General features: G+C 40.5%; 2 protein-coding genes and 1 pseudogene across 4 annotated transcripts; 1 reads left to right on the top strand and 2 right to left on the bottom strand.

Moving 5' to 3' along the window:
• Positions 1-12,469: 12,469 nt before the first annotated feature.
• Positions 12,470-20,144, bottom strand: LOC120247173 (annotated as a pseudogene).
• A 216-nt stretch (positions 20,145-20,360) lies between these two features.
• On the top strand, positions 20,361-29,558 carry HENMT1 (HEN methyltransferase 1). Of its 2 annotated transcripts, none has more exons than XM_039254964.1 (8): positions 20,361-20,524; positions 21,589-21,721; positions 23,020-23,130; positions 25,339-25,454; positions 26,037-26,171; positions 27,174-27,353; positions 28,017-28,215; positions 28,864-29,558. In XM_039254964.1, exons 2-8 carry the CDS (start codon positions 21,698-21,700, stop codon positions 29,314-29,316), a joined length of 1,218 nt encoding a protein of 405 aa, XP_039110895.1. In that variant the 5' UTR covers positions 20,361-20,524; positions 21,589-21,697; the 3' UTR covers positions 29,317-29,558. The 2 variants fall into 2 exon arrangements, with proteins under 2 accessions (XP_039110895.1, XP_039110897.1); XM_039254966.1 differs by having other exon boundaries at positions 20,363-20,524; positions 28,888-29,558.
• Positions 29,559-40,344: 10,786 nt separating this feature from the next.
• FAM102B (family with sequence similarity 102 member B) lies at positions 40,345-121,569 on the bottom strand. Of its 2 annotated transcripts, XM_039254962.1 has the most exons (11): positions 121,304-121,569; positions 79,459-79,579; positions 70,636-70,665; positions 66,478-66,594; positions 62,278-62,324; positions 53,883-53,986; positions 50,743-50,838; positions 50,410-50,599; positions 50,186-50,313; positions 48,939-49,008; positions 40,345-42,602 (listed from the first exon to the last, which is right to left on the bottom strand). In XM_039254962.1, the coding sequence occupies exons 1-11, from the start codon at positions 121,441-121,443 to the stop codon at positions 42,560-42,562; spliced, it is 1,086 nt and encodes a 361-aa protein (XP_039110893.1). In that variant the 5' UTR covers positions 121,444-121,569; the 3' UTR covers positions 40,345-42,559. The 2 variants fall into 2 exon arrangements, with proteins under 2 accessions (XP_039110893.1, XP_039110894.1); XM_039254963.1 differs by lacking the exon at positions 48,939-49,008.
• Positions 121,570-129,516: the final 7,947 nt, after the last annotated feature.

The raw sequence follows: 129,516 nt of genomic DNA, 5'->3' as shown, positions 1-129,516 counted from the left end.
ACAGAAACCTTGGGGAAAATCCACACCTGGATGAAGATGAACCTGCAAGAGACAGAAGATAAAGCAGTAGGAGGTAAACGGGGAGACCACAGTATGGTAACGCAAGGAAAGATAAATGATAAATGAAGTGTTGGGTGACTAGTATTTAGAGTTAGTGCGCGAGTGGTCTTCCTTTATTTTACATTAAGGAAATGAAGCTTTGAGAGAAGCAGTTTTCACTTCCTAGTAAATCTTGTTTTTCTATACATTGGTTTATACCAGTGTACTTCCCCGAAGAAAACTGATGATCTCCACCTCTAATGAATTACTAAGTTAAAAATACAATGAAAAAAGGGGCACCTGGGTGGCTCAGTCGGTTAAGCTCCTGACTTCCGCTCAGGTCATGATCTCATGGTTTGTGGGTTCCAGCCCCCGACGGGCTCTAGCTGACAGCTCAGAGCCTGGAGCCTGTTTCAGATTCTGTGTCTCCCTCTCTCTGCCTTTGCCCTGCTCATTCCCTCTCTCCCTCCCTCTCTGTCAAAAATAAATTTAAAAAGCCATTAAAAAATAAAAATAATAAAATAAATAAAAATCCCCTAAAACATATGATCTATGTAGTCTTAGACACTCATTTACCCCCAATGAGCTAAGTAGAGGTTGAGGTTTAATATCGAAGTTTCTGTAGCATCAAACTAAGGGAGCTAGGTATCATGATAAAGTGCTTAGCACAATGAATCCTATAACACCCTGAAGATATTACTAGTATTCCCCATTAAAAATTAACTCTTCATATTTAAATTAGAAACACTACACTGCATATAGAGAAGGCAGTTAGGTTTGGTTTGATCTGTTTTGACATGTGCACACCCATTGTCTTAGTCCATTCATGCTGTTATAACAAAATTCCACAAACTGGGTAGCTTATAAATAACAGTAATTTATTTCTCACAGTTCTGACTGGTAGAGAGTCCAAGATCAAGGGACATGCTTTTCCTGGTTCATAGTTGGCACCATCTAGCTATAGTCACAGGGTTGAAAGGGTGGGGAATCCCCTGGGGTCTTTTTTCTTAGAGCACTAATCTAATCTCATGTATGCTCTACTCTTATGATTTAAAGACCTCTCCAAGACCTCATCTCCTAATAGGTCACTTTGGAGGTTAGAATTTCAACATATGGGGGCCCCTAGGTGGCTAAGTCATTTCAGCCTCCGACTTCGGCTCAGGTCATGATCTGCAGGTTTGTGGGTATGAGCCCTGCATCTGGCTCTCTCCTGTCGGCACAGAGCCTGAATTGGATCCTCTGCCCCTCCTCTGTTCTCTCTCTCTCTTTCTTAAAATAAACTTAAAAAAAATAAAGTTAAAGAATTTCAACCTATGAATTTTGTAGGGATACATTCAGACCACAGCACTCATTGTCATCACCACAATCAAGATAACACCTCACCTCTAAGAGTTCTCTTCTGCTTTTTTCTAATCCATCTCTCCCACCAACTCCGTTTCCAGGCAGCCATTTTCTGTCAGTTTGCATTTTCTTGAATTTTAAGTAAATGGAATCATGTACTTTATTTTCTTTTTGCCTGGCTTCTTTGGCTCAGCATAGTTTTGAGATCTACCCTTGTTTGTATCAACAGGCTGTGGGTTTTGTTCTTTATTACTGAGTAGTATTCCATTGTATGATTTCCCACAATTAGCTCCACAATCTGTGGATGAACATTTCGGTATCTAATTTTCAGCTATGATAAATATAGCTGCTGTGAACATTGTGTACTAGACTTTGTGTAGGCAGGTTTTGTGTCTCTTGGTGAAAAACCTGTATGTTGAGTGACTGTGTTATATAATGGGTGTTTAACTTTTAAAGAAACATCCAAACTGTTTTCCATAGGGTTGTACGATTTTACATTCCCACCAGTAATATATGAGAGTTCCAGTTGCTCTGTGTTTTCATCAACACTTGGTATAAGTTTCATTTTTTTAGTTTTTAATTTTAGCTGTTCTAAGGGGTGTGTAGTGATCTCTCATTGTGGTTCTAATTTACCTTTCCCTTACAGCTAATGATGTTGAACATTATTTCAGGTGCTTGTTGGCCTTCCTATATATTTTGTTTTGAAATGACTTCAGATATTTTGCCCATATCCTTATGTGGTTATTGGTCTCACTCTTGAGATGGAAGAACTCTTTATATGATCTGAATAGAAGTCCCTTGTCTAATATGTGTTTTACAAATGTTTTCACACGGTCTGTGGCTTGCCTTTTAATTTTCTTAATGGTGGCTTTCAAAGAGCAAACAGTTTTTTATTTTAATGGAATCCAAGTTACCAAATTTTTGTTTTGCTTATTATTCACACTTTTTATGTTTAAGAGCTATCAACGCTAAGGTGGCAATGATATTCTCTTATGTTTTCTAAAAGTTTTATAGTTTGGGGTTTGATACTTAGGTCTGTGATCCATATTTAGTTCCTTTTTGACTACAGTGGGAGGTCGAGTTGATTTTCATTCCTCCCCTCCCCCCACCACACACACAGATATTCAAGTAATCCAGTACTATTTGTTGAAGACTTCTTTCCGTATTGAATTGCTTTAGCATCTTTGTCAAAAACTAATGGAGTGACCATGTTTAGGTCTATTTCTGTTCTGTTGATCCTTATGTTTGTCTTTTCACCAATTCCCAACTATCTTGATTACTGCGGCTTCATGGCAAGTTTTGAAATTGAGTAGGTTAAATCTTCCAACTTCATTCTTCCTTTTAAAAATTGCTTTGGTGGGGCGCCTGGGTGGCTTAGTCGGTTAAACGTCCGACTTTCGCTTGGGTCATGATCTCGCGGTTCGTGGGTTCAAGCCCCGCGTCGGGCTCTGTGCTGACTGCCAGTTCAGAGCCTGGAGCCTGCTTCAGTCTGTGACTCCCTCTCTCTCTGACCCTCCCCTGCTCACGCTGTCTCTCTCTCTCTCCCCTAAAAATAAATAAAACATTTAAAAAAAAAATAAAAATAAAAATTGCTTTGGTTACTCTAGTATCTTTATGTTTCCATCAGTTTCTTAAATAAAAAAAAATTCTGGCATCTTGGCATGTAGTAGGCGCTCAATAAATATGTATAATTCACAAATAGACAATTACGGAATTGAAATAATTGCCATGTGTAACTAAAATAAGTGTTCTGGTGTTTTGAACAATTTATTGTTTAGAACAACCACAAATCTAGGGGTGCCTGGGTGGCTCGGTCGGTTAAGTGTCTGACTCTTGATCTCAGGGTCATGAGTTTCAGCCCCACAGTGGGTGTAGAGATTACTTAAAAAACAATTATTAGAGTTAACTAGGCAAATAAAAGGGAAAGGATATTCTAGTTAGGGCTAGCCTGTGCAAAGGCTCTGAGGCATGAAAGAACAAATGATGTATTTGGGGAACTCTGTCACTATTATACGGCTTTAATTTTTTTCAAGGGTGATACAAAAAATTGGTACAGCCTTACAAAGGTATACATAAACCTGATTATAATATAATTAATTATAATGTTAATACATAAAGCCCCACCAGAGGGAGGGGCTTTCAGTGAGTCATTCCCAGCACTAGGCACAGGGATGGACACATAATGGGTACTAAGTAAATAGTTAAAATTGTTTTTCTAGTCACAATATTTCTGACATCAAATGTGTGGTTCCCCCCCCCTTCTCCCAGATACACACACTGACCAATTTTCAAACTCTTTAGACACCGACTGGATGTTCTATAATTTGGATTCTGGCACTAACTACTCAGAGTTAGCACAGACTGTATAGGTTAAGGCCTCACTCCCACAAGACTGCCCCAACTTCAGACACAAATTACAAATAGGGGGGCCCCAGGTTACACATACTTTTGTCCTTTGTCCTTTGGATACAAATTGGGAGTCCTCTTGACCCCCTATTTAGGTTTGACAATTTGCTATCATAGCTCACTGAATTCAGGGAAGCACATTAGTTGCTGTTATGACACTTTAAAGGATGTTGTCTTTCATTTATTTTTTTTTTAAGGATGTCATCTTTTAATATAAAGGATACCAATGATGAGCCAGATAAAGAAGGGACAGGACAAAGTCCAGAAGGGTCTCATGTGTGCAGCTTCTATCCCAGAAGAACTTGGGGTGTACTACCCTATCAGCACATGGATGTGTTCACCAACCTGGAAGCTCAGGTCATGATCTCATGGTTCATGAGTTTGGGCTCCATGTCAGGCTCTGCACTGATGGTGTGAAGCCTGCCTGGAATTCTGTCTCCCTCTCTCTCTCTGCCCTTCCCCTTCTCATTCTCCCAAATAAATACATAAACTAAAAAAAAAAAGGAATTATGTGGATTCAGCTGTGTTCATGCCCAGATTCTGAAGCAGGATAAAACAAACAAACAAACACACAAACAAGGACCTGCTAAAAACAACAGGCCCAGGGCACCTGGCTAGCTCAGTCAGTGGACCATGCAACTCTTGATCTCAGGGTTGTACATTTGAGCCCCACATTGGGTGTAGAAATTACTCAAAAATCTTATTAAAAGATAAAGAAAAGAGAAAGGAAAGAGAGAGAGAGACAAGGAAAGGAAGGAAGGAAGGAAGGAAGGAAGAAAAAGAAAGAAAGAAAAAGAAAAAGGAAGGAAGGAAGGAAGGAAAGAAAGAAAGAAAGAAAGAAAGAAAGAAAGAGGCATATCTAAAATGGAGTCACTTGCTCTAAGTGTCACCAAGACTTAACAACTAAGCTAACTGCAGTTTCAGCCTCTTAGGAATGGATTTTTAAACCAATCAGTTTGGAATTTCCCGATCAGCACTAATGAGGTCATCTGCCTGATAAGACCCCTACCCTGTAACCATGCGTGAAAGAATCAAGTCTTTTAACTTTCTTGTCCCCCCTCCTTCTGCTTGTGAAAGCCTTCCATTTTGTACAACTCCTATCACCTCCCTTGGGCTTGCTAGATGGGATACTGATTCATTTATGGATCCTTGAAAAAAGCTAATTATATCTTTAAATTTACTCAGTTGAATGTTTTTTTCTTTTTTTAGCAGACCTATCAAGTTGAGAAAAGATTAAGTTCTCAAGCCCGTGTACTCTGAAAATGCAGCATTTTGATATATTTTGATACATTCTTCTCTAAAAATTCCTTAAGTATACAATTCATATGGTTTTGTGAAGTTTGCGTGGATGCATGGACATTCATATTGTTTTGAGGGATTCCCTTTCCAGATTTCCAATTTCTGTATCTGCACTTTCCTAAAACCAACCTTCAGATCGGGGGTATAATACTGGTTCTCTCTTCCTCCTCCTCCTCTTCCACAATGGGATTCTTCTTCCACTTTGCAAAAGTGGAAGTATACATCTCACCCATCAAAATCTTATAATGATGCATCGTCCTGAGGTATATAAAACCCTCAGGGTGCCAAACAAAGTGCCGTGTTGGCACCGGTGTTCAGAAAATAATTGACTCTAATGACTGAGTAAAAAAATCATTTTTCAGGTGGGAAGACAGTTTTTGCAAGGTGAGGTGGTATCCAGTTAAATAGGACGAGGGCTTAACAAAATTGTCTATTAAGAGATCATTAAAAATAATTTTTGGGGTGCCTGGCTGGCTCAGTCAGAAGAGCATGTGACTCTTGATCTCGGGGTTGTGAGTTCAAGCCCCACACTGAGTGTAGAGATTACTAAAATAAATTAATTAACTTAAAAAAATTTCTTATGTAATATCACCAAGTCAGTTTGGCATTGTTTAAAATAAAAAAAAATGTCCAACAGAATTTGAAGATCATTCTGCGTTTATTCAGTGATCTCGAATCTCATCTAGTGGATAGAAAGGAGCTCTAAGGGGCTATATGAGATGGAGGACTTTTATAGGCAGAAGGAAGTGGGACAAGGAGGTTATTCTAGCAAAAAGATAATTGTTTCAGCCAAGCTCACCCTCCTAGGAGGGAATATATCAGGCAGATTATCTCACGGGTACTGACCAGGAAATTCTAATATTTCTTGTTTTTTTTTTTTTTAAGTTATTTATTTTTGAAAGGGAGTGAGAGAAACACATGATCAGGGGAGGGGCTGAGGGAGAGGGGCACAGGGGATCCAAAGTCTCTGCTAAGAGCAGAGAGCCTGATGTTGGGCTCAAACTCACGAACCTCGAGATCATGACCTGAGCCCAGGTCGGAAGCTTAACCAACTGAGCCCCCAGGAGCATTCCTCTAAATAATCAATGTATAGAGCAGTTGGAGGACATTTTCTCACTGAGGGGGAAAATATCAGCTCCCAGCTCCAGCCAGAACATGGTGAGAGCCAGTCTGACCTGGGATCTCAGTCCAGCTCTGCTACTTATGGAATTTAGATCTTGGATAACTTTAATTTTTATTTATTATTTATTTTTTACTATCTTAAAACTCTTTTCTTTTTTTAAATGTTTGTTTTTGAGAGAGAGAGAGAGAAAGAGAGAGTGAGTGGAGGAGGGGAAGAGAGAGAAGGAGACAGAGGATCCTAAGTGGGCTCCACACTGACAGCAGAAAGCCAGACGCAGGGCTTGAACTCATGAACTGTGATATCATGATCTGAGCCCAAGTCAGGGGCTTAACCAACGAGGCCACCCAGCTGCCCCTTAAGTTTTTAAAGTAGGCTCTATGCTCAATGCGGGGCTTGAATTTAGGACCCTGAGATCAAAAGAGTACCGTGCTCTACTGACTGAGCCAGCCAGGCGCTCCAATCTTGGGTAACTTTGTCTCAGGTTTTTTTTCACCTGTAACATAGTAACATTGGTCCAGAGCTTGCAGGTTCTTTTTTTTTTTTTTTAATATTTTTATTTATTTCTAGGAGAGAGAGACAGCGTGAGCAGGGGAGGGTCAGAGAGAGAGGGAGTCACAGACTCTGAAACAGGCTCCAGGCTCTGAGCTGGCAGTCAGCACAGAGCCCGACGCGGGGCTCGAACCCACGAACCGCGAGATCATGACCTAAGCGAAAGTCGGACGCTTAACCGACTAAGCCACCCAGGCACCCCACTTGCAGGTTCTTATGAAGAGTAAATGGATCCTATATATGTAGTGTCTAGCATCACGTATCCCCTCTGCAATTGCTTAATAAAAGTTACCTATAATAAAATACTAATTGTTGCTTTACTCTTACGGAATTATTTACTGGGATCCAGCTCTTTTTTGATTCTTCTTGTGACTTTTATGGCCTGAGACATAAAAATTTTTTTGTAGGTAGAAATTTATCATTTGTAGCTTTGAATGCTCTTTTTAAATTTGGTAATTTCCCACAAAATGGTATCTCAAAATGGAATCCTCACTCATACCTCCCCAAAAGCTTGGATCCCAATCCACTGCCGGATACAAATTATACTCAACTTATCAGATACACCCATAGGAGAATTAGATTCATAAGTGAGCAGTGGAGGGGCGCCTGGGTGGCTTAGTCGGTTAAGTGTCCGACTTTCGCTTAGGTCATGATCTCGCGGTTCGTGGGTTCGAGCCCCGCGTCGGGCTCTGTGCTGACTGCCAGCTCGGAGCCTGGAGCCTATTTCAGAGTCTGTATCTCCCTCTCTCTCTGACCCTCCCCTGCTCACGCTGTCTCTCTCTCTCTCCTAGAAATTAAAAAAAAAAAAAAATTAAAAAAAAAAGTGAGCAGTAGAAGAAGGTGGCCCCGTGTCTAGGGATTAATCTTCTGACAAGCATGGTAGAGTTGGTAGAGGTTCTGACATCAAATGCAGAGCCTCAGATGGGCAAACTGGGGTATTTTTGGTGGACGTGTTTTCGTAGAGGTGTTTTTGCTAAACAATCCCCTTGGTGGTTGGGTCTTGTTCTAGGATGTGAACAGTAGTTGGATTCTCTACTTTTCTGAGAGATTAGGTGAGAATTCAACATCCTATAATAAATTTCTTGCCGCTATGAACCCTGATTTAATACATTTCTAAGTAAATAAATATCAGAAACCTTCTCTTCATTCTACACATCCCATCTTTTATAAGATCACCAGTTTGGTGTTAAAAGTCATTTTGGGGGGCGCCTGGGTGGCTTAGCCAGTTAAGCATCTGACTCTTGGTTTTGACTCAGGTCATGATCTCACTTTTCATGGGTTCAAGCCCTGCATCAGACTCTGTGCTGACAGCGTGGGATTCTCTCTCTCCCTCTCTTGTCCCTCTTCCACTTGCTCTCTCTTAAAAATAAATAAGCTTAAAGTCATTTTGGTTTTAAAAATATCTTAGGGGCACCTGGGCAGCTCAGTCAGTTGAGTGTCTGGCTTCAGCTCGGGTCATGAGCTCATGGTTAGTGGGCTCTAGCCCCACGTCGGACTTTGCACTGACGGTGTGAGGCTGCTTTGGAATCTCTGTCTCCCTCGCTCTATGCCCCTCCCCCACTCGCTCTTGCTTCTCTCAAAAAGAAATACACATTAAAATAAATAAATAAAATATCTTAAATTTATATCATTCTTTAGATATTTTGATTCTGTTTCTTTCATCTCTTTTTAATTCTCATTCTTCAGGTAAGGAACTTGAGGGCCTCAAAGATATCTATCCTACTTCCTCTCTGACCATACTTCTCTATAAGAAGTCCCGATCTTCCAGGCCCATGGAGGCAGCCCTATGTCCTCACCGAGCTTGAACATCTGCTCAGTCCTTAATGGTGATTGACCCAGGAGTGGAGATTTGACCAACGTGAACCAAAAAGATCTCCTCTCGTGCTGAGATTGAGGACCACCATGTGTCTGAGGTTCTGTCACACTATTTTGGGAGAGTGGGATCAGAGTAACTGTGATGTTGTGTAAGCAGCTTCTCTACACCTGATCCTGGCAGGGGTTTTGTGGGTTTATACAGTGAGGTTTGTACAATGTGGAGGAAAATATTTTTATTTAACTAATTGATTTTACTTTTTAAAGTTTATTTATTTTGAAAGAGAGAGAGAATGTGTGTGTGTGTGCACGCAGGTGTGCCCATGAGTAGGGGAGGGACAGTGGGAGAGGGAAAGCAAGAATCCGAAGCAGGCTCTGTGCTATAAGCATGAGTCCCATGTGGGGCTTGATCTCATGAACCGTGAAAGCATGATCTGAGCAGAAATCAAGAGTGGGATGCTTAACAAACTGTACCACCCAGGCATTCTACATGATATTTTTAATATCATACCAGAGTATAAGCCGGGTCACAGACATCTGACTCTCTTGACTATTGTTACTTTCTCTGTGTTACTATCTATGAATGAGAAGCCCCAAAGAGTTTACAACCCTGAAAAGTTAGAGGTTAACTTGTGGAACATTGATAAGGGTGGACAATCTTTTATTTCCTGCTTGATAACAAGGATATTCCAAAGGTATGTTTTTTTTTTTTTTTTTCCAGTATGGAGTTTCCTCAGAAAGCTAAAAACAGAACTACCCTATGATCCAGTATTTGGGTATTTACCCAAAGGACACAAAAATACAGATTTGAAGGGGTACATGCACCGTGATGTTTACAGCAGCATTATCAGCAATAGTCAAACTAAAAAGAGGCCAAATGTTCAATGGTGAATGGATAAAGAAGATGTGGTATACACACACACACACACACACACACACGCGCGCGCGCACGCGCTGGAATATTACTTGGTGATCAAAAAGAATGAAATCTTGCCATTTGCAATGATGTGGATGGAGCTAGAGTGTATTGTGCTAAGCAATAAACCAGTCAGAGAGAGACAAAGAAAATACCATATGATTTCTCTCATATGTGGAATTTAAGAAGCAAAACAGATGAATACATGAGAAGGGGGAAAAAAGAAAGAGGGAAACAAACCACAAGAGACTCTTAATGACAGAGAACAAACAGGGTTGATGGAGGGATGTGGGTGGGGGATGGGCTAGATGGGTGATGGGCACTAAGGAAGGCACTTGGGATGAGCACTGAGTGTTGTATGTAAGTGATAAATCCCTGAATTCTACTCCTGAGACCAATATAGCACTGTATGTTAACTAAAATTTAAATTAAAAGAAGGCATTCTAACTCATTTCTTTGTGACTTGATTTATTTCCTTTCCTTGGAATTCCTTTTTCCTCATTTCACCCTACATAGCCCAGCCAAGAAGCCACCTCTCTGTAGATTTCTCTGACCCACTCCTATCAAAGCCAGCATGAATTGTCTCCTCATTTATGATCCCACTGGTTTTTACCTATCTCTCTCACAGTACTTATTTCACCCACTGTAACTCATATTTTTGTCTCCAACCAGGGTCCATGGAAACACTAAGAGAACTTGTTCAGTAATATCAAGAGATATCTGGGAATGCATCATAGAGAAAGTAACCTCTGCAAATGCATTGCCCCTGAATCCTTTTCCTATAAACATTTTTGAGTATTTATCATGTACTCCAGGAATATGCAGTTGAAGTAAGATATTATTCCCCCCCCCCCCAAAGCACTACCTAGTGCTTTATGTAACCCTGGTAATCAACACATTTGTTGAAAAGCCGTATTCAAAACATGAAAGATGATGACTGGCAATGAGTACCTTATTTTCTTAAGTGGTGAGTAGACTGCTGAATAATTTTAGCTTGCTCTCCCCACTTTTAAAAGTAATTTCAACACCCAGTGACCCAGAGATCTAGAGTCATAAGCTCTACGGAGCGAGCCAGCCAGGCACTCTAGCTTGCCCTTGTAATGCAGCTTGTATTGGCTAGGTAGATTAGATGGCTGTCCTGGCACAATTCTTTCCCGTTCAGTGTTTTCCTTACTCTGGACAATGCAGATAGATAAAGATTAATGGTTTCTGACAGTACTGCTTTGGCAGCATTTTATGCTTCTTTTAAATCCATTAACTTAAAAAAAAATCATGATAGGGGTGCCTGGGTGGCTTAGTCGATTGAGCGTCCAGCTTCAGCTCAGGTCATGATCTCATGGTTTGTGTGTTCGAGCCCTGCATCGGGTTCTGTGCTGACAGCCAGCTCAGAGCCTGGAGCTTGTCTTTGGATTCTGTGTCTCCCTCTTTCTCTGACCCTCCCCTGCTCATGCTGTCTCTCTCTCTCTCAAGGAATAAATAAAACATAAATTTAGAATATCATGATAAAATGTGTGACAAGCGATGTGATTCAATCAGAAGCCATCTAATGTCTGATGTTAGGAGCGGCGACAAACAAAGATCTAGTGAAGACACATTTAACTCCTCTGTCATTTTTCTAGAAATTTTCATTTTTGGTGGCTTTTATTTTTATTTTTGTAAAGTTTTAATCATTTTTGAGAGAGTGCGAGTGGGACAAGGGCAGAGAGATGGGAGGTAGAAGATCTGAAGCATGCTCTGCGCTGACAGCTGATGCAAGACTTGAACCCAAGAACTGTGAGATCATGACCTGAGCCAAAGTCAGATACTCAACCAACTGAGCCACCCAGGTGCCCTTTTTGGTGGCTTTTAAATGGCTTTTGTACTCAGTTGGAACAGGGGAAAAAACAGACTTTCAGTGTCTTAAGGATCTAACCAACAACCATTCATCTCTTTTTGTTTTTTCCTCCAACAGTCTTTTCTTGAAAGCGAACAAAGTGGTCAACACTGTTAGGTGGGGTAACATTTATCAGAGTGGGTCATCAGTAAACATTTACTGAACATAGTTTTTCTCTTTTTTTAAGTTTTTTTTTCCTTTTTCTTTTTAGAGAGAGAGTGAGAAGACGAAAGAGAGTGGGGGAGAAAGAGAATCCCAAGCAGGCTCAGTGTTGTAATTACAGAGCCCAATATGGGGCTTGAACCCATGTACTATGAGATCATGACCTGAGCCGAAGTTGAACGCTTAACCAACTGAGACACCCAGGTGCCCCTCTCTCTTACGTTATTTATTTTTAATGTTTTATTTATTTCTGAGAGGCAGCATGAGCAGAGGAGGGTCAGAGAGAAGAGAGAGAATCCAAAGCAGGCTCCAGGCTCTGAGCTAGCTGTCAGCACAGAGCCCGATATGGGGCTCGAACTCACAAACTGTGAGACCATGACCTGAGCTGAAGTCGGATGCTCAACTGACTGAGCCACCCAGGCGCCCCTCCTCTCTCTTCCTTTAAAGAATTAAAAACTTTGAGGGGTGCCTGGGTGGCTCAGTCAGTTAAATGTCCTACTCTTGATTTTGGATCAGGTCATGATCTTACGGTTCATGGTTTGTGAGATGGAGCCCAACATTAGGCTCTGCACTAATAGCATGGAGCCTGCTTGGGATTCTTTCCCTCTCTCTTTGCCCTTCCCTGGCTCCTGAGTGCATGTTCTCTCTCTCTCTCTCAAAACAAATATTTTCAAAAATCTTGCAACATGAGCAGGGAAGGAGCAGAGAGGGGGACAGAGAATCTGCAGCAGGCTCTGCTCTGACAGCAGGCTCTGCTCTGACAGCAGCAAGCATGACCTGGGGCTGGAACTCACCTAAACTGTGAAATCATGACCTGAGCTGAAGTCGGATGCTCATCACTGAGGTGCCCCAGTGCTTGATTTTCAATCCTTTCCCATCCTCTTTCCTCCATAGTCTTTTACATCTAATAAATGGTACCTCCAGTTTTTCAACTGATCATGCCAGAAACTTGGTAAATATTTTTTTTGGGCGGGTGCCACAATTTATGACAAATATTGCACATCAGTGACCCTCCCCAGTCAGAAGTTCTTTGAGGTAATGCTGTTGGCCTTGGCCAGATCCAGAATGGAAGCATCTGCCTCTCCCCTCCTGAGAATGGCCCTGGAGACAGCATAGATTTTGAAGGGCCCATTGACCTCACCTTGTCAACCTCAGTCCTGTTCATGTGGTTGGACAGGATCAAGTAGTTGCTGGCAGTGTTTCTTCAGCTTGTACAGGCCCAGGAACTTGCTTGCGTCATTCTGCATGTCCAGGCCACATCTGGACTGCTACAGCGAGCAGAGGTGCACAGGCTGGGGACCGTCCCTCAGTCCTCCTTTCTACCCCTTATAATCCACTATATCATTATGAAATTCTGTTAGTTTCACTTTCAAGGTGAAACTCTGTCCACATCATGACACCTTCCCTGCTGTCCTGAAGTCCAGGCCACTCTTGTAACTCTTCTGATTTCCTGGATGGCCTTCTAAATGGTCAGGATGCTTCCACTCTTAGGGGCCTCCTATGCCTTCTCCACAAAACAGCCAGAGGGGTTTTCTCTGGTCCTGCTCCCAGAGCCAGATCCTGAGACAGGAAGATTTATATGCAAGTAATTTTTCTGGGAGAAGCTGATGAGGGAGATGGGGGAGGCGGACTGGGAGGAAAACAGGCAATAGTGCAATTTTGGGTCAAGTACTATGGATGACAGCCTGATACCTCAGGGGAACTCTGGAATTTTATACCCTATTGTTCCAACTTGAGGAAAGGCACTGATTCTTTCCTTCTTTCTTTCTTTCTTTCTTTCTTTCTTTCTTTCTTTCTTTCTTTCTTTCTTTCTTTCTTTCTTTTCTTTCTTTCTTTCTTTCTCTCTCTCTCTCTCTCTCTCTCTCTCTCTCTCTCTCTCTCTTCCTTCCTTCCTTCCTTCCTTCCTTCCTTCCTTTCAGGCTGACTCTTTTTTTAGGTTTATTTTTTTTAGTAATTTCTATACCCCACATGGGCATCAAACTCATCGCCCCACAATCAGGAGTTGTATGCCCTTCCGAATGAGCTAGCCAGGCCCCCGAGGAAGCTGACTTTTCTGTATCCACACTGCTTAGACTTTGGCAAATGCTACCTGGGCGTATGTAAATTCTCAAGATATTTGCAGCTCTGTGTGTGTAGCAAAGTTGCTCTGGTAGCCCTCACACAGTTAGCTATCTGGGTCTGGGGGACTCACCTCTAAGACAGGTCACCCACATGGCTAAGCAAGACAGGTTGATGCTGTCAGCTAAGTGGGGGGGGGGGGGGGGGGGGCAAGTTTTGGTTTCTCTGCCTGTGGACCTCTCCATGGGGCTGCTTGTTCTTCCTCAGAGCATGGCACCTGGATTCCAAGAGACAAGCAAGAAGTTGAAGGTACTAGTTTCTTAAAAAACTTAAAAAAATTTTTTTTATTTGAGAGAGAGAGAGAGAGAGAGAGAGAGAGAGAGAAGGAGGGAGTGTGAGTCCGGGAGAGGGAGCAGAGGGAGACAGACAAAGAATCTTAGTTAAGCAGGCACCACACAGCACCGAGCCTGATGCAGGGCTCATTCCCATGATCCTGGGATTATGACCTGGGCCAAAATCAAGAGTCAGAAGGTCAACTGATTGAACAACCCATGCTCTCCAAAGCTACTAGTTTTTTAACGCCTGGGCCTGAAATTGGCATTCTGGTATTATATTCATTGGTAAAAATCATAAAACTTATTTAAACTCAAAAGGAGAAGAACTAGACTCTACTTACAGATAAGAGCGCCAAAAAATTTGGGCATCTTTTTTTTTTTTTTTTTTTTTAAAGAATTTGTGTGCCTGGGTGGCTCAGTAGGTTAAGCATCTGACTTAGCTCAGGTCATGATTCATGGTTCATGAGTTCAAGCCCCTCATCGGGCTCTGTGCGTTTGGCCTGGAGCCTGCTTCAGGGGCCTCTGTCCCCCTTTCTCCCTCTGCCCTTCCCCTTCTCTTTCTCTCTCTCAATAAATACACTAAAAAAAAAAAGTAATGAATTGTGCATCTTAATTCTCCACCCCCATGCAAAAAAGGTGGTTTTATTAAAACACTGGGACAGGACCTGAGGGCAGAGATAGCTGCCTGTACATCTTAATCTGTCATAATCTTCTTCTGGCCACAAACTGTTTACATTCCTTTTACACGCATAGAATCATCTTCTCTCCAGACTTCTAAATATTTCTTCCTATTTTGAGTATAAATCTGGCATCCAGGATAACTCTCCTCACTTCTTGCAGGGCAGACTCCTCAATTTTGACCTGTGAGTACATTCTAACTAAATTCTTCTTCCCGGCTTATCTCTTAACTCAGGCAAAAGACCCTGTAGGCAGGCAAAGCATCCCTTGGTGGGAACCAAAACTACCTGTCAAACAATAAAAAGACTGCCTGGAGCTAGCAAGACCCTGAGTGATTGACCTCAACACAATGACTGACCTGACCTTTACTGCCCACCTACCTGTACCACCCACCTTTGTCCCACATTTCCCTCACATTAACCTAAAAAGTGTTTTCAGCACTTTGGAGATGATAAGCTAGTCCTCTGTTTTCCCGGTGTAGGCCTCACTAAAAAAAATTCCTTTCTCATTTCACCAACGCTCGTCTCTACCTTTGGATTTTGCGAGCAGTGAGTGGCCGAGCCTGGTCTGATTGGAACGCCCGTAGCCAGGTGCTTTTGCACCCCTGCACCCCAGTTACATACCTGCAGCTTCTGGACTAGAAGAGCCACAAGAAGGACCTTTGTCTTTTTCACTCAAACCGGTACTCGGTCCATGATAGGTACATTCCACATAGATATTGAAAGAGTAATCTTATTTCTCACTTTTCAACTGAAAAAATTGACACTCAAAAAGGGTAAGTAAATTTCCAAAGGTTAGAGAGTAATATTAAAAAAATGTTTTTACTATAAAGAAAATCAGTATAATCATGTAGAAAGTTATGAGAACATAACCTGTTGTGTGTGTATCTTTTTCTCTGTCACACACATAAAAGCACACACACAGGGGCACCTGGGTTGGCTCAGTCAGTTGAGCATCTGACTTCGGCTGAGGTTATGATCTCATGGTTCATTCGAGCCCCTCATTGGGCTCTCTGCTGTCGGCACAGAGCCTGCTTCAGATCCTCTGTCCCCCTCTCTTTCTGCCCCTCCCTGATTGCACATCCTCTCAAATATAAACATTTAAAAAAATAAAAGCACTCTTACAAACTTACTCAGAATTTATTATGGAAACCCTTGTTATAGATGTGCATGCATCCACCCAGAGATCTCCTCGTACTTGGCCCAATTCCAAGACTTTATTTTACAATAATAATAAGTAGCAACAGACAGAGGGCATTAAGTCTAATAATTTTTTAACGCATCTAAGCAATGTTTACCGAGGGCCTGCTCTGTGCCAGGCAGGCAGTGCTCTAGACATTGCAGATAAAACAGCTAACAAAACGAAGTCCTTAGTAGCTAATATTCTAGAGGGAGGAAACAGACAATAAGCAAGTGAACAAATACTAGGCTATCAAATGGCAATTAAGTGCTAAGGCAAAAAAGATGTAGGGTGAAGAGAAAGGAAACAGTGGTGGGTGGGGACAGATCTATTTGGCCTATTTGACTTAAAACACATTCTGAAAGTATAGAGCAGGGTCTGTATCTCAGTGGGGCTTAGAATCTGGGGGCAGAAGTTAAGATGAGGTACAGTGAGAAAACAAGATGACAAAGAGTAAGCTAAGGTATTGGCCACGGGAGGAACAGATGCAACTGACAGCTTGAAGAAGTCAAGATTTGGTGACTGTCCAAATATGGGAAGGGCGGAAATGGACAGAGCCAGGGAGGATTTTCAGAAAGAGAGCAGGAGACCAGGAAAAAGGTGAAATAGGCAAACTTGGAGAGGAAGTTGGACAGGAGAAATTAAGTTCATAAATGAGCTGGCTAACAGGTTAAGGCAAAAACTCTAGATCCAGGAATCCACTACAGGTTATTGATTAACTTAAAACATTCTTTAAATATTTTAAAATTATGGTAAAATAGAACACTGACAAATTTTTTCCCAGTTGTATAAGATATTGATTCAACAAGTCTATGTTATGCTGAAACTTACCATTTTATTTAATTTTTAAACACTTATTTACTTTTGAGAGAGAGAGAGACACTCTGAGAGAGGGAGGGAGAGAGAGCATGCCCAGGTGGGGGAGGGGCAGAGAGGAGGAGAGAGAATTTCAAGCAGGCTCTTCGCTGTCAGTGCTGAGCCTGATGTGAGGCTTGAACTCATGAACCTTGAGATCATGACTTGAGCTGAAATCGAGTCAGCCACCCAACCGACTCAGCCAGCCAGGTGCCCTAAAACTTACCATTTAAAATATGTAGTTCAGTGGCATTAAGTACATTGATACTGTTGTGCAACTAAGACCTCACTACCCATCTACAGAACTTTTCCAGCATCCCAAACTGAACTCTGTAGCCATTGGACAACACTCTATTCCTTCCTTCCCCCAGCCTCTGGTAGCCACCATTCTACTTCTCTGTCTTTATAAACTTGACTACTTTAAGTATCTTATATATGTGGATTCATACTGAAGAAGAGGAAAAATACTTCCCTCTATCCTTCCGAGTTTTTGGCTGAGACCCCTGTAATAAAAAACATTTGGGTGGCCCTTGGCTGGCTCAGTTAGTGAAGCATGTGGCTCTCGATCTTGGAGATATGAGTTTGAGCCCCATGTTGGGTATAGAGATTACTTAAAAAATAGATTAAGGAGAGAAAAACAGACAAGTTTATTAACATGTATGCCTCAGGTGTACACGGGAGATACCTGGGAAGAATGAGTAACTCCCAGAGAAAGCCCAAGCCAGGACCTTAAATACCATCTTCAATAAAGATAAAAGATGTTGGGGTAGGCGTATTGGGGGAGGCTAATTATGGAAGATTACCAGGAAAAGCACAGTAAACAAGAGTGAGTTTTGTCTTGCATATTTTTAATGTTTATTGTTGAGAGAGAGAAAGAGAGAGAGAGAGTGAGTGTGTGGGAGGGGCAGAGAGAGAGACACAGAATCCAAAGCAGTCTCACAGAGCCTGAGTCAGCACAGAGCCTGATGCAGGGCTCAAACTCAAGGACCTGAGCCACCTAGACATCCTTTAAATGTTTATTTTTGAGAGAGAGGGAAGGGCTCAGAGGAAGGGGGACAGAGGATCCCAAGCGGGCTCTGTGCTGACAGCAGCGAGTCTGATGTGGGGCTCGAACTCAAGAACCATGAGATCACAACGTGAGTCAAAGTTGGATGCTCAACTGACTGGGGGTGCCGCCCAGGCACCCCTTATTGAGCCACTCTCTTAACCCCAAGAAGAAGTTACAGAGTTCTACCTCATTTCAGGAGGTGGTGTTGCAGGTGAGATCCCAAAGTCAAGCCTATATGGAACAAGATTTAATAAGAGACATTTCTTTATTTTTTAAAAAACTTTTAAAAAATGTTTATTTTTGACAGAGAGAGAAAAACAGCACATGAGCGGGGGAGGGGCAGAGAGAGAGAGAGGGAGACAGGCTCCAGGCTCTAAGCTGTCAGCACAGAGCCCAGACATAGGGCTCTAACTCATGAACCGCGAGATCATGGCCTGAGCGGAAGTTGCTTAACCCACTGAGCCATCCAGGTGCCCCAATAAAAGAAAAATAGAAGTTAGGGAACAGACTATAAAGTGAGTTTTTGGGTGCAAAGACAGTTAGTTGAGAAGATTTCTAGATGTTGGACTTGAAGCATCTTCAGTCCGAGTGAGGAGAGGCAGTGTGATCATAGATTTTCCTGGGTTGCAGTTTGAATATGTCTGGTGATGCCACCAGGTGGTCAAGTGAACTTTCTGGTTTGGCCCACATAACAAGGCACAAAGGCTGTCCACACATGAACTGTTATGGTGACTTCCATGGAGTTCATATCAAATTAACCAGCTCAGCTTTCAGGGCTTTTGGAAAAGAACACTTTCTTCTGATTCCAAGTCAGAAGGATAGGAGAAAATTGATAATGTTACAGAGTCAGATACTGGAGCAAACTAGAAAAATTCAAGATCTAGCCATCTGCAGGTAGTTAACAAAACCTCAAAGACAATGAACAGGACTAAAATCTGATATCCATTTAAGTGTGCTCCTGAAAATGATTTTTTCTTCTTGCCTTGCCTCCTTCCAGTATTTGTCCCTTTGTGACTGGCTTATTTCACTTAGCATAATGTCTTAAAGGTTCAAACATATTGGAGTAAGTTAGAATTTCCTTCCTTTTAAGCACTGAACAGTATTTCATATGTATATGCGGCTTCTGTTTATTGATGGGCATTAGGGTTGTTCCTACCTTTTGCTACTCTAAATACTGCTGTGAACATTGGCATACAAATATCTGTTCAAGTCTCTGCTTTTAATTCTCTTGCATATATACCGTTAATAGAGAAACTGAAGCATATGGACATTTTCAGGAATTTGAGAAGATCAATCCAGATCAGGTAGGTCCTAACCACCGTCAGGAACTAGAAGACTTGATAAGGAAGATGCCAAAGCAAAGCAGGGAAATTATTTGATTGGTTACGGCTTAAACAATGACCTTATTTGGGAAAGCCTAGTGATCTGCTTGCCCTTGGACATTCTTAGATTTCCATGTTTTAACCTCGAGCCACTTAAGAGGTTTAGGTTTGCTGATGTAGGGCTGCGAAGGCACTGGAGTCGCCTCGGTCTAATGGCCTTCTTGCTTAATTAATTAAAAAATACCCAGAAGTGGAATTTACTTATTAACTTGTAAGGTTCTGTTGAAATTATACATTCTGTAATAAGGAATATGCTACTCTAATGAAGACAGTCTGTTGAAATTGCAGTTACCCCAGGCCAACAGGAACCTCTCAGTGAAGCTTGAGTTATGTGTTTTTTTTGTTTTTGGTTTTGGTTTTTTACTATGAGACTAGACCCCTCAAAACACCAAAAACAAGAACTGTGTAATCTATCCTCGTGATACTCCAAAGCTGTTAGCACTGTCCTTTGCATATTGCAGGTGCTGTGTTTGAAAGTACAGTCCTAATATATAGTTTATGGTATATCAGAGGATTATTAATGCATTAGTAAACACCAGCTTCGGAGTCTCTTAAAATGGAGTAAAAATATTTTTTTCCCAATGGCGGGGGCTTCGCATCCCTCCTCTCCCCCTCCTTAAACTCTTCCACCGCCACGTACGATAAAGGAGTGAGCGATTACAAAGCGTCAGGTTAAACGTCCGGCAGGGGAATTAGGAGATCCTACAGCTGCTTCCCCGGCATGCGTAAATTACCAGTTGGAGGTTTGGGGGCTGCAAGAACGTTCTTCTGAGCTCAGATGTTATTGGGCCAACTTGACCCAGCCCAGAGGCCTCTCCAGGCCCTTGGGAATTGTTCTGAGGCTCGCAGAGGCGGCCGTTTCGGACACAAGCCGCCGGCCCGCTCGAGCTCCGCCTGGCCGCTCACCTGGCTGCCTTCCGCTGCCGGGGACCGTTTTCTGTTCTTTGCTGCGAACGGGGAGAGCCAGGACCCCAACAGCCGCCGAGCCCGCCGCCCCGCTCTCGGCCCGCAGACGCGCCTGCGGCGCCGCCGCCTCGATTCAACAGTCCGGCTCCTGGAGGGGCCGGGGCGGGTCGCAGCCGCGCGCCAGTGGGGGGACGTGGCGGGGACAGTGGTCTTACGGAGGTTCAGAGGGACTGCCAGAAAAATGGCCTCGGGGCATGCGCCACAGCGGCCGTTAAGAGACGCAAAACCGACGCCTTGGAACCTGGGGCCGGAGAGAGGGACCGGGCTGGGCGCGGGGCCGGCGAGCGCCACCTACCGCTGAAGATTAGCGAGTCCCGCGGGACAGCCGGCGGCGCAGGTGTGGGCGGTGCAGGTGTGGGTCTGGGCGGGTAACGCCCTGCGGCGAGGCGGCGCTTGCGGAGGCGTCAGGGGCGGGGCCCGGAGCTAAATGCCTTAGCGGCTCCGTGGGCCCAGGCAGTGTTCCCTGCGCTTTGCTTTGCTGCGGTCCAGCTTCTTACGCGGAGGTAAGACGTGCGGGGGAGGGTGCCCCATGCAGACCTTGGCATTGGGGTGGACTTAGTGAATAACTGAAAAGTGAGGTGATTGACACGATGCTTACATTTTAGGCTGAGAACCAAAATTTAATTTCAAGTCCATCTGAATTGTATAGATGTTGACATGTTTAGTTTATCAATTATTTAGGGCATTTTTATCCTTTTTTTAAAAAATATTTTTATTTATTTCTAGGAGAGAGAGAGAGAGAGACAGCGTGAGCAGGGGAGGGTCAGAGAGAGGGTGTCACAGACTCTGAAACAGGCTCCAGGCTCTGAGCTGGCAGTCAGCACAGAGCCCGACGCGGGGCTCGAACCCACGAACCGCGAGATCATGAGCTAAGCGAAAGTCGGACGCTTAACCGACTAAGCCACCCAGGCGCCCCATATCCTCTTAATTAGATTTTGGTCATGTGTGAGCAAGTGCTTGAAAGAAATTCTGGGGGGGAGGTGGGGTGCCTGGCTGGCTCAGTCAGTAGAGCGTGAGACTCTTGATCTCAGGGTCCTGAGTTCAAGCCCATGCTGGTTGTGGAACCTACCTAAAAATTTTGAAGTTGAGGGCTTTAATGCAAGAGTCACAATGGATAGGATTGTTCAGTTTGCATTAACTTTAACAGGAACAGGGAAGAATGGGTGTTACTGCATTTAGCTAGATTTGTCCTAGAGAAAAGTCACTTGGGCTTTCTGTGCCTGTTTCTTATCTGAAACCATAGTGAGTAAATTCTGTGGATTAAATGGTAATACATAAAGAAAAGGAAGTCTGCTTTCTCCCTTTCCTTGCTTTTTTTTTTTTAAATTATTTTTAAAAAGTATTTTTTGACAGAATGTGAACGGGGGAAGGGCAGAGAGAGAGAGAGAGAGAGAGAGAGGTGGGGTGGGGGTGGGGAGAAACACAGAATCCGATGCAGGCTCCAGGCTCTGAGTTGTCAGCACAGAGCCTGATGCAGGTCTTGAACTGACAAACCAGAAGATCATGACCTGAGCTGAAGCCAGACACTTAATTTCCTTGTTGATCAATGCAGTTCTTTCTTGTCCAGGCCCCTATTTATGAGAACTAATTTTGTGTTTTACGGAAGAGCCACTGCTGATACTTGAAGGAGAAATCTGCTCTTTTTGTCTCAACGAAACTTCAAACTTGGAAACAAAATGGAAAAAAACAGCATGGAAGAGGTAATGCTCCTTGTAGGAGTTATCCCTGAGGGGTATTCTGAGGTAGTTAGAAATAAAATGCATCAGATTCAGTCCCTCGCGTTTCCCAGGGTATTGGTTGGGATTGAACAAGAATCTACATAGTTGGACTTTCACATTTGGTGTATCTGAAGTGAAACGATTTTCAGTTGTTAAACTCTACCTTAGGCACATTTTTTAAAAAATGTTTATTTTTGCGAGGTGGTGGGAGAGGAGCAGAAAGAGGGAGGCAGAATCAGAAGAAGGTTCCTCTCAGCTCAGAGCCTGATGCATTGAGGACATTTTGGTCTGAAGAAATTTGATTTTGACCACGTGTAAGCAAGTGATTGAAGGCAGTTTGGGGGTGCCTGGCTGGCTTAGTTGGTAGAATACGCCACCCTTGATCTCAGGGTTGTGAGTTCAGGCCCCAGGTTGGGCTCTGTGTTGGGCTGTGTGCTGGGTGTGAAGCCTACTTAAAAAACCTTTACAGCTATTCTGGATTAATTAATTAATCCAGATGTTATGATTAAGCATTCCTCATGTTAAAGAAATTCTGACATTTATAGAAGTGATTTATTAATACAGCTCAATGAAAAAGGAAGGCTTTTCAAGGACTGTGAAATAAGCATGGCAATAGGGGAGGTGGATTTGGGCTTAACTCCCTATTTGCAACAGCTCTGGACTTATAGCCTATGAAAAGAGTGGGGAACAGTGGAAGAGTAGAGACCACAAGGGTGTTGGGTCTTGCTAAGATTTAACAGGAATCTTGATTAAGGCAGCTCAGGGGGATCAGATAGCAAAAGTGGTGGTGAGGAATTTGATCAGATAGAGTTTAATGAGTTAAGGGTGGGGAATTTTTCTCTCAATTGACTTGGTAAAAACTGGGCTAAGCAAAGACTTGTCAAGGCCTAGTCAGAAGAGGTTTTAAGGAGCCTGACTTCAGTTGGGTCAAGAAGTATTTTTCAGTCTCCTGTCTACCTGGACTGGCTTTGGCAGTTCACTCCACTATAGGTCCCTTGTGGCGAGGAGACAGAATTGTTATGCATTCATTAGGAATTTTGCTTTCAGCAGACTCTAAACTCTCTAGGGAAGCATAAAGCCAGATTCTCAAAAAAACAGGAGAAGGCTTAGATGAACTGGGGAGGAAATGTAGTACCACACAGTGACTTTAGGAGATGTGGTTGAAAGGTCATGGTATTCTACAAAGTGACTGGGGAAATGAAGCTGGTGTTTCCTGGTGGAGTTTCTGAAGTTGGGCATGATTGAGAACACTTACTTTTTTTTTTTTTTGGTTTATAAAGTTTCAGCAAAGCACTGTTGCCCGCAAGAATGTGATTGAGTTCAGACCTCCATTATACAAACAAAGATACTTCTTTGTTAAGGATATAGTGAATCAATATAAACCCAAGAAGGTAAGTATTTTTCCTTTTTTTAAAAATAAAAGTTTATTTTGGGGTGCCTGAGTGGCTTAATCAGTTGGGTATCTGACTCGACTTCAGCTTAGGTCATGATCTCATGGTTTGTGAGATCAAGCCCCATGTCAGGCTCTGTGCTGACAGTGTGGAGAAAACACTTTGAAAACACTGAAGAGGGTCTTATGAAATGTGTAGTCAAAAAATAGGAAAAAAACCCTAAGGATTTAGCAAGTATGTTTACACTATGCAAAGATTTGTTCCAAGGAAGAAAAGAGATTAGGGCAATAGGGAGAACATTGTCCATAAGATCTACATGTATCCCAGTAGTTGGAAAAAAGGCTTTTACATAAACTGGGTATGGGGAAGTGGGATGAAAGGGTGGTGTGATTGGAAAGTGCAATGTAATTCCCTTGAGGCTATCCTGTTTTCTAGGAGGGAACTCTTGACTAGGGGCCTTCAAGTTAAGGAGTGTATGGGAAGAAAAGCTTTAGCTAGCTGGGCCAATAAGAAATTAGGTATACTATATAAATACAGTTTAAAGCTGCTAAGACTGTAATTTGCTTTCTGGGACTAGGTTTTTTAAATGCTTGCTGTGTAACTCTTCTCCCCCATAAGTGTGCCTGCTTCAGGAAAGAAAATTACTGAATGTGGCTAAGGGCACAACATTGTGGTTTACCTAAAACATTGAAGGACATGGCTTTGCAGTCAAAACACATTTGAGGGCTGAGTATAGGTTGAATATGCCTTATTTTTTTTTAAAGCTTATATTGAGAGGCACCTGGGTGGCTCAATAGGTTAAGCATCACACTCTTGATTTCAGCTCAGGTCATGACCTCACAAGGTTCCTGAGTTTCATGCCGCATATTGGGCTCTGTGCTGACAGTCTGATGCTTGGGATTCTCTCTCCATCTCTCTGTGATCCCCTGCTGCATGCTCTCTCACTCTTAAAATAAACTTAAAAAAATTACTTTTGAGAGTGAGCAGGGGAGGGGCAGAGAGGGAGAGAGCCTGAGTGGGGGAGGGGTCGAGAGTGGGAGAGAATCTCCACTCTCTGCACAGAGCCTGCCAGGTTTCAGGTTCCCTGAAATGTGCCTTTATTGCTAAAGTATAGTTGTATTCCCCTTTTCCAGACGAGAATTAGTGGCTTTTTGTTTTTAAATTTTTGTTTTTAAAATTTAAAAATTTTAACGTTTATTAATTTGAGAGAGAGTCCTGGTGAGTTGGGAGGGCCAGGAGACAGGATCCAAAGCAGGCTCTACACAGTGAGCACAGAGCCTGATGGTGGCCTGAACTGTGAGATCATGACCTGAGCTGAAATCAAGAGTCTGGCTGCTTAACTGACTGAGCTACTCAGGTGCCCCCTTAATGGTTTTTTTTTTTTTTTTTTTAAAGCAACCTGGTAATGGCTGTAATAGAGAGTTTATGATCTTAGTTTTCTAATGGGATGAATTTTGAGGTAAACTTTAGTCTGTTTTTTAAACCCTGTGGAAACCTTTTTGTGCATTTTAACATATATGGAATCTTTCATGTCTGAGTATCTAGAAATAGTTCAAATCCCCAGGTATCCCCTTTAGACTGGATTAGAGCCAGTTAGCTACACTAGAAGCTGATTTGGGTCATCTTTGGGACTGGGTACCTTTAAAGGTACCTTTAAATGTCATTTGATTAAGTTTTATCTTAATTTCCTTTTCCTAAAGTGGCAATCAGAAATTTAGGTGATTCACCTGTGGTAAATGAAGACTTTAGGGCATGATTAAAAAATCCACTTAAGGATTGTATGAAATTTACAATAAGGGGAATAGATTGACAAGACTGTAGATAAATTATAAAGCACTGGTAAAAATCCGGCTCTGTCCTGATGTTTGGTGGGCATCCTTGTTTTGTCTTCATTATGAAGCTGAGAAGTATAAGGTTTGTATAGGGTACCTGCTTGCCATGTGGTGCGCCTGTGCCAGGCCCCTAGGATGCTCTTGATACTCAGCCTGAATTAGAATTTACTTGTAACAGTCCACAAATCTGTCCCACCCCCACTCCGGCTAATGTCTCAGAGTAATTTCCTTTTTGTGTACTTTTGTCCTACCAAAAAAGATCTTGCCATATAATGGTTTATTAAATTGTAATTTATTTCTGATACCCACTTCTCTATAAAGTTTCTGGTCATATTTAACTTCTAGATACATGTTCAGTGTTCTGTTTCATGTGTAGGTGGCAGACTTGGGGTGTGGTAATGCCACACTCTTATGCATGCTGAAATTCCACAGCTGTGTTCAAGAACTTGTTGGGGTAGATCTCCTCATGGACCGTCTATTGGATTGGAACAGGTAATTCAAATGGCAAAACCTTACATTTCTTTTTCTTTTTTTAAGTTTATTTCGAGAGAGCAGGAGTTGGGGAGGGGGAGAGGGTCCCACTGGGGGCTTGAACTCATGAACTGAGATCATGACCTGAGCCGAAACCAAGGGTAGGATGCTTTACTGAGCCACCCACATGCCTCAAAATCTAATTTCTTTAATGCTGGACCCCACAGCAACACATTACAGAAGATTTAAATTGCCCCCGATCTTTTAATTTAATTCAAATCAGAGCAGCTCTCCAGTCTCTCTCTATATTGACTTCTACAATTTTTTTCAGGAATGTTTTTCTTCTAAAGAAGGAAAAGTCGAAATCACTGATCTAGAGGGAGTGGGAAGACCAAAAATATTGAGCAAAGGCAATATTCAATATCTGGTTCTCGTTAGCCAATTCTGAGAGGAAGTTAACTCTATGACCTGGTGCTTAATACATCAAGTCATGGAAAACAGATAATAGGGAGATAATCCTCAGAAGGTTAGGTGATTATCAGACTTCTAGTTGGTGAATACTCTAAATTAGAATGTTGAAATGTTTCTTCTATATTTTTGCAGTGATAGGTTGTCTCCATCAGTAGGGGATCATTTAGGTCCTAGGGACCTTGATTTGAGTATTGTCTTGTATCGTGGCTCTGCTGTAGAGAAAGACTCCCGTTTGCTTGGATTTGACTTGATAACATGTATTGAATTGTAAGTATTCTTACTGTATTGAAGTTATTAGAAAAATGTGAATTAGTCTCCTTAAATTAGTGTCCTAACTAGATTTAAGTCCTTTTAATTCAGATTTGTAAAGCATATGCTTGACAGTTCAGACTGGCTTTTTACTAGCATCTTTTGGGGCTTTAATTTAGAAATTTCAAATTTACAGATAAGCTGCAAGCAGTGCCAGAATCACCCTTTATCCAGATTCACCTATTTTCGCCCGTATACTTTTTCTGAGTTACTTAAGGGTAGGTTTTACTCATTATGGCCTTTTGCCCCTAATTCAGGATGTAATTAAGAGCAGGGGTGTTAAATAACCAGTCCCCTTCACCTCATTTTTAATAAGAATACTCACTTTTTTGGCTCTTGGTGATTATGCATTCCTGGGATACTGTAGAAGGGTGTTTGGGTCCTTCTCTGGGCTTCCATTCACAGAGGCCCAACGTCCATTTGTCTCTCCCCCGTGATGCTAATGTTGATAACTCCCCCAGTGAAGGGGTATGCTCCTACTGGCTGCCTGTAGGCAACTGATCTTGTCCTTGGAGGTGGGTGAGGATCTCTACTGGGATCTGCTGCTGAAGCCCACAACTTATTTAAGACCTATATTCTGGGCTTACGGCCCTGCAGGGGTCCTGGGGAGCTTGCCATCCCCCCCTTGCATCCTTGAATCCATTGTTCATTGCTGTTGCTGCGGACCTCGCATGTCGTCTCTGGCACTTGGCTATACATCCGGTGTCTGGCTTTGTCTGTTTTCTCTTCTCATTATACATTCACTGTCCTGGTCTCCCATAGAAGTGATTGTCTTTGCATCCTGCCAGTGAGGGGCAATGTGGCTGAAGGGCAGAGTGAGTTGTTGATTTTAGGTCATGTAAGTATTATTATATATTCGGAGAAGGGATGAATCAATGTAGAGATAGAAACTGTTGGCTAAATCAACTAGGAAAATACTGGCAAGATAACTTATTTTGTCATTCCCTTTAACCATTTCAGAATAGAACATTTGGATTCTGAAGATCTGGCCAAGTTTCCCGAAGTCGTATTTGGGTACTTTTCTCCAGGTATGGTTGTCATCAGCACACCAAACTCAGATTTCAATCCCCTGTTTCCAGCATCAACCTTTAGAAATTCAGATCACAAGTTTGAGTGGAACCAAAAGCAGTTTCAGCACTGGTGAGTTCATAAGTGCTTTTTTTTTGGGGGGGTGGGCTGGGGGACCTCACAGGAGTTTCAAATGCTATGAAGTCAATCTTGACCCCTATGCATTACTGAAAGTATTTTATCCTAATAAAATTCCCAGGATGCAGCTTAGCAATTAGTAAGATCCTAAAGCGACCAGCATATTTCGGGCAAAAGAAATGGGGAAGTTTATTTCTTATGTCCCACAGGCAAGCGTGGAAATGTGGTGCCTGGCATCAGGAGGCATATTGGTGTGCAGATGAGGAGACAGAACAGGGTGTGGGGCAGTGAAGATGGGCTTCACGCCCTCACGTGCAGGGGTGATTCCTCCCAGGAGCTTGAAGGGTGGTCATGTTTCTGGTTTCTAGCATAACTGCAAACCCAAACGGGTGTTGGGACTGTAGGCATCATGGTCTCCTTATTTACTCTTAAATTCTGTTCTGTAACTTTCCCTTTCTCTCTCTTTGTGATTATTTGGAACTGACTCATTATCCTAAAGCCCCTCAGAAGGAAGCAAACCCTGTGATTTGGCACTACCTGGTGTTGTAAGAATTTGCAACTGGGAAGTATTTTAGTTGTATTTATTATGCTCTATTCTAGGGGAAATTCTTTAACAGAACCTCTAAGTTTCAGAAAATGGTTTCTTGTGATTTTCAGGGCTTCAAATGTGGCAAAACTCTACAATTACACTGTAGAGTTTACTGGTGTGGGTGCTCCACCACCATGGGCTAAGCATGTTGGATACTGTACCCAGATAGGGATCTTCAAGAAAAAGCAACCAGAGCCTGGCAGCTGGATCGTGGCAAAACCAACTGGATCCTCGGATTCACAGCCAGAGGAACACACTTATCAAGTTGTGAGTATTCTTTGTGAGGTAGCTACCAGGGCAAAAAAAGCACATAGATTAGGTACAGAGTCCCCACTGTAGGGATAAGTAAAAATGACCTTATTTTGAGATCGACTGGAGGAAGATCCTTCATGCCCACAAATGGTGTCAGGGTGGGTCTACTGCAGTCCTGGTGGTCTTATGCCACGTCTCACACTGCAGAGAAAGATCTGGAATCCTAGAAAGCTTCCAAGCTGTTGGGGCCAGCAAGGTCCCCCCCCCCCCCCCCCCCCCCCCCCCCCCCCCCCCCCCCCCCCCCCGCCCCGGCCCCCGTCCGGTTGTAATCTGATGGGATCAGCAGCAGGAAAGAGGAATACCAGCAGACTTCCTCCAGCCACAGCGTGGCTCAGGAAATGACTACTGCAGCTGAGCCTCCAAGCTTGAGCTTCTTAGACCCTTTTGCTTGGGTTCAGGAGGTATGGTGAAGAATAAACATATTTCTCTTAACAAAATTTTTTACCTTTTTCCCTCTAATATCAAGTATAGGAACATTGGGTTAGTGTGAATTGGTGAATAGTGTGACTTCGTAGTTGGCTTTTGTGACTTTGATCTTGAGAATTAGAATTTTTAAAAGCAGATCAGATAACATCTATGTCAGTAGTTTGACTCTCATTATAGTTTGGCATTTCTATTTGCCTTCAGGTTTTCACAGCCTCATTCCCGAGTTTGCAGCAAAAACACTTCCTCTTGTTTGTACTGTGTACGGAGGTGTTAAAAGAAGTCGAAGCCATAAGACAGAAGTATGTCTGGATTCTCAAGAGAAAGGAATCCAATGAACCCGAGTCTGAAGAAGACATTGACAGGAGCCTGGTCAGACGGCCTGGGTTATTCCTCACTGATGCCCAAGTAGCCCAAATAGAGAAGTCCCCCAAACCCTACTCTGTGGGAAAGAGGTTTTATGTACCCCTGAAAAGACTCATTGGTTATCCGAAGGTGAACCGCTTAGTTGGTGATGTGTCCACGCTGAGAACACTCCTTGCTGAAGGAATTCCAACACGACTGAACAGAGCTCATACTTCGGTGCTGATCGACTTGGACCCTTACGATTACCCTCGTGATTACTATTCATGAGCAGGACTTGTCCTTATGTCCTAAAATTCCAGGTCTTAAGGATAGTTAGGCTCATTTAGAAAAATTTATAGTCATAATGTATGTAGGTAGCTTAATTTTGATATTAACCTTGTTAACGTGTTTTTTTAAATATGCTTTTTGGGGGGATGGTGTAAGTTAACAATGTGCTAGTTCAGGTTTGTTAGACCCATGTTGAATGACATTAAAATTTTTAAAAATAAGTTGAATTATCGATGTTTAAAGCCTTTCCCAGGGAAAGAGAGTAACTTTAAAATCTTCCTAGGATTCCCTACCTCCTTTGGGCTAAATTCTGACCTCTAATACTTAGGTAAAACACCTCACACAAGATGGGGCGGGGCAGAGGAGGGGAGTGGGTGTTTGAAGGGAAGAGAAGCCTCAGAAGCCGGGTCCAGTTTTGGAGCGTCATCCTCTCTGGTAGCTTCCTGGTTAGAATTGGGGTAGTAGTCACCATTGGGAGAGAAATAGAGCTTCACAGAATGTGGAAAACTGGTCTAAATGAGATACTACTTTCTGAAGTATAAGAGTATAGGGGGTACGCTGACCACACGGGGCAGCTCTGCCACCAAAGGGACCTAATTCATCCACCTTCCTGTTCTGATGCCCCTCAGGGGTGTTTTAGCTTCCACTTGCATGTTCCAAGTCAGGAGAAAAGGAAAGGAAAAGGGACAAAGAACATGTGTGGGCTTTTGGGTAAGGTTCTACACTGCTCTTGTTGAGCAGATAGAAGTCCCTCCCCTTAGCCGCCCGGGGAAGCTGGGAGGTACAGTCTGATATTCTGGGAGGGTGTATGCCCACTTGACACTCCTGTGAAGGGACAAGGACAGAAAGGACATTGTGGCAACTCTGCCACACGGGGCATGTCTTCAACTAACCTGGGAGAGACTGCAGTGTTGGTGTTGGGAAAGGCCTGCTGGGGCCAGAACTTTCACACCACTTTTTGAAGGGTTAAGTAGATGGAAAGTGGTGAAGGTGGAGAGGGGAAAGATGGGATTCTGGAAGAGGATCTGATCATTGTAACCACTGTTTTATTTCTTTTTTAATTAAAAAGTGTATTTGGAGAGAGAGAGAATCCCAAGCAGGCTCTACACTGAGCCTAAAACTTACTGAGATCATGACCTGAGCTCAACTGACTGAGTCCCCCTGGCACCATGTGATCACCGTCACCACTGTTAACCACTGTTCTTCCCCTCCCCCCATTTTTTTCTTACTGATTTTCCCTTCTTGAATGCATAGGACCAGTGGATTTACCTTTGCTACCCTCCCCTGCCCACACAAAAGGCCCTGTCCTCCCCTTTCTAGGCCTCTGCCTTTCACCCTAGGGTTTCCTTCTCATCTGTGTTAGAGCCAAGATTTCAAGCCCAAGGCCAGTGTTCTATCCCATTGTCCTGCAGGCTAATTGATCACTGTTCAAGCTTCGTTACCTGACACCCTTTCCATACTCATGGCTGCTGTGGGTGACTGAGCTACAGTCCCTTCCCAGGGCTCCTCCATGTCTTGGTAACATCATTACCTACATTCTTCATGAAATTGGTCTTTACCCTCTATTTTGATACAGGCCTTGCTATGCTCATGGAAAGCTTCCGTTAATGCTCTAAGCTAGGGGTTAGCAGATGTTCTTATAGGGACAGCAAATCTTTGCAACCTTGCAATTACTGAGCTCTCAGGGAGGGAGCCAAGGTGGAATGACAGCCAGACATAAAATGCAAATAAGGGCACGTGGTGTGTTCCACTGAAATATTTACTAAAAAAGCAGCTGCTTGATGTTGCCAATAGTTCGCAGTTTTTTTTTTTTAAACAAAGCTATCTACCCCTACCTTCAACAGCACAGAAATGGGATCTTTCTAAAGGAACAAAACCAACTAGAGACCTGCTTTCATAAAAGCAGCCAAGTCAGGTTTGCTAAAGGAATTTTTGGCCCAGTTGTGTGTATGCCAGAAGCAATGAACTGCATCACAGAGTTCTTGAAAGCACTAAGACTGAGCCTGGCCCACACACATATTCCTTTATAAGGCAGCTGTGTTAATCTTAGGAGTGTTAGGTAACTTCAATATCTGTTGTCAGTAAAAAGGCTCATTCTTGTATCCGGCTAGCCAGTTCTCACATCTGCGTGTTGCAGGTCTAGAAGGTGAACAGTCCTTCTTTAAGGTTTTTTCTGAGACAGAACCATGAAATACCTGGCTAAACAGTGGCAGGGTGCCTGAGTGGCTCAAGTCAGTTGAGCATCCCAATTTGGTTCACTCCATGAGCTCACATCCGTGGGTTTGAGCCCCGCGTCGGGCTCTCTGCTGTCAGTGCAGACAGAACCAGCTTTGGATTCTCTCTTCCCCTCTCCTGCACCTTCCCCATTCCAGCTCACTCTCAACCATTTTTAAAAAGTGGCAACCCTATTAATTTCTATGTAGAGAATTTGCTCCAAATACAGAATGAGTTGTGTATACTTTAGGCCAGATTTCAGATGACTCACAGGTAACTGTGAGGAACTGCTGAAATGAGAAGCCTGGTCCTCTCCAGCCACGACCTCTGTTACACTTGCTTCCTGCTTGCCCTTCACTATCCCCCCTAGGGCACTCCCTAGTTCTTGTAAAACCCACCACCCAGAGGCAGGGGCTGTGCTGAGTGGCCACATCCTTCATCCCTGTTCCCTATAATGCTTTTCCAGGAGCCTCCCAAAAAAAGGGGACATGAGGCAATTAAAAATTTTTTAATATCTAAAAATGTCTCTTTATATAAGAATCATGCCTTGCTATGAATGGCTTTTTTTCTCATTTGGTGAGCTGCATATTAGGACCTTTTTTTTTTCTGTTTATTTCGAGAGACTGGGAGTAGGGGAGGGGCAAGGAGACAGAGAGAGAATCCCAAGCAGGGCATGCACCATCAGCCTGGAGCTCAATGCGGGGTTCTGATCTCACGAGTCACGAGATCTTGTCGGATGCTTAAATGCATATGTAAATGGTAATAACTATTTTTTTTGGATGCAGCTTCATTTATTATTAGTAATGTATCTTATAAATTCATTAAAAAGAGTGAGTACACACAGATGGTACAAAACATGAACAGTAATGCAAGTTCATATTAAAAAAAATCTACTGCTTATCAGGACAAAAGAAATGAAATGTTCCTCAAGAGTCTGCATACCCCTATTTCACTCCCTAGAGACAACTGTCAAAAGTTCTTAGGCTTCTTCAATTAACTGGGACTACAACATAGATTCCAGCTTTGCAAAAACCAGTGACTTTTTTTTGAGGGAATGGTTGTTCATTTTTCTAGGAAAACCCTTGGAATAGACCCCAGGGTTTTGTAAATATAGAGGCCTCAAAACATTTCAGATGACTTTGCTCCAAGGAATACCACCGCACTAAATGGCAATGAAAACTGTGGTTCTGCAGGAGACATTTTATCTGCAGATCTTTTCTTAAGAGGGAGACTTCTCAAGACCACAGCCTACCTCCCAGAGTAGGTATGAAATTGGTTACAAAGTATTAGCACACCCTGACCCTTGATCTGCATGAAGCGTTGTCTCCAGTTTTTATTTTCATGGTCTAGAAGTGTAAGTGCTCACAACACTGTCTTCAAGTTCAGTTTCCATGCATTCTGGTTCCATGCAGTTGAGATATCAAAAGTGCACTTTCTGACAGCTCCTTGAGGCTCAGCTCACATGCTCCCCGCAGCTGCTCCCCACCCTTCTTTGTGCTCTCACTTCCAGTCTCAGGTACATCATATTCTGCAGTTAAGCTGTCTTTTAAGTACTCCTGTCAGCCTCTTGGGCTCTCAGTTCTATTGCTGATTATCAAGGAATAATTCCTTGAGTTGTTTCATTGTTTTTTGTTTTTTTGAGAGAGAGAAAGGGCGCAAGTGAGTGAGAGGCAGAGAGACAGTGAAGTGGGCTCACCCAATGCCGGACTCGAGCTTTTGTGATGTGAGACTCAAACTCACGAACTGTTGGATCATGACCTGAGCCAAGGTCAGATGCCTAACCTACCGAGCCACCCAGGTACCCCTATCAAGGAATAATTTCAAATATAAGTCCCTCAGCTAAATGCCAACAAAAGCACCTTGTTACACGGAGTCCTGTGCATTTAGCTACTGATAGATGCTCCTCAGGGAGGAGTATGTTGCAAGGTACAATGTTCAAGGATGCCAGATGTTAACTATGACTGACATCCTTTATCATGTATAGGATACACATCTTCAGCAATATCCCAAAGTAGGGAACACTTTCGGGTATTGTTGATCTAGCAAAACATTCCAGTAGGAGTTGGAAGTCTAAGTCTGTATGGTAAATGTTAGTTTCACCTCTTGTGTAACTAGTTTTTGAAGACTGTATGAAGCACGCAAGTTAACATACTTTTTAAAAAGTTTTTAATTTTTTTATTTTTAAAAATTTATATTTTAATTTACATCCAAGTTAGTTAGCATATAGTGCAACAATGATTTCAGGAGTAGATTCCTTAATACCCCTCACCCATTTAGCCCATCCCTGCTCCCACAACTCTCCAGCAACCCTCTGTTTGTTCTCTATATTTAAGAGTCTCTCATGTTTTGTCCCCCTCCCTGTTTTTATATTATTTTTGCTTCCTTTCCCTTATGTTCATCTATTTTGTATCTTAAAGTCCTCATGAGTGAAGTCATGTATTTGTCTTTCTCTAATTTCGCTTACCATAATACCCTCTAGTTTCATCCATGTAATGGCAAATGGCAAGATTTCATTCTTTTTGATTGCCGAGTAAAACTCCATTGTATATATATACCACATCTTCTTTATCCATTCATCCATCGATGGACATTTGGGCTCTTTCCATACTTTGGCTATTGTCAATAGCACTGCTATGAACATTGGGGTGCATGTGCCCTTTAGAAATAGCACACCTGTATCCCGTGGATAGATACCTAGTAGTGCAGTTGCTGGGTTGTAGGGTAGTTCTATTTTTAACTTTTTGAGGAACCTCCATACTGTTTTCCAGAGTGGCTGCACCAGTTTGCATTCCCACCAACAGTGCAAAATAGATCCTCTTTGTCCACATCCTCACCAACATCTGTTGTTGCCTGAGTTCTTAATGCTAGGTATTCTGACAGGTGTGAGGTGGTATCTCATTGTGGTTTTGATTTGTATTTCCCTGGTGATGCGCTCAACATCACTATGTTGAGCATTTTTTCATGTATCGGTTGGCCATTTGGATGTCTTCTTTGGCGAAGTGTCTATTCGTGTCTTTTGCCCATTTCTTCACTGGATTATTTGTTTTTGGGGTATTGAGTTTGATAAGTTCTTTATAGATATTGGATACTATCCCTTTATCTGACATGTCATTTGCAAATCTTTTCCCATTCCATTGGTTGCCTTTTGTTTTGTTGATTGTTTCCTTTGCTGTGCAGAAGGTTTTTATTTTGATGAGGTCCCAATAGTTCATTTTTGCTTTTGTTTCCCTTGGCTCCAGAGATGTGTTGAGTAAGAAGCTGCTGCAACTGAGGTCAAAGAGGTTTTTGCCTGCTTTCTCCTCCAGGATTTTGATGGCTTCCTGACTTATATTTAGGTCTTTCACCATTTCGAGTTTATTTTTGTGTATAGTGTAAGAAAGTGGTCCAGGTTCATTTTTCTGCATGTCGCTGTCCAGTTTTCCCAGCACCATTTGCTGAAGAGACTGTATTTATTCCATTGGATACTCTTCTCTGCTTTTTCAAAGATTAGTTGGCCATATGTTTGTGGGTCCATTTCTGGGTTCTCTATTCTGTTCCATTGAACTGAGTGTCTGTTTTGGTGCCAGTATCTTACTGTCTTGATGATTACCGCTTTGTAATACAGCTTGATGTCTGGTAGTGTGATGCCTCCAGCTCGGTTTTCTTATTTAAGATTGGTTTGGATATTTGGGGTCTTTTCTGGTTCCATGCAAATTTTAGGATTGTTTATTCTTGCTCTGTGAAGAATGCTGTTATTTTGATAGGGATTGCGCAAGTTAACATACTTTTTATACATGTTTTAGAAGTTATCTATCAGTGCTCTATGCCTATTTGTTGGGTTCTCAATGTGCCTGTGAAACTGCACACTCCTGCATCACTGCAGTTCTCTCTGCTTTTCACCCTCCTGTCAAGACCCTAGTTTGAGGTGGTCAAATTAAGATCTGATCCTTTTATTGTCTTTTCTAGAAACACCGCGTTCCTCCCTACTTCCACACCTTAGCTTTGATCCAATCAGAAATTTTGCTTTAGTTGAATAGGCTGTTATTCTCCTGCTATCTTTGTCTAGCCTCATCCCTCTGGAAGCCATTTATCATGCTGACCTTTTTAGGAGGAATCCTCATGAACTGAGCTGACAGAATCTTTTAATTCCAAATGGAAGGAAAGCAATTTTACCTGATTTAAGCAAAGTCTATGATGCTTGAATATTTTTTGCAAGTATTTCAAATTATGTCAAATTAGTGAAAAGGGGCACCTGCCTGGCTCAGTTGTTTGATCTCAGAAGTTGTAAGTTTGAGCCCCACATTAAAAGGAGAGAGTACTTAAAAATTAGTACTGGGGGTGCCTGTTGGTTAAACATCTGACTTTGGCTCGGGTCATGATCAGTTGGTTCATGAATTCAAGCCCTGCGTCGGGCTCTGTGCTGACAGTTTGGAGCCTGGAACCTGCTTCGGTTTCTGTGTCTCCCTCGCTCTCTCCCCCTCCACTGCTCACTCTCTCTCTCAAAAAACAAATATTAAACAAATGAAAAAAAGTTAGCACTAAAAAAATTTAGTGTAGTTTTCCTTTTGTCTTAATTCCATGGGGTACTGGGAAAGAAGGGCAGACACAGGGTCACTTTGGGAGAGAGTGTTGAACTGAAATTAAATACCACAAGGTGGCACACTTTTCCCATTCAAATGTAATTGCACTGGAGAACTCCCTAATAAGCTATAAAATAACTTGAAGTTTTTTGCAAGGATACTTGGAAATCACTGCTAAATGGTTTAAAGATCTAGTGGTGAAGTCAGTTTAAGAAATGGTTAAGAAGTGGGGCACCTGGGTGGCTCAGTCAGTTAAGTGTCTGACTTCGGCTCAGGTCATGATCTCATGGCTTGTGAGTTTGAGTCCCACGTTGGGTTCTGTGCTGACAGCTCAGAGCCTGGAGCCTGCTTTGGATTCTGTGTCTCCCTCTCTCTCTGCCCCTCTCCTGCTTGTGCTCTCTCTCTCTCAAAAGAAAATATTAAAGGAAAAAGAAATGGTTAAGGAGAAATCTCTAGGAGTTAAAAGTGTTTAGGACTGAGATCTAAAGTAATTCATGCAGGAAAGTCTCTAACACTTTGTCTGGTGGGGCCATATGGAGTAGAGAGGTCATTGATTCAAGGAATGTCCACAGTTACGTTTCCTAAATTTTGATTACATTTTGTGTAATGTGGGTTGGATTAACTCCACTAAAGATTTCCTATCATGCAAAGGTAAAAGATTTCATTTCCTTACGTGTGTCTGCACCAGGTATGTGAGATGTAGGTACAGGAAGGAAGGAGTAAAATGTAATGAGAGGGGGGAGGGAGGGAGGTAACAACACTGGTGTTGAGGAAAGGTGGGGTAAGTCATAAGCAGCCTGGGCCTTGGAACTCCACGCGTCAGGTACGGACAAGCGAGCAGTAGGGCAGAGCGGAGGGCCCTGCGAGGTTCTGCTGTGATCTGGCACGAAGTTGTCCCCATCCCACTCGGGTCAGCAAGCGGGGTCTTTCTCCTTAATGCACATCACCTCTCATAACTTGCACTGCCCAGGAAAGCCATGGTAATCTGCAGAGAGACAGACAGAGAGAGAGATAGTGCATGTGCACAGGGGAGGGGCCAAGTGCGAGGGAGGGAATCCAGAGCAGGCTCTGCTCTGTTAAAGTAGAGCCCCATGAGGGGTGGGGGGAGCTCAATCTTATGAACCAAACTGTGAGATCGTGACCTGAACAGAAACCAAGAGTTGGACGCTGAACCCACTGAGCCATCCAGGTGCCCCTGAACCACTGCTCTTTATTAAAAAAAATTTTTTTTAAATGTTTTATTTATTTCTGAGAGAGAGAGAGAGAGAGAGGTGGCATGAGCAGGGGAGGGTCAGAGAGATGGGGAGACACAGAATCTGAACTAGGCTCCAGGCTCTGAGCTAGCTGTCAGCACAGAGCCTGACACGGGGCTTGAACCCACGAACTGTGAGATCATGACCTAAGCCAAAGTCCGACGCTTAACCTACTGAGCCACCCAGGCACCCCCACTGCTCTTTATTTCAATTGCTATTTTAATTTGAATGACAGCAAAGGGAATGTACTGGCATTGTTTTTCATCTGGGAGGACCTAGTCAAAGGGAGCAACAGTCTCACACTAAGTATCATTTAACTGAGGATCTTAACCTAATATGGCACCGTCTACGGTCTTATTGACCATCTATGTGTCTAACACTAGAATTAAGGTATGAATGCAGAACTGCACAAAGGCAAATTTTGGCTTGGTAATAGTGCTTACTGTGACATGTTCTTCACACTTTATGGGCTCTTGCTCACAACCCAGAAGAGTTAGTGGTACTATTATCTCCATCCTCGATTAGGTAACAGGTTCAGAAGGGAGCTTGGATTCAATCTCAGGTCTGTCTTACTCTAGAGCCCATGCTCACACCACTGCAAGGTGAACCTTAGAGTTCAAAGACAGGTCTTTCACTGGAAGATTCAAGTCTGTGCTATACCACCTGCTAATAAATGAGGGGAACCTGTCAGGAAAAAGTTACACTGATCCATTCACTTCTGTTTTTTTTTTTTTTTTAATGTTTTATTTATTTCTAGGAGAGAGAGAGAGACAGTGTGAGCAGGGGAGGGTCAGAGAGAGAGGGAGTGACAGACTCTGAAAGAGGCTCCAGGCTCTGAGCTGGCAGTCAGCACAGAGCCCGACGCGGGGCTCAAACCCACGAACCGTGAGATCACGACCCAAGCGAAAGTCGGATGCTTAACCAACTAAGCCACCCAGGCGCCCCTGTTTTCTTACCTAGGCAAGGATCTGATAGATTTCTGACAGAATCTTAACCGACATTTTAAAGTATAAACACTGTAAAGTTTAAGATGATTTTTATTGAACAGGTATAAGACTCACCTTAACATTATTACAAATACAATAAAAGCTTTTTTTTTGGTAAAAAAAAAATTCCTGGATTTATAGTTGTACAGTAAAACAAATACATAAATATGAAGGTCATTTCCCAAGTATTAGAACCATACTAATGGAATCACTTCCCTAACATTTTTTTTCGGTAAATATTTACATGATCACCCACAAGTATAGCAACTTCCAGAATAAGACGTATTTCCAAAATACAATCAAATAACATATCCTAAGTGTCTTTCTCTGCAAGGGATTTGGGCAATGAATAATCGGCAAGAGAATTTTGTTATATATAGAAAATGAACATAAACATTTGTAAATGCAGACTATGCTGTCTGTGTAAATAAAAAACTTTGCCAGCTTTGTCATATAGGGAGTGGCTAGAGACCAGTCACATGACTAAAATATACTGTGTATATATTATCCTATGAAAAGTCACATATAAGGTAATAATAAGGCCTTTGTTTCCAGAGTAGTCTTAAAATAAGGTTAATAGGCTTATTTCATCCTTTATATTTTTAGAGTTCATATTCCTAAACAACTCGGCTATTAAAATTATGCATAGTACCTAAGCCAACACAGAGAGCGGCATTAACAATTTCAGTTACAGTATTGGACTATATTCACATGACGTACCATCTAAGAGCTGACCAAGTATAATTTCTGAACTGTCCCAGTTAGACCTGTTAAAACAAAATGCAACCCCTTCACATGAGCCCCATTTCTTTCAAGCATATTATAAAAGTCTTAGGAAGCCTAACAGTTCAGAGTATTAAATGAGGTATTTTTTTTTTAATTTTTAGATTTTTTTAAATGAAGTATTTAATGCTGTCAGCTTGAGCTTGCAAAGCAGTCTAGTTAGCATGGAAATCTCAGTCAAAAATTACTTCTGGATGTTTTATGTTTTGGTTAGTGGTTAGCTGAAGATTTGTTTTCCTTCTAGAAACAAATGGGCTAAGGTGGTGGACCTTGATGGCTCACAGTTTTCATGAAAAGCAAAATAAAACAGAAGAATCTAGTTTGGATGTCATTACTCTCATGGTATTTTCCTAGAATGGGATGATGGACTTTAGGATTCTTGGTCAAGACTTTCTCAGATTTTAAGTACTAATCCACATCAGTTGCTTGCATATGGAAGCTTTCAACACGACAAAGGGGAGTCAACCATCAAAATGCAAACTGATGGTCCAGGGCTGCTCTGCCTGCCCCCTTCACATCCTCTCTGGTCTCAGTTACCAGCTCAAGTCACAGGAAGTGGGCTCCTGACCAGCCTCTGTGATTCCCCCAAACAAGGCATATAAGATTTCTGCATCTGACCACAAATATAAAGCTTTATATGCCAAATATATATGCCATTAATGTTTCTCTAGGATAGGATTAGAAAAAGACAAGGTTATATATCTGCAAATTCTCTAAGACTGGGTGATTTGAAATTTGACTTAAAAAAAAATAGAAATTTGACTTTAATATTTAAAAATCAATTTACTAAAATCTTATTTTTTCAAATCCAATTTTCTAAACTCCAAATAGAACCAAAAGTGCACTTGGTATTTAAAAAGTAATTTTCTTCAGTAGCTACATGGTTAAGATACAGCTACACCGTATATGCTCTAAGAAAAACCAAAAAATAAGGCAGACACTCAAGTGAACTTTAGCAAATATATCAGAGGACTGTAATGAAATATGAATGCAAAGTATGCCAATGCAACACAAAATAAAATGAATCCAGACTTGCACTGATTTTTCCCTAATCAATTTTTCTATTTATTAAAATGATTTCTGGGGCACATGGGTGGCTCATTCGGTTAAGTGTCTGACTCTTGATTTCAGCTCAGGTCATCCTAAGGTTTGTGAGTTTGAGCCCCTGCATCCGGCTCTGTGCTGACAGTGCGGAGCCTGCTTGGGATTCTCTCTCTCCCTGTCTGCCCCTCTCCTACCTGTGTAGTACGTGTGTGTGCGTGCACATGCTCTCAAAAATAAACATTAAAAAAATAAAATGACTTTCTACTACATAAATCAAGACGTAACTGGTGGCTGCTAAACACGTGATATTTATGCTTTTCAAGATCTCCACATTTTGTTTTTAAAAAATAATTCTCTATCATTTTAAATACAGAGAGTCAGTCTTGAATAAAGGTATCAGGCCAAGAGCAGGCAAGGATGAGGAAGATGGGCAATGCCTGGATTACAGTACCTCTTACATATCTGAAGAATGTCCTCACTGAACCTTGCTTACAATCTATAGTTCTTATTTTCAAAACTGCAAAATTATTTGCATTAGTGCCAATGAAAAATATAGTCTAGAAATAATATTTTGAAAATAGAAAAATATGTTCTTAAAACGTCATATCTCTAACACTATCTTCTTACCTCTATTAAAAACTTTGACACCCCCCCCCCCAATAATATATAATGGATGGATCAACTCACTTGTTTATCACAGAGAGCAAGCAAGTCTTTACCACTGCAGCTAACGTTTTCCTTGGTTAGACTAAAATGTTCAGGTCACTTTTTTTCCTTTCAAAACAAAATAACAAAAGTATTACTAATGACTCAAAACCTTCTCTCTCAACATTCAAAATATTCTAATATGGGTTTAACCTTTAAAATATATATATATATATATATATATATATATATATGTGCAACAGTAGTATTGGATTAATTTGGAATACCCAATCCTTGCAATGTTAAAAAACCAAAAACCATAACATGAACTACTCAAGGTTTTCCTAAACCTTTATATTTGGATATTGAAATATTTTAATATATTTTTCCATTTACTTTGCCAAAATAAAAATACCTAGACCAAAGTTATTCACACATACCACATTTTTTGGGACAGGATTTTGAAAGTAAGGACTGGGAATTACTGGTTCTACAGAATCTACATTTTTCTTCAGTGAATGAATGATTAAAACTTGTCAAGTATATTAAACTTGTCAAGAAAATTAACACCTGTCATGTAAGACCAGAAAAACTCTTCCCACCTGATAAAAAGATAATCTACCTTCTGAGCTTGTTAAACTGGATCCAGATCAGATAATACTTATTTTAAAAGCTGCATTGGATTATCTTACCTTTTATTGTCTCAAAATAATGGCTGTTCTAGTAAAGGAAAAAACATACTATCCCGTTGTGGGGAGTTAAAATTGAAAACCACGAGTCCATGTCAGTAATGTTAGGCAGCTGTCCCCTGACTTATCTGCCACCTCCTTGGTATAATTTTCAGTTTCAGATAAGGCTAAACTTACACAGAAAAGGCTGCTTGGTTTTTGATGCTACATTTTCCTCCTGTTCTGAATTCTGACTCCTGAAATCAGCAGATATTATTCAGTTAGAACAACTCTTATGGGAGCCTACCATATTGAATATTAAACTTAGCTTGAATCTCATATATGGTGCTAGCAGTTCTGCAGCTCGACATTAACAAGCAACAGTGCATGCTGCATAATAACGGCGTTACACTCATTCACATATCTCAGACTTAAACACACTTATTCCATTTGTGACGGATATGTTTAGAATTAAGCATTCTACACGCTTCAACTGTAATATAACATTTCCCCAAAGCATGAACACCCAAACTTTCTATCAATTGTTTAACCAAGAAGAGTTAATAAACCTAGTATAATACCATACGTAGTATATAATATTATGGAAGATTTCCTTAAGAGATTATAACTATCTTGACAGAATTTATAGGGTTCAAGTCATTCACTTACTATCTCCCAAACATTAAAATTAAATAATTAGAGCCCAAACCTGTTGAGCACCTCTACTGTAGGTTTTAAACGTCAGGACTGAGCTATACTCAGACGAATAGTGTTGTTTTCCCCACCTGGATGTTTGGAAAGAAAGGCTTTTCATTACTGTGTGTAGTGACCACAGAAGCCGTGTGCCTCTAAACACACGTGGCATGGCACCTGGGTACTACTGTTCTGGTGTTCCCTTCTGGTGGGTGGGACAGGATGGCGGTGCACTTTGAGAGAAGAAATCAGTGTCAGCTTTCCCCTTGATAGAGGAACGTGCTTCATTTTTCAAATATGTTCATATTCTCCTAAGTGCTTGAATGAAGTGCCTTGACAGCTGGATTGCCCATGTCTCAAACCTCCAGGGAAGAAGCTTCAGTTCACCAACTTGACTTCTAGCGTTTGATCACAACTTGTTCATAAGCTCCAGACCCCACCCTACAACAGGAGTAAGAAGAAAAACACTTCAAAATCTTGACCTGTAATGTCTGAAATTGTTCTAATTAACCTTTCATTCACAGAGTTATGTGCATTAGGCATTTTGTACTAGATTTGGTTTCCGCAAGGTTTAAAGATATCACAGATAGAAAACACCTGAAATATTAAATGTTTAGAATCAGTACATTGGATTAGTCTAGTCACACTTATTCCTACAGTAATCTAGTGCTGTTCCTAAATCTTGACCTGTGGCAAGAAATCTTTTCTTTATTTAAAAAAAAATTTTTTTTTAATGTTTGTTTATTTTTGAGACAGAGACAGAGCATGAGCTGGGGAGGGGCAGAGAGAGAGGGAGAGAGGAAGAGAGAGAATCCCAAGCAGACTCTATGCTGTCAGTGCAGAGTCCCATGTGGGGCTTGAATCCACGAACCGTGAGATCATGACCTAAGCTGAAGTTGGAAGTTAGATGCTCAAAAGACTGAGTCACCCAGGTGTCCCTACATTGTGCCATCTTGCCCTTGCTGGAAAGTGCAAGAATTCTTTTAGTCAACATGCCAGTGTTTTTATGTGTAGTCAGTAATGTAAATTATACCTGTGTAACAGATTTGAAGTAACGTGATCCTGAAAAGGGGTTTGTTTCTTCCTTGGTTTGGCAGACTGCTGGATGTCCCTCTGAGTCTAGCCTTTCCTTCTTCACAGTTTTACCTGGCTACAGGCTGTCCAGGCTGCTCATCTAGAGGTCACAGTTCTTAAACACCATGTTGACAGGTGTTGCCATGTGACTGTTCCATGCCATGGAACATGAATGGGGATGTGTCAACTTCATCTCACTTGTTTAAAGAGCGATTGCTTGGGGCACCCGGGTGGCTCAGTCGGTTAAGCGTCCGACTTTGGCTTAGGTCATGATCTCACTGCTCATGGTTTGAGGCCCACGTCGGGCTCTGTGCTGACAGCTCAGAGCCTGGAGCCTGCTTTGGATTCTGTGTCTCCCTCTCTCTCTGTCTCAAAAATAAATAAACGTTAAGAAAAATAAAAACAAACAAAAGTGCAATTGCTTGCCCTGGTAGCAATCCAAGTTTGACAACAGGTGGGGGGATGGTGAAGGACAGAAAGGAGGGTACTTGGGTTAATGAATCACCTTGTACAGCAAAGCTGTCCTAACAGCCTGGCCACTGTATTTTCGCTATATGTATCTTTGTTACAGCAGCTTTGTCGCAAAGCTGCTTTGCCCGGATATTCCAGGTACTGACTGACTTCTATCAATAAAATATGGAGAATACTACAAATTTAAAATTGGCAAACTTTGTGAATAAAACGTGTTTAAATGAAGTAATGGGCTCATGCACAGAAGGTTTGTTATTGCTGATGTACCCAGCACTTTGGCCCTATGTTATAATGGAACACACATGTTCTCTCTATTGTTTCTTCATCTGGGAGGATACAGGTTTTTTACAAGTCTGTAAAAGCACAGTGTCTTTTTGATGGTCGCTGGCAGGGAGCAATCAGGCAAGGAGCTGAGTGGTGGTGTTGCATGGAGGGGGAGTACTGCTGCTTTCGGTTATTGCCAGTACCCATCTCCTCATGTGTCAAGACGCCAGCAGCTACACAGCCTGACATTTCACCCTGAGAATGCCGGAGATCAGTAAGATCAGAAGCAAACAACATGGCTAGTCTCTTCCTATAATGAAATTTTAAGAGGAAATTCTACAAAAAAGGGAGTAATGCAGTGGTTACCAGTCTACTGTGTACTGACTTGGAATTCTCAGTTAACTGCTTAGAGGCTCCCGTTCTTACAGATTCTGCAGAGGAAAGAGGCACCTCCTCATCAGAACACCAGTGAACACCCATTCACAGCTACAGATAATCAGAATCTGAAGGAGCCTTGGTGAACCGCACAGCACACTGGCTGGTAGATGCCCTGAAATGGTTCTGCTCTGGCAATAATGGAGTAAGAGGAACCAGACTTTCCCTCCTGCTGTAAATAGCTAGAAAATTTTACAGAACACACAAAACAACAGTGTCACATACTGGATGACAAGCAGCACAGGACTGGTCCTGAGAGAAGGGAAATCAATGAAGAAAGCCTGAAACAGTTTCCTTCAGGGTCCTCCCAGCCTGCAGTGCAGGAAGAGAGAACCCAAACACAGCCAGGTGGTCTTTATTTTACTTTTTAAGCAGGTTCCATGCTCATTGTGGAGCCTAATACGGGGCTTGAACTCACCACCCTGAGACCAAGATCTGAGCTGAGGTCAAGGGTAGGATGTTTAACCAACTGAGCCACCCAGGTGCCCCAGCCAGGTGGTCTTTCTGAGTGTGAGAGTCAGAGGTTAGAGCTCAGGGAGGCTAAGGTCAGAGCTCAGGGAGGCTAGGGGCTGGAATTTATGGGTTTGGATAATAGAAGGAGGGGAAAATAATGGCTGGAGAATTTCCAAATTTTGATGAAAACTGTAAACCCATGGACCCAAGAAGCTCAATGGACTCTAAGCAGAATAAACACAAAGAAAAACTCAGGCACATCATAACCAAACTGCTAAGAACCAGTGATAAAATATTAGAAAAGCAGCCGGAGATGAAAAATAAGTCACACAGAAGAATAAAAACCGAAACAAAAGCAGACTTTCTGTCAGAAACTAAATGTGTTGAAGGCAAGCAAGGAGCGGCCTGCAAGCACCCCTGGGGCCGGTCAGACTGCGTCCACTAGACTTCAAGTGTGTTACTGGGGATACTCCTCCTCAAGTGTCTACTGCTTACTGCTCTGTTCTCTTCATTCTCATGGGTTCACTTATTTATTTATTTATTTATTTATTTATTTTTTACAAATAGTTTATTGTCAAGTTGGTTTCCATATAACACCCAGTCATGGGTTCACTTTCTTAACCACATATGCGCCTCTTCAGTGCCCAAGTAAATGACTCTAGTTTCATTCTGTGCTGCCAGTTTATCTCTCAGAATAGATCAAATGCTAACACATTAGTTTTTCTGAGACACACTGGCTAGCTATGGAGAGCCTATGTGCACAGGTACTGTGCTGGGCACTTCAAATAGATCCATCTCCACAATAACTCTGCGAGAGAGACCTTTAATCAGTGTATATGGAGTACTTGCATATAACTGCATGCCAGATTATATTTTCGTCATTTACACGTCTTACTTCACTTATTTTAGACCTTGTAACTCTTACGAGGTGGGTTCTGTTATTGTCACTATTTTGTAGGTGAGGAGACTGAGGCAGAGAGAAGTGATATAACTTATCAAAGATGCATGGCTGATACGCGGGGGAACCTGGAACCAAACCCATGTAGCCCAACTCCAGAGCCTCTGTTAACCCTGGTGATAATGGGTGTCTTTTTGGTGGTAAGTAAGAGATGTAATTTGTCAGGATCACAGCTAAGCTAAGCTGGATTGTGATGGCTGAGCCAGGAATGAAACCAATGTCAGACTGCACGGCCCATTTCTCTTTTCGCCACGATACACTGTCTCTAACATTCCTTAGCCTTTCAGTGGCATGTAACATTAATCATTTACTTCAGCCCCTAATTATCATTTTAGGCTTTCATGCATTAGATGATGATTATTCTAACATTCATTTAGATCCCACCCAAAAAGGGTGGGAGCCAGAATTATAAATGCCTTTAGAGCCCAGGTTCTAGATTATTTCTCAAATAGAAAATTAGCTTTCTTTCCTCTGAATAACAATATAAACAGCTAGCATATACTGAGAGCCATCTGTGTGTTAAGTACGGTGTTAAATACTTTACATAACTCATCTAATTTAATCAGTAACATCCTACGAACTAGGCATTATTGGTCACTCCCATTTTTCAAGTGAGGAGAGTAAGGCTGACAGAGGTTAATTACATCAGTGAAGTCAATAGCGAAGGGGCCCTGACAAGGACCCTGAGCAGTCTGAAATGAGAGTAGATACAGCTGTTGTTTTTGAGCATTCACTATTTTGGTTCCTTTTGGTCGGAACTCCTATTGTTTGCTGTTCCTCTACCTAAATTAATAAACACTAGAGCTTACACTTTAAAACAATGCCATGACCCAGCAATAGCACTGCTAGGAATTTACCCAAGGGATACAGAAATGCTGAGGCATAGGAGCACATGTACCCCAATGTTCATAGCAGCACTCTCCACAATAGCTAAAACATGGAAAGAGCCTAAGTGTCCATCAACAGATNTCAACAGACGAATGGATCAAGAAGATGTGGTTTATCTATACCATGGAATACTACATGGCAATGAGAAACAATGAAATCTGGCCATGTGTAGCAACATGGATGGACCTTGAGGGTGTTCTGCTGAGCGAAATAAGTCAGGCAGAGAAGGACAAATATCATATGTTTGCACGTATAGGAGGATTAGGAGGAACTTGACGGAGGACCAAGGGGGAGAAGAAGGGCGGAAATGGTGGGGGAAAGGGAGAGAGGCAAACCATGAGAGACTCTTGAATGCTGACAAAAACTGAGGACTTATGGATGTGGGGGGGAGGGGGGGATGGGCATGAAGGAGGGCACTTTGGGGATGAGCACTGAGTGTTATGTAGAAACTAATTTGACAATAAACTATTTGTAAAAAAAAAAACAAAAAAAAAATAAAATAAAAAAAAAAAATAAAACAATGCCATGATGATCCCCACTTTTCAACAGGGGTAACTAAAGTTCCACTGAAGTTAAATGATTTACCGACTTTCAGTGAGTACTGAAAGAGATAATGTTAAGAATGGAATGAAACAATACATATGTGCCTGGCACATACTGGTAAATGCTCAGTAAGTGCTATCTACAAATATTATATATTTACTGTTATATAATTAGATATTATAATGCTTTGCCTATACATTCATTCTCTTTGAATCTACCACCAGGAACATTTGTCTTCCTCCTATCCACCTGATACTACCCCCTCTACCCACTTACCTTTGAATTCTCCCCAACACCCTCTTCAGGTGTCAAATTTCTAGTAAGTTTTCTCTCAGTGAGGTCCCATCTCTGTTCTCTCAGAGTTTCCTCTACTTCTCTATATTATAGTGCTTATTACACTAACATAAGTTTTAGTTTGTCTATCTCATCTGCTAGAAAGAGTCAGATAATAAATATTTTAGGCTTGGGGGGCCATTATGATCTCTATTATACTACTCAACTCTGCTGCTGTAGCATCAAAGCAGCCATAGATGATACATAAACAAGTGCTGCTGTATTCTAATAAAACTATTTTTACAAAAACAGGCAGTGGGCCAATTTGGCTCACGGGCTATAATTTCTCAACCCTGTGCTAGAAACATAGGCTAGCTGAGGTTGAACTGGGTCTTTCTGCTTTGCATCCTCACCCACGACTTGGCTGAATAAATAGCTACTGAATTTAATGAGTGGATGACTCAGCGAGAGTTAATGAAAACTATAAATTGCATTTACATCCTCTATAAACCCCAGTTCAAGTTAACTACTTCCTCACGGCCTCTTTATATGTCCCTCTCTTATCTCCCTATCACAACTGATTGTAGTTAGTTGCTGATGTAGGTTACTTGCTGTATCCTTTGTAACTTTTGGACTCTGCAACGTGCTGGACACACAGGAGGTACTCAGTAAAAGGAATATTGGTGGAACAAATGAATCAGAAATTCTTTCAGGTTTTGAGCATTAGAGAATAAAATACTGTCTTGGACCAAGGGGGCTTCTCAGTACATCTGTGACTTATTCTGGAACTCGACATAAATATTACATGAAAATACAGAGTATAAGGGATGTACATAAGGGCAGCAGTCAGAACTCCTTCACTGTCCCGAGCATCTGTGCTTAGTACTATTTGCTGCAATGTTGGGAATCATAAGTAAGTCCGGCGGCAGGTACCTTTTCTTCACCTGAATCTGAGTAACTACCATACTGATGTTTGGTTTTCTGAACTCTTCTTAGTATGTATGTTAGACTCTTGTAGGGGGGAGAAAGGGGAGTACAACAAAGGTTAGTACCAAGTGTATGCTGCTGAGTGGCTGTGTAACTGCTCATAACAGACCAGATCAGTGACTGAAGTGTAATTTTGCTTTGCTCTTTCTAAAATATCAGAATAAGAACTCTTTTCTAAACATCCTTTTTCACTGCATCTTGCCCAATGCTCTCTTGGTCCTCTACTACTACATTCTAAAAACACATTTAAGGAAACCAACAAGTAAAACTTACTGAATGTAACTTCAAACATACTCAAGATAAGGAAAACGAAGAGCTCTAATTCTTCTCATGGATGCACTATATGTTTTTTCTAATACAAACTTTGTAACCTTCACCTTCTACTCAAGAACATATTCTTTACTTAATACGATGCTATCTGGACCACATACCTGTTTGGAAGATGATGGCTGCCGAAGGTCGTACTTCCCCCAGGACCCACAAATAACCTCAGTCCTTCTTCTGCAATTCACATTTAAAATATTTGTCATAGGTACACATATTACATTACTGTCAAATAATATTCCTATTGTACTAAATTCATAATTTACATTTAAGTTTTATTAAATACATTTTTATTTTTAGAGTTTATTCTTAAGTAATTTTGACACCCAACATGGCACTTGAGCTCATAACTCAGAGATCAAGAGTTGCACGCTGTATTGACTGAGCCAGCCCCAAGAAATTAACTTTTAAAAAGCTACACATATATTTTAAAAACCAATTTAAAAGATACCCTTTTTTTAAAAAATTTTTTAAATGTTATATTTATTTCTAGGAGAGAGAGAGAGAGAGAGAGAGAGAGAGAGAGAGAGAGACAGCGTGAACAGGGGAGGATGAGAGAGAGAGGGAGACACAGACTCTGAAACAGGTTCCAGGCTCTGAGCTGGCAGTCAGCACAGAGCCCGACGCAGGGCTCGAACCCACGAACCGCGAGATCAGGACCTAAGCGAAAGTCAGACGCTTAACCGACTAAGCCACCCAGGCGCCCCAAGATATCCTTTTTTAAAAATTTATTTTAAGCAGGCTCTATGCCCAATGTGGGACTTGAACTCAGGACCCTGAGATCAAGAGTCACATGCTCTACTGACTGAGTCAGCCAGGTACCCCTAAAAGATATCCTAATAGTTATTTCTCATCAACTTCCCTAAAGTTGTTTTTCTTTGAAACTGAGTAAAAAAGATTTCTCTTCCTACAAATTTCCACAAGCAAGGTTTAATTACTTCTCTTTACAACCAGTTACATAATGAAACTAAGTCCATTGCTAACTGCTCTCTTTTCATGCCGGTGTGAATAATTACACCTTTCAAATTGGTGGCATACAAATTTTGTCTCAGTGAAAAAGCTGAAGAGGGAATAAAGGATTCTGTTATTCACTATCATCTCAAGATCACTGCAAATTACACACTTGTATCCAGTTATGACAAAGCAGATGCAGACATCGCTGTAAGGGATATAAACACAGTAGACGCTGATGCATACACAATAAAAGCTTTCCTTAATATTGATGTTTTTAGGGGGACCTGGTGGGGAGGTTCAGTCAGTTCAGCATCTGACTACTGATCTCAGCTCAGGTCTTGATCTCAGGGTGGGGAGTTCAAGCCCCACACTGGGCACAGAGCCTACTTAATCCACAAACCTTCTGCACTGGAATCTAGGCTGAAGTCTTGACTCTGCAGTATTTTCTCTACAATATCATCTGCATCCACTCTGGTGTCATCAACTCGCTTCAGCTGAGATTCTACAGAATCTTGCTTCACTGGGCATCTTTGAAAATAATTAGAAAAATTTTCCCTTCGTTTTATTATGTTATGAGAACAAAGTTGTTTACTTCCTTCCCATTTAAACAGACTGAAAAGATACCTGTTGAGCAGTTCCAAAGCTGAATCTTCTGGGGCAGCTGTATCAAGATTTGGCTCGGGTATTTTTTGCTCAATTTCATCACATGGCTCTAGGATACTTTCAATTCCTGTTGATGTGCTTCCCACTGAGGTATTTCTCCTGTGGCAGAACTCAGAGAAGCTGGATGACCGGGAGTGGCATGTGCTATACCCTGTTAGAGAGAAATCGCTTTGGGTAAAATACAAACACCACACACACTGCACTTGAACGTTCTTCTCCCACACCCTGGCAGTTACAAGTAATCCTTTAGAACGATAAATGTCTAAGGAATTCAACTTCACTGTTAGCCTCTACCTGATACTTTTGACTGCTGGCTTGCATAGCTTGACGTTCTAGAATGTCCACAGGCACCAAGCTCATCTGGAACAGAGGCACTCTTTGCTGAAAGATCTGCAATGTGTCATAACATGATGTTACTGTTACTGTCAAGAAGTCAATGGTCCATTTGTATTCTTGCCTGCAGATTTTATAAACTGCTAAGTTCATTATCAAGAAAAATTAGTTACAAAGTGAAAGAGACCCTTTTAAATTGGTACAAGGTAAACAAGTGCTTTGCAAGAAATATGAAAAACTTAAATACCATAGTTTACTGAAGAAATATAGTTTTGGGTGCCTGGGAGGCTCAGTTGGTTAAGCACCTGACTCTGGACTTTGGCTCAGGTCATGATGATATGGTTCAGAGGACTAAGCCCTATATTGGGCTCTGTGCTCACAGTGCAGAGCCTGTTTGGGATTCTCTCTCTCATCGCCCCCTCTCAATAAACTTAAAAAAATAGTTTTTCATAATATTTAAAAGCATTCTACCTTAAATAAAACCATTTCAGGGGTGCCTGGATGGCTCAGTCAGTGTCCAACTGCAGACTTTGGCTCAGGTCATGATTTCAAGCCCCACAATGGGCTCTGTGCTGACAGTGCAGAGCCTGCTTGGGATTCTCTCTCTCTGCCCCACCCCCTGCTCTCTCTTTCTCTCCCAAAATAAATAAATGTTAAAAAGGAGCATTTCAGTTTTTATGTTCAGTATTTCTCTACTAAAAATGAGTCAGTTGTATTCTTATAAATACTCACAAAATTGTGTGCTTTTTGAGAAAACCCTGCTCTCAAAAAATCCATCACAGCAGTAAACTAAAGAGCACATTGTTACTTTAATATTAGTGTTGCTAGTGCTAGGCTATACTTTGGGCAAATGTCTGTGGTTTAAATCAACACAGCAGGCAATATAGCAGTGAGAATAAAAGTTCTTAAGAATTGATTATAGTATTCAGTTTCAAAGTAAATGTATAAAAAAGCAGTGTCAAAGCCATTTCTAGCAGTTCTCTGATAATGTGCATATTCCAGATGCCAATTATGTATTTCCGGAATGAGGTTTCCACAAAATGCAAAAACTGTGGCCATTTTCATTAGCATGAAATATTTGAAAACTAGAACTGTTTTTTTCACTTAGAGGAGAAAGGAAGCCGACTGAGTAACATAGCAAGTACAGCTATACCCTGTTAGAGACCAAGCAAGGCTGCCAAACAAGTAAGCTACCGGAGTGACCTGGCCCTTCTGCGAAGGTTTCTCACTTCTGGGCAGGCTCTAAGATACAAACCCAAACCAGCATCCCTAGCCCACTTTACAGTGGTCCTAAATGCAAAGCTGATCTATAGGAAGATCTAAACCCAAAGAGGTGGTTGATATCAAGAATTATAGGACCAGGGCGCCTGAGTGGCTCAGTTGGTTAAGAGTCCGACTCTTGATTTCAGCTCAGGTCATGATCTCATGGTCATGAGACTGAGTCCCTTGTTGGGCTCTGTGATGGGCATGGAGCCTGGTTAGGATTCCCTCTCTCCCTCTACCCCTTCCCCTCATGTGCTCTCTAAATAAATATAAAGGGGCTCCTGGGTGGCTCAGTCGTTTGAGGGTCTGACTTCGATTCAGGTCATGATCCCACTGTTCTGTGCTGACAGCTCAGAGCCTGGAGCCTGCTTTGGATTCTTTGTCTCCCTCTCTCTCTGCCCCTCCCCCACTTGCACACTGTCTCTATCTCAAAAATAAATAAACATTAAAAAAATAATAAAATCTTAAAAAAAGAATAATATAGGACTTTTATTATTAAAATTTATTTTTTATTTTTTTTTTATTTTTTATTTATTTCTAGGAGAGAGAGAGATAACATGAGCAGGGGAGGGTCAGAGAGAGAGGGAGTCACAGACTGAAACAGGCTCCAGGCTCTGAGCTGGCAGTCAGCACAGAGCCCAACGCGGGGCTCGAACCCACGAACCGCGAGATCATGACCTAAGCGAAAGTCGGACGCTTAACCGACTAAGCCACCCAGGTGCCCCTATTATTAAAAAATTTTTTAATGTTTATTTTTGAGAGGGAGGGGCAGAGACAGAGGGAGACACAGACTCCAAAGCAGGCTCCAGGCTCTGAGCTGTCAGCACAGAGCCCAATGTGAGCCTCAAACCCAAGAACCGTGAGATCATGGCCTGAGAAGAAGCTGGCTGCCTAACTGAGCCACCCAAGACCCCCTAGGACTAACTTGTTAATTGCATCACTACACCTGTCTTTTCATTCTTTCAAATAATAACCCTGCTCACATCACATGAGAGAAAAAAGGAAGCTCCTAACTCCTTTTTCTTCAGGCAACTGAAAATTTTCGACTTTTACCTCTTGGAGCAGATTTTGAGTGTGGCTGGGAGTTTGCCTGGAGAGGTGGCTCTCAAGGTGTAGCCTGGGGCCTGGCAGCATCAGTGTCACCTTGGGACTCAGGAATGCAATTTTCGGGCTCCAACCCTGATCCGCCAGGTCAAAAGCCTCTGGCTGCAGTGTCAGCAATCTATGGTTTAACAAGCCCACTGGGCGACTCTGATCTACACTCATGTTCGGGAACCACCAACAGAGGAGAGTGTTCGCTGGGGGAGAAGCAACACCTGACAGGTGGCTGGTAGAAGTTGCTAGGCACACTCCTGTAGTGCCCCGTTCCATCTGTGGGGCTAAGTACACCACGGGCGGGGGTGGGGGGGTTGTCAATACAACGTTTAGCTGTTTATCCACCAGAGCCTGACATTTCAGACAAAATGAAGCACTGGCTTACCTCAAAATTGAGTAATTAAAACTGCTGATAAATTATTGGCCCGTTTCAAGCCAGGTACCCGAGGAATTTTTTATTTTTCTTTCCAAGATCTTTTTAAAATTCCAGTTAGTTTACATACACTGTAGTATTGGTTTCAGGAGGAGAATTTAGTGATTCATCCGTTACATATAACACCCAGTGCTATCATGGCAAGTGCCCTCCTTAGTGCCCATCACGCATTCAGCCCATCCCTCTACCCACCTATGCACCTCCCTTACTCACAGAAGTTTAAATGTGGGTGGGATTTTGGGAAATTCTTAGGATGTCAAGTAGTGTCATTTCTCATGAATTAAAAAAACAGTAAGCTACACATCCATACCTGCTATTCCAAGATGGACTTTGAGAGTCTCGCCACCTTTTCTATCTTCTTCCAGAGATTCAGATTCACCAGCAATTGGTATAGACATCGACGTTGAAGGAGGCCTGTAAATAAATATTTCTAAGGATCAGAACTTCATGGATGGGTGAAACTGAAAGCTTGAAATAGTGTTAAAGAATGGTTGTGGAGTCAGAGCACCATCTTAGTAAGGTGCCTGCTTAACGGTACCTCTTTGAGGGTGAGCGTCATAAAAAAAAAAATCAACATGACCTGTATAAGCTGCCTCAAAACTGGAATATGCTTCATAGGGAGAACAAAATGTTTTTACTCAACAAAAAATGTGAGATCAGAAAGGGCATTGCCTCCAGAAAGTCAGGAAAAGAGGGGCTCTGGTCGTGTGTCCCCGGCACCATCTGTGGAGGATGGTTCAACCGTCAACTCTCAGACAAGGCAGGGAGGTATCTGAGGCAGACAAGGAGCCATCTTTGTATCTGAGGTTGGAGGGGAATATGTCATGTCTCCTTCGCCAGTGTCTGAGCTCTCTTGTTGGCTCTACTAAGTTCTTAAATGGTACCCATGGTTTTAACTTCTACCTTCTTCTCTGTCGATGGTTCGCTTGCCCTAGGGGTAGTCTGTAAAGAGCCCCAGTTGTTTAGAGTGTTTTTTGGGGGCTGGATTCTCTAGGGGTAGGTGGTATTTTCATTAGCCAATTCAAGGCTCCTATCTCATGTGGAAGATGTGTAGCAGGTTGGGGCAAGTTTGAGTTCTAATAAGAATTTTTTTTTGTAATAAAACATCCCTAGTTTTTTGAGGTTGATAGTCTAGAGGAAAACCACATCTTCCTAGAGACTATCCCTTGGTGACCTGAGGTAAAATAGGAAGGTGGTTGAAAGGATAGTGGGTGAAGCTGTCTCACTATGTGGCAATTCCTTTTTTGTTTTTGTTATTTTGTATTTACTGAAATTCAAAACATACTAGCAAAGTACCTCTAAAACAAAGATTGCTAGAGTAAACTAGAAAAGCATTTCCAAAATAAAGATGACCAAAAATCAGTTAGCCTGAGTATATTAGTTGTTGCTAGAACACATTACCACAAACTTAGAGACTTAACATAAAGGTTAGAGGTCTGACATGGGTTCCACACCTTTGGGACTAAAACCAAGGTGTTGGCAGGATCACATTCCTTCCTAGAGGCTTTCAGGGAGAATCTGTTTTCTTGCCTTTTCCAGCCTCCAGAGACTGCCTGCATTCCTTGGCCAGGCTCCTTCCTCCATCTTCAAAGCCAGAAAGGCTGCATCTGACTGTTCTGTATTTCACATTCCCTCTAACCCTCACATGCTGCCAATTATCTTTTCTCTTGGATTATACTTCTTCTCTTTAAGGACGCTTGGGATTACAGTGGGTCCACCTGGAGAACCCAGAATAATTTTCCAATTTCGATGTTAGATTGGTACTTTAATTCCACCTGCCACCTCATTCTCCTTGGTCATTTAACTCAACATATTCACAGGTTCTAGGGATTGGGTGTAGACATCTTTGGTGCAGTGCAGGGAGGGGGGAGACATTACTCTACTACACACATTAAATATACCCCAGTGTAGTATTTTCACGACAGTTCGGTACTTGTCGTTCAGTTGCCTAATCTACAGAATTTATCTTTTTAATCTATGTAAAACATTAAACTGACCAGATGCAACAGTGACAGAAAAAAATGAAAAGCAATATAAAACCCATTGTACAACAGTACAAAGCAGTGGTTATTTGTATGCATGCATTCATGCATGTATATCTAAAACTATACATGTATACACATGTGTATATGTACATTACTGTGTGTGTACATATATATTATGTGGTGATTCTTAAATTCTTACTATAGTATCTTAATAGAATCCTCAGGTTATTCAGGTCCTTGAAGATATAGACATTTAAGACTGTCACTAAACCTATTTCAAGATTCTTTCTTTCTTTTTAATGTTTACTTTGAGAGAGAGAGAGAGAGAGAGAAGGTGGGAGGGAGGATGGGGGGAAGGTCAAGAGAGAGAATCCCAAGCAGGGATGTACAGCTTAATCTCACACAGCACAAGATCACAACCTGAGCCGAAATCAAGAGTCAGATGCCTAACCGACGCAGCCATTCTGGCACCCTAAAAAAAAAAAAGAATATATATATATATATATATATATATATATATATATATATTCTTTTTTTTTTTTAGGGTGCCAGAATGGCTGCGTCGGTTAGGCATCTGACTCTTGATTTCGGCTCAGGTTGTGATCTTGTGCTGTGTGAGATTAAGCTGTNTGAGCAGGGGAGGGTCAGAGAGAGAGGGAGTCACAGACTGAAACAGGCTCCAGGCTCTGAGCTGGCAGTCAGCACAGAGCCCGACGCGGGGCTCGAACCCATGAACCACGAGATCATGACCTAAGTGAAAGTTGGACGCTTAACCGACTAAGCCACCCAGGCGCCCCTTTTGGGCTATTTTCAAGTATTTGTTCTGTAGGTATGTTGAAGTCAATATATCCCCAGCTAAGGCCATCTTCTCTTCCTAAATCTGCTTTCTTCTTGTATTCTCCTACTCTGTGAATGTCATCATAGTCCATGAAGTCACTGAAACTAGAATCCTAGATATTGTCTCTGGGTCCTTCCTACTCACATTTCTCCATATCTGTACAATTTTCAAATCCCACAGATTCTCCCATATTTTTCCTATTTGTCATGTCTTCTCTGCCTCCACTATTTGTCTTTGTACCTTACGACCACAAGAGGCTCCTAGCTAGTCTGCCTCCCTCCACCCATGCTACTGTCACTGTGCTTTTCTGAAGTGTGCATATGAACATGTTATTCTCTGATTTAAAACATCTCAGTAGCTCCTTCCGGATAAAGCCCAAACTCCCTATAGGGCCTTTTGTAGTCTGGCCTAGACCTACCTCTTCAATTACCAAAGGCTTTATTTTTAAATAATGTGAAATAATAGTGGCCAAAAAAGCCCTGCATTCAATATTCCATAAGAAAAAGTAATATGCAAAACAAATACACTTACAAAGAATGGAGTCTACAGTCACAGTCATTAATCATTGCTGGTGACTCACGGCTGCCTGTCCTATCATTTTCATGCCAAGTCCTTTGTTCTTCCTTTCACAGGTGGCCTGATTCCAGGGTCTCCATCTCCCCCACCCCCCAGACCCGTTTTCCAACCTTCAGAGCTCCCAGCCTGTGGCCTCTTCCCCCTCCCTGTCTGTCTCCCTCAGGCTCCACTCTTTCCTGTTCAACCTGACTTCAGGGCCACAATACTTTTAGCAATACCTTCAGTTTGGCATCCCTTGTTCTGAGGTTTTCACAACACTCGAAGAACCCCAACCCTGATAATTTTAGCCTTCTTCACTAACTTAGTTAACCGGAGTAACTAAGCTGGGGAAAATTCATTAACCATGGGGACTGATATTAATTATCATCTAAAATCTTAGCTGGGCCTTGGCAGCTCTCCAAAGTCCCCCTACACAACTCAGTTGTGTTGAATAAACAATCACTGAGTGCTTAATGTGTGTCAGTTTTTATTCTATTACTCCTTTTTGTTCTGAAAATGTTTTGGTATCCCTTATCAGAACTTGTTTAATATAGCTCAATTACAGAACAGAAGAGATGAGATTTTATTTTAATGTTACAGTAATGTTAAGAGTACATGAAAAATTACTGAAAGTGACAATTTGGTATTCGTGCCCTGTAACAATGCCATAAACTCACGCAAGCCATTTTCTTTCCCTGGAATGTCCTACCCACCTCCTCTACTTGGTAATTTCTTATCCGTCCTCTAAAAATTAGCTCAATGTCACCCCCTCAGTGAAGACTTTCCTGGATTTCAAGAAAAAGTAGTTAGGGACTCTACCTTCTATGCCGCAGTATGTTCTATGCCCAGTCTCCCACAGAAGTAGTGAATCCTTCAGAACAGGGGCTGGCCTTCATTTAGTTTGGTAAATGTTAGCACATGGTAGACAATCAGTGCACATGCGCTGAATAAATGAGTGATCCCGGGATCCTGGACAAATTAGCTCCTGAACCTCGGAGCCTCAAGGTCCTCACTTAAAAAAAATATGGATAATGTATCACAGAATTGTTTCAAAAATTAAATTGGGAGGCAGTAATATTTACTAAATCATTTTGACAAACAGCACTCTCCTTCCTTCTAGAATACGAATGCTCCAGAACCCTAGCTCTTCAAGAGGATTACCATCCCAAGATCTGCTTTACCACCATATTGTCAGAAGTCAGTGTAGCATATATTTTTTCTCTCTCAAAATATCCTTTTTGTAAAAAAAAATTCTAAAGATTTTTATTTTTCTAAGTAATTTCTATACCCAGCGTGGGGCTCGAACTCAGAATCCTGAGATCAAGAGCTGCATGCTCCACCAATCGAGCCAGCAAGGAGCCCCTATCCTTTTTCTTTATTAGCACTAGAGGTTGGCTTTTTTTTCCCCCCAGCCAGTTTCATTGTTTCACAAGAGTTGGATATTTGATGAGTTGCAGAGCACTACAAAACAGAGTTTAGGGCAGGTAGGTAGAGGCTGACTTACCAGCTGTCTTATTCATAAATACAAGCCTTATTATGGTATGGAATTTATCTTTCAGAAAATGATACAAACTATGGTACAGACCCTCTGCTCATAAAATGTCAAAACTAAAATTTAAACCTGAGAATGCTGAAGGTCTGCTATATTCTTGTTAGTTTCTCTAGGTTTTAAAAAACTCTATGTCCTGAAAAATTCAGACAGACAAAAGCAGAGGCAATGGTAGAATGAACTTCTCCAGCAGTTATTTACATCTATGTCTTAGAAATAGTCAGGTCACTCAGGTTTTTGTGCCTTAGTTTTCTCATCTGTAAAATGAGAACTTGGATTATATAATACTTTTTAAACTAGCTTCTGATGAAGTTCTTCCCTTAGAGACTTTAGGGGTAGTAAGGTACTATCTCTTTTTGTCCCTCAACAGAAAAAAGTTATATACTGGGATTTATAATACATTTGAACAAAAGGATTTTGTGGCTAATATTCTGGAAAAAAAATCACTGGACTGGACAAATTCCACACTCTTTTAAGCTCTAGAGTATTGTGATTTTACATTTTGACATATACTGAAATACAATCTAACAAAAACAATTTACTTTTTATCTTTTTCAGAGAATGGAAATGGGGGAGAGGGGCAGAGGGAGAGACAGAATCCTAATCCACACTGAGCGTGGAGCTCAACGTGGGGCTCTATTCCATGATCCTGGGATCATGACCTGAGCCAAAATCAAGAGTTGGACATTCAACTGACTCAGCCACTCATGTACCCTCCAAATAATTTACTTTTTACATCAGTAATTAAAACATTTTTCTGTTTTTTTTTTTTAAGTTTATTTACTTATTTTGAGAGAGAGGGTGAGAGTGCGTGTGCACATGTGTGCACAGGGGAGGGGCAGAGAGAGACAGGGAGACAGAATCCCAAGTGGAGCCCAACTCTGGATTTGATCTTATGAACTGTGAGATCATGACCTGAATTGATAAACCACGAGTCAGATACTCAACCTAATGAGCTGTCCAGGCGCCCCTCAACATTTTTTTATTCGGTCCATACTCACTATGCGTAAGCTCATGGATACGTTTAGAGTTGTTACTTTTCCACTGACAGTTGTACGGTTTCAGATATTTGGAGAAACGAGAAAATAAATATTGAGAGTTTGGTTCTCCTGAGAAATACTTTTATGCATCTTGGGATTAGGTGAGGTCTGTTTATTCTAAGGAGCTATAAACATCTTTCCTATAAATATAAATTCTAGACTGTCCGAATTACATTCCTGGAGATAATGCAGAACATAAGATGATCTGTTTTTGAGCTCTTCAGTATTTGAGTTGCACAAGTAGAAAGATAAAATGGTAGAGAAAGGGCCAGAAAGGGAATATTCATGAGAAGGAATGATGAAATCCTTTTCTTCTACTTAGTTTTGCTGCTCATTTTCTCATTTCACCATAAACTGATTCCACTAGAAAAACACAGTTACCTAAGAAGCCAAATGTAGCACAGCCCAAATTGTTTAGTCTTAAGAGAGCAGGATATAAAGAAAGAAGCCAGGAAATTATGGTTCAAGAGATGATAGCATAGAAAAGTAAAGTTATAGTAAAATGCACAGTTTAATCAATAATTGATTTTTTATTAAATATGTATTTTCAACTTTAGAAAACACTGTAAGTAGGAAACTATATGGATGTTACTATTAAAGACATGGAGGTTGATGCATACGGAAAAATTAAGGTCTTCTTTCCTTTTCTAACTATATTTTTCTCAGATATTTAAGTAATATATAATTAATGTTCATTTTTAATTAAGTGTCTTCAGTCTTGCTAACAAGTAAGACTTCCCCCCTTCAGTTCATCTCCCACAATCTGACAGGACTCTTGCACATATTTCCTCTTTCCTCACACCCCCATCTCCATCTTTCCCATCCTTTCTTCAATGATCGTCTCACTTCCTATTTCACTAAGAAATCAGGAGCAATTTGAAAATAATTTCTATATGCCTCCGTTTCTTATTTACCTGCATCTGAAGCCATATTCTCTGCCTTCATTGCTCTTGACAATCCAAGGACACCGTCTAGCAACTGTCCTTTTTGTCTTCTGTGTCACATCTCTCCTTATTGAACCATTCAGATCAGTAAACAAATACCATCTCCCATGTCGAAACACCACCACCACCAACAAAACCCACAAAAGAACAAAGACCTGCCCTTGACCCTGTATCTTTTTATTTGTAACTTGATTTTCTGTTCCTTTTTTTGCAGCAAAATTGTCTATGCTGTCTCCAATTTTTCTCCTCTCAAGCCCTCTTTAACCCTGACTTCAATAAGGCTATTGAAGGTTCCCAGTAATCTATCAAAGTGCTTGTCAAAGGCACCGGTGGTTTCTGGACTGCAAATCCAAAGGTCAGTTTCCAGTCCTCATCTTCCGTGATCTACTTCCACGGTGTGGGACACAGTCGATTTACCCTTTCCTTTTGAAACACGCCCCATGCTTGGTTTTTCAGGACAGTCTTCCCCTTTGGTTCGTTCCTCTTCTTTCACAGGTTGCTCCTTTGCTGGTTCTTCCTCATCTCCCCAACCTCCAACACACTGGAGTGTCCCACCCCTCAGTCTGTGGTTCTTTATTTACATTCACTCCCTCTAGGTCACTTAATCAAATTCCATGGCTTTACGTATGCACTGATAACGTTGTGATTTCCAAATTTATATCTTCAGCTCGGGCCTCCCCACTGAACTCTTAGTGGTATGTCCAACTGCCCACGTGATGTGCCTGGCTGGATGTTAAACAGGGATCTCAAATGTGACATGCCCAATACCCAAGCTCCCAACCCCTAACCTGTTCCTCTTAGAGGCCCTGCTATTTCAGTAAGTGGAAAAACCATTCCTCTAGTTACTCAGGCCCCAAACCTTGGGACTACTAAACAGCCTCATAACTCCTCTACCTAGTTCTGCCCTTGCTCCCGTCATCGTTCCCCCAAATTGTCTATTCTCTAGCTAGCAGCCATAAGCCAGGTAATCCTATTCCCCTGCTGTAAACCCTCCGGGAGCTCTTTGTCTCACTCAGGTTATATGTGGCCAATGAGACTCTATCATCTGATGCCATCTCCAATCCCCCTACTCCTCCTCCTCTCTGTTCTAGACACACTGGTCTCCCGGAAGCTCCCTGGACATGCCAAACACTCCTTCCTCAACACCCTTGTCCCTGTTACTTCTATCTCAAATGCTCTTTCCCTAAATGTCTGCATGGCATGCTTCTCGCCTCCTTCAGGTCTCAGCTCAAATATCAGCTTTGCCAGGGAAGACTTTCTTGACTACGCTCTATAAAACAGCAACCTTTCTCCCCACCACGCCCTCCTAGCCTGCATTATTTTTCTCCAAAACACTCATTGCTCTCTTTTTATTATACATGTATTTATTAGCTTGTTATTTGTTTTCCTCTTAGAATACATGCTCCAAGAGGTCAGGGACTCGGTCTATTTTTTTCACGGCTGTTTCTCTAGTGTCTAGAATAGGGCGTAGCACATGGTAAGGCACCTAACAGGTATTTGTTGAAGAAATCAGTAAGTCTGCAGAGGTCAAATTAAAACATTTAATTTGTATAGTTTCACCCAAAACTTGAAAATGATGAAAGACGTATAGTTTAAATAATTTTAGAGTGTGGAGAGCTTGTTTGTAAAAGGTAATGGTAACTTCTTTGTGGGTCAAGTCAGTCTCCTAGGAAAAGAACGGTCCTTTCACTGGTAAATACTATGAAATATGAATGCAAAAATTTAAACAAACAAGAGAAAGAAACCACTATTATACTTTCAGATAAATAATTCATTTACGGGGCCTCAACTTACGTTTTAAAACATGGGTCGCCAGACATCAGCTGCATACTGATCAAAACCTGAATATTAGAAAAAGAAATGTGATTATAAAAGTTTCCTTGAGAGGAGAAGGCATGTTCTGTTCACCTATGCATCCACCACAGAACTGAGGACAATATTTTCTATTTAGAAAGTATTAAATAAAATAATTGCTTAATTGGGTTACATCCCGTATTAAATTGCTGCTTTAAAACACAGATTTAAAAACATTTTTTAACATTCAAAGCTTTGTAACTGCAGAAATCAGAGTGGAAAAGGTGGAAACAAAAAGCAAGTGCTGCCTTAGTAACAGTTGTGTGTTGTGTGCTGTGCTGGGCTAGTTTAGCGGTCTTCCCTCCCCGATTCCTGGGGTGCCCAAGTGTCTGGAATGTTTCCCTCCAACCTGCCGTGTGATGCTTCATGGGCTGCCTGAAGTGGCTTGCAAGAGCACAATGCTTCTCGCCTTTGTTCCAGCTTTAGATCAGAATTTAAACCTTTGCTAATGTTTTGTGAAATGCTGCTGTTCTCTACTTGTGACTGTCTTTTAAGACTCAACCACAGGGGGGCGCTTGGGTGGCTCAGTTGCTTAAGTGTTGGACTCGATTTCAGTTCAGGTCATGATCTCACAGTTGTGAGATGGAGCCAGCCCTGCATCGATCTCTGTGCAGAGTGTGGAGCCTGCTTGGGATTCATTCTCTTTCTCTCTCCTCTGTCTCTCCCTCTGCTCTTACCCTGGACTTCCTCGAGCTCTCTTTCAAAATAAATAAATGAACATTAAAAAAAAAAAAAAAAAAGACTCAGCCATAGGATGTTGTTACCTTCTTCTGGGACTAATAATGATAATGGTAGTAATAACAACAACGACAGCAATCGTGATTTGAGAATTAATTATATGCCAAGCATAAGCTGTGTTTTATAATGCAAGATTTCACTGGATCTTCAAAATTCCTATGAGAGATGGATACTTTTCATTTTAAGCTCAGGAGATTAATTAATACTTTCAAGGTCAGGTGGCTAATAAAGGGCAGAGAGGAGATCGGAAGCTAGGACTGCACGATACTAAAACTCACGGTCTTTATGAAGAGGAGGATATATAGTGGCTGACATGTATCCTAATATAACCTCATTTCTTTCTTATTGCTTCACCTCAGTGCCTCCACTACTGTTGTTTTCCTCTCTGAGTGCTATACTTATTAAATGTGTGCCCTGGACCTGCCATGCTGGCCCCTCCACCACAGTCTGGTTTCCAACTCCGTCAAAACAGCACTCTTGAGTATCTTGAATGTCTGAGGAAGGAGGGAGATGGCACATACAGCTTTTAAGAAATTGTGTGGGGCAGCAGAATAGAGGGGTGGGATAGTGGTTGGAGGAGGTGAGAAGTGGTTTCTATTTGTTTTAAATACAGCAGATAATAGAGCTGTTTATTCATATGTAAATGAGTATGATTCACTAGAGACAGAGAAGATTCGGAGACTGGACAGGCAGTCCAAGTGGCACTGCTCTGGATTAGGCAAGCTCTGGATTAGGCAAGCTCTGGATTCTACAACCTAATGGAAAGGACTGACTTCTGACAGGGAGAGGGGCATTTCCTTCATTGTAACCCAGCCAAAACGGGTAACAGGGCTGGAGAGACAGGAAGAATCATAAATTGGGTAATGGGAAGATGAAGGAACTTGAATTTAATGGCTTCATCAATAAAGGATAAAGCAAGACCATAAGCTGAGAGCAAGAGTGGTGTATGAAGATCCAAGGAGAGAGAAGGTATACAACAGAGTAGGAAATTGGGAAAGGATGCTTTCAAAGGAAGTACAGTTGCTTGATGACGGGGAGCAAGACCGAAGGAAAGGCAGCCGGATGGTGGTATGATGCTCCCCAGCAATGTTCAGCATTAGGACGCAAGCCCAGAGAAGACAGTTGAGTTTGATTGGGGTCAGGATTACTGAGGGGAGAGCAATGAGGGAGACAGGAGCATAGGAGTGAGGAGTATTTTTCAGCACAGGATAATCATGGATACAAGAGTCTAAGCTGGATAAAGAGGGAAGTGGAAGCAAGTGGAGGCTGGTAGATAGTGACAGTGGTCAGGTTAAGGATAGCCAAGTGAGCAGTAGCCCAAGAGGACTGATAAATAATAGATGGGGGCAGGGAATACTTGGAACTGAAATTCTGGAGGTGGTGAAGCTTCTAGAGGTAAGTCTAGGGTGTGACCATGAGGCGTGGAATGGAGTTGAAGAAAAAGGAAAGGTTCCTGAAGAAGGGTAGTTTAAGGAATGGAGAGGCCCCAGGCACATGAAAGATTAGCTAGAGGGAGAGAACAGCATAGAAAAGACAGTCTGCAAGGACAGATCACCCACCAGATGGCGGAGCCATCCAAAAATGACAGAAGGTATGGAAAGAAAAACTGTGAGCCAGGAGCGAAGTAATCAAAGAGTAGGAGAGAGGAGGTAAGTAGGTGACCAGGAGCTGACAGCTCAGGCAGGGATAGAGTGGTGAGAGTGAATGGTATGATCTCTAAAATAGTAACTTCTTTGTAGGGCCAAGTGGGAGAAAGGGTGTGAAAGGATCAGTGGAGAGCCAGAGGGAAACTGCTCCAGGAGCTGGCCCTAAGGAATAGCAGGGGATGGGGGAATATGAAATTAGAAAGTTATTTCAATTTCCAGAATGCCTGGGTGGTTTAATCCGTTAATCGTGGGACTCTTGATTTTGGCTCAGATCATGATCTCACGGTTCAGTTCGTGAGATCAAGCCCCATGTTGGGCTCCACGCTGGGTGTGGAGCCTGCTTCAGATTCTCTCTTTCGGGGTGCCTTGGTGACTCAGTCGGTTAAGTGCCTGACTCTTGATTTTGGCGTAGGTCATGATCTCACGATTTGTGAGGTCGAGCCTTGTCTTGGGCTCTGTGCTGACAGCGTGGAGCCTGCTTGGGATTCTCTCCCTCCCTCTCTCTGCCCCACCCCTGCTCATGCTTGCCCTCTCCCTCTCTAAACAAATTAACATTAAAAAAAATTTAAAAAAAGATTCTCTCTCTTCCTCTGCTCCTCTCCTGCTTGAGTGCATTCATGTACACATGCTCTCTCTTTAAAAAAATAAAGAAAGAAAAAAAAGAAAGTCATTTTAATTCCTAATGAAAACACTATAATTCAGAGAAGGGTTATCTTTCTTCTTATGCTGCAAATATGAAGAAACTTGATTTAGTGGCTGTTCAGCTTGTTTGGGATCCGTCTAAGAAGGAATAGTGCAGCCAGTTTTTTCAGAATCTGATGCTTAGACGGCATGGGAGCATGAAAAAACCACTGACCACATAGTGGCAGGGATGCCTTCTGGTCTCTGCTCTGCGGCCGATGACTGATGACCTTACTGAGACACTTAGCCTTCTGAGTCTCAGCTTCTTCATCTAGAAAATGTGCAGAATCTACCCCCATCTAACCAACACTGTTTAGCTTACACAGGTATGTGCAAGTGCTCTGAAATTTTTTCAGTCATATTTATTGAAGACAAAGTTTGAAAAGTGTAGGTATGGGGTAATTCTTTGCTCTACTAACATCTGACCATCCAGTTTTTATTAGGAATTATTTTCCTTTCTTATCATTAGATAACTTACCATCATGCGGTAACCTAACTGAAATGCAGCGAAAGGTCTGTCCTGTGAGGTTTACTAGATATGGGGCACTTTACATTTTCTCAGCTGGTCTCATTTAATACTCCCACCAACTGTATGTGTTCTCTGTGTGGCCACCACACTATGGGCCTGCTGATGCTACTTGGAAACAACATCGCAGAGACCCAAAGTGAGTTCCACCTGTCACTTTACTAGTTACTGGAGAACCAAGTGACTCCTATGTGCCCACCACAGCTGCCAGGGAAGTCACTTTTTGGGAGTGGTATATGTTGTAAGGTATTCATGCATCATGCTCCTTACTGTCGATAAGCCCATATGTTGTAGGAGTTGTGTGTACTGCTCCCCGAATGTTCACAGCCCCAGAAACACCTTAGGATCATGGAGGTGAACACTTGTTACTTTTTGCTGCTTCTGTGATTTGGGTAGACTTTTCCCCCTGATGGTGAGTATTTTCAGTGTGGTGTGGTTAGCTTATGATCTCAGTACTGATTCCCATCTTGCCCTTGACTGTATACACCTATGCTTATTCAAAGGCAGAGACTCTCATTTGTGGACATATAAATCTTGAAACGTACTTACTTTAAGAATGGAATTATCCTGTCTTGTATTTTTGGTATCATAGCCTTCCAGTAAACAGCGACGAGTGGTATTTCCTGATCCAGCAAACTCTGCCAGGTTTAGATCTGCAAAGCCCAGCTATGAAAAGAAAGGGAATTATATTAATAGAATATCTACTAGGCTTCTATCATATTCTCCTTAAAATAAACATTCAACCCATGCTCTAGCAAGTTTTCTCAAACAACAATCATTTGCAATTTTGCCCATCTTAACAGTATCTGCTCCATTATTTGCTTAATGTGTATCTTTAGATTGGCTCACTTTTTTGTTAAAATATATTACCTCTTCTATTCTTGTCTTAAGCAACATGATCTCTGAAATCACCGATTTGGTGTGCTAAACATATCATTTTTTTTCTGTACACATTGAAATATATAACTGTTGAAGTAAAAATAATGTTTATCAAACAATTAAAATCATTCCAAGTAGCAGTAGTACTGAGCCCACACTGGGAAACAGTAGCAGTCCAATCATGATTATTTGCATATTCACATAGAAAACTGATGAGACTTTCTTCTCCCTATTCTGGTTCTGGCTCCTTTCCCAGTTAACCGCTGGTGACTGCAGATAGTGGCAGGTTATTAAATTCTTACTTTAAATGCAAGAAGCAGAATGATTTAAAGTATCAAACGTTTTCTCTGGTATAAGCCCCTTCTTCACTACCTTTCACGTTTGCTTTGCTGCTCTCTCTTTATAAAGCTTTCTTCTCCCCTTCCCCAAAGCTGTACCCGACATCAACCCTCTGTGCTGCTATCCAGGAGTTCAGTTCAAACCTGTTCTTCCTTCTCATTATGACCCAGGTTCAGCACCCCCCCCCCCATTTCCTGCAGCTACCAGTGATGGCCCTGGCTCTTCCCTCTGATGTTGTTCAACTTTGATTTCTCATTTCCAAGTGGTAAAGAAATATGCCCAATCTTTTTCTTTTCTCTTTCTTTCTCTCTTTCTTTCTTTCTTTCTCTCTCTTTTTCTTTCTTTCTTTCTACAAAGTCTGTTCTACATGACTAAATGTATATAGTCTTTTATTAAAAACAAAAAATGTTTTGAATTTACGATTAAGCACATCTCCCTGAATACCTAATAAAAAGCATTAGCCATTTCAAACACTGCTATGATTTTAAGCTGCCTGTTTTAAGATTTAAAAACACACAATGGACACATATGAATGGAATTCGAGATGAAGATTTTAACTACAGGCTGGGGCATTAATTTAGTAGCTTTTATTAAGATTTTTTTTTAGGGGCGCCTGGGTGGCTTAGTCAGTTAAGCGTCTGACTTTCGCTTAGGTCATGATCTCACGGTTCGTGGGTTCGAGCCCCGTGTCGGGCTCTGTGCTGACTGCCAGCTCAGAGCCTGGAGCCTGTTTCAGAGTCTGACTCCTTCTCTCTCTGACCCTCTCTTGCTCACGCTCTCTCTCTTAATCTCTCTCTCTCCTAGAAATAAATAAAACATCAAAAAAAATTAAAAAAAAAAAAGATTTTTTTTTTTAAATGTTTCTTTAGTTTTGAGAGTGAGACAGAGAGAGCATGACCTGGGGGAGGGGCAGAGAGAGAGGGAGACACAGAATTAGAAGCAGGCTCCAGGCTCTGAGCTGTCAGCACAGAGCCTGATATAGGGCTTGAACCCACGGACTGTGAGATCATGACTTGAGCCAGAGTCAGAGGCTTAATTGACTGAGCCACCCAGGTGCCCCTAGTAGCTTTGTATAGGTACGAAAAGAATGAAGAGAACTTCAAGACCAACTGAAGGGCCACAACTGCTTAACGCAGTAAGTTGGAACACATCAGGCCACAGGTGACACCTACCGAATCTTCACATGGCTACTCTGGCCTCACTGCGTTTTGGGGGTTCAGTAGAATAAGCTGGATGCTTCCAGGGCAAAGCCTCATCCAAAGGCTCTATTTCATACATTATTCTTTCTCTTTAAACCTCCCGCATCACCTTTCCACCCAAACTCTGTGCTGATGCCTTGCTTTCTAATTCACTCAGAAGGTAAAAGCAATCAAAAGAGCACTTAACTTCCATAAGCTTTTTCTGCCAGCCACATCCACAGACCTGCCTGCAGCTAGACCTGCCTACTCTAAGTGAACTGGCTGTGCTCCGTCTGAGGCCACCCACTCTCCTCTGGCCTACTCAAGTTCACTGCTTCAGGAATTCCTCCTTCTCTTTCACATTCTCAAGTTTCCCTTCCCCACTGAACCATTCTCCTTACCACCACATGGACCCGCTGGAGTTTTTGCCATCTCAGTGAACAAAAGAAAAGGTCATCTCACATCTCTGTCCAGTCTGTTGAAATGATTGCGTTTGAATTTCAGAACGATCACTCTGGCAGTGATGTAGAAGATGGATGGAGGGAGACAGCAGAGGCAAAGAACAAAAGATAGGAGGCCAGTGCAGGTTTTAAGTAAGAAATAATGAAGGCATAACCTAAGGCACTGGCCTTGAGAGTTGAAAAAAGGGATGGTTTTTAAATTAGAAGGGGGAAGTCACAAAGTTTGTTGATCACAGATCTTTTTTTTACCTACCCACCGTCATTCAATGTTCAGATGTTCCTTGTTAGCAGAACCCTGATTTTGTTCAAGTGTCCACTCTTAGCTCATCCAAGTGCAAAAGAAAAGTAACCCAACCTCTAGCTCACTGTTAAACTGTGAGCCTAATCATGGGCTAGCCATGGAAATCCATTTCTCTTGCCCATGACTGGTTTAGGAGTGGGCATATCATCTAGTTGTGGCCAATGAAAGCTATGGGGAAATCCTCTGAGGGCCAACTAGGAAAAGTTTTCTCACTCAAAGAAAGCCATAGGAAGAGTAGCAGCTGGATTTTGTCATATGTGAACATGTGGACTAAAACTCGAGTTACCTGGTGACCTTGAGAAGAGCTAGTCAAGGACAACGTCATCACATAGAGAATGGAAGGATGAAAAGAGAAAAGTAACATGGGTTCTTGATGATGTTCTTCACTCAGTGGATTAACTAATTCTGGAGCAGCTCTCACATCTCAACTCTCTTTCATACCTACATGTTTTGTGACATTACAATCTCTAGGTGAGGACGTATTCTGTTACTTATAGCAAAGAGCATCCTAAATGACATTGCAACCGAGTAGTTTTAAGGAGTTAAGTAGACTTGATGGCTGAAGCTAGTGCCCTGTCCTTGGCTCCGATGACAGAACTGATGGAGATACCATCAGAGACTAAAAATAAAAGAGGAGTATGTGGGTTTCTGATAGTATTACTAATTACTAATTCCTATTCAGTAAAGAGGTGAGCACAGTCATTAGTAATTCCATATAGTTTGTAAAAGTATAAAGGATATTGGTGATCCTGTATATACAGAGTGCTAAGAGAACACAGAGGAGAGGTCTTATTACACTGGGGGTGAGGAGGTGGGATTGGGAATACTTCCCAGGAGAGACTGAATTAACAGATCCTATTGCTTAATGGAAACCAGAGGTCATCTTCTAGTAGGGAAGCTGAAATGCAAGAATAACATCCCATAATCAGCATTTAGAAAGAATATGCCTATAATTTACTGTTGGGTCCAGTTGTTCAATCTCAAAGTTGCTTTATTTGTTTTATTTATTTTTTAGATAGATCATGCGTTGGGGAGAGGGTCAGATGGAGCATGAATCCCAAGTAGGCTCTGTGCTGAGCATGGGGCTCAGTCCCACAAATCTGGGATCATGACCTGAGCTGAAAGCAAGAGTCAGATGCTCAACCATCTGAGCAATCCAGATGCCCCTCCAATTTTTATTTCAATTTGAAAGCTTTATTTCAAAACAGCCAATTTGAACAGCAATTAAAAAGCAAACCATTTGAGGGGCACCTAACTGGCTCAGTTGGTTAAATGTCCGACTCTTGGTTATCAGCTCAGGTCATGATCTTGTGGTTGTGATCTCGCAGTCATGAGATTGAGCCCCGCATTGGGCTGTGTGTTGAGTGTGGAGCCTGCTTGGGATTCTCTCTTTTCCTCTCTCTCTGCCCCTACCCCGCTCATGTGTGCGTGCTTTCTCTGTGAAAATAAACAAACATTAAGAAAGAAGAGGAAAACATTTGACTTTTAAGCTTATAAATAGCAATGAGCTAGCTATAAGTTCCAAAAGAATGAAAGAACATCCACTTACCTTTGCGTAAGCTTTTCCACCTTTTAATTCCTGTCAAAGATAAAAAACACTATAAGGATATCATATGATTAAAGATATAAAATTAAATATATGTCAAATAATCCTGAAGTAGTTATTTACATATTTACATACTAGAAAATATTGATAGTAAATTTCTGATGATCTTAAATTCAACTATTTGGATACCCATCCCACTCCACTTCCCAAATTACCAGAATTTTATTTTAGAATTTAACTTAAATCTGAAAGAGACAAACGGTAAGAAGACAAGCTAATATTTAATGTTATTTTTAAGAAGAAATTACTAAAATGTCCTAGACATGCTGCAAGAAACTGAATCACCAAAGAAAGGTTAAATTACTTGGTTACCAAAAAACTTACTTACTTAGTAAGCACATTAATAACACTGTAGAAAGATTTTCATAAGAGTTGAAGCCCCCACCCCAGAGATAACCATTGTTACCAAGTTTTAGGAACAGTCTAAAAGATGCCATGTATTCCCTTTTTATTAAAAAATACCATACTACACACGCTATTCTATACCTTACACACACACACACACACACACACACACATTGTTCCAGGTTAGTATAGAAGCCCTCTTAACTAATGGGACCAATACTGGCAAAAGTGGAAGATAACAAAAAAATAATATACAGATATCTTAACATTTTAATTTCAATTTGAAATTTATAACTGTACACTAATTTGCCAAATCTCTGGATTTAGGACACCACACAGATGTGCAAATTAAATGTAAAACACTTAGAACAAAGCCCAGCACACAATGTATACTCTGTATACGTTTTGCCATTACATGAGGGTGAACCTTTAATATATGAGGGTCAAACTCTCCTCTCCTGACCTACTTTTAAAAATGTGTTTGTTGAATGGAGTTTTCTCATCTTTCTTACATAAATGAGATACATAATACATTATATACCATTTCCAACTCTTTATTATTGAAGTATAGTTAACACACAACACTATATTAGTTTTAGGCACACAACACAGTGCCTTGACAATTCTAAACCGTACACAATGCTCACCATGGTAACTGTCATCACCATCTGTCACAAAACAGCACTATTACTATATTAGTAAACTATATTCCCTTATGCTGTACTTTTCATGTCCATGACATATTTTATAACTGGAAACTGTACTTCTTAGCCCCCTTTACTGATTTCTGCCATCCCTTCATCCCCATCCCCTCTGGTAACCAGGAGTTTGTTCTCTGTCCTTATGAGCCTGTTTTTGGGTTTTGATCATTTACTTTTTTTTTAGATTCCATGTATAACTGAAATCATACGGTATTTGTCTTTCTCTGACATTTCACTTAGCATAATAACCTTTAGGTCCACCCATGTTGTTCTGAATGGCAAGATTTTATTCTTTTTTATACCATTTCTATCTTTAAGGTAGTGAATTTAGGTTCTCTTCTCCCCTCCTTTCAATGAACAGCTGCATCTTATAGTGCAGTGCCAGCCACATCCCTGAGACATGATGGTGAAAGTCAGAGGAAATGGATTTAGCTGTACTGGGCACCTGGACATCAGGGCTGCCTGTAACTCCCACAAAGTAGATATTGTCGCCATCAGTGACCTCTTCACTGACCTCAACTACATGATCTACATGTTTTAGTATGAGTCCGCCCAGGGCACATTCAATGGCTCAGTCAAGTCTGAGAACAGGAAACTTTTCATCAATGGAAAACCCATCTCCATCTTCCAGGAGTGAGATCCCACCAATGTCAAATGGGGTAATGCTGGTGGTGGGTATGTTGTGGAGTCTTGTGGGGTCTTAATCACCATGGTGAAGTCTGGGGCTCACTTGAAGGGTGGGGCCAACAGGGTCATCATCTCTGCCCCTTTTGCAGATGCCCATATGTTTGTGATGGACACGAACCATGAGAAGTATGACAACTCCCTCAGGATTGTCAGCAAGGAGTCCTGTACCCCTAACTGCTTCACTGCTCTGGCTAAGGTCATCCCTGACAACTCTGACATCACGGATGGACTCATGATTTCATGCCATCACTGCCACCCAGAAGGCCATGGATGGCCCCCCTTGAAAGCTGTGTGGTGGCCAAAGGGCTGCCCAGAATATCATCTGTGCTTCTACTGGCACTTCCAAGGCTGTAGGAAAGGTCACCTCTGAGATGAATGGGAAGCTCATTCGCATGGCCTTCTGTATCCCCACCCCTAACATGTCAGAGTGGATCTGACCTGCCATCTTGAGAAAACTACTAAATATGATAACATCAAGAAGGTTGTGAAGCAGGCATCAGAGGGCCCCCTCAAGGGCATCCTGGGCCACACTGAGGGCCAGGTTATCTCCTGTGACTTTAGCAGTAACAACCCACTCTACCACCTTTTATGCTGGGGCTAGCATTGCTCTCAGTGACCACTCTTTCAAGCTCATTTCCTGGTATGGCAAATGAATTTGGCTACAGCAACTAGGTGGTGGACCATATGGTCCACATGGCCTCCAAGGAGTAAGAGCCCCCTGAACTATCAGCCCCAGCAAGAGGAAGAGAGAGGTCCTCAGCTGCTGGGGAGTCCTTGCCCCAACTCACCTCTCACCTGACACTGAGAATCTCCCAACCTCTACAGTTTCTATCCTAGACCTCCTGAAGAAGAGGGTACTTGTCATGTACCATCAATAAAATATACTGTGGGGCAACTGGGTGGCTCAGTTGGTTAAGTGTCTGACTTTGGCTCAGGTCAGGATCTCACAGTTTGTGAGACTAAGCCCTGTGTTGGGCTCTGTGCTGACAGCCTGGAGCCTGGAGCCTGCTTTGGATTCTGTGTCTCCCTCTCTCTCTGCTCCTTTCTTGCTTATGCTCACTCTCTCTTGCTCTCTCAAAAAATGAATAAATGTTAAAAAAATTTTTTAAAAAGTATACCATACTCAGCCAAAAAAAAAAAAGTGGTGAATTTAAATAACATGAGAAGCAATCTATGTTAAACTCTATTATCATGAATATTTGCTGCCTTCTCCTTTCCTGTCCCATTGATGTCAGCCATGGCCATCCCACTGGATCTACTCCCATTATGAATTATCAAATTATTCTTCTTTCTTATATTATTGTGACATTTCTTAATACCACCTTTCACTAAATAAAACAAAACTTTCCCTTGATGATCCCTGTCTCTTCTAGCTAATTCTTGCTCCCCTCTATAGCCAAACTCCTCAAACATTTCTCAATTTTCTGTATCCCACTTTATATTCAGTCTACTTCAAATATGTTTTTGTCCTCATCTTCCCTCTGCAATTGCTTTTAGGATTATCAATAATCTTCATTTTTGTTAAAGCCAGTCTCTGTCTTCAACTTGCTTAACCCCTAAACAGCATCTGACAAGACTGGCCATTCCACTTCCTGTCCTACATCATTTTCTTAGGTGCTGCAATTGCCTGCTTTTACTCCTACTTCAATGGTTGCTTCTTCTCATTCTCCTTTGCTGGACTTACTCCTGTATTAACTTCTGTAAAAAGAAGGCTAGTTGTACTCTAATTATCCATTTCCCCACTCTCAAAATAAAGTAATGACATTTTCTACCTTCCTTTTGTGATGTGGCAGAATGACTAAGATCTGGCCAAAATAATGTAATATCTGACATAGAGGAATTCTTGCTTCTCTTCTGCTAACAGCAATTTATACTTCCTCTGAGTGTTAGAGTGACCTAGGATTTGGTTCAGGGTCCCTTGTCTTCTCTGTCTATACTATTCCCCTGGATGAGCCCATTCAGGTGTGTTGCTTTAAATAAAAGCTGTATGCTAGTAATGCTCATGTCTGTCTTTAGTCTGACTTCTCCCCTGAGTACCAGACCAGTACCTTTACTTTTTTATTTTTTAGAGTTTATTTATTTGGAGGGAGGGGGAGGGAGAGAGAGAGAGAGAGCGAGTGCACAAGTGAGCATCCATGAACTGGGAAGGGGCAGAGAGGGAGACAGAGAGAGAATCTCAAGGGGCCTTCATGCTGTCAGCATAGAGCCTGATGCAGGGATCAATCCCATTAATGATGAGATCATGACCTGAGCCGAAATCAAGAGTTGGGTGCTCAATCGACTGAGCCACCCAGGTCCTCAGACCAGTATCTTTAAATGACTACTGGACATCCTTGCTTGAAATCTCATAGATACCTCCAATTTAACATGGCCAAAACAGGCCTGCTGATCTCTGCTTATTGGTCCCTGAAATTATTTCACTCTGAGCCTTTACCATTTTAATAAATAGCACAATTACCTATCTATATGCTCAGGCAACTAAGTTATTGTCAATTCTTTCCCCCTCATTTACCATATCCAGTCCATGAGTGGGGGTCTACCTTGCAGAGTCCATCCTGAATCATACCATCTCTGTGGTTATAGTGGCATACCAATACAAGCGTTTCTCACCTAAACCATCCTCACCGCCTGCGTGGTCTATCTGCAATGCATCCTCCACACAGCAGTAAAAGTGATCTTAGAAGATCATCTATTTCTCCTTAGTAAAATCCTCAAATGGAATCCAATTATAATTAGAATGAAATCCAAACTCATTACCATGTCTCGTAAGGCCTGACCTGATCCAGTGCCTCCAACCTCAACACCAAGTGCTTTCCCTCTCCATGTTACCATCTTCCAGCCAGGCTGGTCTTCTGGCATTTAAACATGCCAGATTTGTTGTTTATCCTAAATGGCGTTCATAGCATTCTGGAATCTGTGGCTTGATATTTTGATCAGTTTTAGAAGATTTCCACCACAATTTCTTTCCTCTCCTTCTAGGGCTCCGATTACATATATGTTAGACCTTTACAGTGTTTTCCATGTCTTATTTTCTGTATTTTCTACTCTTTTTTCGCTTTGTGATTTTGTCTGTATATTTTCTTTTGTCTTATTTTCTAGTTTTACCAAGCCTCTCTTCAGTTTTGGTAAACCTGCTGTTAAATCCATCTGTTGAGATTTATTTTCATCTATTTAGCTTTAAATTTTGGTTATTTTATTTCTCAGTTCTAGAATTCAATCTGCTTCTTTATGGTTTCTCTAATAAAGTTCTCTAGTTCTCTAATAAAATTCCCCATATCATTCACTCATCATAGTTACTGTAAAAGTTGTCTCTGATCCTCCCAAGATCTGTATCTTCCATGGATCTGTTTTTGTTATCTATTTTCCTTTTGATTTTTGGTCATGCAATCATATCTCTTGGTATGCTTGGTAAGTTTTGTGCATGATAACTTGAAGAAGTAATTTGAGGTTCAGAGTAATGTTATTTTCCTTGAGAGAAGATCCACATTTCCTTCTGGCAAGTTCTGATAAGGGCAGATCACCTTCATCCAAGTAGGCATTAAGCTGATTAGAAGCCAAGTTTCAGTCTTTTTACAGGCTGATCTATATTCACTACACTCCTTTTACGTTTAAACTCTTAAGAGAATCCCAATGAAAAGTTCAGTGTATTTACCAACTTTCTTCATGCTGATGGGTCCTGGACTCCAGTTTTTGTCCCTTTAGTCCTGTAAAACTGCTGTGAGGTCAGCTTCTTAGCCTCTCAGTCACTGCTTTCAGCTCAGCTTATTAACTACTGCTTGCAACTTAACAAATGCTTTGAGAGAAAAAGCAATGCCAAATGTCAGGCTCATCTCTTTATGCTTGTCTTGTCTATGATTCTAAGCTTCTTAAGTCTTTACTGCCATGACAGCTTCTGATACCTTCAAGCAGCTGTTTTTAATATTCTGTCTAGCTTTTCTGGTTGTTCTCAGAGGGATGGGTAGTCTTCAATAAGCTGGCCCATTAATTTCAGAAGCATAAATCCCCAGCCTTATAATCTTAGGGCCTGTAATGGATTGCATTGTGCATTTCTACCCCTAACCCTCAAGATTTTTGAAGTTCTAACCCTTCAGTACCTTGGAATGTGATCTTATTTGGAAATACACAGGTAATCTAGTTAGAATGAGGTCCTAATCCAATATGACTGGTACCCTTACAAAAAAAGACATTTGAATGTAGATACAGATAACACACAGAGGAAAGAGATGTGTGGACACAAAGGGAGAAAGCAGCTATGTGACTGGAGTGATGCATCTACAATGCCTGAGGCTACCCAAGGTTAGGAGAAAGGCATGGAACAGTTTCTTTTCTGGAGCCTTTACAGCATGGTCCTGCGGACACCTTGATTTTGACTTCTGACCTCCAAAACTGTAAGACTGTACATCTGTGTTGTTTTAAGCCACCCAGTTTATGGTATTTTGACATAGCAGCTCTAGAAAACTAACACAAGGCCTCTACTTGCAGGTATGGGATGGTTACTTTCATGTGCCAACTTGCTGGGTCATGGGGTGCCCAGATATATGGTTAAACACTATTTCTGGCTGCGTCTGTGAGGGTGTATCTGGATGAGATTAACATTTTAATCAGCCAACTGAAGAAAGCAATCTGCTTTCCTCAGTGTGGGTGGACACCATCCAATCTGTTGAGGGCTTGAATAGAAGAAAGAGGAAGAGGAAGGTTAAATTCTCTGTCTCTGCCTGCCTGAACTGACACACTGGTCTTCTCTTATCCTCAGACTAGGACTTACGCCATTAGCACTCCTGGTTCTCAGGCTTTGACTTGAACTTACACCATTGGTTCACCGGTTCTGGGGACTCTGGACTGAGACTGGAACTATGCCACTAGCATTCTAGGGTCTCCAACCTGCAGATGGCAGACTGTGGGAGTTCTCAGCCTCCCTAACTGTGTAAGCCAATTCCTTATAATAAATCTATATCTATATACCTATTTTTTGACTCTATTGATTCTGTTTCTCTGGAGAACCTTGACTAATACAAGGCTCTAGTCCTTTACTTTTTCTTTTTTAAAAACATGTTTATTTATTTATTTTGAGACAGAGAGAGAGAGAGAGAGAGAGAGAAGGGGATGGGCAGGGAGAGAGAATCTGAAGCAGGCTCCATGCGTCAGCACAGAGACCAATGCTTGGTTTGATCCCATGAACCCATGAGATTATGACATGAACTGAAATCAAGAGTCAGATGCTTAACTGACTGAGCTACCCAGAGCCTCCCCCAGGTCTTATTCCTTTAGAATGGTCTTTCCCTAAATCTTTACATAGGTACCTCCTCTTCAAATGTTACCTTTCAGAGAAGTCTCTACTGGCCCCTCCCCTAATTTTCTAAAATGATCTTTTCTCCCTAAGTTATTCTCTATTATCTCATTGTATTAAATTTTTTTTAATGTTTATTTCTTTTACAGAGAGAGGGAGAAAGTATGAGTGGGGGAGGGACAGAAAGAGACAAATCTGAAGCAGGCTCCAGGCTCTGAGCTGTCAGCACAGAAGCTGACGTGGGGCTCGAACTCATGAACTATGAGATCATGCCCCGAGATGAAGTCAGTTGTTTAACCGACTGAGCCACTCAAGGGCCCCTATCTCATTGTATTTCATATACAACACTTATCACCATCTAAAACAATCTTATTTGGTTACATGTTTACTCTCTGTCTTTCCTACCACTCTTCCCCCCAGGTCCAACCAGAAAGTAGAGTCCTTGAGGGCAGGAACTCATTCCAGTTCACCATGGTCCTTTAAGTGCCTACAATAACACGTGGCACTTTGTAGGAACTCACATTATTTGTTGACAGGTGATGGATGGCTTTCCTGTGTCCAAGGCAACAGAGTGTATTATCAACCTTTTGGATCGTTGTTAAATTTATAGGTAAAAAAGGGTGCCTTATTTGTAGTTTTAATATATGAGTGAGATTGAGTAATTTTTTATATGTTTGAAAGCTATTTATATTTTCCTTTTTGTGAAATATATTTTCTGTCTCTTGCCTGGTTTTCTAAAGGATTATTGATCTTTTCTTGATTTATTTGAATGAACTCTTTCCATACCAAGGAAATTAGTCCTCTGACATGGTTTGCAGATGTTTTCCCTTAATTTATGACTTTTCTTAAGGTATTTTTTTAATGTTTATTTATTTATTTTGAGAGAGAGAAAGATGGAAAGAGAGAGCATGAACAGGAGAGAGGCAGAGAGAGAGGGAGAGAGAGAATCCCAAGCAGGCTGTCAGCCCAGAGCCTGACATGGGGGTCGAACTCACTGACTGAGAGATTACGACCTGAGCTGAAGTTGGGTGCATAACTGAATGAGCCACCCAGGTGCTCCCATAAAGGTTACGTTTTAAAGCCAACAGTTTAATTCACCTGTAGTGGTGACGAATGGATTCCCTCTTTTCACTCCAAAAAAGTAGGATCACATGTTTCTATATATATTAGGTTGAACCATCTGATATTATCATCTTTGTAGATTATTTGTAATACGTCTCAACCTAATATGTTGAAAGGAGATGATGTAAAAAATGAAACACGGTCTTGGAATTAGAGAGATGTGTGTTTGAGTCCTCACTTTGCCATTTACTAGCTATGTGAATTTGGGCAAGTGACAACCTCTCTGAGCCTCAGTTTTCCTGAAATTGGAAAAAATTAACACCCATTTTCAGGGCTATCCTTAGACATAATATATGTAAAGTCCCTAAACAATGACTAACAAAGAGACATTCAATGAATGACAGGATAAATATATATACAGCGTTGCACCCCCATCCCAAATAATTCAAATAGGGTTAACACTTAAATGTACAGTGACAGGAAGCTAAGGTTCTTGGATAATAATTTACAACCTCAGATTTTAAAAATCGTATTTGTCATACTAATTTAAATTACTGCTGCAAGTGTGAAGTGAAATTACACAGAACAGTTCCAATGATAAAGCAGAACTGAATAAAGTGAGTCAGTGACTATGGAACTAATTATGGTTTCTGAAAGGGGAGATGTAATAGGCTATTTTTATACCTTCCTCACGGATACTCTGTAGATACAAGGATCCAGAATGCCTGTGGTGGCACTTGCACTCATTTTGCACATAAACGAGAACTTCTTCCTCCAGTGTACACAGTTGGCTTGCACCACTTCCCTGAGGGAACAACAACAACAAAAAAAACACAAGAAATTACTATTGATGACAGATTTTTAAAAGTGCACATACTCTTTCACTCAGGTCTGTAATGCAAAAGTGACAGAGTAAAAGCCTGAATTGGAAACATGAAGAAAACAGATCTTAACAATGTGACCTGAAAATCTCTAGTTTTAATTATTCACAGAAACTTAAAAGTGAAATTACTTATCAGTTTAAACAATATAAATTGAAACTTCACTACTCATACATTTCAGCATGTAATACATGTTTATTTTAGGTGTGCTGGCCAGGTACTAGGTGTTTGAAATATGAAGATGAGAATGACTGTGTTCCTAACCTTGGAGGGCTTATAGTTTATAGTTAGTATGAGAGGCAGAAATATTCAGTGCTTATTCTGAAATGAACTACTGTTACAGTTTTACTCCTGTAACGGAATATGCTGCGCTTCTAGGAACTTGGTTGTTCTTGTCACTGAGATCATTAACACATCAGGAATCAGAGGCAACATTAAAAAAAATCCTGTATTTTATTTTATTTATTTTTAATAGTTTATTGTCAAGTTGGTTTCCATATAACACCCAGTGCTCATCCCCACAAGTGCCCTCCTCCATGCCCATCACCTCCCTTCCCCACCTCCCCACACCCAACAGTCCTTGGTTTGTTCTCAGCATTCAAGAGTCTCTCATGGTTTGCCTCCCTCCCTCTCCCCCACCATTTCCCCCCCTTCTTCTCCCCCATGGTCCTCCGTTAAGTTCCTCCTAATCCTCCTATAAGTGCAAACATATGGTAGCTGTCCTTCTCTACCTGACTTATTTCGCTCAGCATAACACCCTCAAGTTCCATCCATGTTGCTACACATGGCCAGATTTCATTCCTTCTCATTGCCATGTAGTATTCCATTGTATAGATAAACCACATCTTCTTGATCCATTCGTCCATGGATGGACACTTAGGCTCTTTCCATGTTTTAGCTATTGTTGAGAGTGCTGCTATGAACATTGGGGTACATGTGCCCCTATGCATCAGCACTCCTCTATCCCTTGGGTAAATTCCTAGCAGTGCTATTGCTGGGTCATAGGGGAGTTCTATTGTTAATTTTTTGAGGAACCTCCACACTGTTTTCCAGAGGGGCTATTTTTAAAAAATTACATGAACACTTTTAGTTCAAGACTACAAGTTGAGGCCATGTATTAACCTCTGCTCCCTCTCCAAAACATTCTATGTTAATTTTTAAGGCATCATTTAGCAAGGACAAAGAGAATCAGAGAGGAGACAAAAATAAATGACCAGGGATGAATAAGTGATAATGATTCAGCATATCCAAGAAAGCTGAACATTAAGTTAGTAATGGTGAAGCGAAGGGCAGGTATCTTTTTAATGTTTTTTTATTTATTTCTGAGAGAGAGAGAGACACACACGCACAGACAGACAGCATGAGCAGGGGAGGGTCAGAGAGAGAGGGAGATATAGAATCTGAAACAGGCTCCAGGCTCTGAGCTAGCTGTCAGCACAGAGCCCGACGCGGGGCTTAAACCAACGAACTGTGAAATCATGACCTGAGCCGAAGTCAGACGCTCAACTGACTGAGCCACCCAGGCGCCCCAAGAGCAGGTATCTTAGACTTGTATTGAAGTGGAATGAAGGAGAGACAAATGGCAGAAGAACTGATTGAAAGGTGTTTTAGAAAGAGACCCTCAGATCTTCCTGACTCCTAAGGAGAACTGAAATTTATTTTCCTGATGAGGTACAACAGGGGGAATCTCTGTACGACCTGACATGAGGGCAGATTGAAAATGGCACCATGACATGATCATATTGAGTGGGGGGTGTGGGCACAGGATGAAAGATAACTTACTGAATGCTGAGCCTTCCAACCTTCTTCCCTAACCTGATTCTTCAGAATATATTCTTTAATAAGATATAGGAAGAACAATCAATGAGGAACTCCAACCAGCCCCAAAGAAAAGCTCTAATGAGATGAATGTTGACGGTGACAAAATTTCTCTGTCTGCTCAATCTACAGTAAACACCTGAGTCAATGAACCATCTCCACATGCACAAAGCTGCTAAGCAACTTTTGCTGCCTCATAGGTAAATATGAGCAAGCACCTGAGGGAAGTTTCTTAATATGAACAAACTGAGACCAAAATGAATAGCAAAGAGTCAACTTTAAAAAACCCAAGTCCATGCTGAAAGGAGAAAAAAAAGATTCTCAGAGAGACAGAAATTGCCTCTACCATAAAGGAATAGGATGCTATAAAGAGATAGGATGCTATATAGAGAACTAAAAAGTCATCATGGAAATCAAAACTATCGGGCTTAATACTCTATTTATCATTCCATATCCACTCTATCCTTCTCGGTGGCCCAGGAGCCTGGTCTTTATGGAAGAGATCAGCCAGGCTCAGTTGCCTTTTGTCAAACATCAGGACAGAGGGCAGGAGAGGGAAGGTGGCATGTTTATTCTGCTGGCTCTTTCCCTGTCAGATCATGTGGGGAATGGGTTAATGACTGGGGGCTGCTTTTTCCACAATAGGCCCATTGAACTTAGACTCTAAACTATATGCACTTATAACTTTGTTAAAATAAAAACCAAACCAACAAATTAAAAAACATTGTCAATGGAGTACCTGGGTTGGACATCTGAAAATGGGAGCAAAAGTATGTAACGTTGCAAGCTATTTCCCCGCAACTGCCTAAAAAACCCTAAAACCTTCTTTATTGGCTAATATACGAAAACTGAAGGTATCTTAAGGTGTTATTCTGCCAATTATTCTAGAAATTATGTCATATGTACAAAAATAACTCTAAAACTTTGTTTTATGTTCTACTTTTCATTTGTTTGTGAAATAACAATAATTCCTCAACATTACTATTATAGAAACCTATCTTTTAGGCTTTGATCCAGTTTAAAACATCCTTGTAAGGCAGCAGCCATTACATAGCAAATAGTATATGCTATCATTTGCACAAATGGGCAGTTTTAGCCTAAGTAGCAAAAATAAAAGAAGTCAGGAGTGCCTGGGTGGCTCAGTCAGTTAAGCGTTCTACTCTTGCTTTTGGCTCAGGTCATGATCTTGCAGCTGTGTGGGTTTGAGACCCACATCAGACTCTGCACTAGCAGCACAGAGCCTGCATGGGATTCTCTCTCTCCCTCTCTCCTTGCCCCTTCCACACTTGTGCTGTTGGTGTCTCTCTAGAAGTAAACTTTAAAAAATGTCTTTAAAAAAATAATTCTGTAGAGTAAGACAGTGGAAAATGAGGCCCCCAGCCTCACAAAAACAATGGAAACTAATTAATAAAGCTCCAGTAACTAAATCTAAAGAAATGGAGACCCACAGACTGCTTGATAAAGAATTCAAACTAATCATCTTAAAGAAGTTCAATGAGCTGCAAGACAACACTGATAGACAATGAAAAAAGTCAGGAATATAATACATGAACAAAATGAGAAGTTCAGTGAAGAGAAATGATAAAAAAGAAAAAGTCTGGAGCTGAAGCACACAATGTCCGAACTGAAAAATTTCAACAGTGAGCTTCAATAGTATATTTGCTCAAGCAAAAGAAAGAATCAGTGAGCTTGAAAAGAGGTCATTTGAAATTACCTATTTGGAAGAACAAAAAGAAAGGAATAAGAAAGTGAAGAGAACCTTTGAGACTTATGGGAAAGCATCAAAAGAACCAATATATATATATTATGGAAGTTCTAGAAGCAGAAGAGAAAGAGAAAGGGGCAGAAAACTTATTTAAAGAAATAATGGCTGAATGTTCCCTGACTCTGGGGAAATAAATATCCAGATTCATGAAGTCCAATATCTCAAATAGGTTGAATATGAAGAGTTCTACAGCAAGACATGTGACAATTAAATTATCAAAGTTAAAGACAGAATTTTGGAGGCAGCAAGGAAAAAGGAACTTGTCATATATAAGGGAACGCCCATAAAACTAAGACAGGATTTCCTCAGCAGATACTTTGTAGGTCAGCAAAGAGTGAGATGATATATTCAAAGTACTGAAATAAAAAACTGCCAACCAAGAATACTATACCTGGAAAAACTGTCCTTTAAAAATGAAAGAGAAATGAAGACCTTCTTATATAAAACTGAGGGAATTTGTCACCATTAGACTTTCCTTACAACAAATGCTAAAACAGCGTTTTTCCAGTTGAAATTACACTAAACAACATAAAACCATATGGAAGTATAAATCTCACTGGTAAAGATAAATATATAAACAAATACCGAATAATGTAATATTGTAATAATGGTGCATAAGTCAATTTCAACACTAGTATAAAAGTTAAAAGATGAAAGTATTATAACTATAACCACAAAAATTTGTTAAAAAACTTTTTACAGTTTACATACTGTAAAAAGAAGTAAATTCTGACATCAATAATGAAGTCCGTTGGTGGGGGGAACACAGAAATGTAGAGGTTTTGTAGGCAATTGAACTTAAGTTGTTATCTGCTCAAAACAGACTGTTATGGGAAGTTGTATGCAAGCTTCATGGTCACCACAAAGAAAAAAACCTACAGCAGATACAAAAAAGATAAAGAATCAAATTATATCACCACAAAAAAATCAGCAAGTCATATAGGAAGACAGCAAGAGAGGGAGAGCAGAGAAGAACCATAAAAACAGAAAACAATGAACATAATGGCCATAGTAAGTGTTTACCTATTAATAATTACTTTACGTGTAAATGAACTAAACTCTCCAATTGAAAGGTACAGAATGGCTGAATAGGTAAAACAAAAACAAAACCCCAAACAAGACCCAACTGCATGCTGGCTATAAGGAGACTCACTTTAGATTTAAGTACACACATGGACTGAAGGTGAAGTGGTAGAGTAAGATATCCTATGCAACATATGGTAGCCAAAAGAGAGCAGGGCTATATTTGTATCAGACAAAATAGACTTTAAGTCAAAAACAAAGACAATGTCATTATTTAATGATAAAAGAGTCAATTCAGCAGGAGGTCATAACAATTATAAATGTAAATGCACCCAACATCAAAGCACCTCAATATATAAATATTGACAGATCTGAAAGGAAAAATAGGCAGCAATATAATAGTAGAAAATGTCAATACCCCACTTTATATGGGGACCTATAATAAACAGATCATCCAGACAGAAAATCAGTAAAGAAAGAGACCTGAACAAAATACCACAGACCAAACGGAGCTTAAAGACATATACAGAACTTTTTACCCATCAGCAGAATACACTCTTTCCTTAAGTGTATATGGAACATTCTTTAGAGCAGATTACATGTTAGGTCACAAAACAAATACACAAATAATAAGAATATATAAATCACTACAAATATCTTTTCCAACCATAAGGAATGAAACTAGAGATCAGTAACAATAAGAAGGTGGGAAAATTTATTAATATATGAAAACTAAACAACATAGACACTTTTCTGAAGAAGACATGCAGATGGCTAACAGACACATGAAAAGATGCTCAACATCACTCATCATCAGGGAAATACAAATCAAAACCACAATGAGATACTACCTCACACTTGTCAGAATGGCTAAAATTAACTCAGATGTTAATTAAAATTAACAACAGATGTTGGCAAGGATAAGGAGAAAGGGGAACTCTTTTGCACTGCTGGTGGGAATGCAAACTGGGGCAGCAACTCTGGAAAACAGTATGGAGGTTCTTCAAAAAATTAAAAATAGAATTAGCCTATGACCCAGCAATTTCAATAGTATTTATTCAAAGGATACAAAAATGTTGATTCAAAGGGAAGGGGCACATGCACCCCAATGTTTACAGCAGTGCTCTCAACAATAGCCAAATTATGCAAAGAGCTCAAATATCCATTGACAGATGAATTGATAAAGAAGATGTGGTGTACACACACATAGACACACACACACACACACACACACAGACACACACACACACAGGAATACTACTTGGCGATCAAAAAGAATGAAATCTTGCCATTTGCAACAATGTGCATGAAACTAGTGTATTATGCTAAGTGAAAGAAATAAAAGAAAGACAAGTATCATATTATTTCACTTATATGTAGAATTTAACAAACGAAACAGATGAAGGGCACCTGGGTGGCTCAGTTAGTTAAGCGTCCAACTCTGTATTTCTCCTCAGGTCATGGAATCGAGCCTGATATTGGGCTCTGTGGTGTGGGGCTCGCTTGGGATTCTCACTCTCTCCTTCTCTCTGCCCCTCCCTTGCTCATGCTCTCTCACTCAAAATAAACAAACATATATAAAAAAGGAAACAAAACAGATGGACATAGTGGGAAGGGAAGGAAAAATAAGATAAAAACAGAGGGAGGCAAACCATAAAAGATTCTTAAAAAATATTTTTTAATATTTATTTTTGAGGGAGAGAGACACAGAGTATGAGACGGGTGGTGGGGGCGAGGGGGGGGACACTGAGGGAGGGAGACATAGAATCTGAAACAGGCTTTAGGCTCTGAGCTATCAGCACAGAGCCTGATGTGGGGCTTGAACCCACAAACTGTGAGATCAAGACCTGGGCTGAAGTTGGACACTTAACCAACTGAACCACCCAGGCGCCGCAAACCATAAAAGATTCTTAAATACAGAGAAGAAACTAAGGGTTGCTGGAGAGATGGTGGATGGGGGAATGAGCAAGTGGATGATGGGCATTAAGGAAGGCATGAGTACTGGGTGTTATATGTAAATGATGAATCACTGGGTTCTACTTCTGAAACCACTATTACACTGTATTTTAACCAACTTTAAATAAATAAATTTAAAAACTAAGGTGGGAAAATTCATTAATACATGAAAACTAAATAATGACCCTTGAATGACCCGGAGTCAAAGAGGAAACTGCAAAAGAATTTTTTAAAAATCTCAACACAAATGTAAACTAAAACAACATACCATAACTAGAGATTGTAGCAAATGCAGTACTAATAGGGAGGTTTATAGCAATAAATACTTTCAGAAAAAAGAAAGATCTTAAAACAACCTAACTTTACACCTCCGAACTAGAAAAAGAATAAGCTAAGCCCAAAGTTAGCAGAAGGGAGAAAATAATAAAAGATTACAACAGACATAAATCAAATAAAGAACAGAGAAAAAAATCAACAAAAGAGGTGACTTTTTGAAAAAAGTAAACAAAAGCAAGGAACCCATAGCTAGACTAAGAAAAAAGGAGAGAAGTCAAATAAACTCAGAAATGAAAAAGGAGACATTACAACAGATATTTCAGAAATAAAAAGAAATGTTAAGTGCCTATAATGAAACAATTATATGCTAACAAACTGGGTAACCTAGAAATCATTAAATTCCTAGAAGCATACAATTTACCAAAACTGAATCAAGAAGAAACAGAAAATTTGAACAGACCAATAATAAATAAGGAGACTGAATCATGAATCAAAAACTTTTGAAGATAACAACAAAAAGCCCAGATAGCTTCTTGGGTGAATTCGACCAAACTTTCAAAGGAGAATTAATGCAATCCTTAAACTCTTCCAAAAAGACAGAAGAGAGAGCACTTTGAATTTCATTTTGAGGCCAGCATCACTCTGATACCAAAGCCAAAGACACCACAAAAAAAGAAAGTGTGGGACATCTGGGTAGCTCAGTTGGTTGAGCATCCAACTTCGGCTTAGGTCATGCTCTTGTGGTCCATGAGTTCAAGCTCTGTCGGGCTCTGTGCTGACAGCTCGGAGCCTGGAGCTGGCTGTGGATTCTGGGTCTCCCTCTCTCTCTGCCCCTTCCCCACTCACTCTCTGACTCTCTGTCTCAAAAATAAATAAAAGTTAAAAAAAATTTAGGAAAAAAAAAGCTAAAGGCCAATATTCCTGATGAATACAGATGCAAAAATTCCCAATAAAATACTAGCCAACTGAATTTAACAACATGTTACAAGGATCAACCTATGCAAATCACTGTGATAACAGTAAAGAATGAAAGATGAAAAACCACATGATCATCTGAACAGATGCAGAGAAACCATCCCAAAATTCAATATCCACTCATGATAAAGGTTTTCAACAAAATTAGAATAAGTAGGAACTTGCCTCAATAAAGACCATGTAAAGCGGTGCCTGGGAGGCTCAATCAGTTAAGCATCCAACTTTGGCTCAGGTCATGATCTTGTGGTTTGTGGGTTCGAGCCCTGAGCTCAGAGCATGGAGCCTGTTTTGGATCTGTGTCTCCCTCTCTCTGCCCTCCCCTGCTCATGTTTTCTCTCATGCCATTATGAAAAATGGTATGGAGTTTTCTTAAAAATTAGAAATAGAATTATAAATTAGAATTAGAAAAGTTAGAAATAGAATTACCATAAGATCCAGCAATCCCACTTCTGGGTATATATCAGAAGGAAATGAAACTGGCATCTTGAAGAGATATCTGTGTTTCCATGTTCATTGCAGCATTGTTCACAAGAGCTGAGACATGGAAACAACCTAAGTGTCTGTTGAGGGATGAACAGATAAGGAAAATATCTCTCTCACACACACACGCACGCACGCACACGCGTGCACCCACGAATATTATTCAGCCGTAAAAAAGGAAATGTAGTCACATGGGTGAGGGTAGAGGACATCATGCTAAATGAAATAAGTCAGAAATAGACAAATACTACCTGATCTCACTTATTATGGAATTTAAAATAGTGGAACTCATAGAAACTCAGAATAGGATGGTGGTATCCAGGAGTTGGAAAGTGGGGAAATGGGGAAGATATTTGTCAAAGGGTACAGAATTGTTAGGCAAGATGAGTAAGTTCTGGAGATCTAATGTACAAGCATGGTTACCACAGTTAACAAGACTGTATTGCATACTTCAAATTTGCTAAAAGAGTACATCTTAAATGTTCACACCAGAAAAAAAAAACAGGCAATTATGTGAGGTGATTGATATGCTAATTAGCTTGTTTGTGGTGGTCATTTTATAATGTATACATAAATCAAAACATCAAGTTCTACATCTTAAGCATATATAATCAATTTGTCAATTATCTTCAATAAAGCTAAAAATTAAAATAAAATTATTTTATGGGTGAAGTGCTTTGTGCATATTTTTATACATATTGTACATATTTTTATGACCTGTGTGGCCCCACCCAATGAAGACACAAATAAGGTCAGATCCATGATCCATTTGCTGGGAATTAAAGCACTATGCAGACATGTGAATACTGTCTCCTAAATAGTAGACTGGCATATATGCTAAGACTCTGGGATAGGTTCTTATGTGAAAGAAAGTTTAATGAGATAAGAGATCAGGTTTGCATGAATGACAGCCATGAACAGTGTGCCTGATCATTAATTAACTCATAATGTCACATAATAAAGAATCCTTATTGGAGGAGAAACCCAGAAAGCTGAAGGCAGAAAATAAGAAACCAGCTTAACTATATTCTGGACAATAAACTGCCAACCACAGTGAATACTTGTTGACTAAATGAATAAATACCATAAATCAGTCACAAATAAATACACGATTACTTCACATTCTTAAATCAACCCCGTTACTTATCTAGCACTGCTACCCTAATCCAGGTCCTCACCAGCTCTTTCCTGAAATATGGCAACAGCCTCCTAGATGGTCCTTACTCAAATCTACCTTCCTCATTGCTACCAGGGAGCTCCTTCTAAAACACAAATTTGACAATGTCATTCCTCTGTTTAAAATCCTTCACTGCTTTGCCATATTTTAGAGGATCAGCTCCAACCTCCTTATTAACATGGCCATGATTAGGTCCCTGTCTATCTTTAGTCTCTTGACTCTCTCATACTGCTTATTGTTCCTCATTTGCTTCATACTATTTCTCATCTGTATGTCTTCTTCATGTTTTCTTTCCTTTGTATGCCATCTACTCTCCCTTTCAACTTCCAACGTTTACCAGTTTAATTCTTACTCACCTAGTCATTACCTGCTCTAGGAATCATTCCCCAACTCAGCCTTCAGGTGAAAGAAAGCCTAGTGTCATGTATGATGTGGTCTGCCTGGTTCCTTATACTCAGTGGCCACCCAGGGGAGGGCTGGGAAAGAATTGGCTGAGTGGGCTTTCTCCATCATTCCATTCAGTCCTCATCTCCCAGGACATGGTCCTTTCCTTTCCTTTTTTCTCTGCCTTGTTTTTGGCAGATGCTCCTGTGATTACATATATTTTAAATGAACCAATATTTTACATTAAGTTTAAACATTTGTAAGCTTAAAAAATAGCTGTCTATGCCCTTTCTTAATAGGAATTCAAGTAGAAATAGATATGACAATTTAAGTAATCTTTTTGATTTTACAATTTCAGAATAATAGCCATGCAGTATTAAACAATTTCTCTAAATTAAAAAAATTTTTTTCTGTGCCCAAGGCAATTATTCAGAATTTTTTTGTGGTAATCTTCAGTGTGTACACACACCCACAAATATACATGCACATACACACAGCTGCCAGAAAGCTGTCCAAACCACACAAACAAAAAATAAAAAGTGGCAAAGCTAGTTCGTGGCAGTTTGTTATACTGATGGGTTACCATGGAAACAAACTCAGACTACTTGGCAACTGAGACAAAAGTCACATTAGTAATGTTTTCCGTTATGTGAGTCATTAATTTCCTATGAGTTTTATATGGTTGCTTACCCACTTTCACGAAACAAAGCAAGAGAATAGGATTTTGTGTTGAAACTGTGGAAAGTCAAGTATTTGTAAGATAAATGGTAAAGATCCTGATTGTGAGACACACGAGGACTTAAAAGAAGATAAATGTTGCTATGGACATTGTTTATGCTTCAAGAGTCAAAAAAATCTAAAGTCTTGGGGCGCCTGGGTGGCTCGGTTGGTTAAGCGTCGGACTTCAGCTCAGGTCATGATCTCATGGTTCGTGGGTTCGAGCCCTGCACTGGCCTCTGTGCTGACAGCTAGCTCAGAGCCTGGAGCCTGCTTCGGATTCTGTGTCTCCCTCTCTCTCTGACCCTCCCCTGCTCATGCTGCCTCTCTCTCTCTCTCAGAAATAAATAAAAACATTAAAAAATTTTAAAAAAGCTAAAGTCTTTGAAAAATTCATATAAAATGAAGTGAACACTACGAATCCATTTTTTGTGACTTACTGTACCAGCACACTGCATTACTTAATATTCTAAGAATAACTTGCATATGTATATACTTATATTTAAAATTATGCCATGTCCTGATAATTTGAAGTATTTTTAACTTTTTAGAAGCAGTGATTAAAAAAAACTGCTATGAGGAATGCAAGCTATTTTTCCAGACAATATTATTGCCGGGAGGTTAAGAGCTTGTATCCAGAGCCAGTTTGCTTGGGTTCAAATCCTGCCTCTGCTATTTGCCAGCTGTCACACTGGACACATTCCTTAACCTCTTTGAGTCTTCTCCTCCATGAAACAGGGGCAGTAATAGTTACTACACCTCAAGGGAGTTTTTGAAAACTAAGTGAATGTGAATTATTAAACACGCTGTTTGAACAATGCCTGGTTTATTGTGGATCTCAATAATAAATATTAGAAGTTGTTATCATTAAGAATTTAAGTAGTTCGGGGCGCCTGGGTGGCTTAGTCGGTTGAGCGTCCGACTTTCGCTTAGGTCATGATCTCGCGGTTCGTGGGTTCGGGCCCCGCGTCAGGCTCTGTGCTGACTGCCAGCTCAGAGCCTGGAGCCTGTTTCAGTCTGTGACTCCCTCTCTCTCTGACCCTCCCCTGCTCACGCTGTCTCTCTCTCTCCTAGAAATAAATAAAACATTAAAAAAAAAAAAAAGAATTTAAGTAGTTCATTCGTTTGTTCATTCGTTCATTCACTCATTTGCTCACTCATTCATTCATTCATTCTGCTGGTAGTGTTAGACAGTGAGGTTAATGATGATTCAGTTCAGACATTTTGAGTTTGAGGAGCCTGAGCGTCCCTCACTTGGAAATGTCCTGTAGGGGGTAGATATAGAGACCGAGACCTCCAAAAAGAGGACAGAGCTGAAAACACAAATGTTCAGTCCTCAGCATGTGAATGGTCATTGAGATCATGGAAAGGGATAAGGTCATTGAGGGAGAGTGGGTCAAAGGAAGAGAAGAGGAAAGGAAAGAGAGAGGAAAGAGAAGGGAGTCTGGAACTCTAGGGAACACAGATACATAAGGTATAGGAGTGGAAGGGGGAAGGCAAAGGAGACCGTAGGGTAAATGGAGAAGCAAAGGAAATCATGTCACTGAAACCAAGGGAAAGATTTTCAAGAAGGAACTGCTCAAGAATACCCAATGTGGCAGACAGTTCAGGCAACAGTATGATGAAAAAGAAGCGACAATGAAGTCACTGATAACACTGGCAAGTGTGGTTTCAGTGCAAAGGTGAAAGGCAGATTACTAGAGGAAGTAGTGACAGTAGAAGCAAAGTAGAGAAAATGAGGGTGGCAATCAGATGGGGACATGGGGTAGAAAGAGGATTTCAGTTAACATGCAAGAGACTTAAGCAAGAGTGTTTTAGTACTGAAAGGAAAGAACTGGTAAGGAGAAAAGGTCAAAGAATTGAGGGTGTATGAATGACGGCACCAGGGAGGACTCATCTCTGAGAATGTCACAGGGGATGGGAACCAGGCAATAACTGGAGGAACTAGCCCTTGACAGGAGAAAGGGATCCTCTTTCATCATGAGGAAGGAAAAAGAAAAGAACAAGTTCTAACGCAGGCAGGTTTGTCAGCAGATTATTGTTCATTGCCCAGAACTGTTCTGATGAGAAATTTCATATACACGCATGCTACTACTTGGCATATAGTAGGTCACCAGATAAATGTTTGTTGAATACTTGTTTATTAATAATCTGCAGAATACATGAAAACAAATCTTGGTAGCCTCATGCAAGAAAGACTGTTATTCAGAGACTTAGCAGATGTCCTGACAAGAAATGTCAGTTTAAAAAAAAAATTGGGGCACTTGGCTGGCTCAGTTTGACTTTGGCTCAGGTCATAATCTCATGGTTCATGTGTTCAAGCCCTGCACTGGGCTTTGTGCTGACAGCCCAGAGCCTGCTTCAGATTCTGTGTCTCCTTCTCTCTCTGCCCCTCCCCTGCTTGCACTGTCTTTCCCTCTCAAAAAATAAACATTAAAGTTTTTTAAAAGGATGCAAAGTTATGCCAATTATATACTATAACAATTGTTTAGTTGTAGCTGTTTTTACCAGTAAAATACGAATTTATGTTCACCTGAAGAGACACATATTTTTTAAGTTCCCTCATATCTAGTAAGATATTTTCTACATACTTTTGATCACATTTCTAAACATTTAATACAAACAATCAGAGTAATATAAAAAAGGAGGACCAGCACCCAGTTCACCTGCCAGTGAACATACAGTTTTTTTGTTCATAACTTTTTAGCTTAACAGCCAAAGAAAAGAAGGATAATAATGGAAAGAGCAAAGGACAGAGAACAAAGATGTTTTCTATTACAAACTAGGTAAGTGACTAGTCATTTAACTTGTTTGGGCCTCAACTTCTTCATTTAGAAACAAGTATTAACCTAGACGCTAAAATTTCATGATTCCACGCATCAAAACAAATATTTCTGATGAGAATATTTTATCATCCAAGAAAATTATCTTTCTGTAAATATAGACATTCTACATAGCATTGCTTCCCTACTTTCTAGAAAGGATGGTACAGATAAAAACAATAAAAAATGAAATAATGGAAAAAACCTATTCTGATATAAAGAAAGACTTTATACTACAAATTTAAGAATACACAGGATAATCTAGGAAAATTTAATGAAAACTACACAAAACTTCCCAATTTTAAAAAAGTAAAATTCTTCATGAATATATGTAGTTAAAATCAGGTTATGTGAGGGGCACCTGGGTGGCTCAGTTGGTTAAGTGTCCAACTTTTGGTTTTAGCTCAGGTCATGATCTCACGGTTTTGTGAGTTCAAGCTGTGTGTCGGGCTCTGTGCTGACAGCTCAGAGCCTCCTTGGGATTCTTTCTCTCCCTTTCTCTCTGTCCCTCCCCGACTCATGCTGTCTCTTTCTCTTTCTCAAAATGAATAAACTTAAAAAAATTTTAAATATCAGATTATGTGAATAGGAATGAAAATATGCTCTCCATGATTCTTAAAAACAGGGACAAGGGACTGATTTCTCAGAACTCATAAGCAGATGTGAATTGTGGAATCTATACCGAGCCCAAGCTATGCATTGCATATGAAAGGAAAAAGGAGGAAATTCTGTCAAACACACAACGACAACAAAACAGGTACCCTTTCAAAATAAGACATTTAGGGTGGGGGAGAGGGGGAGGGGGGTGATGAGCATGGAGGAGGGCACTTATTGGGATGAGCACTGGGTGTTATAAGGAAACCAACTTGACAATATACTATGAAAATAAATTTTTTTTAAATTAAAAAAATAAGACCCTTAAAGAGTTGTGCAAGAAGAAAAATGAATTAAAAGTTAGATGTTAAGAATCAAAAAAGTCAAGAAACCAAGTCAGTAGGTTACCTGTGCTTTCAAAAATACTTTACTTTTGAACAAAAGGACTTTTTCATTCTGAGTAGTCTAAAAACATGCTTAACAGCTGTAAATAGCTTCTTCCATCACATAGTCAATTAGCCAGTTTCTAGATCAAGAAATGCATGGCTCCATTTTGTCTGTAGATTAAACACCAAATACTTCAACTACATATTCAGCCCTCCATGGCTGCCCTTAAACTCTCAAATTTGATCCCCGATGATTTACCTTCACTAACTCTTCACTAAACTGAATTATCCACTATTCTCTAGGTGGGCTCTTTGTTTCTGCCTTCATGCTGCTCTCTCCCTTGGGTGCCTCCCAAATGTGCTCCGTCCTTTTCCTACCACCCAACCCAAGACGCACAGTCTAAAGAGAGGAAGCGAAGTTCAGACTCAGAAGACTTGGGCTCAGGTCTTATTTCAACACTGAACAATGTGGAACAATTTACTTTCTTCTACATCCCAAGTTTCCCCTTCTATGAAATGTTTTGTGGTCAGTGACAACTTGGTAAACATATGTTGGCTAAATCTATAAAATGGCATAAAAATTTACTTCAGAGGGTAGTTTGAAAATTAATGATTATATATATATATACACACACACTGTGTAAATAACAAAATGTTATCAATCCAGAATTCACTCAAAAGCTTTTTCTTTTTCTTTCTTTCTTTTCTTTTCTTTCTTTTTTAACATTTTTATCTGAAAGAGAGAGCACATGCAAGGGGGGAGAGGGCTGGAAGGAGAGAGAGAATCTCCATGCAGAGCATGGAGCCCAGTGGGGAAGTTGATCCCACAACCCTGGGATCATGACCTGAGGCAAAATCAAGAGTTGGGACACTCAATCGACTGAGCCACCCAGTTCCTGAGTCCCTGAGTAAAATTACTCTCTTGTTTTGATAAACTCCTGGGACATTTTATTTTTTTTTATTTTTTATTTATTTCATTTTATTTATTTTTTATTTTTTAATGCTTATTTTTGAGAGAGAGAGAGAGACAGGAGAGAGAGGAGAGAGAGGAGGGGGGGGAGAGAGAGAGAGAGAGAGAGAGAGAACGAACACATGTGGGCATGTGTGCAAGTCCGGGAGGGGCAGAGAAAAGGAGAGAGAGAATCCCAAGCAGGCTTTGTGCTGTCAGCACAGAGCCGGATGTGCGGCTTGCACTCATGAACTGTGAGATAATGACCTGAGCTGAAATCAAGAGTTGAGATGCTTAACCGAGCCACCGACATGCCCATCCTGGGACATTTTACATGTGTGTCTGGAGCTGCCTTGCAAATGAAAGATACTAAGAACAAGGAAGACAGGACTTCAGTGAAATTTTGCTGCATGTTACGAAAGTACTACCCCTTTGGAATTTTCACAAGCACAATTATTGAAAGGGAACTCTATAGTATCAGAGGAGGTTTTCTGGTACAGTGATATTAAGTAGTGAATTCAAAAGAACATACACAGGCCATGAGGACTGATTTGGAGATACAGATAAGGAGAAGAAGAATGCAGAATGCTTACATTCTTGAGATGGGGAGTGAAATGAGTCAGTGACACAGTTGGAACATGACAAAACAGCAGGAAAACTTTAAAGGCTCTAAAATCAGAGTCACAGTCACAGCAACACAGTCTAGTGAGTGCTGCTTTTTTTTTTTTTTTTTTTTTTTTTAGTGGGTGCTACTTTGAAGGGAGGTCTGGGCACCAGATAGAAGAGGGAAGAGATCTGGGCAGCGCTGAAAGGATGAGGTTACAGCGGTTGTACAGAGAAGGTCTATCTTGAGTATATGGGTTGGGATATTTCTTGAGTTGCGGAGACCCACCGTGGTATCTCCTGCTGACTGTGAGAACCATCAGGGTAAGCTTTGTGCTTCCGCATCCGACTGCACTGCCTGACAGGTCTGATACCATTCCTCGTATAGAAGGAAACCCCGGGGGGAAGAGAGTATTTGAGTTAGAAAACCTGCAATGACTGCTTAAAATAGCTTCTCAACTTTTTTTTTCTTTTTTTTTTTTGGTATGTTGGTTTTATACAGATGACTTTAGTAAAACTAGCTCTCAGATTCATTTTGGCTTACTACCACAGTTGGCACTAATACACAGTTTCTCAAGGAGGAAACGGCAAGCGTTGATACGGCAGTTACTACCAAATTCATGGTTGCTTCAGGAAAGCTTAGACTTTATTAGTATAATGAGAGAGTTCACAGTTCTCAGTTGTATATAATTAACAAATGCTTATTCATCTGTATTACTAACTTAGTGACTTAATGACTGAGTTAACTTTTCCATGAGCAGAAATACATTCATAGATATTATATAGGTAATTTACAGCTGCTTATAAAATGTTCTTTACTAGTAAGACTACAAGCAAACTTTTGGAACCAATTATTGTCTTTTGCAGCAACTATGAACAATCTTTTCTAACTATGCTCCTGGGGCTGTTATTTCTATAACTGTCTCTGCCTTGGAAACAGAGAAAGTAATGATGTCTGTAGAACACTCCAAGGAAGATACTCATTTGAGCTTTCTGAAAGTCATTCCTTAAAGAAATGACCAAAATGTGGAGACCTTCAAGATGGTACACAGAGGGGATACTTAACAAAACAAAACAAAACAGAACAAAACAAAACAAAACAAAACAAAACAAAGCCTTATAAGACGCTGAACTGGCCTCAAAGGATAGTAATAGAAGATAAAATGTTAACAACTTAATGTTTAGGCGCCAGCACTAGAGAGTTCCCAGGAATTGTTATTGAAATATGGTTGCAGTCTGTGAACAAGGAAATATATAAAATTTTAACTAGAAAGAAAATGTTACTAAATGAGTTTATTCTAATGCTATGCTAACAATGACTCACTAAAAGGAAATGAAGCAAACATGTAACGTCCAAAATCAATACTATGGGTACTTTCTCATTTCATGAAGATAAAATAAGACTTGAGTGTAAGCTAGTTTCTAACCTACAATGTTTGGAAACGGCATTTGATTAGGAAAAGCCAGAGAATTTCTTCTGAAACCAATGTCAGGAGAGGAAATTCTTTAAATATCTGTATCCCTATTTTCTCTTACACTGTTTCTTCAGGTCTCCATCCTGAACATAAATATATAAAACTGTTGTTTTTTCCTGTTTCCCCCCTTTTACCTAATTCCACTTTTCTCCTTCTCCTCATTATCAAACTTCCTAAAAGAACAATTACAATCAATGCTTCTGCTGCTTCACCACCTCCTCACTATTTAACCCCTCGAAACCTGGTTTCAGCTCCTATGACTCCAATGAGACTACTCTCTGAAGTTCACCGCTGGACAACCACATGCAAAAGAATGAACTAGACCACTATCTAACACCATACACAACAATGAACTCAAATTGGATTAAAGACTTGAACATAAGACCTGAAACCATAAACCTCCCAGAAGAAAACATAAGTGGAAAGCTCCTTGACATAGGTCTTAACAATGATTTTGGGGGCTTGACACCAAAAGCAAAAACAACAAAAACAAAAATAAGCAAGTGGGACTACATCAAACCGAGAAGCTTCTGCACAGCAAAGGAAACCATCAACCTACTGAAAAGGAGAAATACTCGCAACTTCTATATTTAATAAGGGGTCAATATCCAAAATATATAAAGAACTCATGCAACTCAACAGCAAGAAGAAAACCTGATTTAAAAAATGAGCAGAGGAAATGAGTAGACATTTTTCAAAGAAGACATAGAGATGGCCTACAGTTATAGGAAAAGGTACTCAAGATCGGTAATCATCAGGGTAATGCAAATCAAAGAAGAAGGACAGAATCAAAGAGACAAGACTTAAGACGTACTGGTAAGGATGCAGAGAAAAGGGGAACCCTCATACACCGTTGGTGGGAATGTAGTTTGGTGCAGCCACCACGGAAAACAGTATGGAGGGTCCGCAAAAATTTAAAAATAAAACTATCATATGATCCAGTAATTTCATTGCTGGGTATTTGTCAAAAACACAATAAAACATAACAAAACAAAAACAAATGAAAACACTAACTTTAGTATTAACGTACCTCTCCTTAAAATGGTTTTTAATTATAACCACAAGTCAAAAAGTTATTCGAGTCAAAATGTTTCACATTCTACCATCCTATTTACCCCTCCTGGATAAATCCTACTAATCTTTCAAAGTTTAGCTCACAAACCACCTTTTCTAAGGAGTCTTTCCTATTTTCTCAGTCAGAATTAATGGCTCTATTCCCCCTTTGAACTGCAACGCAATTTTCTCTGTACATTTACTGTGGACTTTGTCACTCTGCCCTATATCGCATTTAACAGTATATGTGTCAATATCTCTTATGAAACTGCAGGCTTCTTGATGATAAAAATTGTGTTTTATACCTATGTTTACAGTAATTATTATTATTATATTATGTTATTATATATTTATATATTATTTTAACATATTTATAATACTGTTATGAATGACATACCATTTGAGATAATGAAAAAGGCTCGTGCAAAAGACGAAAGTAAATGTCATATACAATACTTTCACATAACAAATTTATTAAGATAATACATTTAATAAAAGATAAACCTGCAATAATACTATCAATAAATGCTATCTGTTGAATAACAAATAAGATGTATCTCAAGACTTATAAAATAAGCAAAAACAGCTTACATATCCCACTTGCATTCTGTCCCTCTTTCTCAAAAATAAACATTAAAAAAAAATCAGTGACTGCTACTCTTTAAAAAAAAATAGCTTACATAAACACAAATTGGAAAAAGAGAAACTTGCCTAAAATTGTTATACAAAAATTAAATACTACATAAACTGGTATGTCTTAGTTAAATCACACTGTTTGTAGAATGACTAAATGGATTCATCAATGCTCTTTCAGAAAATTCATGGCAAAATATTCCTATTTCATGAGGTTTTAAAAGGAGAAAACTTTTTTCTTGATACTAATCAATTTTAAATATACTAATATGTAAATAACTGGCTTGACCTAATAAAAATTGGGGGGTTTATTATTTATTCTCTACCCTCATCTTCCACAGAAAGCAGTACTAGAATTTCCCTAACTCCTCAATATCATTCGTAGGCTACAGTTCTACTTCCCAGTTTGAGGCACACAGTATCAGGCTACACTCTTCTCCTAGTTAATGTCACACTGAAGCACCTCTTTTTTATCTTTCTCTCTTCACTCCAACACCCGCAATCATACCCACTACCTAACACCATGCAAATGACCTAACACCCCAGACCCCAGAGTTCTTTGTCCTGTGCCTATCCTCTCACCACTTTAGTAAGTAATACCCACACCTTGGACCTAGCCAACCCTGACTGCTCTAGAAGGAAGGAACCTCAAGTTTCAATATCCCACTCTCTAAGCACATCTCTTATTCCACCAAATCTGTCACAGCCTCATTCCTTCCACACGTACAATCACCCAGGCCTGCAACTTCTAACCATTTTATGTTTACCTGACTTATCTTCCTGGCCTGGTTTCTCTCCTTATGAAGTGTGGATCCCAGAAATTCCTTTCTCACCAACACTCTTAATTCCCTTGCCTCCGTAGCCATTTCACATACCTACAAACATCTAAACCTGAATCAAACCTTCTAACCATTTTTTCCTATTTCACTGTCTCAAACCTATGAGCACTGCTGAAGAAAAATGCATTAACGTGTACATTCCCATCACTAAATTCATGTTTTAAATTCCACTTGAGCTGTTTGGATTTGTCTTTGGTCAGCTTTCTCTCTCATCACTTAAAGAAGCTTTTCTGATCTTTTCCATTACCCTCGTGTTCCTTATTCATCCTTTCTCAGTTGCTATTGAGAAAGCTAAGGTCGTCAGATGAGAATTCTCCTAAATGCCAGCCTTAAGCCAACCTACTAACTTTGCATAAGTCACTTACTCCTCTGCTTTTGGCTCTATAGACCCTACAGTATCAAAGTTAAGCCTAGACTCCTTACAGAGACCACTCTCTCTCCTTTCTTTATGTGTCAGCAGTAATATACCATTATAGCAGTGCCCCCATGACCTGGGGGGGAGGTAGGCTCCAACACTCCCCCTGGATGCCTGAAACCATGGATGGTACTGAACCGTATGTGGACAATGTTTTCTCCTATCTTTATGTATGTACCTGTGTTAAAGTTTAATTTATAAATTAGGCACTGTAAGATTACAGATTAGCAATAATAAGTAATGGTAAAACAGAACAACTACAGTATATTGTAACAAAAGTTATGTGAAGATGGTCTCTCTCTCAAAATATCTTATTGTATTGTACTCACCCTTCTTCATATGAGGATGAGATGATAAAAGTGATGAGTGAGGTGAAGATGTAGGCATTGTGACACAGCCTTAGGCTACTATTGACCTTCTTCTGAGCATTCATCAGGAGGTAGATTATCTGCTTCCTGACCGCAGTTGATCTCTGGTAACCGAGGTCTCAGAAACCAAAACTGTAAATAAGGGAGGGAAATACCGCACACAGGTATCCCTCACTTTCTGAAAGTTTGTGTCACGCCACTTCACGTTTAGGAAAGACCTATATTAGTGTCTGGTTTTGCTAACTGAAAGAAATCTGAAGAGCATTTCTGCTTTTAGGAAAAAGCTATTACCACACTAAAAGAGATCTTTCCTAAATGTGAAGTGGTGTAATGTGAACTTTTGGAAAGAGGAGGGGGTTCCTCCCTCCTTCATGACATTTTGGCTTATGAAAGAGTTCTAATTTTGGGATAGTGGGATAAACCTGTATTCACAGTGTTCCCTGTACATATCATGCTGCTGTTCCTTGTTCCTTGCCACTGTGTATATATATTGCTCCTTCAGCTAGACTTTTTTCAAAATCTTGCTAAGGAATTCTCTTCCATGACACTCCCTCTGCTCTATCCTCTTCCTCTAAACAGTTAAACACTTCTTTCTACTTTTTCCTTTATTTGTTATTACTGCCATAAATTTCACACTGTGTGGACATTTTTCATGAAGTCAACTAAAAGAACACATCTGGGTAAAACTGGCAGAAACAAGAACTACAGGAACTGAGTGTGAGGTAAAATTGGGAGTGGGACAGTGAGGAAAGATTTCATTCATTCAACAGATAATCACCATTCATTAAGGACACAGTATGTGTAGTAAACATTGCAGGAAAGCAGTGGGTGGACTGTAAGTTGGGACAGGCATGGGCATAAAGGTGATGAGATATTTGACCTAGCTCTTGAAGAATGGCTGGAATGTGAATCAGCTTAAAGAGTGGTTGAAGAGGTGGGAAAAGAAGAGAGTACCAAGGAGACAGAAACACACAGACATTTGGCTAATATAAGCTGACCAGTCTTGGCTAAAATGGGAGATTTAGGAAGAGCAATATCAGGAAATACAACAGAAAGCCCTGTCATACGATCCTAGAGTTAGAAAGGGCTGTGAGAATCATCTAAGTCACCAATCTTTCTAATGAAGGACAATGTCCATGGCAAATGGACAAGGGACTGACACAGCCTATTCACTACTGTACTCTTCTGAATGTTAGAGATTGCTTTTCTAATATCATACTGGATAGAGACATGCCTTCTTTAACACGCCCCCACTGGTCCTATGTTCTGTCTCCTGATGCACCCAGCATAAGTCTATTCCCTCTTTATGGGACAGTGTTTCAAATATCTTTCATTTAATTGATTTGTGACCTTGAACAAATGATATTGCTTTTCTGAGGATTAACTTTCTCATTTCTAAAGAAGTGGTGTTACAGAAGCTAGCTGTCCCCTGATATCTGTCCTCCCTTTTTCTTTATCGTAATTGGATCTTTTTTTGGGTATACCCAGCAAAGACTGTATTCCTCAACCTTTCTCAGGGCTGGATGTGGCTTTCTGCTTAAGTTCTGGTCAATGGGCTATGAGCAACAGGGACCTCCTTTTCCCCTTTCCTTTTTCCTAGTGGCTAGAATTCGGATGTGGGGTGAACCAACTTAGTCCCTGTGGATGAGAACAGTACCCTGGCATGACAGAGCAACAAGATAAAGTCAGGGCCCCTGACAACTTGACAGAGCAGAGCCACCACATCAGCTTGGAATTTATATGAGAGAAAAACAAACTTCTATATGTTTTAAGCCTCTTATTTTTCAATATAGATGTTATAGCATCTAACATATATCCAAACCCAATAGGAGGGAACATCTCTATAAAAGGGATTTTATAAGAATTAAATAAAATTAAGAATGTAAAACACACACACACACTTTTTTGTTGTTGTTGTTTTAGTATTTGAAGACTATCATTTTCTCTCTTGACTCTCACCTTAGTCCCCCACTGGTAACATAACTCAAGATTCCTCAGAATCTTAACACATTTTTTTGGATCTCTCATAGCATCCCTCAAAGGCTGACACCTTTAAATTGAGCATTAATTCTTTATAAGCTATGTACATAGAACAGCATATACTTCCTTAAATGATTTCTCTATATATTTAATTTGGAGACCTCTGTGTATTTGTCATCCTTAGCAAAGACACGACAGATGTTTTCTCCAAATATCTGTATTCTTTCAACAAATATTTATGAACTGCTTACTATGCAAGACTTAGTGATGCAATAGTGAATATCAACTTACTGGTTAAAATGGTAATAATGTTTTTATAAGGCACAACTATCCAGTATTGAGACTTGAACTTTGAGGACTTTGTATTGGAAAATCACACCTTGAAAAAAGAAACATATATGCATGAGTACTATGTTTCTTGTGTTTGATATACAATAATCTTGGGCAAATTTAGAGGGGGCCGGGTCTAGTGACCTGCTTAGTGGTGTCACATACTGGAACCAGTTTTCTGAGACTGGCATTCAGAAAAAATCATACCGTATATATTTACCTACAATTTTGTTAAAACATAAAAATGAGAAAACAAAATTTTAAAGACAGCCAAATTTAGTGATCAAGAGTGTACCCTAAAACCAAACTACCTCTTAGCTCTATTGCTTATTAACTGTAACTTTCAGTGCCTCTTTGCAGTTCTGTTTTCTCAGATATAAGCAAAAGTGACAACGGTAATAAATGTAATAATAGTACCTTCCTGCTAGAGGTATTTTGAGGATATAGGGTATTTTGAGGATATAAAGGCTTAGAAAAGTTTCTGGCACATGAGAAAGGCACTAAAAAATGTTAGTGGTCATTATTACAATACTATGTTGAAATATACTATATATTTATATATATCATATATAAATATACTATAGAGAAATATTTTAATAATGTGAATAGATGGCCCTATTTCTGGTCAGGATATAAAGAATTCTGTGACACATGCTCAATGGTGAAAAGCTGAAAGCTTTCCTAAGATCAGCATCAAGACAAGGATGTCCACTTTCACCACTTTTATTCAACATAGTACTGAAAGTCCTAGCCACAGCAATGAGACAAGAAAAAAGAAATAAAAAGGCATCCAAACTGGTAAGGAAGAAGTAAAATGTCACCATTTGCAGATGACATGATACTTTATATAGAAAATTCTAAAGATTCCACCAAAAAACTACTAGAACTGATAAATGAATTCACTACAGTTGCAGGATACAAAATAAATATAGAGAAATCTGTTGCATTTCTATGCACTGATAATGAACCAGAAAATAAATTAAGAAAATAATCCCATCTACAATTGTACTCAACAAAATAAAATACCTAGGAATAAACTTAACTAAGGAGGTGAAAGACTTGTACTTTAAAAATTATAAAACACCAACAGAAGAAATTGAAAATGACACAAATGGAAAGAAATTCCATGCTCACAGATTGAGAGAAAAAATATTGTTAGAATATCCCAATTATACAAAGCAATCTACAGATTTAATGCAATCCCTATTAAAATACCAAAAGCATTTTTCACAGAACTAGAACAGATAATCCTAACATTAGTACGGAACCACAAAAGACTGTGAATAGCCAAAGTAATATTGAAAAGAAGAACAAAACTGGAGGAATCACAATCCCAGATAGCAAGATATACTATAAAGCAGTAGCAATTAAAATAGTATTGTACTGGCACAAAAATAGACAAATCAATGGAACAGAATAGAGAACCCAGAAGTAAGCCCATGATTAATTAATTATTGTCAATTAATCTTTGACAAAGGAGACAAGAATATGCAATGGGAGAAAGGTAAACTCTTCAACTAATGGTGTTGGGAAAACTGGACAGCTACATATAAAAGAATGAAATTGAACCACTTTCTTACATCATACACAAAAATAAACTCAAAATGGATTAAAAAACCCAAATGTGAGACCTGAAACCATAAAAATCCTAGAAGAGAGTACAGGCAGTAATTTTCCTGACATCGATTGTAGCAACATTTTTCTAGACATGTCTCCTAAGGAAACAAAACCAAAAATAAACTACTGAGACTATATCAAAATAAAACTTCTGCACAGCAAAGGATAAAAAAATTAACCAAACAAAAGACAATGTACAGAATAGGAAGAAGAAATTTGCAAATGATGTATCTGATAAGGGGTTAGTATCCAGAGTGTATAAATAACTTTATACAACTCAATACTCCTCCCCCAAATAATCTAATTAAAATAGGCAGAGGACATGAAAAGACATTTTTCCAAAGACATACATATGGCCAAGAGACATATGAAAAGATACTCAATATCACTTATCATCAGAGAAACACAAATCAAAATCACAATGAGATATCACTTCACACCTGTCAGAATGGCTAAAATCAAAAACACAAGAAACAAATATTGGCAAGGATATGGAGTAAAAGGAACCCTCGTGTTGCACACTGCTGGTGGGAATGAAAACTGGTGCAGCCACTATGGAAGACAACATAGGAGGTCCTCAAAAAATTAAAAATAGAACTATCATATGGTACAGTTATCACACTACTAGGTATTTACCCAAAGAATAGGAGAACACTAATTTGAAAGGATAAACGGACCTTTAGGTTTACTGCAGCATTATTTGCAATAACCAAATTATAGAAGCAGCTCAAATGTCCACTGACTGATGACTGGATAAAGAAGATGTGGTGAATGCAATAGATGGAATATTATTCAGCTATAAAAAAGAATGAAATCATGGATGGTTCTAGAGAGTAATGTGAAATAAGTGAAATAAGTCAATCAGAAAAAGACTGGAGGAATACTGTATGATTTAACTCCTGGCATTTAAGAAACAAAACAAACAAAAAAAAAGAGAGACAAAAAACCAGTCTTAACTATAGAGAACATAATAGTGGTTACCAGAGGGGAGATGGGTGGGAAGATAAGTGAAATAGATGAAGGGGATGAAGAGTACACTTACCATGATGAGCACTGAGCAGTGTATAGAATGGATGAATCACTATATTGTACACCTAAAACTAATGTAACACTGTATGTTAATTGTACTGGAATTAAAAAATAAATTAATTAAAAAAAACCCTCTGTGATGGGGGTGAGGGATTGTCCAACATAGCAGCATAGGAAGATCCTGAACTCACCTCCTCCCACAGAAACATCAAATCTAGAGCTACATATGGATCATTTCTCTCTGATAAAGATCTGAAAACTAGATGAAGTACTCTCCACAACAAAAGAAAAAAGGACCACATCGAGATGGGTAGGAGAGGCAGAGACACAGTCTCATAAAAAGCCTGCCCTTGGTGTGGTGACACACAAGAGAGAGGGGGCTCACCATACAGGCACTCTTCTGGAGGTGTCAGGGGTTGGTGCTCCACAACAGGCCCGGCAGCCCCTGGGATACAGACCATGAAGACAAGACCCCCAAATGTCTGGCTTGTGAAACCAACAGGACTGATGTCTGGGGGTCCTGAAGTGCTATAGGAAACTGAGGGCTCGTGTATAGCCTCACTCACCCTGAGGCCCAGGGAAAAAAAAGTAGTTTGAAAAGAACTGCGGTTTTGTGTGAAGGATATTCATTTGCTGATCTGGGGGCAATGGCTGGAGGAATCGGGGCTAGTTTAGATGCTTCCCACATATGAAGGCACTGGCAGACACCACTGTGGCACTTTCCACACAGCCTACTAGCACAGGTGGGTGACCTTGGATGTGTAACGGCTTTGCTAGGTAGGATGGGTTGGGTGAGTAGTCATGGCACCTGCTGAGACCAGAGAGCACACACGGTTGTGGAGTCCTCCCACTCCCTGGCTACAGTCTGCCAGCACCAGCTGTTCCAAAACCACCACCCCCTCCTTGCCCCGGCTGGGGCTGGCAAGTGCGAGTAGTTGGGGCATCCTCCTACTCCCAAGCCTAAAGCCAGTGCATGTGCATGGACCAGGCACTTACTACACGGCTGAATCATATGAGCACATGAGGTTAAGACATTTTCCCACTGCTTTTCTAAAACTGGGGAGCATGTCCTACCCCCTTTGCTTTCCAGCTCCTTTACTAAAGCCAGTGGGCATGTGCAATCCATATAGGGGACATCTGTTGATTATCTGACACTGCTGGTCAAGAGGACTGGTGTTCCAGAGCTCTATAGGACCATTAACAGTCCAAAAGACAGTTCTTGGCAGACCATCATGACCTGGAGACTACAAAGACAGCAGACTGAAACACAACTTTAGTCTTCTTGTGAAAAAGGACTATTTACTTCGCCTGGAGCTTCAGCCCAAGGCATAGGCTTCAGGTTTCCCATACATCTAGAGCCTAAGGAGGAAGATCCAGGGAATGTAAGCAGGAAAATACCATCCATGTGCATACCAATGACCTTGCTACAGCTCAACGCGCCTTCCCAAATGTTTGCAAGTGCTGCCCAGGGGGATACCTCAAGATCTCCTGGTCTGGAGGCTAATATAGATTATGATTGTGGCTCATTAGGACTGTATATATTTGCAAACTTTAAAAGCTCCTGCCTGAGGGTCTGGCTTCCAAACAGTCTGAAATGAGATTCCTCCCCTTGGATTATTAACGGGTATTGGCACAACCTCAACGGGGAATATCAATAAATCAGGTGGCTTAGATAATCACAAAGGTTTGACAGATAGTCAAGGGTTAGGGCAAAGTTGAATGAGAAGGATTATCACCTACACAATGCCAACTCCTTCAAGACAGAGAGGGAGCTGTGTCACCTAATAACACAGAAACAAACACAGAGAGTCAAGTAAAATAATGAAGCAAAGAAACATGTTCCAAATAACAAAACAAGACAAAACCTCAGGAAAAGGCCTTAATGATACAGGGATAAGCAGTGTACCTGATAAAAAATTCAAAGTAATGATCATAAAGACTCAACAAACTCAGGAAAAGAATGAACACAGTAAGAACTTCAACAAAGAGATAGAAAATATATTTAAAAAGTACCAAACAGAAGTCACGGAGCTGAAGAATACAACAGTTGAACTGAAAAATATACCAGAGGGGTTCAACAGAAGACGTGGTGAAGTAGAACTAGTAATCAGTGAGGGCGAAGATAAAGCAATGGAACTCACCCAGACAGAACAGCAAACAGAAATAAGAATTTAATAAATGAAGATAATTTAAGGAACATTTAGGACAACATCAAGTGGAATAACATTTACATTTCTGGGGTACCACAAGTGGAAGAAAGAGAGTAAGGGGTAGAAAACTTACCTGAAGAAATATGGCCCCAAATTTCCCTAACTTAGGAAAGGAAACAGATGTCCAGGTCCAGGAGGCCCAGACGGTTCCAAATAAAATGAACCCAAAGACAGCTACCAAGACACGTTATGATTAAAATGTCAAAAGTTAAAGAGAGAATTTTAAAAGCAGGAAGAGAAAGACAAATTGTTGTATACAAAGGACATCCCATGAGGCTATCAGCAGAAACTCTGCAGGTCAGAATGGCGTAGCACAAAATATCAAAGCGATGAAAGGAAAAATACGTCCAACTAAGAATACTCTACCCAGCAAGGTTATCATTTAGATTTAAAGACATATAGAAAGTTTTCTAGACAAGCAAAATCTAAAGAAGTCTATCACTATTAAAATAGCCTTAAAAGAAATATTACTTCTTTAAGCTGAAAAGAAATGGCATTAATTAATAACAAGAAAACATATAAAAGTAAAAACCTCACTGGAAAAGGTAAATATAAGCAAAGGTAGTAGACTAATAACTTATAAGGCTACTAAAAAGCAAAAGGACAAAAGTAGTAAAATTTATTTAAAAAAATTTTTTTAATGTTTTATTTATATCTGAGAGAGAAGGAGAGACAACATGAGCAGGGGAGGGTCAGAGAGAAAGGGAGACACAGAATCCAAAACAGGCTCCAGGCTCTGAGCTAGCTGTCAGCACAGAGCCCAAAGCAGGGCTTGAACCCACGAACCGTGAGATCATGACCTGAGCCAAAGTCAGATGCTTAACGAACTGAGCCATCCAAGGGCCCCCAAAGTGGTAAAATTTAAAACTACAGTAATTAGTTAGGGGATACATAAAAAAGAAATGTAAAAAGTGACACCAAAAGCATAGAGTATGTCAGGGGAGAATAAAAACTGTAGAGTTTTGGAATGTGTTCAAATTTAAGTTGATTTCAACTTAAAGTAGACTGCTATATACATAGGATGATATATGTGAGCCTCATGGTAACCACAAAGCAAGAACTTATAGCAAATACACAAAAGAAAATAAGGAAGGAATCTAAACGCAACCCTAAGAAAGTCATCAAGCCACAAGGGAAAAGAGAAAGAACAAGAAAGGAAGAGAGTAACTACAAAAACAACCAGAAAACACTTAACAAAATGGTAACAAGTACATGTCTACCAATAACTGCTTTAAATGTAAACTGGACTAAGTTCTCCAATCAAGAGATGTAGAGTGGATGAATGGATTAAGAAACAAGACACATCTATATACTACCTACAAAAGATTCAGTTCAGAAGGGCACACACAGACTGAAATGAAGGGATGTAAAAAGATGTTCCGTGAAAGTGGAAACAAAAAGAAAGCTGGTATAGTTATACTCATATTGGACAAGATAGACTTTAGAATAGTCTATTTAAAACAAGAATGACTAAGGACACAATCCAGCAAAAAGATACATTTATAAATATAAATGCACCCAACGGAAAGCACCAAAAGATCTAAACCAAATACTGAAAGACCTCAAGGGCCAATAGATAGGAACACAATAATAATATGGAATTTTAACACCCCACTTACGTCAATGGATAGATTACCTAGGTGGACTATCAATAAGGAAATGTTAACTTTAAATGACACGTTAGACCAGATGGACTTAACAGACATATACAGAATATTCCATCCAAAAGCATCCAAATACACATTCTTCTCAAGTACCTAGGAAACATTCTCCAGGATCAAATCCCATTGTAGGCCACATAACAAATCTCAATAAATTCAAGAGGACTGAAATAATATCATTCATCTTTTCTGACCACAATGGTATAAAACTAGAAATCACAAGAAAAAAACTCAAACAGCTATAGGCACATGGAGATCAAACAACATATTACTGAACAACTACTAACTCACTGATTAAATCAAAGGAGAAGTAAGAAAATATCTAAAGACTAATAAAAGCAGAAATACAACATACCAAAATCTATATGATACGGTAAAAGACGTTCTAAGAGACAAAGTTCATAGCAATACCTCAAGAAATAAGAGAAATCTCAAATAAACAATTTAACTTTATACCTAAAGAAATAAGACAGAAGAACAAATGAAGCCCAAAGTTAATAGAAAGAAGGAAATAATAAAGATAAGAGTGGAAATAAATAGAGACTAAAAAGACAAATGGTAATGAAACCAAGAGCTGGTTCTTTGAAAAGGTAAAATGGACAAACCTTTAGCTAGCTTCCCCAAGAGAATGAAGAAAGATGGCTCAAATAGAGAAATTAAAGGGAAGAAGTTACAACTTCTCAGAAATACACAAAAGTATGAAAGACCACAAGAGGCTACGATGAACAATTTTATGCCAACAAACTGGACAGCATGGAAGAAATGTATAAATTCCTAGAAATTTACAATCTTCCAAGACTGAATCATGAAGAAACAGAAACTCTGAACATACTGATTACTACTAAGGAGATCAAATCAACAATCAAAAACCTCTCAACAAACAAAAGTCCAGGGCCAGATGGTTTCACTGATGAATTCTATTAGAAATTCAAAGATTAATATCTATCTTTCCCAGACTCTTTACACACTATTTTTTAAAAGTTTATTTATTTTTGGAGAGAGACAGAGAAAAAGAGAGCAAGCAGGGGAGGGGTAGAGAGAGGGAGAGAGAGAGTCCCAAGCAGGCTCCTCACTATCAGCAAGGAGCCCAACACAGGGCTTGATCCCACAAACCATGAGATCATGACCTTATGCTTAACCAACTGAGCCACCCAAGTGCCTCCTTCCCAAACTCTTAAAAAAAAAAAATTGAAGAAGGAAAGCTTCTAAACTCATTTTGAGGCCAGTAGTACCCTGATATCAAAATGACACAACACCACACACAAAAAAAGAATTACAGGCCAATATCCCTAATGATCATAGCTGCAAAAATACAAAATATGAGCAAACTGAATTCAACAATACATTAAAAGGATCATATACTAAGATTAAATAAATGGGATTTATTTCAGGGATGCATGGATGGTTCAACGCCTGTAAATCAATCAACATAATGTATCACATTAACAAAATAAAAGATTAAAAAATATATGATCATCTCAATAAATGCAGAAAAAGGATTTGACAAAATTCAACATCCACTCAAGATAAAAACTCTCCTCAACAAACTGGGTATAAAGGGAATGTACCTAAACATAATAAAGGCCATAAGTGACAAAACCACAGTTAATATACTAAACAGTGAAAATCTAAAAGCTTTTCCTTTAAGATCAGGAACATGACAAGGCTGCCCACTATCCCTAGTTTTATTCAACATATCACTGGAAGACTTGGCCACAGCAATTAGGCAAGAAAATGGAATAAAAGGCATACATTTTGGAAATGAAGTGAAACTGTCACCATTTGCAGATGACACTATTTGTGGATGACATGATACTGCATATAGAAAGCACTAAAAATTGTACCAAAATTCAGAACTAATAAATGAATTCTGTAAAGCCACAGGATGCAAAATTAATATACAAAAATCTGTTGTATTTCCATACACCAAGTAGCAGAAAGAGAAATCAAAAGAATAATCCCATTTACAATCCTATAAAAAAGAATAAAATAGGGGCACGGGGGTGGCTCAGTCAGTTGAGTGTCCAACTCTTGATTTTGGCTCAGGTCATGATCCCAGGGTTGTGGGATTGAGCCCCATCCTGGGCTCCATGCTGAGCGTGGAGCCTACTTGGGATTCTCCCTTTCTCTCCCTCTCTGCCACTCCCATCCCCCTTTGTACACACACTCTCTCTCTGTCTCTCTAAGAAAAAAAAAGAAAGAAGAAAAAGAAAAAAGAATAAGTTACCTAGAAATAAATTTAACCAAGAGGCAAGAGACCTAAAAAATGAAAATATAAGACACTGATGAAAGAAACTGACATAAATAAGTGGAAAGATAGTCTAGGCTCATGGACTCAATTAATATTGTTTAAATGTCCATACTATCCAAAGCAATCTACAGATTCAGTGTAATCCCTATTAAAATTCCAAATACATTTTTCACAGAACTGAAACCAATAATTCTAAAATTTGTATGGAACCACAAAAGACCCCGAATAGCTAAAATAATGCTGAGACATTAATTAATTGACATACGTTCAATTAATTTCGGACAAAGGAGGGCTACCTGGGTGGCTCAGTCAGTTAAGCTTCTGACTTTGGCTCAAGTCATGATCTCACAGTTCATGAGTTCAAGCCCCATATCAGGCTCTGTGCTGACAGTGCAGAGGCTGCTTGGAATTCTCTCTTCCTCTCTCTCTCTGTCCTCTCTGTCCTTCCCTCAATTACACTCTAAATAAATAAATAAATAAATAATATTAGGACAAAGGAGGCAAGAATATACAATGGGGAAAGGATGATCACTTCAATAAACAGTGTTTGGAAAACTGGACAGCTACATGCAAAAAAATGAACTGAACCACTATTGTATATCATACACAAAAATCAACTTAGGACGGACTAAAGACTTGAATGTTAAACCTGAAATCATAAAACTCTTAGAAGAAAACATAAGTGGTAAACTTCTTTACATTGATCTAAGTGATGTTTTTTGATCTGACTCCAAAGGCAAAAGAAACAAAGCAAAAATAAACAAACAGGACAATCTTAATTAAAAACTTTTGCACAGCAAAGGAAACGATCAACAAAACGAAAATGCAACCTACTGAATGGGAAAAGATATTTGAACATCATATAACCAATAAGGAGATTAAAATCCAATATATAAAGGATTCATACAACTCAGTAATAAAAAGACAAACAATCCAATTAAAAATAGACAGAGAGGGGTGTCTGGGAGGCTCAGTTGGTTTCACGGTCTGACTTTGGCTCAGGTCAGGATCTCACGGTTCATGAGTTCAAGCCCCACATCAGGCTCTTGACTGTTAGCACAGAGCCGGCTTTGATCCTCTGTCCCCTTCTCTATCTCTGCCCCTCCCTGTGCGCTCTCTCAAAAATAAACATTAAAAACTTTTTTTTAAAGATTAAAAAAATAGGCAGAGATTTCATTTTTTTCCATAGCTGAGTAATATTCCTGTGTGTGTGTGTGTGTGCATACACACATATACCACATCTTTTTTTAAAAATATTTTTAATGTTTTATTTATTTTGAGAGAGAGAGAGAGAGAGAAAGACAGCGTGAGCAGGGGAGGGTCAGAGAGAGAGGGAGATACAGAATCTGAAACAGGCTCCAGGCTCTGAGCCAGCTGTCAGCACAGAGCCCGATGCGATGAACCCATGAACCGTGAGATCATGACCTGAGCCGAAGTTGGATGTTTAACTGACTGAGCTACCCAGGCGCCCCACACCACATCTTTTTTATCCATTCATCAGTCAATGGACACTTGGGCTGTTTCCATACTTTGGACATTGTAGATACTGCTGCTATAAACATCAGGGTGCATGTATCCCTCTGAATTAGTATTTTTGTATTTTTTGAGTAAATACCTGGTAGTGTAACTGCTGGATTGTAGGGTAGTTCTGTTTTTAATTTTTTGAGGAACCTCCATATTTATTTCCACAATGACTATACCTGTTTGCATTCTCACCAACGGGCAAATTGGTCTCCACATCCTGACCAACACCTGTTGTTTCTTGTGTTGTTGATTTTAGCCATTCTGACAGGCATGTGGTGATATCTCATTGTAGTTTTGATCTGTATATCCCTGATAATTAGTGATGTTGAGCATCTTTTCATGCATCTGTTGGCTATCTGCATGTCTTCTTTGGAGAAATGTCTGTTCCATGTCATCTGTCCATTTTTTAATTGGATTATTTGTTCTTTGGGTGTTGAGTTTCTTAAGTTTCTTATATATTTTGGACACTAACCCTTCATCAGATATGTCATTTGCAAATATCTTCTCCCATTCTGTAGGTTGCCTTTTAGTCTTGCTGATTGTTTCCTTTGCTGTGCAGAGTTTTTATTTTGATTAAGTCCCAATAGTTTATTTTTGCTTTTGTTTCCTTTGCTTCAAGAGACATATCTAGAATGAAACATTGTCATTTGCAAGGACATGGATGGAGCTAGAGAGTCATGTCCTAAGCAAAATAAGTGAGAAAAAAACAAATACTGTATGATTTCACTCATATACGGAATTTAAGAAACAAAACAAATGAGCAAAGAGAAAAAAAAAGAGAGGCAAACCAAGAAACAGACTCTTAATTATAGAGAACCAACTGATGGTTACCAGAGGGAAGGTGGGTGGGGGAGATGTGTTTAATAGGTGATGGGGATTAAGGAGTGCACTTGTTTTGAGAAGCACCAAGCGTTGTATGGAAGTGCAGAATCACTTTGTTGTATACCTGAAACTAATAATACACTATATGCTATCTAACTGGAATTTTTTAAAAACTTAAAAAAATAGGCAGAGGATTTAAATAGACATTTTTCTACAGAAGACATACAGATGGCTAACAGGCACATGAAAAGATGCTCAACATCACGTATCATCTGGGAAATGCAAATCAAAACCACAATGAGATACCACTTTACACCTGTCAGAATAGCTATTATCAAAAAGACAAGAAATAACAAGTATTAGGGAGGATGTGAAGAAAAGGGAACCCTTGGGCACTACTGGTGGGCATGTAAATGGGTGTGGCCACTATGGAAATCAGTATGGAGAGTCTTTAAAAAATTAAACATAGAGCCATAATATGATGCAGCAATTTTACTACTGGCTATCTGAAGAAAGCAAAAATATTAATTCAAAAAGATATATGCACCCCTATATTCACCACAGCATTATTTACTATAGCCAAGATAATGGAAACAACCTATGTGTCCACTGATGGATGAATGCATAAAGATATGGTATACATATGTAATGGAATATTATTCAATCATAAAGAAGAATGATTTCTTGCCATCTGTGACAACCTAGATGGATCTTGTATTATAATAAATGAAATAAGTCTGGCAAAGAAAGACAAATTCCCTATGATTTAACTTACATTTTGAATCTAAAAAAACAAAACAAAACTCAGACTCATAAATACAGGGAAGAGACTGGTGGCTGCCACAGAGAAAGGGTTGGGAGGGTATGAAATGGGTGAAGGAGATTCAGAAGTACAAACTTCCAGTTAATAAAATAAATAAGTCATGGGGAGATCGTGTATAGCATGGGAAATATAGTCAATAATAGAATATTAACTTTGTAAGGTGACAGATGGTAATTAGACTTATTGTGGTGACCACTTTGCAATGTATACAAATGTCAAATCCCTATGTTGTACACCTGAAACTAATATGATATATATGTGAATTATATATGAAAAAAAAAAGAATTCTGTGCCATATGGTCAAATAGCGTTTTCTAATACTGGTTATTTTTTATATTTGCTAATCATTAGTAATTTTTTATCTTAAAAAGTCAACTTAATGTACTGAAGGGCAAGTTGATAATAATTTATCAAGGGCATTTGAAATATGCATGCCCTTTGATTCAATAATTCCATTTCTAAGTACTAGTCCTAAAAAATAATAATAGATGTGCTCAAAATTTGGCTTTAATGATGCTCACTGTAGTGTATTCATAAAAGTATTAATTAAAAAGATAGCATACAGGAGTACCTGGGTGGCTCAGTCAGTAAAGCATCTGACTCTTGGTTTCGGCTCAGGTAACAATCCCACATGGGGCTCTGTGGTGATGGTGTGGGATTCTCTCTCTCTTTGGCTCTCCCACCCCCGCACTCCTGCGCTATCTCTCAAAATAAATAAATAAACCTAAAAAAAAAAAATAGAATAGGGGCCCCTGGGTGGCTCAGTTGGTTAAGCGTCTGACGTCAGCTCAGGTCATGATCTCAAGGTTCGTTGGTTCAAGTCCCGCGTCGGGCTCTGTGCTGACAGCTAGCTCTGAGCCTGGAGCCTGTTTCAGATTCTGTATCTCCCTCTCTCTCTCTCTGACCTTCCTCTGTTCATGCTGTCTCTCTCTCTCTCTCAGAAATAAATAAAACATTAAAAAAACATAGAATAAAGACTATTTCAAAAGAGGCATGGTTCAATAAACCATGGAGACCCATATCACGGGATGGTATACAACCTATTAAAAAATTATTTTGTAGTTGAATCTGTAATAATATGGGAAGACACATTAAGGGAAAAACATATTAAGTACATTATGATACTATTTTGGATTTTTAAAAAGTATGTGATGTGATGTGTGTGTGTGTGTGTGTGTGTGTATCAATAAAGACCCCATATGAAATACCAAAATAGAACAGCGATTATTTCTAGTTGGCCCTTTATATGCAATTTTTGTTCTTTCTGTTTTGCTTTTCTATTTTCTAAGTTTAAAAAAAGTTTTAAAAATGTTTTTTATTTTTGAGAGAGAGAGAGAGAGAATCCTAATCAGGTTCTGCACTGCTGATGCAAAGCCCAAGGGACTCGAACCCAAAAACCCAACCATGAGCTGAGATCATGGCCTGAGCCAAAGTAGGATGTTCAACAGAATGAGCCACCTAGGCACCCTTCTATTTTCTAAAATTTTCATAAGAATCTATATCACTTTTGCAATAAGGAAAAAAATTGCTAAAAATAAGTACACAAAGTGAGTGAGCTAAAATCTTGAAAACATGAGGATATATTCTGGCCAAAGAGAAGAAATTCCTTCAGCTTGTTTACAAAGTAAAAGATCTAATACACAGATGTGCTCATTAGCTTCCCGGATACTCCCTGAATTCACATGGTTTTCTGCCACAAGTTCATGTGATACTTAGCACAAAAGAAAAAAGATGTGCTCTTTTGAGCACAAAAGAAAAAAGATGAACAAAATATGGCAAACTTGGGAATCCTAAAAATATAGGAAAATTTTCTTCCTATTCCTTTATTAATACAGACTAGAAATGAAATCTGTTCTGACAGTCTTAAGAAACCTCAAGAGATTTAAATGCTTTTTACAAAGGAAGCATGCTCTTAAAAGATTTAAATAATGTAATTTTCTGTCTTTTTGAAAGGTTCAAAAATATTTTATTAGGCAATAATTTGGTTTCAGTTTATTAGACTACTGTAATCATACAAAGTATTTTTTGAATGTTTTATTTACTATCATGTAAAATCTGACAATTTTAATAACATTTATCACAAATAAACACATTCTAGTCTTTATATTATTTCTAACCTCTTCACTAAACACACTTTCCCAGGAGAAACTGGATCCTTCTAAAGTTAATTTCCACTACTAATCTTTAAGAGTGTAAACGGTGTAAGGAAATTCTAGTAAGCAACCTTATTTGCAATAGAACAGAATCTAAGAAATCTACAATAAATATGTCTCTAGCTGCTTGCTTATCAGGCTCACTGTCACCTCAATGTAGTGTGTTAAACATATAACCTACCTCTTCATATCCTCCCTCACAGTATACTATCAACAAGTATACCTCAAATATACCACAATATACCTCAACAAAACAGAATGAAACAGATTCTTCTGGACTTCTTTGTCATGTCATAAGTGCATCTGTCATAGTATTATCATTTTATCAGTCACTTATATAAAAAAACTTCTAAGTTTAGGTTCTTATTAGCTCCTTCCTGGGTTATTTTAGCAGACTCCTACTTTGTCTCCCCACTTCTAGTCTATCCCCACTTGAATCTGACAAGCATCAGCCCACTAGCCAGCTTCAATGCCACTTTAATCACATTACAACTTGGTGCAAGAATCTCAAACTGACTTCTATCCTATGAGCAGTGGAAAGCAAACTCTTTGTAATAGTATTCCAAGTCTTTATCTTTGCTTCTGTCCAGTGTGAACTCTCTCTGCAATCAGGCTGATCTATCACCAGCTCCTACTGATGACCTGCTCAAGCTGCCCTCTAGCCCTCACTTCTTTGTCAATGCAAATTCATCCCCCTGGCATGCTCAACTGAAAAGTCAATATGGTTTTCAGCTGCAAATAAATTCTCTACCTGCAGAATTTCAACAACACTCATATACGGTCTCACCCATTGATTAGGCACTAAATCATACTGTCTCCTACTGGCAAGCAATTATACATCTATGATCTAATTTCATTAAGTAGAGCTAATTCACTTATGGGCATTTTTATTTGTTGTGCTTCTCAGAGCCCCTCATACACAGCTAGAAACCTGGTAAATGCTCAATATTTGGTGAGCAATGAATGATCTGTATAAAGTTGTATAAAGTTGTATAAAGCCAAATATATTTATAGTTTGCTAAGGCTTCTAAAAGATGAATTATTATTTTATGTACATTCATGTATCAGGGGTCTCCAAGAACATCCCCAGGTTGAGTGATCCACTGGGAAGACTCATAGGACTCAGCATATAGTCATACTCATGTCTAAGATTTATTATAGTGAAAGGACACAAAGCAGAATCAGGAAAGGGAAAAAGGTCCATGGACCAAAGTTCCTGGGAAACCAAGGGCAAGTTTCTGGAGTCACCCAGAACACAGTTACTCCGGAATCAAATTGTGGTAACACATCTGTCTACCAAGGAAGCTCATTTCGTGACTGGTCATATAGACACCCTTCCCCTGGCACAGACCAAAATTCCAGACTCCTAGAAAGTATTCAGCGTAAATCACATTGTTTGTAGTCTAGGCACAGTGAGCCACTCTAAAGTTTTTATCAGCGTTGGGGAACTGGTGACCATTCAATTCCCTGATACCAGCAAAAACATTGTAAGCAGGCCTTTCTAAGAAAAGTAGTCCTGAGCCTGCTATGTTATCCCTTTTCTATGTAGTTAATTTCATATTTTTTAATGGGAGAAATGTTATAGTGTTACCCATATTTGATTTATAGGGGGCACATAAAGTTATTTTTAAAAATTAAATTCTAGCATTTAATTAGAGATGCAATGCCTAGCCTGGCACCCAATAATTAAAAGTTAGGCAATTTAAAAATAATTCACATCCTTTAGGTATTTCAGGTTTTCTCCTCCCCCCCTCCCCACCTTGTAGAATAAGGTATCTTTTTCAATTTTTTATAATGTTTATTTTTGAGAGAGAGAGACAGAACGTGAAGGGGGAATGGCAGAGAGAGGCGGAGAGAGAGAGGAGAGAGAGAGAGAGACAGACAGACAGAATCTGAAGCAGGCTCCAGGTTCTGAGCTGTTAGCACAGAGCCTGACATGGGGCTTGAATTCATAGATGGTGAGATCATGACCTGAGTCGAAGTCAGACACTTAACTGTCTGAGCCACCCAGGTGTCCCTAAGATATCTTCTTCAAACCAATACTTTTGTAATTGTCAGGATAAAGGAATTAAGTATCAACACCTAAAGGAATCAAGCCCTCTCAGACAAGCTCCTGGTCTTCTCTTTAAACATCAATTGGGTGCTACAGCACTGTGGTAGCTGTTTTCAGTACATCATCTAACTAAATCCTCACAATAACCCCATATGCCAGTGATGGTTTCTATTTTATACTTAGAATCTTTGAGAGGCTGAGTAACCTACCCAGGTTAACCACGGTGGAGTAAGGATTTAGGGACAGATCTGCCTCATTCTAAATCCTTGTTCTTAGCTTTACACCAACTACCTCCACCTAACAAGGCACAGGCTCCTTAAGAATCATTTCACTCCAAACTAGGGGTTTTTGTTTGTTTGGCCACACAGAGCACTATTCTCAACCCTACTGATTTTTATTAAGGTCACATTTTTGTTGGAAGAGAAGGGGGTATGTTTAACCCAGGATACTCTGCTTTTTCCTTTCCAACTCTTGCAAATTAGAAATCAAATTATACCCCTTGCTTGTTAAAACCATCAGGAAGTTCCCTATTCAGCACAGCACACTTTACTCCTTCCTGCGGCATCAATCTGCTTGAAATCAGACAGACCTGTATCAGGATCTTGGCATTTCACTTACCAGATGTGGGGGCCTTGGGAAAGTTAACCTTTCTGAGTCTCAGCTTATTCACCCACGAAATGGGAAACTCTACAGCATAGGTTTGCTTTGAGAATGATATAAGGTAATAAGCTTAAAGGACTCAACTTACATGTATTTGCTGAATAAGTGATTGCCTGCAACACTGATTTGAACTGATTTGAACTGATTTGTCAGTAGCAAGCCAACTCAGGAGAATTAAGAGAGTAGTAGTACCCTGACCACCAGGTGTCATCACTGGCCCAGAAGAACTGGTCTAACAGCCATTAGTGGGGCATGTGACCCTGCAGCAAACTGGATAAGATCCAGGGTAAGACAGTCATTTGTACCTACGGGACATTCAAGAATTGGCTTTGGTTTTTCAACACTCTAGGAGCTGGTAGAATAGTTGTTACACCATTTTAAGTTACACTTACCAGTGTGTTAAAAATGATTGCAGTGTAATTAATAGCTGAATAGCTGCAAAAGACTTGTCACCACTATTTAATTTTAAAAAGTATCCTTGGCTGTTTCTTGATTCTGAGAGTCAATAACGCTTTATAAATCCTCGGCTTTGGCCAATTAGCCATTACATTTTCTGGCTTCTACAGGCTTCAGTGTTGCCACTGTAGACAATTTTCTGGCCCTAATTTCACAACCTATTTATCTTATGCTCTTTCCATTAATAGGGATGATAGAGCAAAGAAAGGAGAATATTTTTTTACGGTAAACATAAAGTCCATGAACAGTAAATTTAGGCAAAGTAGGCACTAATTGTTAACCTCTTTCCTTGACGTCAGGAACTTAAAAGTTCATTTTTTAAAATTTTGTAAATTTCCTATTTTCTTAAGAACACTTACCTTAGCGTAATCTGCCAACCTACCCAAGGAACACTATCACCCCTGACTTCGGTTGGCCACCTGCCAACGACTCTCCCTGAGGGTCCCCTGGGGCTCAATTCAAAAAGAGCGCTGGTCTAGGGGCGCCTGGGTGGCTTAGTCGGTTAAGCGTCCGACTTTCGCTCAGGTCATGATCTCGCGGTTCATGGGTTCGAGCCCCGCGTCGGGCTCTGTGCTGACTGCCAGCTCAGAGCCTGGAGCCTGTTTCAGAGTCTGTCACTCCCTCTCTCTCTGACCCTCCCCTACTCACGCTGTCTCTCTCTCTCCTAGAAATAAATAAAAATATTTAAAAAAAAAAAAGCGCTGGTCTGGGCTCTCCTGGTTCTAAGTCCTTCGCACTGAGAGCCACCAGCCGCCACCTCAAGTCTGGTAATTCGGTGAGTGTTAAGCGCGTAACTGGAGACGCATCTCTCCGATGAGGCACAGACTCAGGGAACCCTTGACTCAAGTCAAGTCAAGCCTGATCAGGCCTACCCTAGCCACATCCTGGGCTCCTGAGTCCCGAGTAAGCAACAAGAGAAAAGGAGTTAATGCTAAGCACAGGTTTCTGTGCAGAGCGAGGGCTCTTGGAACGGCAAGCAGTTCGGGTTATTTCTGTTTCTGTTTCAACAACAGTTCAAATTCCACTTTGCATTTCACAAATATGGAAACGTCTTACGAGAAACCAGAAGCATTCTCTCCCTTCTGGCCACTGCACCCATTCCTAGATAATTTAGGAGGGAAGAGTAGATACCAGGAACCATCTGGAATCAGGAGAGCAGGAGCCAAGCCCAGCTGAGATGGACCCATTTGCGAAGCACTCTGTGCAGATCGATAACTCCTGACTGATTTCAGACTTGGTCCCCGGAGGAAGAGGAGCTCACGAGGCTGGCCTTCCCCCTGAAGCAAACGGGCCAAGGAAAGACAAGCTGCCCATCAAGCAAACCCCCTCGGGACAGGCGGAGCGGCTCGCGAGGCGCCGAGGGCGCGTTACCTGGGGGACTCGGCGGTGAAGCTGCCGCCGTCCAGCAGCCGCATCTTGCAGAATAGGACCCCGTTGACGAAGGGCACCGAGGAGAGCTCTTCGAGCTCAAAGTCCACCTTAAACTTAAACTTCTTCTTCTTCATCATCATGAGAGCCAGACGCCGGCGAGCGGGATGCGGGGGCGGCCCCAAGGGGCGCGCGGGCCGGCGCCGCCGCCTCAGCTCGCCGGAGCCCCGGGCCCGCGCAGCCCCAAGGCCGGGGCCGCGAGCTGCGCGCGGGGGCGCGGCCGGGGGGCGCCGCGGGCCGGCTGGAGCCGGGGCAGGGGCCGCCGCCGCCGCCGCCGCCGCCTCTCGCGGCAGCCCGGGCCGGAGCGCGGCGGCGCGGACCCCGCCCGCCCGCGAGGAGCGATCGTGCTGCAGCTCGCCTGGGCGGTGGGCGCCTTTTCGGTGTGCAGCTCGCCGCTGCCGCCGCCCGTCTGAGAGCCGGGGGAGGCGAAGACCTGAGGACTGCCGTTGCCGCCGCCGCCTCCGCGCCGCGGGGCCCGTGGCGCCCCCAGCGGCTGCGGCCAGCATCGCACCGCGGGGCGGAAGCGGGAGGGCGGGCGAGGAAATTCGGGGCGGGCGGGCGCTTCTCCGGGAAACTGACCCACGACGGCAGTTAGAGCGTCACGCCTCTCTGGGGTTAAAAAAAGACAAAACCCAACCAAAATGGAGCTTCCTTCTACAGCTTCCCCTCAGCCTTCTTTCAGTTTTTGCTTCGCCTCCTTCCTCCCCTCCCCCTCCAGTGATTTTTTCCCCTTCTCTCATGGGTTTGAGTCATGGGTTAATAGGATTAATCAGAATCTCCACGACGTTACTTTAATCAAATTGAAATTCTAAAACTAAAATTTCCTTTAGGTATTCTAAAGCCAGGAGGCTTCTAATATAAGGACAAGGTAAGAAAAAGGAAAGGGATTAAAGCGTGTTGAAGGCATACAAAGTGCCCAGGCACTACTGCGGTGGGCGTTTTCTCTTATTTATACTTACTTATTTAAAGTTTTTTATTTATTTTAGAGAGAGGAACACATTAGGGGTGTGTGTGTGTGTGTGTGTGTGTGTGTTGGGGGGCGGGGGGGGGGGAGAGACAGAGGAAGTGACACAGAATCAGAAGCAGGCTCCAGACACCAAGCTGTCAACACAGAGCCTGACATGGGGACTGGAACTCAGGAACTGTGAGATCATGACCTTGGTGGAAGTCAGACGCTCAACCGAGCCACCCAGGTGCCCGGTCTTATTTATATTTTAATTCCTGTTCCCGAGGATAAAAGAGTATAGGAGGGGTTAAAAAATATCTTCCCTTTTAAAATGTGGCTGTCCATAACAGAGACCTGAAAAGCCTGCAAATAAAGTTCCCTAGATGCATAGCAATTACCTTCTTTCCATAGGCATATATATGTTGTTACAATGTATTTGCCTACTTGATCACATAAAGTTAGTGTTTTCAAACTGAATTGTCCTTTCAACTCAAATATTCCCTCCCACTAATCTCTGAAAGCTGTAATTGAAGAGCTTCTCATTCCCAGTTCACTCATTTATTCATGCATTCATTTATATAAAAGTTTTTTAAAAAAAATTCTTAATGTTTTTTATTATTTCTGAGAGAGAGAGAGAGAGACAGTGTGAGCAGGGGAGGGTCAGAGAGAGGGAGACACAGAATCTGAAGCAGGCTCCAGGCTCTGAGCTAGCTGTCAGCACAGAGCCTGACGCGGGGCTTGAACCCACAAACTGTGAGATCATGCCCTGAGCCAAAGTCAGACACTTAACTGAGCCACCCAGGTGCTCCTGTATAAAATAGTTTTTAATTGCCTAGGATGTCAGTCATTGTCTAGAACCAGTGATCAAAACACCAAAAACCTGACCTCAAGAATTTTACAACCTAGTGAGAGACACTTATTAAAAACGAAATCTAGCATCAAGTTGTATTTGTTCAGAATGAAGAAGCAATTTGTCTAGAACTCAGAAGAGGAAACACCTTGGTGAAGCTGACCCAAAGATTTGCCTCTGTTCAGGGTGGAAGAAATAGAAGACCTAGAGGCAGAGTACAGGAGTTAGGGGCTGAAGGTTTTGTAGTGGATAAAGCTAGCTGCCCAGCATGGCAAGGGAGGAATGGCAGTGGGAAGAGTTAAGGGGTCTTTGGGGTTTGTAATCTGGACAATTAGATGCATGTTAATTCCACTGGTTGAGTTTTGGAAGCAGGAGGAGGGCAGGCTGGGAATGGAAGAGATTCTGAGCCTTTATTTGAATTGCCTGTGAGATATTCAGGGCGAGAAGGGGAGCCTTAGCTCAGGTGAAAGTTTAAGATTGAAAACATGTGAGATTTAGAGTATTTTCTCTGATGGCTGAAGCCCCAGAGGTGGATAAAAATGAGTTACTCTGAGCAACATTTCTTGGGTATATGGAAGAAGGTGCCTGAGACAGTCAGAAAAAGAGGAGATCAAGAGAGATGACCTGAAAACCAAGAGCTTTGATCATTTAACATTTATAGTTATTAAGACCTACTGTGTGCTAGGCACTATGCTTGGGACTAGAGATAGAAATGAACAGGGGCACCTGGGTGGCTCAGTCGGTTAAGCCTCTGACTTTGGCTCAGGTCACAATCTTATGGTTTGGGAGTTCGAGCCCTGCATCGGGCTCTGTGCTGACACCTTGGAGTCTGGAGCCTGCTTTGGATTCTGTGTCTCCCTCTCTCTGCATCCTGTCTCTCAAAAATGAATAAACATTAAAAAAATTTTTTTAAAGAAATGAACAAGACACACGGACTTATAAATGAATGGAGGATAGCATAGATAGGCAAACAGAATAATGAGAGAGAGAGAGAGAGATCCATGATTCCTGCAGAACAGAGGAGGGAATTTCCAGAAAGTCCTGCAGAGCATTCCTAGAGGATTTAGACTGAAAAGAATCTATTGAAGATCTGAGAGGTCAAGTCATTGGTACTATTGGCAAGAGAAGTCCCCTTAAAAGGTGGTGGCAAAATAAGATTAAAATGGTCTGGGAAGTAAATGAAAGGTAGTAATGAGAAGTGGGTGACTGAAATTTTTTTATGATTTCTGTCAATGAATGAGAAGAGACAGGACAGTAGGTAGAGGAGGAGGGTTCAAGCTTTTTCAATAACACTTGGGTACTATCTAAGATTTATTGAGAATCTGTTATGTACCAAGCACCTTAATAGGCCTTAGAGATCTGAGTTGCTGTTCTGGTTCTATATGCTACGGTCTACCGGAGGACACAGGTAAGGCCCAGGCAGTTGCAGTAGGATGTAACATTGGGTTCTATCTATGCGTGCTGGGGAAGAGAGGCTGCCTTGGGAGCACATAATAACCTCTAACTAGCGTAAGTAGGTTTATGAAAGAGTTTCTGGGGTAAGTGACATTTATGCTGATGTCTGAATGATGAGTGTGAGGGGTAGGGAGCAGTTTCCAGGAAGAAGGTACTGTATGTGCAAAGGCTCAGAGGAAGAGAGACCATGTTGCAGGGGGAACTGAAAGTAGTTTAGTCTGGCCGCAACTTAGAGTGGGGTGTGGTGACAGGGATATAATAGCCAGCCATAGATGTTTTAACACAGAGGAATGACATATTTTGGTTTGCAGTTTATAAAGATCTCCAGCTGGAGGGAGAGAGTCTAGTAGCACTCTCTTTTTGATTCATGGTGTGATTATTAAACACCTTTTATGAATCAAAGTCCAGGCAAGAAACAGATATCATACTCAAATTTTTACATAAGGAAACTTCAATGAAAGGAATCTTTACTGAGTGCAGGATAAAAGGCCCACAGATTGGTGGGGAGTTGAAATTAGGGGGGGATAAGTATCCTGACCTCTTTCATTTCCTGCCTCTGAGCTCCTGCTGTACCTCCCAGGATCCAAAGTCAGAGGGCAAAGGAACTTGGAAGATGCAGTTCATAGAGGATGGCCTCCTAAGGCCCAGAGTAGAACACAGAAGGGTAGAGAGAAGTCAGAGATGAGGGGACAGAAAGCTACCAGCCCATACCTGATTCAGTCTGGGCTCACCATCGGAACCTGAAACCACTCTACACATTTCCAAAAACAAAACTATATCAGTTAGGTAATTCAGCGCTTCAAACCCTTGAAAGGACTGGAGGAATGGAATTCAACAGACTAATGATATGAATTCAAGCTCACATCATTTATAGTAAACATTGCTAGGGGCGCCTGGGTGGCTTAGTCGGTTAAGCGTCCGACTTTCGCTTAGGTCATGATCTCGCGGTTCATGGGTTCGAGCCCCACGTCGGGCTCTGTGCTGACTGCCAGCTCGGAGCCTGGAGCCTATTTCAGAGTCTGTATCTCCCTCTCTCTCTGACCCTCCCCTGCTCACGCTGTTTCTCTCTCTCCTAGAAATAAATAAAAAATATTTTTAAAAAAAACATTGCTAGCGTTCACTAATACCTGATTCTCCTTTGCTTCCTGGGCATATGAAGATTACATTTCCTGACCCTCTTGCAGTTAGGTGGGGCCATGTGACTCGCTCTAGCCAATAAAATGTGAGAAGTAATGTGTCACTTCCAGAATGAGGCTGTGAAAAGCCCTTGAACAGTTTTCTAGACGTTTTCTTTCCTGCCACAATAGTCATAAGGGAAATCTTGGATTAAAATGTAGTAGCCACAAGATTGAAGCAGCCCAGACCACTGAGTCAGCACGAGAAGAACAAGTCACCACACCTAAAGTTTCACCCCTAGTTTTATTGAGATATAATTGACATAACATTAGATTAGTCAAAGATGTATAATATAATGATTTGATATAGGTATATATTATGAAGTGATTACCTTAAGTTTGGTTAACACCAAATATTTCACAGTTACAGATTTGTTTTCTTGTGATGAGAACTTTAAGATCTACTCTCTTAGCAACTTTTAAATACACAGTACAGTATTAACTACACTCACTATGCTATATATTACATCTCAGAACTTATTTATCTTATAGCTGGAAGCTTAACTTTTGGCCCCCTACACCTGTTTTGCCTTCCCCTCTCCTCACACCTCTGGCAGTCTGTTGTCTGTATCTATGAATTTGTTTTTGTTGTTGTTGTCATTTTTGTTTTTTGGATTCCACATATAAGTGAGATCATACAGTATTTATCTTCTTGTGTCTGACTTTTTTCACTTAGCACAGTGTACTCAAGTCCATCCGTGTTGTTGCAAGTGGCAGGTGTCCTTTTTTATGGCTAAATAAGACATTATTGTATAAATGTACCACATTTCTTTATATATTCAGCTATTGATGGACACTTAGTTTATTTCCATGAGTTGGCTATTGTAAATAATGGTATGATGAACATGGGAGTGCAGATAATATATTTTAATGTTTATCTGTTGAGAGAGAGGGAGAGAGAGAGAGACAGACAGACAGACAGCAGGGAAGGACAGAAACGGAGAGAGAATCTCAAGCAGGCTCTACACTGTCAGCATGCAGCCTGATGTGGGGCTTGATCTCATGAAATGTGAGATTGTGACCTGAACAGAAATCAAGAGTTAGATACTTAACTGACTGAGCCTCCCAGACACCCCGGGAATACAGATAGTTTTGGGGGATCATCATTGTGTTTCCTTCAGATATATACCCAGATATGGGATTTCTGGATCGTACAGTAGCTCTATATTTAATTTTTGGAGGAATCTCCATACTGTTTTTCATAGTGGCTGCACCAATTTTCATTCTCACCAACAGTGCACAGGTGTTTCCTTTTCTTCACATCCTTCCCGGCACTTGTTATTTCTGATTTTTTTGATACTAGCCATTCTAACAGGTGTGAGGTGATATCTCATTATGGTTTTGTTTGTATTTCCCTGGTTATTAGCAATGTTGAGCATTCATGTACCCATTGGTCATCTCTATGTCTTTTCTGGGAAAATGTCTATTCATTTCCTCTTAATTGGATTTTTTGGGTTTGTTTGCTATTGAGTTGTATGATTCTTTTTTGTTTGTTTGTTTTTTCATTTTGTCGATGGTCTCCTTTGCTGTGCATGCAGTAAACTTTTTGTTGTTTGTCAGTGAGAAACAAAATTTCTTGCAGTAAGCCACTGTGATTTTGAGGATTGCTGGTTACTGCAGTATAAGACTAGCCTATTCTGACTATAGGCTATTCATTGTACACTATTCAACGTAGCTGGGATGGGAAGCTGACAATTGGACCCTGTTTCTGCTGCCACCACCACCATGAAGCCCATGTGAAGAGGCTGGATGCCACAAGCACATTGTGACATCTTGCTTACACATGGCTACTGCAGCAGGAACATTTCACTTCATTTTACTTGCACATCTTTTTTTTATTTCCCATAAGTGCATCTATTTGGGAGACCTTATTTGTACCTAAAATTTGGGTGGCAAGGGAGTCTGAGAAATATAAATTTTAGCTTTCTAAGTTCTTCAAATAGAGTGATAGACTGGAATTTGAGGCAGCAGATCTAAGTATCTACACTACAGCCTATAATAAAGTTCCTCAAAGGCAGGGATGGATTGTGATCACCTTGGTATCTCTTGTATCTCAACCAGTACCTGACATTAGTGGGTATTCAATAATGTTTCTTGAAACGATTTGAATTTATGGGCCAATCCTAAGCATTTTACCTCTCAGGTAAAACAACAAAGATGCTCTCGACACGAGCTGAGACTACTTGTGTCAGAGATTTGGTAATTCTTATGGTCCCCTCTACTAGGAGAAGAAAGAATTTAAGGTCTTCCACTCAAAGGAGTGGGAAAAAGAAAAAGTAACCATACCAAACAATTAGAGAATAATTCTGTAAGTTTAAGTTAGAGTAAGCTACAAATAAAAAACCCTCAAAACAACAGTGGCTTAAATATGACAGAAGTTCATTTCTCTCTTAATTATGGTCAAGAGGTAAAGAGTCCAAAACCAGGGACCCAAACTCTGTCATCTCCATCATCCTTAACGTATGCTTTTCACCCTGTGGTATGATTGTTTAAGCTCCAGCACCATTTCTCAATTCCAGCCAGCAAGAAGTTTGAAGGAATAAAGATATGTTCCCTCCCTTCAAGAATACTTCCTGAAAGATGCACATTCCACTTTTACTTAAATTCTATTGTCCAGTGGAACGTGAACAGAAATAATGGCACCAATTCCAGGACTGGCTCACAGAAACCTCCTACACATGATCCTCCCTCTCTTCTGGCATCTGCTGGTTGGAATTTGGTGTCAAGGGAATATTTTGAAGTTGCTTGTTGAAGATGATAGAGCCTCTATGAGCCTGGGGCCCTAGGTGACTGTGTGGCAAAAGGTTATTCCCCTGTTCTTCCACCCCTAACCAGGAATACTTATACTGAACACAGATTTTACTGTGACTTTTTGAGGTATGTTTTCCTCAACAGCTAGCATTACCTTAATACAGAAATTATTACAGAATTAGGGTGCTATCATGCAAATCTAAAATCAGGTAGGTAGTAGACAACAAGGAAACTATTATTAGGAGCTGGAAAATGGAAACTGATGGCAAGACATTTGGTAAAAAAAAAGTTTGATGCAATATTGAGAAGGCTAATAAAGTGCCTACAAAGTCCATAGTCTAGAAGAGGTTAGAAAAAGCAATGTTAGTAAGTTTAATGCTGCATTTAGCAAGATATTAGAAAAATGAGGGGTGCCTGGGTAGCTCAATTGGTTGAATGTTAGTAAGTTAAGTTTAATGCTGCATTTAGCAAGATATTAGAAAAATGAGGGGTGCCTGGGTAGCTCAATTGGTTGAGCGTCCAACTCTTGATTTCAGTTTGGGTCATAATCCCAAGGCTGTGGGATTGAGCCCTGTGTTGGGTTCTGTGCTGAGTGTGGAGCCTGCTTGAAATTTTCTCTCACTCAAATACAAATTAAAACCACACTGAGATACCACCTCAGGCTGGTCAGAGTGGCTAAAATGAACAAATCAGGAAACTATAGATGCTGGCGAGGATGTGGAGAAATGGGTACCCTCCTACACTATTGGTGTAGCCTCTCTGGAAAACAGTGTGAAGGTTCCTCAAAAAATTAACAATAGAACTCCCCTAAATAAGTCAGGCAGAGAAGGACAAATATCATATGTTTGCATGTATAGGAGGATTAGGAGGAACTTAACGGAGGACAATGGGGGAGAAGAAGGGGGTAAATAGTGGGGGAAAGGGGGAGAGGCAAACCATGAGAGACTCTTGAATGCTGAGAAAAAACTGAGGACTGATG

This window comes from Hyaena hyaena, unplaced genomic scaffold, assembly GCF_003009895.1.
Source record: "Hyaena hyaena isolate Hyena2069 unplaced genomic scaffold, ASM300989v1 scaffold_504, whole genome shotgun sequence".
Taxonomy (NCBI): Eukaryota; Metazoa; Chordata; class Mammalia; order Carnivora; family Hyaenidae; genus Hyaena; species Hyaena hyaena.
The sequence above is the reverse complement of the archived record's forward strand: the minus strand, read 5'-3'. Positions and strand labels throughout refer to the sequence as shown.

Coding starts and splice junctions, on each gene's coding strand:
- FAM102B (XM_039254962.1), bottom strand. CDS start 121,443: ATGATGATGAAGAAGAAGAAGTTTAAGTTTAAGGTGGACTTTGAGCTC. Junction 53,987..62,277: donor GGCGACCCATGTTTTAAAAC/GTAAGTTGAGGC, acceptor ATTTATTTACAG/GCCTCCTTCAACGTCGATGT. Junction 50,839..53,882: donor AGTCCATCTTGGAATAGCAG/GTATGGATGTGT, acceptor GACACATTGCAG/ATCTTTCAGCAAAGAGTGCC.
- HENMT1 (XM_039254964.1), top strand. CDS start 21,698: ATGGAAAAAAACAGCATGGAAGAG. Junction 23,131..25,338: donor ATCAATATAAACCCAAGAAG/GTAAGTATTTTT, acceptor TTTCATGTGTAG/GTGGCAGACTTGGGGTGTGG. Junction 27,354..28,016: donor CAAAAGCAGTTTCAGCACTG/GTGAGTTCATAA, acceptor TGTGATTTTCAG/GGCTTCAAATGTGGCAAAAC.